Source organism: Salvelinus namaycush, chromosome 18 (genome assembly GCF_016432855.1).
Source record: "Salvelinus namaycush isolate Seneca chromosome 18, SaNama_1.0, whole genome shotgun sequence".
In the NCBI taxonomy this organism is placed as follows: domain Eukaryota; kingdom Metazoa; phylum Chordata; class Actinopteri; order Salmoniformes; family Salmonidae; genus Salvelinus; species Salvelinus namaycush.
Genome location: NC_052324.1, coordinates 20,134,970 through 20,266,758, shown reverse-complemented (window position 1 = coordinate 20,266,758; position 131,789 = coordinate 20,134,970). Strand labels below are relative to the sequence as shown.

General features: G+C 41.7%; 6 protein-coding genes across 6 annotated transcripts; 3 read left to right on the top strand and 3 right to left on the bottom strand.

Moving 5' to 3' along the window:
* The first annotated feature begins 10,268 nt into the window (after positions 1-10,268).
* LOC120062863 (dedicator of cytokinesis protein 5-like) lies at positions 10,269-43,641 on the top strand. The gene is made up of 51 exons (XM_039012932.1): positions 10,269-10,290; positions 23,125-23,208; positions 23,502-23,542; positions 23,635-23,690; positions 23,775-23,871; positions 24,032-24,180; positions 24,293-24,428; positions 24,543-24,700; positions 24,959-25,040; positions 25,325-25,454; positions 26,256-26,328; positions 26,720-26,862; positions 27,099-27,224; positions 27,361-27,485; positions 27,719-27,817; positions 28,059-28,131; positions 28,271-28,374; positions 29,386-29,566; positions 29,792-29,889; positions 29,981-30,070; positions 30,242-30,342; positions 30,490-30,624; positions 30,727-30,832; positions 31,165-31,235; positions 31,347-31,453; positions 31,564-31,700; positions 31,830-31,925; positions 32,214-32,312; positions 32,669-32,839; positions 32,968-33,068; positions 33,239-33,297; positions 33,553-33,707; positions 33,826-33,911; positions 34,058-34,214; positions 34,461-34,501; positions 34,854-34,944; positions 35,091-35,210; positions 35,808-35,897; positions 36,744-36,848; positions 37,266-37,407; positions 37,668-37,749; positions 37,836-37,920; positions 39,220-39,306; positions 39,494-39,670; positions 39,865-39,948; positions 40,041-40,178; positions 40,410-40,573; positions 40,871-41,021; positions 41,138-41,288; positions 41,497-41,615; positions 41,713-43,641. The coding sequence occupies exons 1-51, from the start codon at positions 10,269-10,271 to the stop codon at positions 41,815-41,817; spliced, it is 5,580 nt and encodes a 1,859-aa protein (XP_038868860.1). The 3' UTR covers positions 41,818-43,641.
* Positions 43,642-51,562: 7,921 nt separating this feature from the next.
* LOC120062734 (coxsackievirus and adenovirus receptor homolog) lies at positions 51,563-56,260 on the bottom strand. The gene is made up of 8 exons (XM_039012795.1): positions 56,169-56,260; positions 55,636-55,729; positions 53,632-53,801; positions 53,174-53,375; positions 52,687-52,839; positions 52,435-52,557; positions 52,215-52,353; positions 51,563-52,098 (listed from the first exon to the last, which is right to left on the bottom strand). Exons 2-8 carry the CDS (start codon positions 55,715-55,717, stop codon positions 51,849-51,851), a joined length of 1,119 nt encoding a protein of 372 aa, XP_038868723.1. The 5' UTR covers positions 55,718-55,729; positions 56,169-56,260; the 3' UTR covers positions 51,563-51,848.
* A 17,884-nt stretch (positions 56,261-74,144) lies between these two features.
* Positions 74,145-78,149, bottom strand: LOC120063209 (leucine-rich repeat transmembrane neuronal protein 4-like). The gene has a single exon (XM_039013430.1). It carries the CDS (start codon positions 76,392-76,394, stop codon positions 74,721-74,723), a length of 1,674 nt encoding a protein of 557 aa, XP_038869358.1. The 5' UTR covers positions 76,395-78,149; the 3' UTR covers positions 74,145-74,720.
* Positions 78,150-79,164: 1,015 nt separating this feature from the next.
* On the bottom strand, positions 79,165-83,500 carry ddx51 (DEAD (Asp-Glu-Ala-Asp) box polypeptide 51). The gene is made up of 16 exons (XM_039013429.1): positions 83,323-83,500; positions 82,829-83,169; positions 82,521-82,726; positions 82,276-82,426; positions 82,036-82,181; positions 81,876-81,947; positions 81,672-81,778; positions 81,400-81,508; positions 81,143-81,288; positions 80,786-80,963; positions 80,584-80,699; positions 80,373-80,489; positions 80,177-80,278; positions 79,903-79,966; positions 79,484-79,618; positions 79,165-79,343 (listed from the first exon to the last, which is right to left on the bottom strand). The coding sequence occupies exons 1-16, from the start codon at positions 83,343-83,345 to the stop codon at positions 79,317-79,319; spliced, it is 2,040 nt and encodes a 679-aa protein (XP_038869357.1). The 5' UTR covers positions 83,346-83,500; the 3' UTR covers positions 79,165-79,316.
* Positions 83,501-83,913: 413 nt separating this feature from the next.
* On the top strand, positions 83,914-101,935 carry cenpe (centromere protein E). Its single transcript, XM_039012930.1, has 57 exons — positions 83,914-83,969; positions 84,275-84,384; positions 84,480-84,569; positions 85,182-85,300; positions 85,382-85,501; positions 86,306-86,387; positions 86,497-86,564; positions 86,646-86,720; positions 86,813-86,864; positions 86,993-87,080; positions 87,167-87,296; positions 87,411-87,530; positions 87,633-87,785; positions 87,880-88,021; positions 88,781-88,856; positions 88,946-89,252; positions 89,352-89,408; positions 89,485-89,652; positions 89,888-89,962; positions 90,097-90,165; positions 90,268-90,399; positions 90,528-90,705; positions 90,820-90,974; positions 91,362-91,655; positions 91,754-91,900; positions 91,984-92,097; positions 92,179-92,262; positions 92,382-92,498; positions 92,595-92,816; positions 92,921-92,983; positions 93,543-93,641; positions 93,792-93,895; positions 94,019-94,271; positions 94,365-94,460; positions 94,557-94,640; positions 94,727-94,843; positions 94,933-95,154; positions 95,250-95,357; positions 95,446-95,667; positions 95,749-95,844; positions 95,941-96,024; positions 96,111-96,227; positions 96,317-96,538; positions 96,733-96,816; positions 96,902-96,997; positions 97,257-97,337; positions 97,427-97,564; positions 98,775-98,969; positions 99,061-99,276; positions 99,383-99,595; positions 99,712-99,915; positions 100,011-100,187; positions 100,291-100,403; positions 100,562-100,659; positions 100,750-100,885; positions 100,978-101,294; positions 101,713-101,935. The coding sequence occupies exons 1-57, from the start codon at positions 83,914-83,916 to the stop codon at positions 101,784-101,786; spliced, it is 7,629 nt and encodes a 2,542-aa protein (XP_038868858.1). The 3' UTR covers positions 101,787-101,935.
* A 12,865-nt stretch (positions 101,936-114,800) lies between these two features.
* On the top strand, positions 114,801-116,324 carry LOC120062861 (leucine-rich repeat transmembrane neuronal protein 4-like). The gene has a single exon (XM_039012929.1). It carries the CDS (start codon positions 114,801-114,803, stop codon positions 116,322-116,324), a length of 1,524 nt encoding a protein of 507 aa, XP_038868857.1.
* The last annotated feature ends 15,465 nt before the right edge of the window (positions 116,325-131,789 follow it).

Genomic DNA, 131,789 nt, shown 5'->3' with positions numbered 1-131,789 from the left:
CATGACTGGCCGGATGAGTCAGCAATAAGTGTATGGAGTGTATAGATAATAGCATTGGCGAATCAGGATGTTCTTTTAGAATAAAAGTGTATTAGTACAACTGTTTCCTTTATAGGTTGGTTGATAGATGATGTAATTTCTCCACAATGTACCTACTACCTGTACGTGTCATCTGAGAGACGCCCTCTTAGATGGCCCTTTGACAGACAATGAACAAACTTTGGAAATTGCTGGTAGTTTCCCACCTTGGTAGATTGTAAAACAATAAAGAACATCTGGCAATTTGGTATTTATTTTTTCAAATTGACGGATAGTAAGTAGAGAACAGGAGCCTTTGTGTGTGTGTGTGTGTGTGTGTGTGTGTGTGTGTGTGTGTGTGTGTGTGTGTGTGTGTGTGTGTGTGTGTGTGTGTGTGTGTGTGTGTGTGTGTGTGTGTGTGTGTGTGTGTGTGTGTGTGTGTGTGTGTGTGTGTGTCCTCATAAGGTCCTGTGTTTTTCCTGCTGGCTCACTCTCCTTCACATCACTGGCCATAAATCAGAGGTTTTTTGACTCAGCTAAGTTGGTGCTGCACCAAAGAATCTGGCCAAATGTCTAGTGATGGAGGATGCCAGCAAAAAGCAATTCCATTAGAGAAACAAGAGAGGAAAATCCTACTGCATTAAACCTTGACAGAGGACGGTCTGTTTTATTCCAGACACTCTTTTTGCACTGGTGGCGGAAATGCACAGCCATTCATACACATACAGGAACACTGTATGAATGCTAAATGATTACATACATACTGAGGACTATATGTGACTTGTTGCTATTCATATCAAGTTGAATTTTGTGGCTGTGTATCCCCAAGAAGGAGAACACTTGTTCTTTCAAGGATATCAGTTTTACTTGACAGGGACACAGAGAGGGTCTTAATTTCTGCAGTGGCTGTAAATCTTCTGACTGTTTGGCTAAAGTTCCCTCTCTTTAGTGTCACTGTTATTCTGAGATGACATATGGTTTGTCTACCATCATCACTCTCTCTTCACATTTATATTCATTTTATTCTCCAAAACAGTCACAGAGACTTTTATTCCTTTATAATATATGGCATAACCCACACTATGCTATTTACACCAACAATTGGACTACAATGTTACAGAGCTCTCAAAAGTTAACTCAGTAGAACTGAGGGGGAAAAAACAACAAACATGCAGTCCTCTATGTTTGACCTTTGGCCCTGTTACATACAGTATTAGAAAGCCATCGCCCCAAAATCTGCAGCTGCCACCTCCCTCTTTTCCCCTCTGTAGTTTCTTTGTCCTCAGCTCACCCTATCCTCTGCAGCTCCTCCCACCAACCTTCCCTTTCTTCCTGAAACAAAAGAGTGAATGAGGAGGCAGCATGTGTATCAAACTGATACCAACACATATTCTCTGTATAAAAAAAGACAACAAAAAAGGGAAGTTAACAAGTTGGACTTAATGTGTATGTCATATAGCCACAAGGGTAATGTCCCAAAGCCAACATAACAACTCAAATCATCACCTGATTTGCTGTTGGGAAAACAATGTAAATATCAAAGTGTTGTATGGTGTATATACTGTAAAAAAAAAAAAAAAGGGGAAAAAAGGGAAAAGAGCCCCATTCTATTCTATTTCATACGAAAGATCTGTAGATGATAGTGTACAATATACACAAGTGAAATGTATGTTGCTGGGATATTATGGAATTTCACTGTCAGTCACAAAATGTGCTTGAGCGGACTCTGCATAAGTCTCGCTACTGTTCTGCTTCCCTCTTGTGGAGCAACAAAGTATTAGTAGGGGGTTGACGACCACAACAGTACCTCCCCTGCTGCTGTTTGTTTCTCACAGGCACTAAGTTCTGGAGCTCTAGTGATTTGCAGGACTCTGATGTGCAGCTGATCTCTCAGTGTTTCCCTGGCATCACAGGACCACTGGACACAGCAATATTTCACCACCAGCATTGACTGGTCTATTTCTTTAAAGGTCATCAGGTCGGTCATTTTGTTGGTGTGTACTGAAATACATTAAGATTAGCAAATGGCTTTGTCAACGCAAGTGAATGTGGTATTTTGGGGGAATAAGAGGGTTTGTAGTTATATTCTTTAAGTTGTAGAATTGACGTTTTCCAGGTGTGGGGATTCAATGTGTCTGATCATCAAGTAGAGGAGGGGTACCCCAAACGTTTAGTGGACATTGTCCATGCTTTTGACCCAAATGATCATCCACAGAGTAGGGACTGCTTACTGAATCTTCAAAATCCAAATAAATGTACGAGATATGAAATGCTATGTCAAATATATATTCTTTTTCATAGGTAACTTGGATGCTGTCTATTTCTTATATACCCACCATGCCATGCTTTTATTAAAGGACTATACTATTGGGTGGCCTCAAGGGGAGATACTGTTCTTCAATCTTACATGCTACAATTCAATTTGACAGAAGCCATACAGAAATGTCTACATGGCAAGCAATCAGTGCTTAATGATGTAAATTGGAAGGAAGCTTAATGTTTCCTGGTCAGTTGATATTATATGATGGTTCACCTTTAAAGAAGTAGACCCTGTCATGGTCATGAGTCCATACATGTAGGTGGGCATCTACTCTGTGCCGGAAAAGTTTGTTCCAGCCCTGCTGCATACTCCTGGAGTCGCCTCGGCGAGGTCTGCCTCTGCAGTTGTCATACAGAAAAAATCGACACTGGACAGGAGGTAGAAGCAAAGTGATTACTATACTGTGGTTTTGTTTTCTCCTGGTGTATAAATACATTCTGTTTGCATTGACCTTATATTGTATCTAAATGGTGACCTTTTGTGCACATTACCTACCATATAGCTTTTGGATGGCCTTTCGGTCCTCCCAACTCATCTCCATAGGGCTGCCATTGATGGGTTACAGAGGGTGCATCACTGAGTCAAGGAAAGACAAGTGGGGTAGTCCTAGTACATGTCCTGTCTCATGCACCAAAACCTGCATTTAAAACACAACGCTAAAGATTGAGAATTTCACAGCACACTGAGAAATGTGTGTGTGCCACACTGAGTGTGTACTGTACCTGAGGCGGTTTGACCCCATGGTCAGATGGAAAAGCACTGTAGAATTGATCATCATCCAGATGGGTCTGCCCTGACTGGGTTGTATGTGCAACCTCTCCTCCTGCTCCATCGAACAACAAAGGACAGCCCAGGTGACGTCCTGAAGAGGGAGGGTCAGAAACACAAAAACACACAAACCAAAGGGAGGCTGGTCTGAGCACATGAATGAGGAAAATAGAAAAAGATTTGATTCAACGTGTAAGCACTACAATGGAAATACTATAACAACTGGGCTATGAATCATACAGTAACATCCAGAGCATGTCTGTAATACCTGTGCCAAAACCCAGGCGGATATTTTTTCATTTTCATTTCACCTTTATTTAACCAGGTAGGCTAGTTGAGAACAAGTTCTCATTTGCAACTGCGACCTGGCCAAGATAAAGCATAGCAGTGTGAACAGACAACAACACAGAGTTACACATGGAGTAAACAATAAACAAGTCAATAACATGGTAGAAAAAAAGAGAATCTATATACAATGTGTGCAAAAGGCATGAGGAGGTAGGCAATAAATCGAATAATTACAATTTAGCAGATTAACACTGGAGTGATAAATCATCAGATGATCATGTGCAAGTAGAGATACTGGTGTGCAAAAGAGCAGAAAAGTAAATAAATAAAAACAGTATGGGGGTGAGGTAGGTAAATTGGGTGGGCTATATACCGATGGACTATGTACAGCTGCAGCGATCGGTTAGCTGCTCAGATAGCAGATGTTTAAAGTTGTTGAGGGAGATAAAAGTCTCCAACTTCAGAGATTTTTGCAATTCGTTCCAGTCGCAGGCAGCAGAGAACTGGAAGGAAAGGCGGCCAAATTAGGTTTTGGCTTTAGGGATGATCAGTGAGATACACCTGCTGGAGCGCGTGCTACGGGTGGGTGTAGCCATCGTGACCAGTGAACTGAGATAAGGCGGCACTTTACCTAGCATAGCCTTGTAGATGACCTGGAGCCAGAAGGTCTGACGACGAACATGTAGCGAGGGCCAGCCAACTAGGGCATACAGGTCGCAGTGGTGGGTCGTATAAGGTGCTTTAGTAACAAAACGGATGGCACTGTGATAAACTGCATCCAGTTTGCTGAGTAGAGTATTGGAAGCTATTTTGTAGATGACATCGCCGAAGTCGAGGATCGGTAGGATAGTCAGTTTTACTAGGGTAAGTTTGGCGGCGTGAGTGAAGGAGGCTTTATTGCGAAATAGAAAGCCGACTCTAGATTTGATTTTGGATTTGAGATGTTTGATATGAGTCTGGAAGGAGAGTTTGCAGTCTAGCCAGACACCTAGGTACTTATAGATGTCCACATATTCTAGGTCGGAACCGTCCAGGGTGGTGATGTTAGTCGGGCGTGCGGGTGCAGGCAGCAAACGGTTGAAAAGCATGCATTTGGTCAGAGGTCAGAGGCCGAGCAGAGGTCAGAGGCCGAGCAATTACCATACCAGGCAGTGATGCAACCGGTTAGGATGCTCTCGATGTTGCAGCTGTAGAACCTTTTGAGGATCTCAGGACCCATGCCAAATCTTTTTAGTTTCCTGAGGGGGAATAGGCTTTGTCGTGCCCTCTTCACGACTGTCTTGGTGTGTTTGGACCATTCTAGTTTGTTGTTGATGTGGACATCAAGGAACTTGAAGCTCTCAACCTGCTCCACTACAGCCCCGTCGATGAGAATGGGGGCGTGCTCGGTGCTCCTTTTCCTGTAGTCCACAATCATCTCCTTAGTCTTGGTTACGTTGAGGGATAGGTTGTTATTCTGGCACCACCCGGCCAGGTCTCTGACCTCTTCCCTATAGGCTGTCTCGTCGTTGTCGGTGATCAGGCCTACCACTGTTGTGTCGTCTGCAAACTTAATGATGGTGTTGGAGTCGTGCCTGGCCGTGCAGTCGTGGGTGAACAGGGAGTACAGGAAGGAACTGAGCACGCACCCCTGGGGAGCTCCAGTGTAGAGGATCAGCGTGACAGATGTGTTGCTACCTACCCTCACCACCTGGGGGTGGCCCGTCAGGAAGTCCAGGATCCAGTTGCAGAGGGAGGTGTTTAGTCCCAGGTTCCTTAGCTTAGTGATGAGCTTTGAGGGTACTATGGTGTTGAACGCTGAGCTGTAGTCAATGAATAGCATTCTCACATAGGTGTTCCTTTTGTCCAGGTGGGAAAGGGCAGTGTCGAGTGCAATAGAGATTGCATCATCTGTGGATCTGTTTGGGCGGTATGCAAATTGAAGTGGGTCTAGGGTTTCTGGGATAATGGTGAGCCATTACCAGCCTTTCAAAGCACTTCATGGCTACGGACGTGAGTGCTACGGGTCTGTAGTCATTTAGGCAGGTTGCCTTTGTGTTCTTCGGCACAGGGACTATGGTGGTCTGCTTGAAACATGTTGGTATTACAGACTCAATCAGGGACATGTTGAAAATGTCAGTGAAGACACCTGCCAGTTGGTGAGCACATGCCTGGAGCACACGTCCTGGTAATCCGTCTGGCCCCGCAGCCTTGTGTATGTTGACCTGTTTAAAGGTCTTACTCACTTTGGCTACGGAGAGCGTGATCACACAGTCGTCCGAAACAGCTGATGCTCTCATGCATGCCTCAGTGTTGCTTGCCTCGAAGCGAGCATAAAAGTGATTTAGCTCAGTGTTTATAGCTCAGGCAGCCTTTACATCCCAGCAACATCTTGCGGTTGGGCCTCTGACATGGAAAGAGAAGGGAAAACATGCTGCTTAAGACATACTGTAGTAGGACAACAGTTGACTTTTTCTCAAAATCGCCATTAATCCATTTGGTAGACTGAATATGAAAACACCAGCAGTTGAGTACTATTTATCTCTGTTTGTACAAGTATAATAAGTGAAATATGTTAAGTTAATGTTGGTTTAGCACATTAAGCCACCTGAGGCAGAGCAGTGAAGACCCCACCAGAAGGAAATGAAAAGAGGAATGATAGACTAGACAGTAGAGACAATCCTTCCAGCCCCATCTCTCTGGGCTCCTATAACGCTGTCTACTCTCTCCCAGCTCTTTTTCCCTTGAGACCCCACGCCAGAGAGAGGGATTGGTCTTTATTCCCTACCATCCTGGTACTGCCTCTACTTGTACACCTGTTTCTGTTAACCTTGTACCCCAAAGCACCTGCACACTGCTGGAAAGACAAACAATTCACCATAGCACACCACAGATATGGGTACAGTACTCACCTGTCTATCTGTTTACCCCCGTCTCTGATCACCATAAAAGGTGTCTTGTTGTTTGGCGTGATAGAAGAAGAGGCTCATAGTCATGCTTTCTCTCTGGGAGTGTATGATGCAATCTGATCTAACTAGAGCATTAGGTGAGAACAGGGGAGGCTCACAGTTCTGCTAATTAGAGCCTGACTGAAGGGAGGACAAGACACACATGCCAGTCTGCTTGACTGATTCATCGACCCTATCGACACCAAACTGAGATGCCAATACATGTTATGCTTATATAATGCTTACATAAAGCTTGCACCTGAGGTGGTAGACTGTTCATGAAACAATCCTACACAATGGTCTCTTGAGCCTAAATCTGTCTCTCATCAGCATTAATGAGATTTTAGGAATATCCCCTCATAATACCATGACTCAAGCACAAGAATGTACTCTAAATAGAAGGTATATGTGTTTGACATAGAGATTGATAGAGGACTCTAGTGCCAAAAAGTATGTTTCAGCATGGGCAGCTCCATTGTGGACTTTCCGCATTTTGAAGTAGTCAACTGGGTGGGACTTCCTATAGGTTAAGGAAGAATCACATAATTCTATCCAGGTCATCAGGAGGGATCAGCCAATGATTTATACTTGTGAGTAAACATTCCATAACTGCAGGTGGCAGGAAATCGCCAAACTTGGCTTTATACCTTTTCAAACAGTACACTGCAGGTGGCAGTATTCACCCTTTCAGTTTGTTTATCAACTCATCAACCGTTGCTGCTTCCTATAGACCACCCTCTGCCCCCAGCTGTGCCCTGGACACCATATGTGAATTGATTGCCCCCCATCTATCTTCTGAGCTCGTGCTGCTAGGTGACCTAAACTGGGACATGCTTAACACCCCGGCCATCCTACAATCTAAGCTAGATGCCCTCAATCTCACACAAATTATCAATGAACCTACCAGGTACAACCCCAAATCCGTAAACACGGGCACCCTCATAGATTTCATCGTAACTAACTCGCCCTCCAAATACACCTCTGCTGTTTTCAACCAAGATCTCAGCGATCACTGCCTCATTGCCTGCATCCATAAGGGGTCTGCGGTCAAACGACCACCCCTCATCACTGTCAAACAGTGATCATCACTAAAACACTTCAGCGAGCAGGCCTTTCTAATCGACCTGGCCCGGGTATCCTGGAATGACATTGACCTCATCCCGTCAGTAGAGGATGCCTAGTTATTCATTAAAAGTGCCTTCCTCACCATCTTAAATAAGCATGCTCCATTCAAAAAATGTTGAACCAGGAATAGATATAGCCCTTGGTTCACTCCAGACCTGTCTGCCCTTGACCACCACAAAAGCATCCTGTGGAGTTCTGCATTAGCATCGAATAGCCCCCGTGATATGCAACTTTTCAGGGAAGTTAGGAACAAATATACACAGGCAGTTAGGAAAGCTCAGGCTAGCTTTTTCAAACATAAATTTGCATCCTGTAGCACAAACTCAAAAAAGTTCTGGGACACTGTTAAGTCCATGGAGAATAAGAGCACCTCCTCCCAGCTGCCCACTGCACTGAGGCTAGGAAACACTGACACTACCGATAAATCGACAATAATTGAGAATTTCAATAAGCATTCTTCTACGGCTGGCCATGCTTTCCACCTGGCTACCCTACCCCACTTCTCCACCCAAATCCAGATAGCTGATGTTCTGAAAGAGCCGCAAAATCTGGACCCCTACAAATCAGCCGGGCTCGACAATCTGGACCCTCTCTTTCTAAAATTATCTGAAGAAATTGTTGCAACCCCTATTAATAGCCTGTTCAACCTCTCTTTCGTATCGTCTGAGATTCACATAGATTGGAAAGCTGCCGCAGTCATCCCCCTCTTCAAAGGGGGAGACACTCTAGACCCAAACTGCTACAGACCTATATCTATTCTGCCCTGCCTTTCTAAGGTCTTTGAAAGCCAAGTTAACAAACAGATTACCGACCATTTCGAATCTCACCGTACCTTCTCCGCTATGCAATCTGGTTTCAGAGCTGGTCATGGGTGCACCTCAGCCACGCTCAAGGTCCTAAACGATATCATAACCGCCATCGATAAGAGACATTACTGTGCAGCCGTATTCATCGACCTGGTTAAGGCTTTTGACTCTGTCAATCACAACATTATTTTTGGCAGACTCAACAGCTGTCACGTTCTGACCATAGTTCTTGTGTGTTTTGCTTGTTTTAGTGTTGGTCAGGACGTGAGCTGGGTGGGCATTCTATGTTGTGTGTCTAGTTTGTCTGTTTCTATGTTTGGCCTAATATGGTTCCCAATCAGAGGCAGGTGTTTTGTGTTGTCTCTGATTGTAGGTGGCTTGTTGTGTGTTGGGATTTTGTGGGTGGTTGTTTCCTGTCTTTGTGTTTCTCTGCACCAGCTAGGACTGTATCGGTTTGCCACATTTATTATTTTGTTATTTGTAAGTGTTCCCAGTTTCGTAATTAAACATGTTGAGCACTGGCTACGCTGCGTGTTGGTCCGATCCTTGCTACACCTTCTCTTCTCGTGAAGAGGAGGAAGGCTGCCGTTACAACAGCCTTGGTTTCTCAAATGATTGCCTCGCTTGGTTCACCAACTACTTCTCCGATAGAGTTCAGTATGTCAAATCGGAGGGCCTGTTGTCCGGACCTCTGGCAGTCTCTATGGGGGTGCCACAGGGTTCAATTCTCTGGCCAACTCTCTTCTCTGGATACATCAATGATGTTGCTCTTGCTGCTGGTGATTCTTTGATCCACCTCTACGCAGACGACACCATTCTGTATACCTCTGGCCCTTCGTTGGACACTGTGTTAACTAACCTCCAGATGAGCTTCAATGCCATACAACTCTCCTTCTGTGGCCTCCAACTGCTCTTAAATGCAAGTAAAACTAAATGCATGCTCTTCAACCGATCGCTGCCCGCACCTGCCCGCCCGTCCAGCATCACTACTCTGGACGGTTCTGACTTAGAATATGTGGACAACTACAAATAACTAGGTGTCTGGCTAGACTGTAAACTCTCCTTCCAGACTCACATTAAACATCTCCAATCCAAAATTAAATCTTGAATCGGCTTCCTATTTTGCAACAAAGCATCCTTCACTCATGCTGCCAAACATACCCTCGTAAAACTGACCATCCTACCGATCCTCGACCTCCGCGATGTCATTTACAAAATAGCCTCCAACACTCTACTCAACAAATTGGATGCAGTCTATCACAGTGCCATCCGTTTTGTCACCAAAGCCCCATATACTACCCACCACTGCGACCTGTATGCTCTCGTTGGCTGGCCCTCGCTTCATACTCGTCGCCAAACCCACTGGCTCCAGGTCATCTACAAGTCTCTGCTAGGTAAAGCCCCGCCTTATCTCACCACCAATGCCAATTCTTCCTTTAGCCGCCTCTCCTTCGAAGTTCTCTGCTACCAATGACTGGAACGAACTGCAAAAATCTCTGAAGCTGGAGACTCTTACCTCCCTCACTAGCTTTAAGCACCAGCTGTCAGAGCAGCTCACAGATCACTGCACCTGTATATAGCTCATCTGTAAATAGCCCATCCAATCTATCTCATCCCCACACTGTATTTATTTATTTATTTTGCACCTTTGCACCCCAGTATCTCAACTTGCACATTCATCTTCTGCACATCCTACCATTCCAGTTTTTAATTGCTATATTGTAATTACTTTGCCACCATGGCCTATTTATTGCCATATCTCTCTTATCCTACCTCATTTGCACATGCTGTATATAGATTTTTATACTGTATTATTGATTGTATGTTTGTTTATTCCATGTGTAACTCTGTGTTGTTGTATGTGTCGAACTGCTTTGCTTTATCTTGGCAGGGTCGCAGTTGCAAATGAGAACTTGTTCTCAACTAGCTTACCTGGTTAAATAAAGGTGAAATAAATAAAATAAAAAATAGAAGTTTTCGTAGAAAATTAACTACTTAAAAATAGAAATGGCCTCAATGGCGCTGTCAGTGCGCTCACGTATGCCATAGCGGAACCGATACAATGAAGAGTCCTTTATGATTCTCTATGGTGTTTGATAGAAGTTGTATACCACTTCCTGAGTTTTTGTTTTGCCATTCAAGAAAAGTCATGTTGTAATAACAAAAGTCTGTCACATGATGGCAATATTGTGTTCCTTATTCACAGCTTGCAGAATTCCTTTTCATTTGACTGGTCTCTATGTCAAAGGATCTTTTTTAATATTAATACATTAAAGTAATCCATTTGTGGTTGAGATTATATTTGCGGAAGGTTTTGACATGGCAAAAGTGTAAACCTGAATATGACTAAAGATCTTTACTCTATGCAAAGTAAGGCCTACACTGAATCATAAACCTAAGAATACACAAATCACAAAAATGCTCGGATCAAACAAAACCGTGTCAAATTATTCAAAAGTATTTAAGTACATATACCGCCCAATATATACCCACGTAAGTGGTCCAATCTTTTAATCACTTACAGGTGTAGGATCTTAATTTGACCAGTTTCTCAAAACAGGAAAATAATCCTTCAGTAACCGGAAATGTAAATTATTGTGTGGATTAGAATTCATAGTAATTTTTGTAGGGGTTGATACATGTTAGTTAGGGCAAATAAAGTCTGAAATTTTAAAGAAAAAATTACACATTTTGGAAGCCTTTTTAAACCTTGAATGCACTAGTTTGCATTTCCCCGCTGTGCAGGACATTTCCTGCAACAATGAGGTGATCAAATTATGATCCTGCACCTGTAGATGAAGCAGACAATGAGCAAGTCATTCTAAGAGAACAACATTCCCCAACATAAATAAACCTAAATGCTGTACTAATATACAATAACTGTCCCTAATACCTATATATTTACATGGTAGACAGTACAGTGTGTACAGTGTAATTACATTGTAGGTACCTTATCTGTATCTGATTTGTGTAATTACATGTTAAAATGTTTATATGCATTAGATTTGTAAAAACTAACTTAAATGAATTGTAGCTACAGTAAACCTTCTCTCAACACCCAATTATTGTTTAAGATTATTTTTCTTTTGTTGTGACTTATTTTTGCAAATTCTTTGTATTGTGCATGCCACAAACATGGATAGCAGTTGTAAGTGCTATGTAAATGTATACCAAAACTGTACCAATCATTTCTTTACCACCAATCAGTTTTGGGAGAATCTACTTTTAGGAGTTGAGGGCTGACTACTAACGCCCTCTGCAGTTACCCTACTGTTTCGATGGGGGATATGACATTTTGCAGAATCAAATCAAGATATATTTTGTGATGGTTAGCAGAAACCAAATACTGTATAATGCAAAAAAATGTCATAGCAATTGCCCTGCCCGAACGAACCCGTGTGAAATTTACATGAGAACAATGACAGAGCAAAATGCACAGAGAAATCACCATACAAATAGTGAGAGCTAAATCAAGCTGTCAAGGGGATAAACTATGCAAATTGATGGCTAATGGTTATTGACAGCAACATTTGGTTGTGCAGTGCTATCAGTAACACATGATGTGAAGACAAAAGGCTAAGTAGAATAACAGGCCGGATCCACTAAACAGCTGCATCGGTGAGGAGGGGGAGGGTCGGGCCCATTGTCTTACGGGGAGGCTGGGGCCCATTCATAAATAAAATATCACAATCAATGCACGTATTGATGCAAACTTCCACAGACAAATGCATGAATGGTAACCTCAGACAGACTCATCCTCTAAAATACAAACACTGTGTGCACCTGCTGATGATCAAGTAGGCTACTGCAATCATTTTCCTCATGTTATTTAATACACACACACACACACACACACATCCTCTGACAGTGTCCACTGAGGCCTACGTCGTTGACAACAGGTCGATTCCTTACATTCCTGACCTTGAGGAAAACAAAGCAGTCAATGGTTGAATCACTTAAAATCAAAAAAGTAAAAATAATTTGAATCAAATAACATATGGTAACGTTAGGCCTATTGTAAAAATAAAAAAAATCACCAGAATATGCTCTATATCAGGGTGGAAGGTAGTCTAGGGTTTAAGAGTGTTGGGCCAGTAATCGAAAGGTTGCTGTTTTGAATCCCCAAGCCAATTGGGTTAAAACGCTGTCAATGTGCCCTTGAGCAAAGCACTGAACCCTAAATTGTTCCTGTAAGTCAGTCGGGATAAGAGCGTCTGTAAAATGGGTAGGCAACTAGATTCAGCTGCCGGATAATTTTTGTTTGAGCGGACTGGAACATAATTATAATAATTCTTACACTGCAAATTGACCACAACTAAGGCCAAAAATAGATTGCATTTGAAAATAACAATAATTTCATACCTTGATTACATTGAGACATGATCACATGTTTTTTTTATTCGTGGGAATACTAGGGAAAAGACTTCCTAAACTAAACACATTTCTAACAGATTTTTTAACAGATTTTATTTTCTAACCAAAACTAACATCCCCAAAATTCCTTGCAGTCCAGTTTTGGCCCATAGGCCGCCTCTGGCTGACCTATATTATAGTACACTCAGTGTCTGCATGGGTCTATACATGATACCTCTGCATTGTTACAGACCATTGCTCTCTCATGTCAGTCTGACTTTATCTCATGACAAAAATGTTGCTCAGACAACGAAAAATGTTTTATACTTACTTCTAATTGTGGCTATCATACCTTATCTCAGTAATGTGCCCAGTTTTATTTTGCACAATGGACTCTCATGGTGAAAGGTATGGTATCCTAATGTACACTATACACGGTCTCGTGTAAGTGAGTTTCTCTAATCACTTATTTGAATTTTGGTTCTATTATTACATTGTTGTTATGTTACATTTGCCACATTTGTTCAATTGAATGATCTTTAGCCTACGCAACGAGGCGCGGCAACGCTTGCTGCTGGGTTCAATTGCATAGCCCTAGTTTTCTCCCCTCCCCCCTTTTTGAAGTCATGATGGCGAAACTGTAGTGTTCAGGACGAGAAGTGTCCCACCCGCCCAGCAGTTCATCTATTTATTTATTTATCATTTCACCGCAATGACCCGCTGGATTCCAACTAAAAAAGAGAAATATGGCGTTGGTAAGTTAGACAACTATGTCGTCTTGTTTACAATTGGGTTGTATTCAGACAGCAGTCTATTTACAAGTTGGCCAAGGCAATTAAACTTGGAAGTTATGTAGCTAGGAATCTTTAGGAAAAGGCGAAGTTAAGCTACTTTGACTGTCACACATGTAACTTGGGAATCCCTGAAAGAAAGTGAATGTTGATTCGATGTGAATACGTTTGGTCAGGGCGTGCTCTCTGTGTCCATACAGTAACAATCCGTAAATCGAGTGATTTGACTCGAAAATAAGCCTTACTACACGTCGTGCGTAAAGTTTGTGCCAGCTGAAACGTTCTTGCTGTCCATATACTTTAGCCTTAGCATACATGTAAGCCTATAGTTGGAAATGTGTAAGACATTGTGATTTTAGCCTGTCATATATCATGAAAACAACATAGGCGCATAGCCTACATGAGTCACTTTGGTTCAGGCATGCTGTGTGAAACGTTATGTGGATACACGCCCTCAAGGTAAATCAAAACTAATGGGGAACCATTTCAGAGAGTATGATGACGTCAGTAGGCCTATAATATCGCAATTGGGTACCTGTTGTTTTTGTATTTAACCAGTAAAAGTCTATTCAGATGGTCTCTTTTGCAAGCGAGACCAGGGCTGCGTTCAGTACGTTTTTACGTTCTGGATCGTTCAATTGAACATAAACGGTGCTGTACTGAACGACCAGTTGAAAAACGAGGAGGGGTTGGTTGGGGAACGGTATCACCATGGCCACTGCCCTTTAAAAACGTCATTCATTGTTTCAAGCCACACCCACCCACACGTACCTCAAAAAAGTCTGTGTTCAAGAACTTACAAGAAAGTTTTGTGGAAACGCACCTCTGGCCATGAAGGCAGCAGCAATCAAATTGTATTAATCACATACACATATTTATCAGATGTTATTGCGGGTGTAGCGAAATGCTTGTGTTCCTAGCTCCAATAGTGCAGTAATATCTAACAATACACATATCAAAAAGTAAAATCATGGAATTAAGAAATATATAAATATTAGGATGAGCAATGTCGGAGTGGCATTGACTAAAATACAGTAGAATAGAATACCGTATATACATATGAAATGAGTAAAGTATTATGTAAACATTATTAAAGTGACCAGTGATTCCATGTCAATGTATACAGGGCAGCAACCTCTCAGGTGCAGGGTTGAGTAACCGGGTGGTAGCCGGCTAGTGATGGCTATTTATTCGTCTGATGGCCTTGAGATAGAAGCTGCTTTTCAGTCTCTCGGTCCCAGATTTTATGCACCTGTACTGACTTCGCCTTCTGGACGATAGCGGGGTGAACAGGCTGTGGCTCGGGTGGTTGTCCTTGATGATTCTTTTGGCCTTCCTGTGACATCGGGTGCTGGAGGTGTCCTGGAGGGCAAGCAGTGTGCTCCCGGTGATGTGTTGTGCAGACCGCACCACCCTCTGGAGAGCCCTGCGGTTGCGGGCGGTGCAGTTGCCTTACCAGGATGCTCTCAATTATGCATCTGTAAAAGTTTGTGAGGGTCTTAGGGGCCAAGCCACATTTCTTCAGCCACCTGAGGTTGAAGAGGCGCTGTTGCGCCTTCTTCACCACACTGTCTGTGTGGGTGGACTATTTCAGTTTGTCTGTGATGTGTACGTTGAGGAACTTGAAGCTTTCCACTTTCTCCACTGCTGTCCCGTCGATGTGGATAGGGGCGTGCTCACTCTGCTTTTTGCTGAAGTCCACGATCAGCCGCGTCGATGGCACTGCGTTATCCTCAAGCGGGCGAAGAAGGTGTTTAGTTTGTCTGGGAGCAAGACGTTGGTGTCCGCGATGTGGCTGGTTTTCCCTTTGTAATCTGTGATTATCTGTAGACCCTCTCACATACATCTCGTGTCTGAGCTGTTGAATTGCAACTCCACTTTGTCTCTGTACTGACGTTTTGCCTGTTTGATTGCCTTACGGAGGGAATAACTACACTGTTTCTATTCAACCATATTTCCAATCACCTTGCCATGGTTAAATGCGGTGGTTCGCGCTTTCAGTTTAGCGTGAATGCTGCCGTCTATCCACGGTTTCTGGTTTGGGTAGGTTTTAATAGTCACGGTGGGAACAATATCCATCAATACACTTCCTGGTGAACTCAGTCATCGTGTCTGTGTATACATCAATGTTATTATCCGAGGCTACCCCAGTCCACGTGATCAAAACAATCTTGAAGCATGGATTTCGATTGGTCAGACCAGTGTTGAATAGACCTTAGCACAGGTACTACCTGTTTGAGTTTCTGCCTATAGGAAGGGAGGAGCTAAATTAAGTCGTGATCTGCCGAAGGGAGGGCGGGGGAGGGCCTTGTAGGCATCCCGGAAGAGAGAATAGCAGTGGTTGAGTGTTTTCCCAGTGCGAGAACTACAGTCAATGTGTTGATAGAACTTCAGTAGCAATTTCCTCAAATTTGTTTTGTTAAAATCCCCAGCTACAATAAATGTATCCTCAGGATATGTGGTTTCCAGTTTGCATAAAGTCCAGTGTAGTTCCTTGAGGGCCATCGTGGTATCGGCTTGAGGGGGAATATACATGGCTGTGACTATAACCAAAGAGAATTCTCTTGGGAGGTAATATGGTCTGCATTTGATTGTGAGGTATTCTATGTCGGGTGAACAAAAGCACTTGAGTTTCTGTACGTTATCACAATCACACCATGAGTGGTTAATCATGAAACGGACACCACCGCCCTTCTTCTTCCTGGAAAATTCTTTATTCCTGTCTGTGCGATGTACTGAGAACACAGCTGGATGTATGGACTGGGACAGTATATCCAGAGAGAGCCATGATTCCGTGAAACAGAGTACGTTACAGTTCCTGATGTCTCTCTGGAAGAAGATCCCCGCCCTGAGCTCGTCTACTTTATTGTCCAGAGACTGAACATTAGCGAGTAATATACTCTGAAGCAGTGGATGGTGTTCACGCCTCCTGAGTCGGACTAGCAGTCCACTCCGAATCCTCTTTCTCCGCCAGTGGCGTCTTGGAGCAGCCTCTGGGATAAGTTAAATTGCCCTAGGGGGTGAGAACAAAATATCAAATTCGGGAAAGTCATATTCCTGGTCATTGTGCTGGTAAGTTACCGCTGCTCTGATATCCAAAAGTTATTTCCGGCTGTATGTAATAACACACAAAACGTTCTGGGATAATAGTATAAGAAATAACAGACACAAAAACAAAATACAGCAAAGCTGCCACGTCTGTCGGCGCCATCTTGCAATCAACATTACACAATTTAAAAATGATACAATATAATCACAACAGCAACAACTCGATCCAGCCTACAGGAAATATTAACACTCATCCTGAACAGTCTTGCACCATTGTTTTAAACACATTGAGGCTATGATATTTGGTTGATATCACTGTATCAAGCAATAACACCTTTCATAGATTTTTACAAAAACAAAGTTACGTGGAAATTAATCACAATTTCATGTGGTTGTTTTTCCTTCATTGTTTACAAAACATTGAGATGTGTAAATATAATAGGCCTACAGATTTCTGAATTTAGCAGGACAGAAAATAACCATAATCTCGTAGAATGATTTAGGTCTCATGTACAGAATGTTAATTTTGTTCTGACACTAATTTGGGTTTCAACTTTGTTTGAACATGGATATTGGCATCATTCTAAAAATAACAATATTCTAGTAAGGAATGCCCTTGACTTAGCTTGCCAACCCCCAAAGTAGCTAGCATACCTCTGTGGAATGTTGTGTTCAAGTTCTTGTTCATCTTTTGCTATGTTTGGTAAAGACCACAGACAGACATGTCATTGTCGAAGGGGGACTGAAGTCATACTTTGTATTGTTGCTGTTCCACTACATTTCCCCCCCCATTTTGAATATGACAGATGACTCCATGCAACTGTGTATTGGTTTGTTCTTATTTGGGTAGATACCGTTTGAAACAGACACTACCTTTTAGTTATGTTTGTGTAATGCTGATACAATCAGAACATCCAGGAAGCTTGTTGTGTGTCAATTGCTGCTAAACCCTAGTAATATTTGAAAATAAGACATACCCCTCACTTATGGACTAGCCTAATGTCTGTGATACAATGTATTTCAAATGTAGTCTACCAATTTGTAATCGTCAAGATGCCAGTGATAGTGTAGAGGATGTCATTGCTATAGAATGAAAAGATTGACAATTATTGATATAAATGCACTATCATCACTCATCAGACCACACATGCATTTCATACAAACAAAGAGGTATAATGGGTTTGCACTCAAAAAGATGTCACATAAAGCTTAAGTTATTATTCAATGTTTTAAATGATTCTCACTGCATCACGGATAGCGTACACAGACATTTTGGCTTTACAGCCTTCTTCAGTGTGTAGGTACAATAAAAAAAAAAGTCTAAACAGCATTTGTAAAGAACAGCAGATGGGCAGCAGGTGCTTCTAATCAGGGTTGTCACTCATCTACCAATCAAGGATGTGGCTTTTCTGGTCTACCTGTATATAAATTAGTCACAAAGAAATACAGAATTATAGGGTACGGGAGGGTGCACGAAGGGCAACTCACAAATCAATCGCCCCAGGTTTCCGCTCACCTGAATACATTATATCAATTAATGAGGTAGTCCACCACAAAGGACATAAGCCATTCATAAATATGTGGGGCCAACTCATAAACAATATGTAACATCTGATATGGACAGTGTTCTTCTATAACAGTCTAAATGTGGCTTATAGGAAGGAGGTGAAATCTAATTATTTATTTAAACCGTGTGGAAAAATAGATTTTAATTTATATATCCGCATGGCTTCTCTTTTAGAGTAATTTGTTGTCATAGTCACCTCTTCTACGTGGTGGATGAACTTTTTAGATCCCGCAGAAACGCAATTCTTTAATGGAATGATTTTGTTCTATGAAGTGTCTTGCAACTGGCGAGTTGATATCTTGACGTCTAATAGTGGATTTATGTTCTCAGAGATGTACTTTCAAGGTGCAGGATGTTTTTCCAATATAAATCTTATTACAAGAACACTGTAACATATAAATAACTCATTTTAGTAGTGCAAGTTCTACATGATTTTATCTCATAGGTCCTAGAAGTCTAAGGGCATACTAAATTAGAACATTTCCTTATGGTGCTACAAGAGGTACAAGCTCTACAGGGGAAACATCCTTTTATGAAGGCCACTTTTTTCTCTCTGACCACATCTGATTTAACCAATATGTTTGATAGATGTCTTGATCGTTTATAATTGAATAAAGGTGGATTCTGGAAGGCAGAATTTAAAGACGAGTCTGATATGTGCCAGTGTTTCTTGACAATAGACTTGATGCCATTATGGCTATCATTGAAAGCAAGTATATAGTTTACAGAAAACAGTTTCTTCTGTTTTTGTTGGGATTTGTTAAGTAACTGGCTTCTGTTCAAGCTTTTAACTTGTTTTTGAGCTTAATCAAGCCAGGTATCGGGGTAACCTCTCAAACGAAAACACTCAAGGAGAGAATTTGATTGTCTATCATATTCTTCCTCTATGTCACAGATGCGACTCAGTCTATGACGTTGGCTTACTGGTAAACCTCATTTTAGGGGAAGAGGGTGATAACTATCAGCTGTCAATATAATATTTTTATCTGTAGGTTTTCTGTGAACTGTAGTACTTCGAGATTGTCCCTTTGTAACAAGTACATCTAAGAAATGTATAGAGTTAATGTTATTTTCCATAGTGAAGAAAATTGATTGTACTCTCGAGTAATTGTAGTTAAGATATTCATTTAATTTTGGAACCCGTCCAGATCATAAGGCAATCGTCTATATAGAGGATCCAATATTTAACATGATCTTTAAGTATTATTTACATAAATAAAATGCCATTTGAATTTCCCGACATGCATTTCAATCTGATTTGGTCAGATTATAGAGAGCCGGTAGGATTTTGACAAGAGGCTGTCTGTGTGTGTGTTTATATGTAACCTGCCAGCCAGGGATGTCACAGGTAGAGGTGCAAAACAGTGTGAAGGAGCTGCACTAGTGAGCAGTGCTGAGGCACAGACAGTAGCGCTGCATCACAACATGCTTGGCGTGATTTTTAACCACGGGCAGATCTCTGCTGTTGCCAGGCATGCCTCTGGACACAGTCAGAACGATGTCAAGTTGGTGAAACGGGCAATTGTCACTCTCTGCATGACCAGAGGGAGATGTCATTTCTTTGGTATTTAAAAAAAAAAAAAAAAAAAAAGCTATTGTTTCTGAGTTGGCAGAGGGAGTTTTAAAGTGGAACTGACAGCATTTTAGCAACATGAAATGTTATTCAAGTCTGTTTATATACACCCCCAGGAAGAATGACACTTTTAAAAACATTTTCTGACAAGCGAGCACTTATATGGTAATTTTCACTTTTTCATAAATTCTTAGAACGTTTGGGAATTATGTATACTAAAGCATTAGTGAAAATTCTATAGAGGGAAAGCGTAAATAAAACCATCCGTCTCATTCAGGACCGGAGTCTACTCAGACCCGTGCACCATAGCCAACCAGAGCTACAGTAGGCCTTTATGCAAACAAGCCATTTACCACACAGGCCTGCCATCATTCACTTTGAACTGGACTGTGTGTTTACAGGCAGTTACAACAGCACGAATTTAGATAATTAGAACACATTCCTAAAACTACAACAGTGCATGTTGAATGGATTTCTGCAAATATGTCAATACCATGGAAGTCCTCTTACTTTTGGGACCATTACAGTCCTATTTATCAAACAGCCAAAAATAAATACATTTTAAAAAGCTAACTGGCTGTAGTTGGCTAGCTACTTCCAGACACAAATGAGAGAAACATCACTCTGACTATTTTACTCGCCCAAGCAGAACTGGTTAGCTAGGCTGTTTACAAAACTCGCCTATTCATTTGGATTCTTTTCTATTCTACTGTATCTTAGTCTATGCCGACTCTGACATTGCTCATCCAAATATTTTATATATTCTTAATTCCTTTACTTTAGATTGTTGTGCAATTGTTAGATATTACTTGTTAGATATTACTGCACTGTTGGAGCTAGAAGCACAAGCATTTTGGTACACCAGCAATAACATCTGCTAAACACATGTATGTGACCAATACAATTTGATTTGACTTGAAGGGGAACTGCAAACAATTAAATGAAAAGGATACTTATGGGAAGGGAAGGATGCTTATGGAAAGAAAATGATACTGATGTTCAGTTGTGAGGTATTCAGAGGTGTGATGAGCTGAGCCAGTTGAAGCGTGCAGTGAGATCTAGCCTCCGGCAACAAGGATTATCACCATGCAAGTCAGGACAGAGCTCCTCACATTGTTCCTGTTATAGAGGGAAGATAATGCTGAGTACTAGGCTTTGAAAGTGTGTCTGCAAGTCATGACAAGGAAGTGTGTGTGCGAGGAGAGAGAGTCAGCGGGAGAGCGAGAGAGCATACTGTGCTTTGTGATTGGTCTCCCACTCGTGTCCTTCGGAGAAGAGGAGGAAGAGACGGAACCGTCTCCAGGAAGACACTTAAGTTAACAAACGGAGGATAATAGAGGGCAGGGCATTCTGCTGACCCAGTTGGCTGCAGTATGCCCTGTATAAAGTGACCTTTAACCGACAGTCTCCTTTGTGATTTAGAAATAAATAATACATGATGTCACCTCACTCAGTGTGGATGTTGTAATAAATCTGCAGGGGGAAAATTCCACTTACTCCACCCAACACATAGCCTCAAGGAATGAAAAAGAACAGGAATAATGTTAATCATCTCTTTATTTAAAACGTGAGTCCAGGTTGAGTCCTAAAATCCTATTCATGAATACATACCGGTCAAAAGTTTTAGAAAACCTACACATTCAAGGTTTTTTCTTTATTTTTACTAATTTCTACATTGTAGATTAATAGTGAAGACATCAACACTATGAAATAATACATATGGAATCATGTAGAAACCAAAAAAGTGTTAAACAAATTCTTCAAAGTAGCCACCCTTTGCCTTGATGGCAGCTTTGCACACTCTTGGCATTCTCTCAACCATCTTCATGAGATAGTCACCTGGAATGCATTTCAATTAACAGGTGTGCCTTCTTAAAAGTACATTTGTGGAATTTCTTTCCTTCTTAATGTGTTTGAGCCAATCAGTTGTGTTGTGACAAGGTGGTGGGGGATACAGAATATAGCCCTATACGGTAAAATACCCTATTATGGCAAGAACAGCTCAAATAAGCAAAGAGAAATGACAGTCCATCAGTACTTTAAGACATGAAGGTCAGTAAATTCGGAAAATTTCAAGGACTGAAAGTTTCTTCAAGTGCAGTCGGAAAACCCATCAAGCTCTATGATGATACTGGCCCTCATGAGGACCGCCACAGGAAAGGAAGACCCAGAGTTACCTCTGCTGCTGAGGATAAGTTCATTGGAGTTACCAGCCTCAGAAATTGCAGCCCAAATAAATGCTTCACAGAGTTCAAGTAACAGACACATCTCAACATCAACTGTTCAGAGGAGACTGCGTGAATCAGGCCTTCATGGTCGAATTGCTGCAAAGAAACCACTGCTAAAGGACTCCAATAATAAGAAGATACTTGCTTGGGTCAAGAAACACGAGCAATGGACATTAGACCAGTGGAAATGTGTCATTTGGAGTCCAAATTGAAGATTTTTGGTTCCAACCGCCATGTCTTTGTGAGACGCAGTGTGGGTGAATGGATGATCTCCGCATGTTTATTTCCCACTGTGAAGCATGGAGGAGGAGGTGTTATGGTGTGGGGGTGCTTTGCAGGTGACATTGTCTGTGATTTCGTTAGAATTCAAGGCACTCTTAACCAGCATGGCTACCACAGCATTCTGCAGCGATACAATATCCCATCTGGTTTGCACTTAGTGGGACTATCATTTGTTTTTCAACAGGACAATGACCCAACACACCTCCAGGCTGTGTAAGGGCTATTTGACCAAGAAGGAGAGTGATGGAGTGCTGCATCAGATGACCTGGCCTCCAAAATCCCCCGAGCTCAACCAATTGAGATGGTTTGGGATGAGTCGGACCGCAGAGTGAATGAAAAGCAGCCAACAAGTGCTCAGCATATGTGGGAACTCCTTCAAGACTGTTGGAAAACCATTCCAGGTGAAGCTGGTTGAGAGAATGACAAGAGTGTGCAAAGCTGTCATCAAGGCAAAGGGTGGATATTTGAAGAATCTCAAATATATTTTAAATATATAATAACACTTTTTTGGTTTCTACATGATTCCATATGTGTTATTTCATAGTTTTGATGTCTTCACTATTATTCTACAATGTAGAAAATAGTACGAATAAAGAAAAACCCTTGAATGAGTAGGTGTTCTAAAACTTTTGACCGGTAGTGTACATGTATTAGGATATCATTTAGAGTAAAATGAAGTTCAAAGCAATTGAGGGCCCTTCTATTAACTGTGTTTCCAGTATACAGCAAACACCGAATTCCACGTGCACCATGAGAATGCACCTGTACATTTGTTCAATGCATAAAAAAGTTTACTCTAACTCAAGCATGCTTTTTCACATCGCAAGAAATACCCGACTACCATATACCTTTTATCAGATATGACTATCAGAAAGGCCAAAGTCTATAAGCTTTTCTAGGCTCTTCATATAATTCTTCTGTCTCCACTTCCTTTATCTTGAGCTTGCTGGGGATTGTCATTTTGTGTTTGTATGTTGGTTCACATAGTAAGACTGTCTCTCTTTTCTCCCCCGCCTGTCAATTCTCTCAGCAATTTATAATTATGACTCCAGAGGCGAGCAGGAGCTGTCTCTCCAGGTGGGAGACACTGTACATATACTTGAGACATTTGAAGGTGAGCATGAACAGTCTAGCCTCACTCACATACAACAAGCTGTTACACGTTAAGGAACAGTTTGCAACACTCTGGAACTTTGTAAAACATTGAACCAAGGCTGTGCTCAATACCAGACATGCATGGAAAATAATCAGCGATGTTTAATGAAATGCTCTTGAAAGATAGAACAGTCAATATCAGCATCTGGATCTAGTTTGCCCTCTTCTCATCAATCTTATCTTATCTATTGTATCTATCCCTATATCTCTGTCATGTCTCTATATCCATCTATCAATCTCTAATCTCGCCAGGCTGGTACAGAGGGTACACATTACGGGATAAATCACGGAAGGTATGGCAACAACCGTACATCCGTTCATAGTGTTTCATTGAAATGAGAAAATAGTTTGAAGAAGAGGTTTACGTTTACGTTTCATCTCACAGGGCATTTTCCCAGCCTCGTACATCCACCTGAAGGAGGCGAAAGTTGAAGGGACAGGGTAAGGTGTCACTCACTTTATGTCATGTTATTAGAAATGCATTGTATTTGGGATATCTGGTTATTTCTTTCCTTCCCCCTTCAGCCAACAGGAAATAGTTATCCCAGGAGACCTACCACTGGTACTGGAGCTCGGTGCCACTCTGAGGGAATGGGCACAAATATGGTACAAGCTGTATGTGGTACGTGGTAAATATTAGTTTCTTATCAATCTCCCTACTTGCATTTTATTCACTTTACCCATATACTGTTATCCAACTCTTGACACTCACTCTGTTTGGAAAAGTGTTATTATGTAAGTCTGGGTGGCTGTGATGATGAATATGACTGTTTGTTTGACAGAACAACAAGACCACTCTCTTCAGGGGCGTACAGCAGATGGCCTACAGCCTCATCGAGTATCGATCTCAGATAGTGTCGGGAACATTACCCAAGGATGACCTTGTGGAGCTCAGGAAGAAAGTCACAGCTAAGATTGATTATGGAAACCGGTATGAATTGTACTCTAATTCCACTGTGACATAAACGTGCTTGTAAAGTCATTGTGCTAAGAATATGCCCTTGTATATCTGTCTAAAACTATATGTGATTCTTTCTGTACAGGATTCTGGGTTTGGACTTGGTGGTGCGAGATGACGCGGGGAACACTTTGGACCCGGACTGCACCAGCACAGTCAGTCTGTTCCGGGCCTTTGAGACTGCATCCCGCAGTATAGATGACAGAATACAGGAGGAGAAGGCATGGGCCAGCTGTTGTTTTTCTCTCTCATTTGTTTCTCTGACTGACTCATACTGGTTGCCCTGCCGGTGTATTGTGTGTGTGCTCATACAGTGTCTCTGTGCCCCTCTGTAGACCCGGCTGCAGAACCTGGAGATGAGGCGCCAGTCCCTGTTCAGCACGGTGCACACCTACAGTCTCTTCGTGAACCTCAAGAACTTTGTGTGTAACATCGGGGAGGATGCAGAGCTGCTTATGTCACTCTATGACCCTGACCAGTCTGAGTTCATCAGGTCAGATATCAATGTATTCAATTCATTGCATTATAGTAAACCAGATAACATCACTGCCAATACCATTTTCTGACACCATAAAGAAGCTTTTATCCCGTAGTCATGTGTATTCCATGTTGCATATATGCAGATATTGCATAACGTTATATCACCCTTTTGATATATTTGTGTATCTTGTCAAACACCGAAAAAGGGTTGTTACAGAGTGGCTATAGTGAGGTATGTGAGTTGGGATTCCTGATTTGTTTATGTCTGCAGTGAGAACTTCCTGGTGCGCTGGGACAGCATGGGCATGCCCAAAGAGATTGAGAAACTCAACAACCTGCCTGCCCTTTTCACGGTAACAGATGAAACCCTCCCTTCCACTTTTTGTCTTTTTTCTCTGTTGTAAATGTAATAAACTAGTAGCCATGTGGCCTGACAGATGGGCAGTGACAGTCCTTGGATGGGGCATGCTATGCCATGCCATTTATTTCCTCAGACAGGCTCTGAACTGCTCACATTAAGCTTTATGTAAGCAGATTTGCATAAGATATTGAATATTTTCTGCCAAGAAACTTTCACTGTACTTGCATTATGTAGTTCTTATCTTTGCATTGAAATTCTCTCCTCCAATCTGGTCAGGATCTGAGCAGCAGTGACCTGATTAGGCCACGTCTCTTCCTCGTCTGTCAGATTATCAGAGTGGGCAGCATGGAGCTCAAGGAGGGCAAGAAACACACTGGAGGGTTAAGGAGACCATTTGGTGTGGCTGGTGAGATATATTTTTATGCTTCACTATATTTGTTTGCTCACATTCACACATTCAATTCAATGGAATTCAATTAATCTGAGATCAGAACACTTCCCATACTCCGAGTTTGAGTGAATGGATAAATTGAGAGCCTAAATAAAAAGTTACAGTAGGAATCCCTGTCCTTGATAAAATCCAGACACACCCTAAGCACACCTGCACCTGCTTACCTTCCTGACCCCTAAAACACTTCCAGGTTGTATGCCTAGCCAAAGAAGTCAGGGAAAAGTTTTTTAACGGCCCTCTTTGTTTTGAGTGAAGGATTACATTTCTGTGTTGGATGAGAAATGGTTACCTCGAGTGTCACAACAAATGGACTGAACCCTGAATAATTGGGAGCTCTCATTTCCCTCAGCTATTTCCTAAGAAATGACACATTTTGAGAGAAAGAGGAATGCCGACTGAACCATCTATTGCAACACAAAGCTCAATGTCACACAGACCGGCCTGCTGGAATCCTACCTAGTCTCTTGTTCTCAATTGTTTCTCTGGTACATTGCAACAGGTGTGTGAGGGGCCCTATAACTAGTTTTCAAACACAAACGACATTGTGGCTCTACTCTGTAGTTTACTTAATCAGAGTGAAAGACCTCTGCTGTAAAATAGCTCGAGCTGGGAAATCAAATACCAAAGATATTAAAGTGAGGCCATGCTAGCAGCAGCAGTGGCAATAACTAGATAATTGAATTGATATCAGCTTATTATATTAGCCATGGCCCCCTATCACCACAGCATTCACAACGTCATCGTCTCTGTTCACAGTGATGGACATCACAGATATCGCCCATGGAAAAGCAGACGATGAGGAGAAGCAGCATTTCATCCCCTTTCAGCAGTGAGTGTTTTAAAATCTCCAACAGCCTCTGCTCATTTTCACCCTGTGTTAGTGGTCCCCACTCCCCAGTCCATTTGAAATCAACCTGTTCTTATACCATTATAGTCAAATGACAAATGGCTTGAACTCTGTTAGGATACAGCATTATGCTTTCTATTGCTATACCATACTGTAGATCAAGTCTAGGTTTGTTGTGCAGTGTTAACAAAAATGCAACTGGAGACTGTTTATTATTCCTTCTTGGTCACATGCACTTTTATATTTTGTGGATTTTCTCCTCCAATATCTTAATATGCTTTTCGTAGCTCTATGTTTGGTGATCAATCCACTTGTCAGTCCCACTTTTACAATATATTTCTCCCCCTCTCCTATTCCTTCCCATTTCTCCCAGGATAGCTATGGAGACCTACATCCGTCAGAGGCAGCTCATCATTTCTCCTCTACTCCCATCCCGGGTCATTGGAGAGAACGAGCCTCTCACCGCCGTCTTCAACAAAGTCATTAACACCCGGGAGGTCAACCACAAGGGCCAGGGTAAAGAGAGACCCTCACTGACATGATGTGGCAACAACTCACCCGTTTGCCCAGAATATAGCAGAGTAGACCAGAATATGAAATACAAAGAAATATAACTTGGAAGGGGCTTTTGAAATGTGGGTCTCAGTTCTAAATAGGACCGTTACAGGTTGTGTGTATCGATTCTGAACATTCTGTTACTGCCTCTGTCTTACTAACTTTCTCTTCATTGACGGGCCCTGTTGGGTTCTCAGGACTGTTTGTGACCCTGAAGCTGCTTCCTGGTGACCTGTCCCAGGTCAGGAAGGACTACCCTCACTTTGTTGATCGCACCACCGCCATCGTCAGAAAGATGGGCTTCCCTGAGATCATCCTCCCAGGTGCCATAAGTTTACATTTTCATCTTTTGTAGCTGAATTGTGTCTGGAACAATGGGTTGCATACTTTGTAGGTGCCTTTACAGCAGTGACCGGCAATAGATCCTTGTTTGGTATTAACCAACTAATTCTCCTCTAGGGTATGTGAGGAACGATATCTATGTCACCTTGCTGCAGGGGGAGTTTGACCGTGGTAAAAAAACGTCACCCAAAAATGTTGAGGTGATGTTGAGTGTTCTAGATAACGATGGCAATCTCATGGAGGTAAGGGTGCCGTCCTAACATTTCTATGTGCTTCCACCTTTCTTTCTTTAACAATTTTGACCTCAAGTATTGCATGTCGGTCATGTAGGTTGGTTGACTGTAAGACAACATTGTAGTTCAAGGTTTAATATAAAATTACCCCAATTAATGTTTACATGGGATGTATAACATTTTCTTATCTGCAAAAAAAGTATCCTATGTTTGACTGAAGCTCATTCCATCCCCTTGAATAGAAAGCAATATTTCCTGGAGCTGGATATGATGGGATCACAGAATACAAATCTGTAATTTACTACCAGGTCAAGCAGCCGAGCTGGAATGAAACAGTCAAGGTACAGTTCACTTACCAGCATCCCAGGTGTTTCTGTCAGGACTTTCCTCATGGTGGCTCAAGTTCAGCAATTACTTTTCCAAGTAAATTTGGCTCTATAACAATAAAACCTTTAGAGGAGATATTGGCAAGGATTGTTTCACGCTTACAAAATGCTAGACAGACACCAGATATGACTTTCTCTGTCTATAATCTTGTCATGATACACTCCTCTCCTCATCCTTTTCTTCTCCCCCTACAAGGTGACTATTCCTATTGAAGATGTGGGCCGCTGTCATCTCAGGGTGATGTTTCGACACAGATCATCTCAGGACTGTGAGTGCCTCACATTTCTAAAACACTCGACAGCCGGGCAGCCTGCCCTAACCCTCTGGGAGCTGGTCAGCATGAGTATAAATGTGTTCTTCAGAGTTCGTTGATTGGGTCCCCACTGACACGGCTGTGTTTCCTTTAGCTAGAGACAAATCAGAGAAGCCGTTTGGCATGGCGTTCGTCCGCCTGATGAAAGGAGACGGAACCACGCTGAGAGACGGCAGACATGACCTCATCGTCTACAAGGTGGGACCAGCACACCAGTCTGTTACTGTCACTAGGGTTGTTAAGGGAGGGTATATTACTGGAATCTTTTGAAGTTTACAAGCAAGCTACCAGAATTTTGGTATCTTTCAAGGATTTTATGTAATCTATCACAAGACATCTAGTGGCCCTTTTGGGTACTTCAGATTATCACAAGTGTCTGTAATTGTCACTGGCCCTCTTGTGGCCTTATCACATATTAAATAAGATGATATAAAAAATATATAACGGCAAAGCTGTAAAACATTAGCCTAAATTTAAACCATCAACTTAGTGAATACCATTGGTGTTTTTAATATGAGGGTTTCAGCATGATATATTAAGAGCGTTGGGCCAGTAACCGAAAGGTCGATGGTTCGAATCCTCAAGCTGGCAAGGTGGAAAAATCTGCCGTTCTGCCCTTGAGGAAGGCAGTTAACCCTAACAACAAGTGCTGCCCGGGCGCCCATGATGTGGATATCGATTAAGGCAGCCCCCCGCACCTCTCTGATTCTGAGGGGTTGGGTTAAATGCACAATGACACATTTCAGTTGAAGGCATTCAGTTGTGCAACTGACTAGGTATCCCCTTTCCCTATCTACTAGAAATTTGTGAACAATATGGACAGAAATAAATACTATACATGAATATATATATATTTTAAAGTTTTTCAGATATAAATTACCAAAGTTATGATAGTTTGCCATAGATTTTCTGTTAATTACCAAAATTATTAAAGATTTCAGTAACATTGGTAAATTACCAGTAGCTTTGCAACCCTAACTGTCACAGACCCTGTATGATGTAGACATCTTGGTGGTACCAGAAGGTTCTGATACATTTGACTACAGTTGGAGATCTTTCTTTCCCTGTAGGGATTATTTTTCATTATCAATTAAATAGTGAAGTAATTATTTTTTATATTTTATATAAAATAAAAAGCTCCCCGGTCAATGAATATCAAATTACATATCAATGAATATGTTCTAGTATTATATATATTTTTTCTCTTAGGTTGACGCAAAGAAGTCTGAGGATGCAAAAACATACCTGACTCTGCCAGGCTCCTGGGCTGAAGTGGAGGAGAAGGAGAGGCAGACAGGGAAAAACTTTAACCATTCAGGAGTCATCCCACTCACCAAGGACAGCTTCCAGATTGGCACTCTCACCTGCTCCACTAAACTCACCCAGAATGGTACTGTAGTAGGACACAATCATCTCTAATCTATAAGCACCATGGTGGAAATGGATATGAAACAATATATGAAGTATCAAACCGTCTCTAACAAATAGAACCTAACTCTTTCTCTGCACTTCGGCTCGTAATACAAATCAGAGTGGTGTTAACATACTCATTCAAGTTTATGAAATCCAAGGGTCAGTTAAAGTGATATGCTGCTGTTCCTCTGCTGTTTTCCAGTGGATCTCCTGGGCCTGTTGAACTGGAGGTCCAACCCTGAAGAGCTGGACCAGAACCTGCAGCGCCTGATGGAGGTTGAGGGAGGGGAAATTGTCAAGGTGAGTATGACTGCTCCAGAGTTAGCATTCTTAACTGGCTTTACATACAAGGACACCCTAGCCTAATGCATTTGTCTTTTTGTGGTCTTAGTTTCTACAGGACACACTTGATGCCCTCTTCAGTATCATGATGGAGACTTCAGAGGAGGAGACTTATGACACGCTGCTGTTTAATGCTCTGGTGAGTTCTGTACTGGTGGGTTACTTACTTGCGTTAAGTTATCAGGATTAATGGCATCTGTCATTAATATACCAAAAGACAATTGTATATTAGAAATTATTAATGTTACACTATTTTCCAGCAGGATTCTATATTACACTGGTTCCTGACTGTGCTCTGCATTTGTTCTAGGTGTTCATAATCACACTGATTGGAGACATCAAGTTTCAGCACTTTAACCCAGTACTGGAGACATACATCAACAAGCACTTCAGTGCCACTCTGGCTTACATGTGAGTCTAGCTCTCTCCTTTCTCACATTTTCATCTCTATGCTGTTAATTTTTCCTTCCTCCTGTTTTGACACCTCACCACCCATTCAGAATTAATTTATATGTAATTACTGGTATGCCTGAGTTCCCTGTTCCATTTATTTTTCAGGAAGCTGACCAAGGTTCTGAATTACTATGTGGGCCATGCAGATGAGCCTGTCCTAACCGAGAAACTGTACTCAGCCCTCAAAGCCCTCAAGTACCTGTTCAGGTTCATTGTGCAGTCCCGGGTCCTCTACCTCAGGTATCATAGCCGTGACCTTCCTTCCTCATACATACTAATACATTTGTGAGACAATATTAGTTTGTTTGTGAAATGAGCAATGTCCTTATTTTGTTTACTCAGATTCTATGGGACCAGTGAGGATGCTTTCTTCAACTCCATCCGGACACTCTTCCTGTCCTTCAACACACTCATGGACAGACCGCTGGATGAGGGAGTGAAGATAAAGGTGAGTTGGTTTAGGGGAGAGAAACTGGGATTGGCACTTACATGGTACTTCATCTTCTTTAATGCACACTGTTAACATGGCATAGCCTGGTAATGCAACATTTACTGTGTTATTCTGATAATTGTCAGCTGTTCAAACCAGCTTACCCTTTCTATGTTTATGGAAGCCTTATGCTGGCTTCGTGAAAGATAGTTGAAGTAAAGTTTTACTTGATAAACTGCAGGATAACGTTAATTAAAACACTTTCGAGCTGACTAGAGCTGTAAAACACAGAAGCCTTATCCGGTGATATTTCCCTCATGTTCTTTTTTAAAGACCATCATCTTTTTCAGGGGGCGATACTGAAATACCTTCCCACCATCATTAATGACATCAAGAATGTCTTTGATCCTGTGGAGCTCAGGTAACTCCTTGTAATGACTTTTCAACTGTCGAATCTGCAGAAATTATACTTTTTCCTGTATATAAAATGTCCTTGTCTCTTTTCTGAATTTCATCCTGTTTCTCTCACTAGTGTTCTTTTGACCAAGTTCATTGAGAGCATCCCTGACTCTCAACTGGTGCGCCAGAAACTTGGTTGCATGTGTAAGATGGTGGAGAGTGACCTTTTCAAACAGTCAGGTACTGTAGTGCCTCTCTGGCTCAAACATAACTTTAGAATGATCTCTATTTAAAAACAGAACCACAGGATGACACATTTGAATAGGCTCTATTCCTCTTTGACCCCACAGAGTGTCGAGATGTCCTCTTGCCGTTGGTGACAGACCAGCTGAGTGGGCAGCTGGATGACCACTCCAATAAACCAGACCACGAGGCCTGTGTTCAGCTGCTCAGTACTGTGCTAGACAACCTGGACCGCAAGAATGTGGTGAGTGGCTACTGGCTATAGCACACCTCTATCTCTGCCATTAGACACACTGAAATCCGTGACATCCATAACTCTTAACTGGATTGGTTTTGATACATTCATTTTTGATCTGACCTGTTTGTGTCCCAGGGTCCAACCCGGGGCCATGTCCAGCTGATAATGGAGCGGCTGCTTCGCAGGGTCAATCGCACTGTCATCAGCATGAGCAGAACCTCCACTCTCATTGTAAGACTCATACTCAGTACTCTGACAGTTCTTCATCTAACTCAAAAGAAAAAGTCTAGTTATTTTCAATTGTTCATTTGGAAATTATTTATTTTAAGTTTCCATGTACAAGGCACAGTGCTGAAAAGCTGCTTCTATGCATCCTATACATAACTAAATCGGCACTTATAAGCATTCAACAATGAATTATAGCTTATAATTAGCTTCTAAGCATAAAACATGTTATATGTGTGAACCTAAAGTAGTTTTACAAAAAAGGTGACTGATGCTCTGTTATCTCAATGGTAGGGTCATTACCTAGCCTGTATGACCGCCATCTTGAAGCAGATGGATGACATGCACTACGCCCACTACATCAGCACCTTCAAGACCAGACAAGACATCATTGTAAGTGGGCCGGCACACCTCCCCTGCCCTGGGCATGACTCTTCCTGAATCATCCAGTCGATAGCTGGCATTCAACCACTGGTGCTTGTAACTGCTCCTGAAGTGATTATTGATTATAGACATTTCATGGGACTGACTTGGAACATTCTGAGGATCTCCCTGTCCTTGCTTCTTTACTGAACTGTGTGGGTCTAATATGAGAAATGCAAGGGGACTGCTGTGCATAGTTCAGCATGTTACTAATCGATCGGCTTGGTCAGAAACAGAACCCCACATGTTTGTGCAGACATGAGAAGCATACATCTAGGTACTTCCACTACAGGCAAGGTAACTGTTCTCTCCCTGGCCCACTACAGGACTTCCTGATGGAGACATTCATCATGTTTAAGGACCTGATGGGGAACGTTTTCCCCTCCGACTGGATGACCATGAACCTCCTGCAGATTGGTGTGTTTCTGCGGGCCATCAACCAGTACTCTGAGGTCCTCAACATGTACTTCATGGACCAGACCCACTTTGAGCTGCAGGTGGGTCTCCAGTCGCCACCTTCTGATGGGGTGGACAAAAGACATCCGTGTCTCTCTGCAAATGTAAACTTCTTTAGCTCAATCATTGTCCCAATGTCTGTGTAAAAACGATCATATTTTATTTTCAGCTCTGGAACAACTACTTCCACTTGACTGTTGCATTCCTTACCCACAAGTCATTGCAACTGGAATCCTTCTCTCAAGAAAAACGGAATAAAATACTGAACAAGTATGTTTTTTTTTTTCTTTGGTTCAATTAGTTTAAATACAAATTCCCTTAAACTAATAATATAAAATAAAAATTTCCAGAGAACTGCATTTTATGTATAAGAAATGATGCTGTAAGTTCGTGTGCATATGCTCTACAGTATATAGTATAATTCTATGTTGTGGTTACAGGTATGGAGACATGAGGAAGAGCATTGGCTTTAAGATCCGAGATATGTGGTATAATCTTGGTAAGTACTGTCTGGGGGTTGTTATCTCTGTAAGACAGAAATTCAACAAATAAAGACATCTGTATAATGGCCTGTTCATTGGCAAAAGGCTTTGAGGACAATGTTTTATTGCCTAGTTTCATGGTGGTGGCCTGCTTTTTGTTTACCGCTTTATGAGTTTACTGTCCTGTTGTTTGCATGAAAATGGAGTACCACTTATTGCCCTTTCAAATGAGCTTGTGTAACATTTTGCTTCTGACTTTATGCATCCCTCAGGCCCCCACAAGATGAAGTTCATCCCGGCCATGGTGGGGCCCATCCTAAAGGCTACCCTGGTGCCTGAGCCAGAGCTGAGGAAAGCCACCATCCCCATCTTCTTTGACATGATGCAGTGTGAGCACAACTTCACTCCCAGCCGCACCTTTAACATGGTGAGATAGCTGCCCACGGTAGTGCTTCCTTTCTGGCTTTACAGTATCACTGTACACAAACAGAGGTACCCAGCTGTATTTGGCTGAGCAGCTTTTTTTTGTCTTTCTGTACCTGTAGTTTGAGAATGAACTGATCACCAAGTTGGATCAGGAGGTAGAGGGAGGTCGTGGGGATGAACAGTACAAAATCCTGCTGGAGAAAACGTAAGCACCCTGACAATAAACCTGCCAATCATTCAGAGGCTAATTCCTTCTTATTAGTCATACCTCATGATTTCATAGTCAAGACCTAAATATGGACTATATAACTCCCTCATTCATTGACATTTTGCATTGTTGGTATTGTGTAGACTACTGGAGCACTGCCGGAGGCACAGATACCTGTCTCAGTCAGGGGAGGAGCTGGCTCTGCTGCTCAGCAGTCTGCTGGAGAAGCTACTGGCCTACCGCACCATCACACATGACGAGAGCCCTGAGCTCCGCATGAGCTGCACCGTCAACGTCCTGGTATGCCTTTACAGTACATCACTAAGAGACAGGAGAGCCTACCAGGTGCTAACTAACACCTCGGACTGGTTTATGTGGAACTCAAACTCTAATCCGAAAGATTGAGCCACACTCGCCACCTCAGAATAATATTATATCAAGATGTTATGTTTCTACATTGAACCAATTGATTTTAACCCCAAAAATATTCTCAAACAATTGTACAAAAGCTGAGTTTTGCCGCTGTTTTTATTTTGGTTGTGACAGAACTTCTACAAGGAGAAGAAGCGGGAAGACATTTACATTCGGTGAGTCCGATGATTTAATGTATACTCTTCTTTGGATCCCATTTTGTTAGCTATCACTCTGGAGAAACAGGAAAAAGTCTCTGGACACTTCCAGTCAGATGCAAATTTATTTTAATTATAGCTGAGCTTTCGGTCAGCCGACCTTCTTCAGAGCAAGGTCGACTGACCGAAAGCTCAGCTATAATTCAAATAAATGTACATCTGACTGGAAGTGTGCAGGGACTTTATTTTTTCTTGGTTTCTCCAGTTTTGCATTTTACCTCCAGCACCTTCACAAATCAGCTTTGGGTGTGCGGTAGATTCTACCTATTATCTGTTAGATATCACTCTAAAATACTGACCTCGTCCTCAGGTATCTGTACAAGCTAAGGGATTTACACCTTGTCTGTGAGAACTACACGGAGGCAGCATACACCCTGTTACTTCACGCCGAACTCCTCGAGGTCTCACTCAGATTAACATTCAATTCGACTTTCAATGAAAACAACCGTCTTTGGCTTATCTCCCTAAAATTCCAGTTAACAAACTATAACATACATTACTAGAAAACTAAATGCACTTTGTGTATTGTGTATATTGCCCTTCTCAGTGGTCTGACAAGCCCTGTGCCCCACATCTGATCCCCGGTCATGGCAAACATGTCTGGACACAGCAGGAGCTCAAAGAGAGACTCTTCCAGGAGATCATCTGTAACCTGGACAAGGGCAAAGTGAGTTCCCACCCTCACCCAGTGACCCTATTAGGAAGCATGAGGTACATATGTGGTCAAATATATTGGCACCCTTGCACTTTGCAATGGAGCAGAATGTTCTGTTTTCTTTTTTCAAAAATTGTTGAATGGCTATTTTTACCTTGTAAAGTAGATAATGTTGGGAGTTTTTATGAAATGTTTTGGTTCTGTGCTGTTGTGAATCAAACAAATACATGTATGAACAACAAAAGTTTTTTCCAATTTCAACTTATTTGAGAAGAAATTGGGAATTGTGCAAGGGTGGCAGTATATTTGACAGCATATGTAGTCAGAGACCATATGCTACTTACCCCTGAACATGCCATATAAGCTACTGTCAGAAATATTTGTCTGTTTCATTTGCTACAAAAGAAACTTGGGGCCATATTCAATCAAACATGGTTACCAGATTTCTGGGTTAGGGTAAACATTTCTCCTGTTCACCACAGTACATCAACGATGAAACCTGCTGTTAGGGTTTGATTGAATAGAGGTGTTAGTGACGGACAGATGGTGATGTCTAAACCATGTTCACATCTCGTGTCTTTTTACCAACTGCTGCATTTATCTGTTCAGATGTGGGAGAAAGCCATTGAGATGGGTAAACAGCTGGCAAAGATGCACGAGAACCAGATGTTCGACTTCATGGAGCTTAGCCAGCTGCTGGTAAGAGGACTTATCATTTGCTATCGTGTTTTAGTCTGAGATTTAATCAAAATATTGTCACTACTAAATAGAAATTGTCCCTAAAACATACAAACAGTAAAACCCAAAATGATTATCCTCTTAGTTTCTACATGTAAAAAAAGAATGCATGTGAAAGTTCCACATACAATGCCAGAAAGGGATAGCCCACTGCGAATTTAGTGCGAGGCCTTTTCAATAGGACCAGTTCAACTGCTGTACTAACATACTTTTCAGTGCTCACAAAGACTTGGAGTTAATTATGACAATAAATTGTTCAAGATACATTGTCAATGGCTAGGACGACCACTTTCTAAGGCAGAAAGTCATTTCAGCTAGCTCAATCCAAATGACAGGGATAGTTGAAGAAAAAAACAACCCATTACTGCAGAAACAATTTGAGGAAATGGGGAAGATATCAGAGTTGCTGCCACACTTGTGTCAAACCTTTTTATCCAATAGTCCCACCCATGCATTGCCGGTTGACATACTGGCATCTGCCATTAGGAAGTAACACTCAGTTAATTATGAAGTGATACTCTATTTTAAGTCATGTTTTTGTAAATACTGTGTCATCGTGGTATTCAACAGTCCTTATCTGCAGTGGAGTTGTACAAAAACCTTGTTTTGCTACACTGCTATGAATCTATGTTCATTATGGATCCTCCAATTTTGACACTTAACTAAGTTAAGTACACAGGGAACTGGTTAGCTTCTACAGTATTTTAGGTGTTTCCTGTTGTATGTTATCTTTGTTCCTGATTGTGGCGCTGTTAATTTAGCTCATTGTTACTACAGCCTCTATACTCTCCCTACTGTTGTACACAGAAACAGCAAGCCCAGTTCTATGAGAATATAATGCATGCCATGCGGCCTCAGCCAGAATACTTTGCTGTGGGATACTATGGCCTTGGATTCCCCACTTTCCTCAGGGTAAGATTATTACGTCTTTTCAGAAATCCAGCCTCCATAACACAAGTTCTGTCTCATTCGCCTGAGATATTTATATTTATGTGCCTTTTATTCATTTTACTTATGGAACTCTCCATAAAATTAAATGATAAGTCAATATTAAAAATGTTTCACGGTGATGATGTAACATGCAGGCGATACTAGTTATCAGTTCCATAAAGCAGTGGGGGATTCTATGGGTTAAATACCTTCCATGATCTTGTCAGGTTCCGGTTAGAATAGCCTTCATTTGGCTGACGCACATATATTTCAATGGGGGAAGGGCACATTCCTGTCTACCACAGTCCATCTTTGACATCTTCTGTAGCATGTCATTCAATAACAACGTTCTAATTAAATCCTATCTCACCATATCTTTGAATGGATTTGCTCATACAGAACAAAGTATTCATCTACCGTGGTAAGGAGTATGAGTGGCTGGAGGACTTCAGTCTGAAGCTGCTGTCGCAGTTCCCCAATGCAGCCAGGATGACCAGCACAGCGCCCCCTGGGGACAACATCTGTAACTCCCAAGGACAGCGTATCCTTTAGGCCTGTTGCAGCATGCCCTCACGCTCCCAGCTATGAATGCTATTTAAATGTTAATTGGTGTTAATGCTTCTAGTCAGGACATTATTCATTTGATGTATTTCCCATTTATAGGTAGGTCTTATTATACCTTTCTCAAGGACAATTTTGAGCCAGTAATCCACTGGCCCCCGTCTCCGTTTCCCCCTACAGCACTAAAAAGGTTTTCGTTTTTTAATAATACACAGTCCTATCCTTACCTGCTCTTCACAGATATCCAGTGTTTTACAGTCAAGCCAGTCCTTACTGTGCCCGCCCAGTTTAAAGACAAGGGGGTTCCTGAGCAGATCCTGAAGTACGGAACACAACAGCTTGTGGTTGAATACATTTTCTTAGTTCTTACTCATGCAACTCATTTGTTTGTCCCTCTTCCTCTCCCAGCTACTACAGAACCAATGAAGTGGACCAGTTTCAGTATTCCAGACCCTTCAGGAAAGGTGCAAAGGACCCCGACAATGAATTTGCAGTGAGTACCTGGCACACAGCTCACACTCACCATGCTGCAGAGCCCTAACAAAGACAAATTCCTCCATTTAACGCACACACTCTAAACTCAGGAATGTAGCCCTTTTCCAATCAAATGCATTTTTATTTGTCACATGAAATGCTTACTTTCGAGCCCTTAACCAACAATGTAGTTTAAGAAATAGTTAAGAAAATATTTACTAAATTAACTAAAATAAAAAGTAACACAATAAAATAACAGTAATGAGGCTATATAAAAGGGGTACCGGTACCGAGTCAATATGCGTGTAGGTAGGGATGAAGTGACTATGTATAGATAATAAACAGTGAGTAGCAGCAGTGTAAAAACAATGTATATAGTCCGGGTGGCCATTTGATTAATTGTTCAGCAGTCTTATGGCCTGGGGGTAGCAGTGCGGCAGCAGAGAGGATAGTCTATGATTTGGGTGGCAGGTGACAATTTTTTGGGCCTTCCTCTGACACCGCCTAGTATATAGGTCCTGGATGGCAGGAAGCTTGGACCCAGTGATGTACTGAGCCGTACGCACTGCCTCTCGATGGTGCAGCTGTTGAACTTTTTGAAGATCTGGGGACCCATGCCAAATAATTTCAGTCACCTGAGGCGGAAAGGTGTTGTTGTGCCCTCTTCACGATGTCTTGGTGTGTTTGGACTGTGATAGATTTTGGTGATGTGGACACCAAGGAACTTGAAGCTCTCAACCTGCTCCACTACAGCCCCGTCGATATGAATGGGGGTGTGTTCGGCCCTCCTTCTCCTGTAGTCCACAATCATCTCCTTTGTCTTGTTCACGTTGAGGGAGAGGTTGTTATCCTGGCACGACACTGCCAGGTCTCTGACCTTCTCCCTATAGGCTGTCTTACGTTTCCAGTGATCAGGCCTACCACTGTTGTGTCATTAGCAAACTTAATGGTGTCGGAATCGTGCTTGGCCACGCAGTCGTGGCTGAACAGGGAATACAGGAGGGGACTTAGCACGCACCCCTGAGGGGCCACAGTGTTGAGGATCAGCGTGGCAGATGTGTTGTTGCCTACCCTTACCACCTGGTGGCGGCCCGTCAGGAAGTCCAGGATCCAGTTGCAGAGGGAGGTGTTTAGTCCCAGGGTCCTTAGCAAAGTGATGACCTTTGTGGGCACTGTGGTGTTGAACACTGATCTGTAGTCAATCAACAGCATTCTGACATAGGTGTTCCTTTTTGATTAGCAGTTGAATACAAGAGGTTGCTGCTCAAAACATTTGTGTTGTTGGCCATTCAGTCATATTTTCCGCCTCATGTTACAGACCATGTGGATCGAGAGGACAACTTACATCACAACCTATCACTTCCCAGGGATTCTCAAATGGTTCGAAGTGAAGTCCATCTCTGTTGTAAGTTCTATCAGTAATGATGATGACAATCACAGTAATACAAATTTACTGGTGTTAATGTGCTGTATGTTTAATCTAAACACTGTTGAGTACTCCCTACCACCCATAGCAAATAGTTCCTACTCACCCAATTTGGTCTTTTACACTTTGATGTCTCCTCACCTCTCCTGGTTTTCCTACTGGTCAGGAGGAGATCAGCCCTCTGCAGAATGCTGTGGAGACCATGGAGATGGCCAATGAGAAGCTCAGTAACCTGGTGCAGCAGCAGGGCTGTGACAGCTCCACGTCCGTCCACCCACTCTCCATGATGCTCAATGGCATTGTTGACCCTGCCGTCATGGGTGGCTACTCCAACTACGAGAAGGTTTGACTTGACTATTACTACCTAGGACCTTGAATCCTATACAATTTTGTTTCACATTTCATTGAAGATTTGTAACCTGATATTCTTGTTTTCTAGGTCACTGTAATTTTAGTTAGTATTTAATGTGCATATATGACAACATCTTCATGTCTCAAAATGCTAAACTTGTTTCCACCCCCTTTCTGTCTCTACAGGCATTCTTCACTGACACCTACATGCATGAACACCCAGATGACCTTGAGAGCATTGAGGTCCTCAAACATCTTATTGCCCTCCAGGTAAATTGTAATTCTCTCCTTCTTATTGAACCTGTACTTAGACATACAGTACCTGCTATAAGAACAGAGGCTCCCTCCTCCTCTCCCCTCAGATCCCTCTCCTAGCTGATGGGATCCGAATCCACGGAGAGAAATCCACTGAGCAGCTGAAGCCCTTACACAACCGCCTGCTCACCTGTTTCTCAGACCTGCGGGAGAGAGTGGAGAAGCATTACGGCGTCATAACCCTGGTCAGTTTCCAATGGCAAACTCTTATTTAATGTAAGAGTGTGCCAAATTTAGCTATTGGCTCCTCTGCCTCCCTATCAAACTTCCCTCATTCAAAGCAGAGTGTACATTATATTGCTGCAGGACCATAAATCTTGCTTAAGGCACTCTATTGTTGTTAGTGTTTTGCCTGTCATTCCGCTTAGCCCCTGCCAAGTTTCCTGATGATGTTTAATCCCATTTGTGTGTCCCAGCCCTGCTCTCTCATTGAAAGGAAGAAGAGTCGTGTGGGCTCCGTAGTGATGCCCTACATCCTGTCCTCCACACTGCGCCGCATGTCCACTGTCTCCACCACCTCCTCAGGCCTCTCCAGCGGCTCCACCTCCTCTAATGGACCCTCCCGGCCCTCCTCCCAGGAGTCAGTCCCCCTCCTCCATCCTCTCTCCTCCTCCCCCCTCCCCGGAGTCAGTCCCTCCACTCCCTTCATCCTCCCTCCTCTTCCAAGGAGTCAGTCCCCCTCCTCCCTTCCTGTGTTTGTCTCCCTCTTGGGCTACTCTGGTGTAGTCTATTTGTGTTGCTATGTTTGTAAGGAATATTTGTCTGTGCCTCTCCACATCTCACAGTGTGACATTCTGAAGTCTTGCACATGCCAGTATAACCCTCTAACTGTACACCTCCCCCTTGTCTCTCTCTCTGTCCTGATATCCATCATCAGTTCACTGTTGTCCCGTGACACTGCCAATGATCGCCGGGCCTCGATGTTGTCCCGCTCTGAGGATGACAACCGGATCGGTCGAAAGAACCGAAAAGAATGGAGTGTGAGCAAGTCACAGGTTTTGGTGGAGAGACAGCCAGACATGGATGAGGTAACTACAACTGTTTTTGGCTCATGCACTAAGGCACAAATGGCTAATACATTCGCAGTAATTACTTGACTGTGATTTCAAGGAGGGCTGTATCTTTGTACTCTACTCCTTAGCAGACCCTTCCAGAGAAGCCGCAGAGACCCAAAAGTCTGCAGTTTGGGGACCGTCGCCTGACCCTATCTCTGTTCCAGGGTGTTTCCTCTCAGCTCAGCCTTGACAACCCTCTCAGCCCCCTGCCAGCCTCTCCTCAGACTCCTCACAGCTCCAGTATGTAGCTTAGTTACACACAAGGTGTACCTACAAAGCAGCCTATCCTACACATCCTTAAAGAGATGCTTACAGCTTCACCCTGCACACAGAAATATAGAACCCTGTTTAGGATATCTTACCTCTTGTACATGTAGTTCACACACAAATAGTTTTAGCTGTCATGCAGCCTAAAATGTGTGTGTTTTGTCACTCTCTCTCTCTGCAGCTTATTCATCTCTCCCCGGTGATAATGATGCCACCACTGACACTCCCGGAACACCCCCACCCATGCCACCAAAGAAACATCCCCATGAGATGTTTGACATCTCCCAAAACTCCCTTGAGGTACATCTTCACTGAAAACATCTATATTTTTAGTAAAATGCACATTGTGAAACAGAATATTTTTAACATGATAATTTTTTCCCCGGTCTCTCCATAGTTCCACCCTCCTCTGCCTCAGAAAATTGACAGCAAGCCCCCTCCACCTCCTCCTAAAACCAGGAAGTCTATGTTCCCCGGCTCCTACGAGAATAATCCTCAGTGAGGATCCTCCACCCGGACAGCCCCTCTCATCTGTTTCAGAGACCTGCTGCCTGGGATAAGGGTTTGGTTCATCCTGTGGTACTGTAGCACTTTATTACAGTACTATTTCAGGACCAGTACTTTTACCTGTTATGTACTTCAGAATTACATGTCAACAATTGATATTTCTGATACTTACTACGAGTTATTCCAACAAACTGGTACATGTAATGTGTGTGCCCTGTGAATCTCTAAGAAACAGAAGCATAATTGTTTCCATACTAAAGTAATTGAATGGTATGTTGTAAAATGGAGTGTGACAGATGTCTTTGTAAGCCGTGGTGCATTGGGTCACACGCCTTTTCATATTTTGAGGAGAGTCCATTTATAGTCTAGTTTCCTGGGAATGGGGAATTAGATAAAGGTGGATTTAATTCATGATTTGGGAAGTGTATATATTTCTGAAAAAGCAATAATAACAATGACCTTAGCATATTTCCCAAGGGTCTTTGAGATGTTGTTGTATATAGTGTAGTATATATTTTGGGAATATCACTGCAAGGATAAGGAATGACCAAAGCTTCAATTTTGTCTTTTGTCATTATGTGTTGGAATCACACTGGACTATTCATAATTTCCAGTGCCTGTTTTGGGCATTCGTCAAGAAAGCACAGGCGGTGACTGCATTTTCATGTTTTATTATGTGATATAGCTAGGTGAAAACATTTTTATATTAGAATCACTATTGCTGATCAAGAGCAGGGAATTTGTGGTCTGTGACTCAGAACTGATTTTCAACAGACTTTGATTATATTGTTGTTGATTATATAGTCTAAATCTATGGTTGCGACCCTGGATTACTTTTTGGTTCCCTCGACCCAGTCATAGATCATAGGTGGTACATGCATAGTAGTCCTTTTTGGGGGAATTGAGATTTGTAATCAAAATGGAACTTTCCCCCAAATACATTTGTGGACGATAGTCACATTGAATAACCTTGGCTAACTCATAAATACTGAGTAACTATGCATTACATAGTTGTGTGATGAAAGCACACTAAGATAGTACCTCAATGATTTCAGAATCTTTAGAGACATGCACTGGAAGGAATTAATGTAAATTAGATTTTTTTAAATGGTATATTTTTGACCTTTTATAAGAACAAAATACTGTATGTCTTGAACTCTTGCTTTCTATACAAATCAGCTTGATATATTTAGCAAGTTGTCATTTTAACACGGTATGGCACAAACTCAATAATCTGTTTAGAGTTGGCAGGTATTTTTTCTTTCCTGGTGCATTTCAAAGTTTCATTTTATTACGCTTTTATTGATTCATTGTTGTATTACTTTAACTTATTTCAGTGATTTTTAAAGGTTTCAAGTTAATTGGTATGCGTTCATCAAGCAACTTGAGTTGGACAGATAGAGACATGGTCATTTACATCGGTCTACTTTCAACAGTGAAAATTTCAACTTGATTTATATATCAATATATACATTGTCTTTTATTATTCGGTCTCATACAGTTGTTCTTTTCAAAACAATGCCATGCTCTCTTTGTCCTCTGAATTGCTCATCTATGCATGTAATCTCTTTCAGAAATGACCGTTTTCATGTATGTAGTGCAAGAATGAGTCAGTATTTTAGTTTGACTATTTCCAGGGATCAAAGATATTTTAGAAGGGAACTAACCTTTTTTGAATGAGTTTTTCTAACAATGATCAGAACAGATATTTGTAAAGAGATTTAAAGCTTTATAGTAGCATGAAGAGATGTAATATATTATTTTTTTTACCAATAAAACTTGTAAATCTGACCAAACAAAAATAAAGAATTTAACTAACTGTTCTGTTGAATTGTAGAAGGTATTGTTACAGAAGGCTAGACAACCAGCCTCTGTCCTCAGCAGAAGTTCTAAGAATCATTATCCTGTACTCATATCTATTGCCGGTGTCATCCCTTATCTCTTATCAAGGACATATCAGGCACTAGTTGGGACTTCATTATATCTTTTTTGATGAATAATTATGAGGATAATGAAGGACCTTGATGTCTGGTGAGATGGTATGACAGTGAGATTCTTTTCATTCTGTCACACAAAGCCTAATTTTAATTCTGGTAAATAGTGATGTGGAATGTGAGAATTTATGTCTGGCAGTAATTTCATTGAGATACCAGAGGTTCTACATGTAATTCTGCTTCAGTCATATTCATGCTTTATTTTTATGTTCTGTATTGAGAAAGAGAACATTCTTCATAGCGGTATTAAATGTATCAAGATCACAACATTGTTTCTTTAAGTGGACTGTGGTATAACACAAGACTGTTCCCTATATGTGAAGGCAGTCTGTTTCTGTACAGTAGTGTTGTCTGGGCTGGGGAGGGAGTTTTACTACAAGTGTAATTTATTGCAGTAGGCCCTGTGTGATATGTAGATACTGGTCTTGGTAATCTGGCCTCCTAATGGCCTCTTCCTTCCTGTCAGATACTGGGGGACAGGATATCACTCTCCCTGCAGTCCCTGAGTCACATGACTAAAGAAGTGATGCTTCCAGGCTACCCTGTGATATTCACTCATCCATGGACGAGTTTCACTAGACCTGGTTTTTGTCGTCAGTATTTAACCAGATCTCCAGGATATAAAAGTCCTCCGAGTCCTAACCACAGGCCATTGACCAATAGACAGAAGTAGACTTAAATGAAAACTCCACCCAAAAACTAACTTGAGTTTGCATCATACGGGGATGATTTCTGTATTTTGAAAGTTACATATCTTGAAAACCTGATTGCTGATAAGCAAATCATTTTGGGACTATGTCAACAATGGACTAATGAAACAAATACCAAAAAATCGTTTTTTGGGGTGGAGTTTTCCTTTAAGTGCAGTTGAATGATCAGAAATACCCCTGTGTATCTCCATATTAGACTTCACTAGATGGTGCTAGAGGGAATGTAGCAATGGGGTATTGTCAGTGTTGCCGAATTATGAAAGATCATATGGCTGTCACATATGTCTTAATATTTTAGATTTGTGAGCAGAGGTTCTACAGAACATGTATTCATCCACTATACATGGCACAGATTTTCAGCAAAATATTTGTTTACACTTTCCAAATGCAGTTTGATTGGTGGAGTGTATTGTTTGGTTGTTATGCTAATGACCTGGTTATAGATGTCAGAACAATTTACTGAACCATTTTAATCCCATTCGCTATGCTCTCAGAAACACACTGGATATTAGCTGTTGAGATCAGAGAAACAGGCTGTGGCAAAGGCCCCAAAATGACTAGCCATGATATAAGACCTGGAAATCTTTATCTTTAATGGCAAAAGACACGGGAGGTTATTTAAGCAATAAGGCCCGAATGGGTGTGGTATTTGGCCAATATACCACGGCTAAGGAGTGCCTGGATATAGCCCTTTGCCGTGATATATTGGCCAAAATAGCACAAACCGCCGAGGTGCCTTATTGCTATTATAAACAGGTTTCTTTCGCCTCCATATTCTCTCATATACCATGGCTTTCAGCCAATCAGCATCCAGGGCTTGAACTACTCTGTTTATTATCATGACTTAATAACTACACCCATAATAAAAACTGCTTAATTAAACTGATAACAACATTAAACAGATACAGGGCTATTATAAAATAACATGTGGATAAATAGCTTAAAAACTATCATAGTTTTATGACTGGAAGAATAAGAAACGCATTTAACCTAATAATGAAGTGAAGTGGTCAGACAAGCAGATGGCTCTAAACCCATACTATCCAAATACGTTAAAAGTACGCCAGCCCACTGCCTACCCTGGTCTGACCTCAGTGTTTGACTGTGTGAGCAGAGCTGGTTTTGCATTTGGTCTCTGGCACCTTCAGCCAGGACCGACAGGGAAACTCATCCAGGCAGACATTGTAAGAGTGGAGGAGAACCTTCCAGAAGGTCTTCTTACCATAGATAAGAACCAAGGCACTGAAAGTGATATAGAAGAGTAAAGAGAGCACAATGGCATTATCTTTCTTCACAATACCTGATAGTACATATAGAGCAACCAGCAGTACCAGGGTCATGTTTATCACTCGCATCTCAGAGTCCAGCTTAGGCGCGTGGAAACCATTGGTACTGGTCTTCATGTGTTGGAGATGGATGGCCAGGTGAACAAAGATGGATATGCAACACTTTAGCATCAGTACTCCCAGGAGGATGTCAGAGAGGACTAGATACATGGTGATCTGTATCATGCACGGGTTGTCATTAGACATGATGGCACCGCAGTTCTTGTTTTCATGTGTTGTTCTCAGGGACGAGGACAGTCAGCGTGGGCAGACCGGTTCTGAGAACACACAGGGATGACCAGGACTACAGTGCTTCAGGATGACCTTTGGATCTTGGTGTAGCAGTGGATGGGCTCAATCACCAGCTTGGTGCTGTATTAGAAGATCAGGGAGGCGGTGGTCCACATGATGGTGAAGTTGGCAGTCCTGTCCGTGGCCAGTCGGCAGTCTGTTGCCAATGGTCATCCAGAGACTGCAGAGCAGCTGGTGGGCACAACTGGCCACAGACAGAGCTGTGCTGGTGGTCTCACAGGGTCCAGTGTTTGTTCTGCCTGTAGCTCTTTAGGCTCATCAGGAAGATGTACAGGTTGAAGAACATAGTGAGGATGGCCATCAGGCCAGTTATGGCCCAGATATCCACCTTATTGGCTCCTTGCATTGTGCTGTTGGTTCTCTAAACAATGTCCACCAGCTTATTTAGGTGCTCTAAGATAAAACCAGAAATGTTGATAGTACAATGTGATGAATACAGTAGAAGTCGGAAGTTTACATACACTTAGGTTGGAGTCATTAAAACTCGTTTTTCAACCACTCCACAAATTTCTTGTTAACAAACTATAGTTTTGGCAAGTCGGTTAGAACATATACTTTGTGCATGACACAAGTAATTTCTCCAACAATTGTTTACAGACAGATTATTTCACTTATAATTCACTGTATCATAATTCCAGTGGGTCAAAAGTTTACATACACTAAGTTGACTGTGCCTTTAAACAGCTTGGAAAATTCCAGAAAATTATGTCATGGATTTAGAAGCTTCTGTTAGGCTAATTGACATCATTTGAGTCAATTGGAGGTGTACCTGTGGATGTATTTCAAGGCCTACCTTCAAACTCAGTGCCTCTTTGCTTGACATCATGGGAAAATCTAAAGAAATCAGCCAACACCTCAGAAAAAAATGTGTGGACCTCCACAAGTCTGGTTCATCCTTGGGAGCAATTTCCAAATGCCTGAAGGTACCACGTTCATCTGTACAAACAATAGTACGCAAGTATAAACACCATGGGACCACGCAGCCGTCATACCGCTCAGGAAGGAGACGCGTTCTGTCTCCTAGAGATGAACATACTGTGGTGCGAAAAGTGCAAATCAATCCCAGAACAACAGCAAAGGACCTTGAGAAGATGCTGGAAGAAACAGGTACAAAAGTATCTATATCCACAGTAAACCGAGTTCTATATCGACATAACCTGAAAGGCCGCTCCGCAAGGAAGAAGCCACTGCTCCAAAACCGTCATAAAAATGCCAGACTACGGTTTGCAACTGCACATGAGGACAAAGATTGTACTTTTTGGAGAAATGTTCTCTGGTCTGATGAAACAAAAATTGAACTGTTTGGCCACAATGACCATCGTTATGTTTGGAGGAAAAAGGGGGAGGCTTGCAAGCTGAAGAACACCGTCCCAACTGTGAAGCACAGGGGTGGCAGCATCATGTTGTGGGGGGCTTTGCTGCAGGAGGGACTGGTGCATTTCACAAAATAGATAGAATCATGAGGAAGGAAAATTATTTGGATATATTGAAGCAACATCTCAAGACATCAGTCAGGAAGTTAAAGCTTGGTCGTAAATGGGTCTTCCAGATGGACAATGACCCCAAGCATACTTTCAAAGTTGTGACAAAATGGCTTAAGGACAACAAAGTCAAGGTATTGGAGTGGCCATCACAAAGCCCTGACCTCAATCCTATAGAAACTTTGTGGGCAAAACTGAAAACACGTGTACGAGCAAGGAGGCCTACAAACCTGACTCAGTTACACCAGCTCAGTCAGGAGGAATGGGCCAAAATTCACCCAACTTATTGTGGGTAGCCTTCCACAAGCTTCCCAAAACATTTGACCCAAGTTAAACAATTTAAAGGCAATGCTACCAAATACTAATTGAGTGTATGTAAACTTCTGACCCACTAGGAATGTGATGAAAGAAATAAAAGCTGAAATAAATCATTCTCTCGACATTTCACATTCTTAAAATAAAGTGGTGATTCTAACTGACCTAAGACAGGGGATTTTTACTAGGATTAAATGTCAGGAATTGTGAATAAATGAGTTTAAATGTATTTGGCTAAGGTGTATTTAAACTTCCGACTTCAACTGTATATCAAAATTCTGTGATAATGAAGTGTTCAAGGTTGAGGTGGAATTAGTGCTCAAATGTTTCAGATACCATATTTTGTAAGCCTTTTTATTATGGTATAAAATGTACTTTCAGATTCTTAAATTTAACTCAGACATTTACCAGGGGTTTCATTTGAATCAGAGTGACACATAGCCAGGACTTTCTTTTCTTTGTGGAGGAAATTTACAAATTGAAAATCAACTGGAATACATTTCAAAGTCCACAAGGCTGAGATAAGCACCTACACCATTGAATGTGGTTATTTTGGATGTAACTTTACTTCAGACAAGGATCCCTTTGCATCTGATGTTGTTTTCTCTTTGTTCTTTTACTACAACTTGAAACAATTCAATATCTTAGCATTGAAGATGAAAAAATATTTGTTTTCAAAGGTTGGCTTTAAGAAGTAGCCTGAAGATGTTGACTGAGAATGGCATGAAGTTGAGGCACAGAACCTTTGATTTCAGAGTCGCCTGACTGGAATTTATAGAGAAGCACCGAACTCTATTCACAATACTATTTGAATTGGTGGCGATGGCAAAAGGCAGTGGTGGCAGTGCATTTCCATAGGCCTGGGGTGAAGATGTGTGCTCATTGGGGGGGAATTCCGACTCGAGTTAAGCGCTGGTAAATTAAACGTAATTCCCTTTTTATGCACTTTTCTCTCTACGCGTATTCTGCCTTGCTATTCATTTGGGGGGAGATCAAAGAAATGGTGCGGCAAAGGTGTCTATAGATACGCTATAGTCTGACCTTGACTTGATTCCCTAATAATTCCACCACCTTTATATGCGAGGAAACTATGAATAAGGTCTAGCGAACCTACAAGTTCCAAGTGGGACAAGCATCTACTTTATTTCTTCCAATTGAATCTCCATGCACTGTAATGTATACATTGAGAGCTGTTGATAAGAGAAGGCGATTGTAAATACACATAAATACTCAATTGTTTTAGATTATTTTTTCCCCTGGAGACGAATGTGAAACCAGTCATATGAAGCAAACTGAAAATCATATAAACATGACATGTATTGCAGTCCCTTTTCCCAAGTGAAGTAGGCTATAAATAGCTGTGCCTTTTATTCAGAATTTTTATTATATGCCCTCATAATTTGCACAGATGAAATTTGGAGACCCAGGCTTTTCTTAGTTTGACTTTACAATTTGTGTCATCTTAAATATTAACCACTATGGGGAGCCACCATCAGTAATACCCACATACGTTTACAACTAGTATTTTTTAGTGTTAGTTTCCTTCAATGTGTATCTTACATTTTGCATCATTCCATTCCGTCTACCTTTCTTTCCTCTGTCACGTCTGTGTATCATATTAGGCTAACATTGTGCAATAATTTGTGACATGAAGCCTATTTGAATCATTATGGAACTCAGACCACACATAGCAGGTTAAACCTGGAGCACGGTTCACGACGACTGGACCATTGTCATACAGTTCTGTGATTAGTAAGAATTAGGGTTGATTTATAGGACTTGTTTCACCCTTATTGTACACTTTTTTTCCACCTTCCAATATTTCATGCATTGATCTTGAATATTAAACCACTATTTTTGAGTCATCAATATATTTTGTGCGTAAAGGCTCTCCAACCTTGTTTTTTTATGATTCAGAAATACTTTCCTAACTCAGAGTATTTTTAAATTTACCAGTTGGTGCTGAAACAGAGACGAATATGCATAGATGACTTTTTCATTGATCCCTATATTCTGACCCGTTCTCTAATTAATAACCATATAAATGGTAAATTATAAATTATTTGTTATTCATATCTCTTACTTGTTTTTGTTGGTATTTTCTAGACCACTTAAACTGGTAGGCTGCAAAGCTTCCACTCACAGATGGCCAAAAACCATTGAGAGCCACGACCCCACTAGGCCACACCTCCAATATAATTTGCCAGTGTTCCTTGCCTTTTCAAATTAATTGTAGAGTTACCACCCATGCCTGTATTGGTTAGTGACAGAGACATGGTTGTTGAATTTGTTCATTAACTCCTGAATCAACACTTGGTAACACTGGCCAATTTGCTCTGTGTATATCCGGTGGAATTACTGAACCAGATGTATTGCAGAATGACATGTTGACAAACCACAGATACTGAACAAAACCTCAGGGTCCAGTTCCCATGCAAATATCCTTCCTGAAGCTATGGCCACAGATCTACACATCTGTTCCACAGGGTCGATTTACATGTGATAAAGGGGGCAACCTGCGTTTGGCTCACCTTCATGTTCTGTGTTAATTCAACACTGTACAGGGTTGGTGCTCTGGGTGTTGACTCCTAAAGCATTCTGCTTGGCAAGACCACAACAAAAACATGCCTACGGTAATTATTTGTGGCAGGCTTGACTCTGGAATGAGGAGTCTCGACAAATTTTGTACTATGATGCAAACCAAAAAAAAGAAAAGGAAAAACCCAGTGATCCTTGCATCCAAATCAATCATTGTAGACATTCCACTGTGCTAAGATTGAAAAAAATCCTTTGATCATAGACTTTCTTCAAGCTTTTATTCTTTGAACTGTCTGCCTTCTGAGGCCAGTCAGTATGAAATCAGTCGTTAAGTTTTATATCAAAATCAATATCTTAAATCACATATCTGACTGGCACACAATGTCATTCCGTATTAACAATCATTGGCCTGGTATATTGAGGGTGGGGTCATTAGCTTTTTCGATTGGTGTACAGGATATGCACAGGATATAACTGATTCAGAATCAAGTGCTTGGTTAAAAAAAATATATTTTCATTGAAAACTTATAGAAAAGAAGACAAACATTGGTTGCTTGTCTGTTAGACAAAATAAGTCATACATAGAATAAAAAACATACATCTGACCAGTGGTGGAAAAAGTACCGAATTGAGTAAAAGTAAAGATACCGTTTAATAGAAAATGACTCAAGTAAAAGTCACCCAGTAAAATGCTACTTGAGTAAAAGTCTAAAAATATTTGCTTAAGTATCAAAAGTAAATGTAATTGCTAAAATATACTTAAGTATCAAAAGTATAAATAATTTTTTTAATTCTTATATTAAGCAAACTTTTTTTTAACGGATAGCCAGGGGTACGCTCCAACACTACGATATAATTTACCAATGAAGCATGTGCTTAGTGAGCCCGCCAGATCAGAGGCAGTAGGGATGACCAGGGACGTTCTCTTGATAAGTGTGTGAATTAGACAATTTATGTCCTGCTAAGCATTCAAAATGTAACAAGTACTTTTGGGTGTCGGAAAATGTATGGAGTAAGAAGTACATTACTTTTACTTCACTACATTCCTAAAGAAAATAGTCAAATATAAATAGTGAAGTACAGATATCCCAAAAAACAACTTAAGTAGTACTTTCAAGTATTTTTACACCACTGCATCTGACATACACTTTAAATATAATCTCTTTCTCACTCATTCTCATTGGCAAAATCCTCAATTGAGCTTCACGTGACTAAAACATTATCCATTGCACTATTGCACCAAGAGTTTTCAGGCTGTTGCACAAAGTACAGGGGGGAAGTAGCATGGGAATGAGATTATACATATCCTGTAATGCTTTCATGCTTATCCTTACCCCAACCCAAAACATTGTTACACAGGGTAACCATTACTGCTGTCATATTTCAGCACAGGTGGCAAATGAGGGGCTTTCTGCTTGCTGGGGGCAGGCATGCCTATGCTACTGTTGGTGTAGAAGCTCCTATTGTCTGATTCTGTCCTCTTGGGCTGACCTTTTCTCACTGAGCTATAGACTGCCCCAGGGGGGGAGCGGAAGCCTAGGACCGAGCGGAAGCTGGAGTTCCTGCTGGCGGGTCGGCTCTCTGGGGCTGGGGCATCCTCCCTGTTGGGCAGGGCCAGGCCATGGAAGAGTGGCACAGAACGGTAGGAGTTAATCACATTTTACAGTTTGTCTGCTGCATGTAATTCTTGGAAGGTATGGAATGTCATATTTCATACCTGATTTCATGGGCAACCTCCTTCTCATAGCGACGCTTGTGGCAGCAGCAGACCAGAAGCCAGATGAGAAGCAGGAGGAGGAGCAACAGTAGCAGTGCACCAATCACAGCAGCCGCTATGACCCCTGCTTTGTTGGGACCTAAAAAGGAAGTCATGATATTCAGAGACAGGTTCACACATATGCACCGTTCCTCACTTTCTTTCTTCCAATTAAACTTACGGTTGTATGCGTGCAGGGTGTATTTACACTGCTCTTTGCCCACAGGATTCGACACCACACACAGATAATTTCCCATGTAGCTCTCTGAGTGATTTCTTATCATCAGCTCTCCAGTCTGGGAGTCTAAATGGAACACAAAGACAATCGCTGCCAGCTACAAACCACACCTCACCTCAGTATATCAACATGCACAGTAGACCTATGGTTATGTGTGCCATGTCTTATCTAGAGACTTTAGTTCCTGTTTCCTACTTTGTGTTGCTGTAGGCGGGATGGCCCCTCCACTCTCTCTGGTCCAGACATAGTTAAGGGGGGTGGATCCCACGGATGACTTGCATCGGAGGGAGACATCGGCTCCCTTCTCTTCACCGCCTTCAACCCAACACTTAGGCACTGATGGAGGGACTGGTGTAAGAGAAGAGGTTAAACTGTCTCAGGAAAACAACTTCATAAAGAGTGTGTAGAGGAAGTATACGGTACAAGTGAATACCATTTCCTTTATTTTACTTAACATATGCATCTCTGCGACCAATGACAAAATGGGCCATTGTGTAAATGTGTTGATTCCTTCTAAGTGCATTTCCACTACAAGAAAATTAGTATATTGATAAGAACAAAAGGAGCACCAGTGTTCAAATTCCTTTTCAGTGATAAAGCAGATTTAAAAACAGGACACAGGACAGTGGAATGATGAAACTGGTAAAATAGAAACCAGTCTGGGAGGGGCGGCATTCCTCACCCATCACTACCAGAGTGACTTTTCGCATGTCAACACCCGGCGCCTTCTTGACTTTGCACTGGTAGGTGGCTGTGTCTGAGGCTTTCACTGCAGAGAATGAGACGGATGCGTCTCCCAACGCAGGGTCTCCTGTGAAGTCCATCCTCTTAGAGAAGCTGGGGTCCCCGTAATGCAATTTCTGCCCTCCTGTATAAGATAGGACCTGAGAGGTAGAGATTTGCTTCAATGACAAAACAACAAGTCTGGAGAACAAATGTTAAGAACAGGTTTTTCTACTGCAACAATGAGGATAAGATAGCCTGTAGCTTAACAAAATCTCCAAGACTAGTCTGACATAAATGGTATGAGTGGATGTTAAGACTAACATATTCGTTTTACGACGCATGTTGCATCTCCAAACCCTCCCCTTAAATTATCCATAACAAGAGCCCCCTCTGTCTCCTGCTCTGTAGTCTCACCAGCTGGTCTTTCTGGGTCATGTCTGGATGGACACTCATCCACTCAATGTCCAGATCTCCTGTGTCAGAGGGGGCAGGGGTGTATGTGCATCCCAGCACGACTGTCTCCCCCTGGGCTCTTTGAATGGTCTGAGACCCTGTGGATGTTATCTGCATAGCCACTGTGACATCTTAGGGTTTAGAGAAAAACACACATTCAGGATTGAAACTTAGACTAGTTTCAGACTAAAGTGACAAGTTCCTGCATTAACAGCATACTGTACAGTGCCTTCAGTTACAGCCTGAATTTAAAATGGATTACATTTAGATGTTGTTTGTCACTGGCCAATACACAATAAATACCCCATAATGTCAAAGTGTAATTATGTTTTTCAGATTTTTTACAAATGAATTTAAAAAATGAAAAGCAAATGTTATGAGTTAATAAGTATTCAACCCTGTTGTTATGGCAAGCCTAAATAAGTTCAGGAGTACAATAACAGTCACATAAGTTGCATGGACTCACTATGTGCAATAAGTGTTTAACATTATTTTTGAATGACTTCCTCATCTCTATACCCCACACATACAATGTATCTCTAAGGTCCCTCAGTCGAGCAGTGAATTTCAAACACGGATTCAACCACAAAGACCAGGGAGATTTTCCAATGCCTCGCAAAGGGCACCTATTGGTAGATGGGTAAAAATGTAAAAAAGCAGACATTGAATATCCCCTTGAGCATGGTGAAGTTAATAATTACACTTTGGATGGTGTATCAATGCACCAGTCACTACAAAGATACAGGTGTCCTTCCTTACTCAGTTGTCGGTGAGGAAGGAAACCACTCAGGGATTTCACCATGAGGCCAATGGTGACTTTAAAACAGCTGTGATAGAAAACTGAGGATGGATCAACAACATTGTAGTTACTACACAATACTAATACTAATCGACAGAGGAAGGAAGAAGGAAGAAGAAGAAGAAGAAGGAAGCCTGTACAGAATAAAAATATTTCAGAACATGCATTCTTTTTGCAACAAGGTTCTAAAGTAATACTGGAAAAAATTTGGAAAAGCAAATAACTTTTTGTCCTGAATACAAAGTGTTATGTTTGGGGCAAATCCAATACAACACGGAGTTGCTTACCAAGAAGACGTTTTACAGTTTTGACTTAAATCTACTTGAAAATCTATGGCAAGACCTGAAAATGGTTGTCTAGCAATGATCAACAACCAATTTGACAGAGCTTGAAAATGTTGAAAGAATAAATGGGGAAATGTTGCACAATCCAGTTGTGGAAAGCTCTTAGAGACTTACCCAGAAAGACTCACAGCTGTAATCTCTGCCAAAGGTGCTTCTACAAAGTATTGACTCAGGAGTGTGAATACCTACATTTCATAAAATGTGCAAACATTTCTAAAAACATGTTTTCACTTTGCCATTATGGGGTAGTGTGTGTAGATAGGTGAGAAAACAAATATATTTAATAAATTCAGGCTCTAACACAACAAAATGTGGAATAAGTCAAGGGGTATGAATACTTTTTCAAGGTACTGTAGTTTCACTTCCACAACAGGGGTGTAATCATTATTCCAAACCATAGAAAGTGTTTCTATTAGACAAATTCAGGTAAGTCCCTCCCCGTTCCGTTAGCTTCTGTTTGATTCCTAGTGAATACCCCCAATTGTTGGACATCTGTTGCGCAGTTCATATAAGTATAATGTGATATATCGAACATGTAGGACAGACACCAGCTAATGGGTCAACAGAGACTGACGTTGTTATGCCCTGGCCTGGGACACTGTCTGGGCTGCACCCGGCTACATCAGGTGACATAAACCTCTTGTGTAAGTATGTGCATATAGTCAATGGCTGTCACACAGGCACATTTTATATCCCCTGACAAAGATAAATGGAAATGAATCAGTTTAAAAGTGGACTTTGTCTGGTGCAGCGTGGGCTTAGAAGGGCCCGAAATAGTGGATGTCATAGGGCGACTAGGTTAGGAAACATTGCATTACTCACCTGTATTCAGATAAACTGTTACCACAAACATCACAGCTAACTGTAGTCTTGAGCATGTAAGGCACTTTCCCAAAGTGACCATGTTGGTAAACCTCTATGGCACATCAAGAGAAATGATTACAATGACTACCTGAGTAATTTGAATGTGTACTTCCTCATTGTGATTTTAATCTAGTTTCTAGGAAACATTACTCAGCAAACAGGTAGTCTTTATCATGCACTGAAATGACAATGATAATGGGACACTTGTTTTCCCTTAACAACATACACTCACGCTTTCCGAGTGGATAGACAACCCTGCACAGAATTAAAATATATAAACCTGTTCTGTCCAGGTCTAGAGGATAGAATAGACAGATCCTCAACGATACCTACCTACTGTATTTTCACCAAGTTCTCCTCTCCAACTTAATGGCTGTTGCTGAGTGAGTCAGGAATTTGTACTTTAAACTCTCGAGTACATCAGCATGTATTCATAATATTCCTGAGCAGTATTTAATACAACAATCACATAATGAATGAATCCAAATTACCTTTCTGCACAGCAATATTCCAAAGATAATGTAGTTTCCAAGAGGCCTGACAGAGTGAACCAGAACAAAACTTTTGCTTGCCTTCTCTTCAGTTGCTCTCACCTGAAACTCTGAAACAGGTGTAATCATTAGCCAAACAGCAACTAAAATGAGAGTTTCTATTGGACCAATTCAGGGAGGTCCCTCCCCCGTTTTGTTCCATTTGCTTCTGTTTAAGAAACATTTTGCAACAGAATCCGAGTAATGAGTACCAGGCTCAGGCCACACCCTTTTTAATTACATGCAGTACATCTATTGCCTTAGGATAATTTAAACATGGTACTTTCTATGATTAGAAAACGTTGGCTATAATAAGCAAAACACTAACAACAACATGGCTTCAAATATTGTCTCTGCTTCTGATCTGATAAAATATGTCCTTAAATGTAGATGCATTTGCATTGTTAATTGCATGACTAGAATTTTTGTTTTAATTCTCTCAGTAATATATTGTGCTGGAAGCTGCTGTGTGTGGCGTATGTCTTTGGTGAGATTAATGATTACCAAACTGATAGCTGCCTCACCTCCTTGGCACTCCTACGAAACCACAGGGGTCTATTCATTACACCAATTGTGTTGCAAAACATTTCTTAAACGGAAGCAAACGGAGTGAAATGGGGTGGAACCTACCTGAATTTGTCCAATAAAAACACTTCCGTTTGGTTATTAAACAATTAACGGTTTCTGTAATGAATACACCCCAGGCCTTTTCACAGAACCTCAACATTTACATTACATTACATTTAAGTCATTTAGCAGACGCTCTTATCCAGAGCGACTTACAAATTGGTGCATTCACCTTATGATATCCAGTGGGATATCAACATACAACATACAACATACAATACCACAAAGCTACAACAGTTACAGACTGATAAAGATTTGTGGAAATATTTAATATATCAATATACTGTACCATAGTTAATTACATTTTAATTTCAATAGGTATGTAAATGAAGGTTGTCCGGCAAGCCACATGAAAAAATACTATAGTATACTATGGTATAAATACTATAGTATTCACTGGAGTGTTTTTGCGGACTTCACTGTAGTATTCACTGTAGTGTTTAGTATTTACTGTAGTATACTGTTGTATACTGTAATATATACTATAGAAATTAATGTAGTGTTTTTTGTCGATTGTAGTATACTGTAGTTAAACTGTAGTGTTTTTGCGGACTGTAGTATACTGTAGTACTTACTGTAGTGTTTTTGCGGACATTACTAGTGCTCTTCCATGCCATCCCTAGGAGGGGTGCGTAACTTGAGTGGGTTGAGTCACAGAAGTGATCTTCCTGTCTGGTTTTGCGCCCCTTCGGGCTCGTGCGGTGGAGGAGATCTTTGTGGGCTATACTCAGCCTTGTCTCAGGCTAGTATCTTGGTGGTCTGTTGATATTCCTCTAGTTGTGTGGGGGCTGTGCTTTGACAAAGTACGTGGGGTTATATCCTGCCTGGTTGGCTCTGTCCGGGGGTATCGCCGTACGGGGCCACAGTGTCCCCCAACCCACCCGTCTCAGTCTCCAGTATCTATGCTGCAATAGTCTATGTGCCGGGGGGCTAGGGTCAGTCTATTATATCTGGTGTAATTTTCCTGTCTTATCTGGTGTCCTGTGTGAATTTAAGTATGCTCCCTCTAATTCTCTCTCCCTCCTCTCCCGGAGGACCTGAGCCCTAGGATCATGCCTCCGGACTATCTGGCCTGATGACTCCACCTGGTCGTGCTGCTGCTTCAGTTTCAACTGGTCTGCCTGCAGCTAGGGAACCCTGACTTGTTCAACGGACGTGCTACCCTGCTGTTTTCTACTCTCTCTCTCTACCGCACCAGCTGTCTCGCACTGAATATTATATGACCCTGCTGGTCATCTATGAACTTTTCAACATCTTGAAGAACAATCTGGCCTTAAATGGCCATGTACTCTTATAATCTCCACCAGGGACAGCTAGAAGAGGACTGGCCACCCCTCAGAGCCTGGTTCCTCTTTAGGTTTCTTCCTAGGTTCCTGCCTTCCTAGGGAGTTGTTCCTAGCCACCGTGCTTCTACATCTGCATTGCTTGATGTTTGCGGTTTTAGGCTGGGTTTCTAATATATTTTTTTAAAAACATGTTTTTAATCTTCTGCACATCTACCATTCCAGTGTCTAATTGCTATACTGTAATTTCTTCGCCACCATGGCCTATTTATTGCCTTTTACCTCCCTTATCTTACCTCATTTGCACTCACTGTATATAGATTTTTATTTTTTCTACTGTATTATTGACTGTATGTTTGTTTATTCCATGTGTAACTCTGTGTTGTTGTATGTGTCGAACTGCTGTGCTTTATCTTGGCCAGGTCGCAGTTGTAAATGAGAACTTGTTCTCAGCTAGCCTACCTGGTTAAATAAAGGTGAAATAAAAAACATATTGCACTTTGTGACATCTGCTGATGTAAAAAGGGCTTTATAAGTACATTTGATTGATTGCTGTATAACTTACTATAGTGTTTTTGTTTTATTATCTTTGACATAGAATACTTTCTCCTTGAGGAAACCTACTGGAGAAATACTAAAAGAGCAAATTGTCCATAACCTGTAGGTAGGTAGGTAGGACTGGGGTCTAAATGGATAGATCAGAGCTTCTGCTCTTTTCTATAACCTGTATTGCACACAATATGGTCTATACTTGACATAGGTTTCTCATTAATGGGTGGCACAAATACATTGGACACCTAAGGCCTTTGCATGCAATGCGCTGGAACATTTAGTATGTTAATCTCTGACAGCTGAACCGTCAAGTGGACAATTATTGTTTTAGGAAATTAGCCGACCCCCCCCCCCCCCCCAAAAAGAAATGGCTATACAGTTTTGCATATGCTACACAAGGAATAGTGTTTTTGTTATAGGCTGTTTTTAAGGGCATGTAAATGTGGCTCATTTGGCCAACATCCCTCATTTATTGGTGACGCTGGATCGAAATATATATGGATGTCTGTTAAATTTCTAAAATGTTCTGTAAATTTTTTTATTATTTTTTTTATTTGGATTTCATGTAATGGACATACAGTACACAAAATAGTCCAAATTGGTGAAGTGAAATGAAAAAAATTACTTGCTTCAAAAAATTAAAATAAATGTCAAATGCAAAAGTGATGCATGAATGTGTATTCACTCCCTTTGCTATGAAGCCCCTAAATAAGATCTGGTGAAAACAATTACATAATTAGTTCAATAAAGTCCACCTGTGTACAATGTAAGTGTCACATGATCTGTCACATGATCTCAGTATAAAAACATCTGTTCTGAAAGGCCCCAGAGTCTGCAACACCACTAAGCAAGGGGCACCACCAAGCAAGCGGAACCATGAAGACCAAGGAGCTCTGCAAACAGGTTAGGGACAAAGTTGTGGAGAAGTACAGATCAGGGTTGGGTTATAAAAAAATATCAGAAACTTTGAACATCCCACGGAGCACCATTAAATCCATTATTAAAAATGGAAAGAATATGGCACCACAATAAACCTGCCAAGAGAGGGACGCCCACCAAAACTCACAGACCAGGCAAGGAGGACATTATTCAGAGAGGCAACAAAGAGACCAAAGATAACCCTGAAGGAGCTGCAAAGCTCCACAGCGGAGATTGGAGTATCTGTCCATAGGACCACTTTAAGCCGTACACTCCACAGAGCTGGGCTTTACAGAAGAGTGGCCAGAAAAAATTGCTTAAAGAAAAAAATAAGCAAACACGTTAGGTGTTCACCAGAATGGATGTGGGAGACTCCCCAAACATATGAAAGAAGGTACTCTGGTCAGATGTGGCTTTTTGGCATCAAGGAAAATGCTATGTCTGGTGCAAATCCAACACCTCTCATCACCCCGAGAACACCATCCCCACAGTGAAGCATGGTGGTGGCAGCATCATGCTGTGAGGATGCTTTTCATCGACATGGACTTTGAAACTGGTCAGAATTTGTTGGAATGATGGATGGGGCTAAATACAGGGAGATTCTTGAGGGAAACCTGTTTCAGTCTTTCAGAGATTTGAGACTGGGATGGAGGTTCACCTTCCAGCAGGACAATGACCCTAAGCATACTGCTAAAGCAACACTCGAGTGGTTTAAATGTGTTGGAATGAGCTAGACCTCAATCCAATTGAGAATCTGTGGTATGACTTAAAGATTGCTGTACACCAGTGGAACCCATCCAACTTGAAGGAGCTGGAGCAGTTTTGCCTTGAAGAATGGGAAAAAATCCCAGTGGCGAGATGTGCCAAGCTAATAGAGACATACCCAAAAGACTTGCAGCTGTAATTGCTGCAAAAGGTGGCTCTACAAAGTATTGACTTTGGGGGGGGGGGGGGGGGGGGGGGGGGGGGGGTGAATAGTTATGCACGCTCAAGTTTTCTTTTCTTTTTTGTCTTATTCCTTGTTTGTTTCACAAGAAAAAATATTTTGCATCTTCAAAGTGGTAGGCATGTTGTGTAAATCAAATGATACAAACCCCCCCAAAAAATCCATTTTATTTCCAGGTTGTAAGGCAACAAAATAGGAAAAATGCCAAGGGGAGTGAATACTTTTGCAAGCCACTGTACTCAAAGTTTAAAGCAAGCTCTGTATAATATGGAATTTACACTGTAATATCCTTTATTTACATGGATGTAAAATTTTATAAAATAGTAGGGCACCTTACTCAACATTGTTCTATTCAAATTATTCTTAATTTGTAATTATGTAACATTTCAGTTATTTTTAGTTTGTTTTGTTGGGATTACCATAATGGTACAAATCTAAAATCCATCCAGTAAATATTCACACATTTGGAAGCCCTGTCAACCAAGCATGGAGGACTAGACTCAACAAAATGATAAATTGATTTAGAAAATTGTAATTACTCTTGATGAAAATTGCCTTCATTAATTTTGTCGTATATTGTCTACACACTGAAAGTAATTATACAGCACAACAGAATAGATTGAGAATACACAAAAGAGTTATTAAAGAAAATAAATATCCTCATTTTATAATTCTTTAGACACCCCTGAAAAGCAAGTGACAGTTTTATAATGTTTCAAATATTTAATATTTAGTTTGGAATAAAATAGATTTCTCTATTCTCAATTACAATAACAAGAAGACTATGGATACATATGAATGATTTAGTTTGTGTTGGAGCATAAACAGTTCTACATTATGCAACATGAGCTGCAGTCAATAACATAGAGCCACTTTCATATTCAGTTGTTGCCAGATGTCCCACATTAGTTGGCAGTGGTCGATGACAAACAGAACATTTTAGCTAGAAATAGGAAACCAAATGCCTTTTGTAAACGAGAAGTAAAGAGGAATGTACTTATTACTGAGCCAAACATTTTACATGATTAATAAACCGTCCACTTTTCAACATACTCCCTTAAATCTGTGATATTTTGTATCTTGGAAATGGACAGCCATGGTATTTTGTATCTTGGAAATGTGAGCTTAAAACAGTTGGAGAAAGTCATGTGAAGTTGTTTATCAGAAAGTGGCAGCCCTTACATTCTTCCCCTTCTCTTCTCCAGGGCTTGGGAGACTACAATCTCCATGGACCCTCCCTCTCTGCCAAACTATAGTGCCTTTGGCAGACTAAGCATACCCTCTTGGATTATGGTGTCCACCATCTCAGCTGAAATACTGTAGCTGGAGGCAATGTGTGTGTGTGTGTGTGTGTGTGTGTGTGTGTGTGTGTGTGTGTGTGTGTGTGTGTGTGTGTGTGTGTGTGTGTGTGTGTGTGTGTGTGTGTGTGTGTGTGTGTCTGTGCGTGCATGCGTGAGTGCGTGTGTGTGTGTGTGAATGCATGTTTGTGTTGTTTTTGTGTTTATTTTGATGTGTGTAGAAATAGAAGAAGAGAAAGATAAATATTGGCAACTAATTTCAAGGCAGAGCTCTTTTGTCAGAGGTCATCATGTCTGGTGAACATATTGCATACTGTATGCTTATGATGGGTGTTGATTTTTACAACCATGCGGTTGAACGTTGAAATACTGTTCTTACACAAAAAGGGATGGAACATAAAATGCATGAACAATAGTAAGGTTCTTGCATTTTTGTTCACTGCCATCTTTGATGATTTAATAAATAAATATTGATGAAGTTGTGTGAGGTAAACATTTTTAGAGGGCAAATAGACTAGAGGTCTGTAAGATATAACCATCCTGAATAGATGCAGAACCAGGCCAGTGAAGTGAAAAACTATCCATAGGGGAGAATGGAGTGGTCCATATGGTATGGGACTTTTACTTATTCCAAATTACCACAACTTTCCAATTTCTGTCCTTCGTGACTTGTCTGGGGAGGATAAGGCTTGGCACATATTCTGGGTAAAGCTCAGAGTAATCTCATCTGATGAGATAAAAACAACTCAATCGATGTCCATGCAGTCCTTAAAACACAAAGGAAGCAATTTATTGGCACAGATAAACACTATTTGTATTTTAGCCCCTAATTCAATGTACCTTGTCCTATCTTGTTAAATTCTCCTGGCATAGCTGAATACATAGGTGCAATGAGATTATCCTTCAAAATACATCAATCAACAACAAGCATTACATGTTGCGAAATAGTTTGTATCGTTCAGAAGAAGCCTAAACTCTCCTTCTCCTCTACATACCCTGCCTTCACCTTCTTTCCTCTACTCACCCCCTCCTCTTCCTTATCCTCAATCAGGAGCATCAGGGAGAGGGAACAATAGACTTAAATAATTTAAAGAGAACACCTTAGAATGAAGGGGAGAACGTGTTAGGAGGAGTTAAGACAACAATATCAGGTCTGATATTTTAGTGGCTGTGGAGGAGGAACGACTTAATTTCCCACTTCCCCCCTGCATTGTGGCAGGGAATGCCACTCTAAAGTTTATGATCAGTCCTCAAATCAGATCCAGTGACCTTTATGAAAAGACTTGAATAGGCACAGATGATGACTGATACTGAAGTACACATACTTTGTGATTGTGAAAGCCAACTGGATATCAACATGATCAGGATTAGTGTGTCTAGAGCAGTGACTAGTAATCCACCATCTATAGAGGCTTATTGTTCCATGTTGTTTACTTCAGCATTCCTGTCCCTGTCATACTATGCTGTGTACAGCTGGTCCTGGGTTTAATATGCAATGCTCCCCTTTGCTGCAGCTGTCTGTGCCTCTGAGATAAAGAAGTCACGGAGAGGGAAAGGAGCCCTGAGCTTGTACTTGGCTGCTGATAATTGGTTTTATAATGTGGCCACATGGATACCACACAGTGTGGGGGCACAAAATGAGTCACCATGGCTGGAAAGGAGACAACTGTCATCATGCAGGAGAATTAGCTCCACGGGGAGAAGGTTGAGGTGAGAGTGATGATGATAGACAGCCTACAAGACAATGATGCTGCTTCTGTGTATATTAGAGCATAATTGTATGTAAAAAGGCTCCCGGGACTAGCTTATAATTAGGGCAGTAAAGTGGTCCCTTGATAATGCCAATTTGCAACTCACAGGAAAAGGAATATCTCGAAAAACAAATCATCGCTGCCAGAGGTTACATTTAATTGAGAGGGTTTGAATACACAGATATGAGCAAGCCTGAGTGTGCAGAATTCTAGTCACGTAAGCCATTGAGGCAGTGATTGACTGCAGCCCCCTGGCAAGGAGCTCCCTCCTCGTCGCAGTGACGTCCCACCTTAAAAAGACAAATATATGTGCTTAACTGCCTCTCTGACATTGACACACCGTGACTCACGCTGCCATGCTATTTAGGTATGGCTGTTGGCAAGGCCCATGTTTCTGCAGCCTCCCCGGCTTCTCCAGTTTGGTAATTTGTTTGCTTCCCCTGTTAGGTTGTTTACTTGTAATTTCGACATCTGTCAAGGTGGCTTGTTTGCTACCATGCAGTGTCATTAGGGCCCCCCCTGTAAAATGTACTAAGATAGATGGTGTTATCAGAGGCTTGGCTGGTGGACAAATTCACTTTGGCTTCATTTTGGCTGCTTTTCATCTGTTAGGCCTGTTAGGACAATTAACAAAGGATAGGATGTCCAGGCAGATGCTGTGAACAGGAATCTCCATGCCATAGAAACACAGTGCAGGCAACAACACAGCAACACACACACATTCATGCACTATAATACTATCACCCATTTGCTGTATAATGCTTCAGTTTTAAAAGTATTGATAATAAGTAATTTAAGTCCTGTGTTGAACTGTTGTGCTGAAGTGCTGTGCCCTCCCTCTATGCTCATTCTGTCCTGTCACATGCTGTTCAGCACACAACAATCTGTTGTCCGAGAGCTATGTTACACCAGGGGGAAAGACTGGGGCAGTTAAACACCTGCTCTCATGAGAGTCAGAGTCATTCACATGCACACGCACACACACACACACACACACACACACACACACACACACACACACACACACACACACACACACACACACACACACACACACACACACACACACACACACACACACAAACACACACACACACACACACACACACACACACACACACACACACACACACACTGTGTGTGTGTGTGAGAGAGAGAGAATGTGATTTAAAGAGAGAGACACATATGTAGTACATATAGAGAAAAAATAACCAGAGAGAGAGTCTACGGGGATGTGTACAATCCCATCTAAATTCTAGTCATGTTTGATGCAGCATCTGATAAGTTACTACATTTTTGTTGTTATTCATTCTAATTAATATGCACAGATATGACGGCATTGCTCTAGCAAGCACTTTGAGAATTCCTAATGGCCAATATCCTGTTCTGAAGCCAAAGTGTGATCAAGTGAATGCATTCCCTGTAGATCGATGCTGCATAATTTTATGTTATCCTCAGCCCTGACCAATTTAGTCCATTGGCTTATATCCCCCTCTCTCTACCTAATTCACCCATCATCAACCAGCATGGTAATCAATCAACCCTGTACCCAACATCATCAGAGCCACAAATCACATCAATCCATCTTTAAACAGTGAAGACAGCCACAGGAGAGTCTTTTTTCTGCAATTTTTTAAACATCCAAGTGCAATTTGTGAGATTGGTGAGGAGTGGAGGCTGTTGCAGGCCAGTCTCTGAAAGCCATGCAACATTACATCACGTAGGGACAGATGGAAATGTACTGGGAGGAGGGGCTGGTCCAACTCAAGGTGCCCCAACGTTAAAAATATTCTCACATGACCCTCCCCTTGTACTGTTTGCGTTTCCAACACCACAATACATAGACTATGTCAAGCTCGACAAACATAAAATAGATCCCTCCCTACCTTGTACTCAGTTCTGAAGGCTTGGCTTGACAAGCTCCAAATGTCATTAAACTCTTTGGTGTTTTGTAACAGCTGTCTCTTTCCATTCATCAATTGGCCGCTGCACAGTTTGGATTGAATGATTGATTTTATTTGTCAGCTAAAATAAATCCATACTGTATATACACAAATCTTTTTTAAAGTGACTATGATTGCACAATAAAGTCAGCCACGACAGTTGAAGTCGGAAGTTTACATACACTTGGAGTCATTAAATCTGGTTTTTCAACCACTCCACAAATTTCTTGTTCACAAACTATAGTTTTGGCAAGTCGGTTTGGACATCTACTTTGTGCATGACAAAAGTAATTTCTCCAACAATTGTTTACAGACAGACTATTTCACTTATAATTCACTGTATCACAATTCCAGTGGGTCAGAAGTCTAAGTTGACTGTGCCTTTAAACAGCTTGGAAAATTCCAGAAAATTATGTTATGGCTTTAGAAGCTTCTGATAGGCTAATTGACATCATTTGAGTCAATTGGAGGTGTATTTGTGGATGTATTTCAAGGCCTACCTTCAAATTCAGTGCCTCTTTGCTTGACATCATGTGAAAATCAAAAGAAATAAGACCTCAGAAAAAGAATTGTAGACCTCCACAAATCTGGTTCATCCTTGGGAGCAATTTCCAAACGCCTGAAGGTACCACGTTCATCTGTACCAACAATAGTACGCAAGTATAAACACCATGGGACCACGCAGCCATCGTACCGTTCAGGAAGGAGACGCGTTCTGTCTCCTAGAGATGAACGTACTTTGGTGTGAAAAGTGAAAATCAATCCCAGAACAACAGCAAAGGACCTTGTGAAGACGCTGGAGGAAACAGGTACAAAAGTATCTATATCCACAGTAAAACGAGTCCTATATCGACATAACCTGAAAGGCCGCTCAGCAAGGAAGAAGCCACTGCTCCAAAACCGCCATAAAAACGCCAGACTACGGTTTGCAACTGCACATGGGGACAAAGATTGTACTTTTTGGAGAAATGTCCTCTGGTCTCATGAAACAAAAATTGAACTGTTTGTCCATAATGACCATCGTTATGTTTGAAGGAAAAAGGGTGATGCTTGCAAGCCAAAGAACATCATCCCAACCGTGAAGCCCGGGGGTGGCAGCATCATGTTGTAGGGGTGCTTTGCTGCCTCAGGGACTGGGGCACTTCACAAAATACATGGCATCATTTGGAAGGAAAATGATGTGGATATATTGAAGCAACATCTCAAGACATCAGTCAGGAAGTTGAAGCTTGGTCGCAAATGGGTCTTCCAAATGGACAATGACCCCAAGCATACTTCCAAAGTTGTGTCAAAATGGCTTAAGGACAACAAAGTCAAGGTATTGGAGTGGCCATCACAAAGCCCTGACCTCAAACCTATAGAATTTGTGGGCAGAACTGAAAAAGTGTGTGCAAGCAAGGAGGCCTACAAACCTGACTCAGTTACACCAGCTCTGTCAGGAGGAATGGGCCAAAATGCACCCAACTTATTGTGGGAAGCTTGTGGAAGGCTACCCGAAAAGTTTGACTCAAGTTAAACAATTTAAAGGCAATGCTATCAAATACTAATTGAGTGTATGTAAACTTCTGACCCACTGGGAATGTTATGAAAGAAATAGAAGCTGAAATAAATCAATCTCTCTACTATTATTCTGACATTTCACATTCTTAAAATAAAGTGGCGATCCTAAATGACCTAAGACAGGGAATTTTTACTAGGATTAATTGTCAGGAATTGTGAAAAACTGAGTTTAAGTGTATTTGGCTAAGGTGTATGTAAACTTCTGACTTCAACTGTAATTTCCATTGTGGTCCCTATTTTTTTAAACATAAAATACAAAGAGAATTACAGAGATATAATCACATTACAGTGATAGACACAAAAACATTTTCAATCTCCAGAGGAGTATCAGGGGGGAGTTTAAGTAATATTCTTACAAGCTTGTTTGGCTGGTAGCTTATTCTTTAGATGTTTGGGGCTGCTGGTGAACCATGATGTGCAGACATAATCAAAGTGACACTGGACTAGTGTCTTTAGGGTGTCTGCCAGAGTCTTTAGGGTGTCTACAGCTAGGTTTCTATCCAATTGGCAAAACATTTTCATGTGAATATTCTAAAATCTTAAAAAACAATATGCCATTTCAGAGTTTCCTTTAGGAAAATTTGGCACTGGACAACATGACATTGAAGAATTTATCGGTGTCCCTAAACCGGGACAGTTGTTGCTCAATATGCAATAATGTGACTAGAATGACGTTGTAAACAACAGCCAACTTTCCGGGACATAGACATGTCTTATAAGAGTAGAAAGCTTAAATTCTTGTTAATCTAAATTTAGTGTAGTTTTGTTTGAAATTTTTATATTCAAATGTAGGAACTGGGTTCTACAGTTTGACCCCACTGCTGTCTCTGTTTCCACACCCACCCCGCCCGGCCATCTAGATGTGTGAAGGTTAGTGTATTTTCTGTAGGGAAGCTAATTATCCATCATGTATGACATTCCTGGGAGTGTGCAAACTTCCATTTTTTTATTACCATAGCATTTTTGTATGTTCTCTATAGTTATGTACTTGAAAATTTATAAGTTGACCAATTTGGCACATTTGGACAAACTCCTGGCAGACTTGAAACAAAATATTGTGTAGTGATGTAATTTTTCACTGGATCAGTCTGAAACTTTGCACACAGACTGCTGCTATCTTGTGGACAACATCTAAATTACAACTATAATTATATCTCAATGTATGGCCTTTCTCTTGCGTTTCAAAGATGATGAAAAAATAAATAAAAGATAACGCATGTTTGTTTGTATTATCTTTTACCAGATCGAATGTGTTATATTCTCCTACATTCATTTCACATTTCCGCAAACTCCAAAGTTTTTCCTTTCAAATGGTATCAAGAATATGCATATCCTTGCTTCTGGTCCTGAGCTATAGGCAGTTAAATGTGGGTATGTCATTTTAGGCAGAAATTGGAAAAAAGTGTCTGATCCTTAAGAGATTATTAACTGCCTTGTTCAGGGGCAGAACAACAGATTTTTACCTTGTCAGCTTGGGGATTCAATCTTGCAACCTTTCGGTTACTAGTCCAACGATCTAACCACCAGGCTACCTGCCGTCCCGAACAATACACAGTTCATAACGAGATGCGAGAGAAGGCGAGGCTGTAGGACTGAATCAGGGTGTCCTGTTCACTTGAGATCCCATTAACACGTAAAAAAATAACAACCACAACCAAAAACAATGCTTGGCCCAACTCAAAAAGAAACATCAAACAGCAAAAGCTGTGCTGGAGATGAAGATCCACTGGACCAGAACCAGGGCTTCTGTGCTGAACATATAGTGCGTCAGTGGAGAATGTTCATTTCCAACCTCTGGAGTGGTGAATGCCACAGAGGTGACCAGGAGGCATGATGTTGCTCCATGCATTATGAAACCCCCATTAAACAGAGGTTAATAAAATAAATTAAAACAATTCCAAACTCCAGAGATCCTATGGTAGTCCGACATTAGTTCCTAATATGAAACATTGGACACGTTGACTGATTTTCTGCCAAATGATTTAATGAGGACATTGGAATCTATGTAGTACAGTTTAAAATGAAGGACAGAGTAGGTTTGGGCCTGTACTGGTTCCGTGTAGGCATTCGGAGTCCTCTGGAATGGACATAGTGTTTAGGCAATGTTACATTAATTACAAGCAGTACTATGAATGCTAATTGTCATGTCATCTGCAGCGAGTGTTAAGAATATTGCAGTATGGGTAGGTCTGGAAGGAAAGATATATCGGCCAGAGTATACCACAACATGCAATGGAATGTTAATCTTACTCAGTTATTGAGAAATACAATTGTTTTCCCTTTCTAAAAATACAATTCTCTATTTACTAATAGCCTATCAAAATGCATTTGCCCCAAGTGTAAATTCAAAGCTCTATCTATAACATTTTGGATTCACAAGTTGGAGGCTGTGAATGAATGTTTTTGACACTTAAGACAATAAATTCTGCCTTTTAGCAGGGTATTGTCTAGGGTAATTAATTTGACATGTTCAACACCAGCTCTACACAATCAGTAATACAAAGAAGAAGGAAAGATCTATATAGGCGTATTGCAGTACAGCCTGGATAATTTAAGCACATACTGTAGTTTACTAAAATTAGAAATCATAGCTAGCATAGGTTAACTGTGCATCAATTACTGTTTCCCATCTACAGTAAAACACCTAACTCATGAACCTCGGATTGCTCTCTCACTGCCTCCTTTCCCAGATACAGCAGCCATACAGTGCTATAACCATCTGGAGTTTTCAAGACAATGTAAACCATGTTTCATCTATCAGAATTTTAAATAGGCAGATTAAAATGCACATAATTACAACATTGCTCTTTTCTACACATACGAAGGCACATTTGTATTCCAAACAGGAATTCATCATAAATGCAGCAGCTGAAAGCATAATAAATGGGTATATAAATCTTGCTGCCAGCAGTACCTCCTCGTCATGACTCATGCTGAGAAAGTGAAATAAGTGATGGGGCACATAAATCCTTTTGAAATCAAATGGACATCAACCATTATCAATGTTTGTTTGCATTCACTTTACATCACATGATGGCCATGGACACATCACCCTCCTGCCATATTTCACTATATGGCGTTTATGTATAGACATGCTGTTTAGTATGAGTAAGCTGTGGTTAGATCGTTATAACTTTCTCTATTGGCCTCAAGAGCAGTGATCATTATGAATATTACACTCGATACACACCAAGCTGTCAAGTAGCTGTTTATACCAGCCTATACACAACAACACACATGAGGAGAGTCTCCAAGTCTGAGAAATGACATGTTTCTAGTTTGGACCAGTAGAAGGATGATAATACACAGTGGATTATTATCCTCAATTGAAGACTGTGACTGAATTCCACCCCTTTTTGATTAGGTAGGATAGCTCACCGATATAAATAGCTTTTGAACGCTAGCACCAAATTCCCCTAATCCTGTCTGGCTTAACACATGCCTCCTTGCCCACTTTAATTTATTTTCCTTTCTGTTGAGGGAGTTGACCGTATGGAGTTGACTAGGGAGGGAGGAGGAGAGGGGAAGACAGATGGAGGTGGGTGGCATTTTTCTAATCGCAAAAGTGACCTGACCCTTGGGACCATGTTTGCTGAGTGGCTGTTGCCCCTGTTCTTTCCCTTGCCTGTTACACAGCAGGAACACATGGCCCTCCCACACCAACACAAACAGACACAGCATGGAGAGAGCTAACTTAGGCATTTGCCAGTAGAGGGAGAGAAAAGAGGACAATCACAGAATACAGTGAATGGTAATGGAGGGGCATGTTGCCAAGTTACTCAGTCTTACAGTTTCTTTCTATAGTGCAGATGACAGTATCTGTAATATGAATGGTTCAGTCAAATTGGTGTACTGGCATACAATGCCTACTCTGCGTAAACATAAGTTGACAACCAGTATGTCCATTCACGCTTCGTTTTTACTATTACAGTATCTGATATTGTCATTGTCCCAACTCATATAGCTACGCAACATACAGCACCAGTCAAAAGTTTGGACAGACCTACTTATTCAAGGGTTTTTCTTTATTTTTACTATTTTCTACATTGTAGAATAACAGTGAAGACATCAAAACTATGAAATAACACATTTTGAATCATGTAGAAACCCCCAAAAAGTTAAACAAATGTATTTTAGATTCTTCAAAGTAGCCACCCTTTGCCTTGATGACAGCTTTGCTCACTCTTGGTATTCTCTCAACCAGCTTCATGAGGAATGCTTTTCCAACAGTCTTGTAGGAGTGCCCACATATGCTGAGCACTCGTTGGCTGCTTTTCCTTCACTTTGCGGTCCAACTCATCCCAAACCATCTTAATTGGGTTGAGGTCAGGTGATTGTGGAGGCTAGGTCTTGTAATGCAGCACTCCATCACTCTCCTTCTTGGTCAAATAGCCCTTACACAGCCTGGAGGTGTGTTTTGGGTCATTGTCCTGTTGAAAAACAAAGTATAGTCCCACTGTAAGGGTTGCGGAACTGGTGGCAGTGAAGTCAGACGCAGGAGAGCAGAAATAATTTCAAAAGCAGTTTAATTTCAAAACCAACGGCAATAAAAAAAGAACATGGGTACAAAACCCGACGCGCACCAGTAACATAGTGCACAAGCACTTACAAACAAACAATTCCACACAAGAACATGGGGAGAACAGAGGGTTAAATACACAACACTTAATGAGGGAAATGGAAACCAGGTGTGTAGGAAAACAAGACAAAACAAATGGAAAATTAAAAGTGGATCGACGATGGCTAGAAGACCGGTGACGCCGACCGCCGAACACCGCCCGAACAAGGAGAGGAAATTACTTTGGTGGAAGTTGTGATATCCACTAAGCGCAAACCAGATGGGATGGCGTATCGCTGCAGAATGCTGTGGTAGCCATGCTGGTTAAGTGTGCCTCAAATTCTAAATAAATCACAGACAGTGTCACCAGCAAAACACCATCACACCTCCTCCTCCATGTTTCATGGTGGGAACATCACATGCAGAGATCATCTGTTCACCTACTCTGTGTCTCACAAAGACACTGCGGTTGGAACCAAAAATCTCAATTTTGACTCATAAGACCAATGGACAGATTTCTACTGGTCTAATGTCCATTGCTCATGTTTCTTGGCCCAAGCAAGTCTCCTTTTCTTATTGGTGTCCTTTAGTAGTGGTTTCTTTTTAGCAATTTGACCATGAAGGCCTGATTCATGCAGTCTCCTCTGAACAGTTGATATTGAGATGTGTCTGTTACTTGAACTCTGTGAAGCATTTATTTGGGCTGCAATCTGAGGCTGGTAACTCTAATGAACTTATCCTCTGCAGCAGAGGTAACGCTGGGTCTTCCTTTCCTGTGGCGGTCCTCATGAGAGCCAGTTTCATCATTGAGCTTGATGGTTTTTCCAATTGTACTTGAAGAACCTTTAAAAGTTCTTGAAATTTTCTGCATGACTGACATTCATGTCTTAAGTAATGATGGACTGTCATTTCTCCATGCTTATTTGAGTTGTTCTTGCCATAATATAGACTTGGTCATTTACCAAATTGGGCTATCTTCTGTATACCACCCCTACCTTGTCACAACACAACTGATTGGCTCAAACGCATTAAGGAAAGAAATTCCACAAATTCACTTTTAAGAAGGCACACCTGTTAATTGAAATGCATTCCAGGTGACTACCTCATGAAGCTGATTGAGAGAATGCCAAGAGTGTGCAAAGCTGTCATCAAGGCTAAGGGTGGCTACTTTGAAGAATCTCAAATATAAAATATATTTTGATTTGTTTAACACTTTTTTGGTGACTACATGATTCCATATGTGTTATTTCATAGTTTTGAGGTCTTCACTATTATTATACAACATAGAAAATAGTAAAAATAAAGAAAAACCCTTGAATGAGTAGGTGTGTCCAAACTTTTGACTGGTACTGTACTTCTGTACATATACAAGCAATGGTGAATAGTTATGGCAATTTTTACAGTGAACATTTTATAACTCCATCCTTAATCCATATCTAATATTCCACAAAAAGCACGCCTGCTTCCCTATGAGTTCTTACGCAGCTGAATCAAAAACATGCAATTAATAAACATAGCCATTTCCTGTACAACAATTGTTTTGGTCTAAAAATCATAATGAGCAAGACATTTAATTAAACTGCTTCCACAGCTAGGAGTGATTTGGCCCACGCTACTTTAAAAGAGTGCGGCCCCATTTTTAGACAATATCAAGCTGCCCCAGAGGAAGTATGAGTGTTCTCCTCATAAGTAGTAGTTTAGCCAAATATCACCTATTTGGACTATTTGTAGAATATATGATATTCACTCTTTTAGATACATAGCACCTATCCTTGAGAACACGTGTGATCTGGGGAAATAAATATTCCCTTAAACTAAGACCTCTGTTAAAAGCATAATAGTGATCAAGTGAATGCAATTCAGTGATTCTGCATCTTGAAGCAAACATTTCAATGTCATTGAGATCATAAACGAACACATGCTTTAAAAGCCTGAGAGAAGCAAATATTCAGACAGCTATAGTGCTCTGGAACAATTAGCAACTATTATAAGGATAAGGACAAAAAAATCTGTAATGTGAAATGTAAATACAATCTAAATGGAAATATAGACTTCCATAGAGCCTAGGTAGAACTCTACCCTGTGAATCCTGCATGGCTGCATTTGTCATAGCCTTAGTGGGCTGGTATACCCCACACATCCATAAAACATTTGTCATAGCCTTAGTGGGCTGGTATACCCCACACATCCATAAAACATTTGTCATAGCCTTAGTGGGCTGGTATACCCCACACATCCATAAAACATTTGTCCCAGGTGCTGGATCAGACAGGATAAAAACGTTTATGCATTTTTCATAAAATTTGAAATTGTCTTGTTACACCATGTTTTATGTCATGGTGAAGTGCCTCAATAGAAAGCCTGTAATGCCAGTAAGAAGACTAAAAACAGGACAAAATAATGTAATCATGTTTATGACACCCATTATTTAGCAACTACCATTCACAAGTTTAATGACATAATTCAATTTCACATACAGTTACCATAATTCCATAAAACAAACAAGAGCTAAATATTGGAAAATACTACACATAAAGTCTATCAGTTACTTGTATACAAGTATTAACACGAAGATCTCAATATTACTCAAGGATAAGAAATGTGAAAAGTGGGGTAATCTGTAATCAACAGCAGATACAGATGTGCCATCTCAATTTGATCCCTCTTTTGTTGCTGAGAATTTTCCTGCACTGCAGGAAATGCACATTTCTAGTGTATTCAAGGCTTAAAAAGCTTCTAACGTTTATTATTACTAGCTTAAAACTTGATTTGCCCTAAGGAAAAATGTATCAACCCCTACAAAAATGGCCATTAATTATAATCTACAAATTTCCTGTTGCTGCAGGATTATTTTCCTGCTGAAAGAAAGTAGGTTTATATTCACAAACAGGATTAATTCATTCAATCAATTTGTTCTTAATGTGATAACGTTAATTTAAAACAACAATAACAAGAGTCAAACAGAGGATGTAAGTTGTCAGTCACCATGCACACAGTGATCTGTACAGTGCATCCCTATGGAAAACATTTAGCTCTGACCCCCAGGCAGAGTGCGTTTTTCAGATGGACTTGACAGATCATACCTCACATTCTCTGGATCCTGAAATCGTGCAGGGGCAGGCCCTTGTCTCATTTACCAATGCATCCATGGTCTCAGAGTTTGAATGGTAAGTCAAATAATACTCTTGCAACTGAGAGTTAAGGTTAAGCTCCTGCTTCCGGGCCTTTTTTCTGCGCTTGTGGTTGACTGAGTGCTGCTGCAGCTGCCTCATGCTATTGGGGTAGCGCCTCCACGAGACATAAATTACCAGCAGGATCAATGACACAGACAGAAATAGGGCTACACTGCCTGCAATGATTTTATGGAAGGCCATATGCTCAAACTCTAGTTCTGGGAAAAATGAGGAGGATTCTGGAGAGATGGAGGTCATGAGTATGGACTCTGTTGTGTCTTTTTCTGTCACAATGGGAGAGACAGGTTGTGGAGTGAGTCTTTGTACAGTTGATGCAGGTAGACCTTGGGTTATTGTGGTCGTGTTAGAGAGAGGTGTGGTGGGCTTTTTGGTGTCCACAACTAAGGCTGTGGTTTGCCTCATGATCATAGCTGTGGTTTGGTCTACAACTGATATGTCCACACATATTGTGTAGTTCCTCACTATGTCGATTACTCTGTCTCCCTGAACTGACTTGGGGCTGCTGCATATCATGTTGATGTCCTTTGAGCCTCTGAAGTTCTTCAGCCAGGTCACCAGGGGGCAGATAGTAGGGCTGCAGTCCCAGGCGTTACCCACCAGGCTGATGGTGGTGAGGGAGACCCAGGCTGAAACCGTGTCCTGAGACACGTTGCTCAGCTTGTTGGATTCAAGATTGAGTATCTGTAAGTTTGGCATACACTGGAAAACAGCTGGGTCCAAGATCTGGATGTCATTTCCTGAGAGGTCTAATTTTTGCAGCGTATGCCAGATCCAAGGCAGGCCCTGATTGATGGCTCGTATGCGGTTCCATTGCAAGTAGAGGACCTGTAGATTGTTAAGGCGTGGAAAAATAAAAAACTGTATCCTTGAAAATTGATTATGCTCCAGATGAAGCTCTTTCAACTTGAACAGCCCCAAGAAGGTGGTGCGGGTAAGGGTGCGTAGGTGATTGTAACCCAGGTCCAGGAACTCCAGGTTGCGACACTCCAGGAAAGTGCGTACAGGTATCCTGTTGAGACCATTGGATTGTAGGTGAAGGTTTTGGAGCTTACGCAGACCATAGAAATGACCTGGCTGCAGAGACTGTAGCTGGTTGTAGGACAAATCAAGATTACGCAGGTTTGGTACAGCATTGAAAGTCTTATTTTGTAGAAGTGTAATTATGTTAGAGCTGAGAATCAGTTCTTTGAGCCTACGCACACCCTGAAAGGCTAAGCTATCTATGGCAGTGATGGAATTGTGGTCCAGGTAAAGCCAGATGAGCTGGTTGAGATGAGCGAATTGGTAAGGCAGCAGAGTCAGTAGGCTGTTGTAGCGCAGGGACAGACCCTGACATCCAGTAGAGATGTTTTCTGGGATATCTTGAAAGATGCCAGACTCGCAATAAACAATCTTCCCTTCACAGCGACAACTTGCTGGGCACATCCTCTCCCCCTTGCTGAACAGCAGAAGAAAAGATGACAGGAGAAGAAGACATGAAAGATGCCTATCCCAAACTAGGGAACCTGTAGATGAGAAGAGATTTGAGTGCATGGGGCTACCAAAGCACACCTCCATTTCAGCATGTGTGCCCTGTCACTGTGCAATGTCCATGACAGATTGATATTTCAGGCAGATTTTTATTTTTTTGTGGCATTCTGTGAAGTGAAAATCCTATCAACTATGGGTGATGGGTCTTTCTAAGACATAAATGCATAGAAACAGAACATACACTGAATAACTTTCACATTTCATACCACTTATGAGCTCAATAATGTATAATGCATATTCATAAATATATAAAAGGGCAGGTATATTACTCAGTGACCAATCTTTTGTTGGGTTTTAGAGCAGCCAAACTACCCCTCATTATAAACCCTATATAATGCAATACTGGTTGTACACTGCATAAGAAAAGCAAGCATCAAGGAGTTTTATGTAACAAAGCTTCAAAGCACCATAAACTTTCATGAAATAGAAATATGTATCTTTATGGGTTTCATTGGTGGTCACTTACCCATTGCTGCTTAGTGAAATATGAGCAATCCTTTCAGCACCATGGAACTGTCCAAATAATGAATTTAACTCCTTTCATTCAACACACGCCTGCTCTACCAATAGAAAACTGAAAAATATTGCATGAATTGCCTCGTGAGTTTCAAGAGATGCTCTTAAATGTATACATCACTGACAATAATACTTTAAATCAGAATAAAAGACAAGTTAGAACGTCAGCAGTTCCAACAGTTCAATATATCCGCGGAAGAGCACAATGTACTCATCCCTAAATAGCCTACTGGACTGGTAGTGACTTCACCCGTACGCGGCAAAAAAATGGAAATACTGGCTATGCGCAATAAACAATTCCGTTCAGGCGTGTCGGATTGCACAACCAAGTGCAACTGCAACACCTTGCGCCTTCTCGCTCTCTACATACACATGCATGCACCCTCGCGAAAAGAGAGGGAGAGAGACATAGCGGCATTTGAAATGTCTCTATTCCTTTGAAACTTTAAGTGTAATGTTTACTGTTACTTTTTTATCTAAATTGTGTGATCTATTTCACTTTCTTTGGCAAGGTAAACATGTTTCCCATGTCAATAAAGCCCTTTGAATTGAGAGAGAATTTCACTGTATAAGAATCGGTCGCATTTATTGAAAGAAGTTCAACATACTCTGATTTATGAACGATCTATAATTATTTACAAAAGCTACCTTACTCATGACGAATTTTCATAAGTAAGAAAAAGTAGCCTCCCTAATCTGGTTAAAACATAAAAAATGTAATGACTAATTTCGCAGTTGTAGCCTATAGCAGGCGTCTGCCCACAGTATCTACAAATAGCGTCACAACAAAATAGGAAAACATGTGTTGTAACAACATTATGGCTACATACAACTATAAGTAAAAACAAAAGATGTATAGTTTGTCAATGTAAAGTACTACAAGGGACCCTTCAAACATACATCATGTGCAGTTCAGGTCAGCAATAACAGTGAGAAGAATCTCTCCTAATACCGCAATGGTGTTTGGGAAATCAGATCAGTGCTGTTTAAACTAATGGCAGGATAAAAGGAAATAATTCAGTATTTTGGCCTTTTGTGATTTCCTATTAATGAGAAGAATGGATTTTTGTTTTTAAGTCCCTACCCAGGTAGCACATAACGTTCTGAGAACCATGTTTCTTAGAGCTTGGTGAGAGTGTGGTTGGCCTATGTTATTTGCATACAACCTTTCCTTCACTTTCTGTGAATGGTGCAGGATAGTTGCTTGGCTTTGGAATATTCTCAGCACATTTAAGGAACTATACAAAAAAAAAAAGGTCAAACATTGGTTACATTTCATTTCAATGTTGGGAATGTTCTAGGAACGTTCTCCAACTGGTTCGACATTGGGACATGTTCTCAAAAGTTCAGAGAATGTTAAAAAAAAAAATTCTGCTGGAATTTCAGTACTTCAGCATAACATTTCACACAGGTTTCCTCATGGTTCTATTTAAAGCTGTGTTCTCAAATTGATCTAAGAACATTAAGAAAACTTTCCATAAAAAACACAAGAAACTTTGAGTAATATTCAGAGAACATTCTAAGAATGTTATTTGAAAACTTAAATCCAGTCTCAGCACCAACAAAACTGTCCTTTATCTTGTTAAGTGTGTTGGCCACGCCCACTAATTGGCCACACCTGATCATAATGAGCGCTTGGTTCCTATAAAATGGGGTCTGTTTGAATAAACTAAAAAGAACATGGCATGCTAGCTCCTTCCTGGTGGACTAATTCCATGGATAGAAAACAAAAGATGATAGGTTTGTATCTCACTGATGCCTTGTCACAATAAGAAAGAAATGTCTGCATGATTAGTGCCCAAGGAAATGAATTTCCATGCATTTTAACAGTGCTTGTAGTTCAAAAAAGTTAACCCCAAATAAGCTAGCAGTGTTAAAGTCATGACCACTTGCATTGAGTGAAAGTCATCAAAATGTAGAATTTCTTTTTTCAGAGAATCAACAAAACCTCCCAGGAAAACTTTCAAGGAACCAAAGTAAAATGTTCCCTGCAACCTAAAAATAAACCTTTTTAAAACAGGTGATTTTTCACTTCTGTTCTCAGAACGTTTAAAAAACATTTTTACCAGTCAGGAAGCTTATGGCTTTGTTCCCACAACCAATGTGAAACCAAAAACATACAGTCCCACAACTTCCAAGGAAACAAATGTGCTGGGGATTGACATCATGGGCCTATCATTTTGCAACAGGTCATTGTTCACAGTGGGCCATGTGAACTCTGCTTGCAATGCTCAGCAGTGTTTAACATCTAGCCAATGGATTGTTTAATCAAAAACAAAGATTAATTGACATGTCCCATATTTATTTGAGAAAAACAAACATTTCATACAAAAGTCTGCACCTGGAACTAAATATTGTGTGCATGCTGACCACTGGTTTTGCCTGTCACAAGAGAAGGAACAATCTTACAGTATATTGACTCAAGTCACAGTGTTAGACGCGCTTCTTGGCCTTTTCACCCTGGGAAAAATAAATAAAAAGATGTACTGTTAAAAGTAATGACAACTTGCAACTATGATGATGATAATGCTAGAGCAACAGACAACAGTTGTCCTCACGTCATTTGTTTGAATTTCAGTGATCTGAGTCTACTACACTACCTTTATGGTATTCCCCAACTCCAGTAGTGTCTGTTGATAGTGGGGTTCCATGCTCTTCAGATTCCCAGGCATGACTATCTGTTTGTGGATCCCAGGGCTGCCTGCATCCTTCACCATCTTCAGAAATTGATTCTCCTATAGAATAGCAATGACCAACATCAACCAGAATTAGCATACAAGAACTGTAGATCTATAACTAAAGCAGCAATTTTATAGCTATTAAAACTTGTCTGGCAGTTTAATCACAACTAAACAAAACTCAAATTTATTTAAATAGAAATGTGCATTTTTTTTATGCAGGAGCAATGAAATTGACAGAATACTGCTTTTCTGCAATGCTATCATTCCAGCCTTGGCCACACATTGACATATTTTCATTGCTCTTTGTGTCTTATGTTTGAAAAATACATCCATCTCACCTGTATCCCCAAAAGAAATGTGAAGGCCAGTCCAGATTTTCCCGCTCTTGCAGTTCTGCCAACCCTGTGCCAACAAAAAGTTGTTGCAGAGAAAGGCAAAAGAACATTGCATACATTGAAGTATCCCTTGTAGTACTTTACATTGACAAACTAAATGTTGTTACAACACGTTTTCCTATTTTGTTGTATGAACATTGCATACAAAAGCTACAACAAATACAATTCAACCTATGCAGTTACAAGTGTAACAGTCAAATAAAACAAGCTAGCTTACCGGTGAATGTAAGTCCTGATGAACTGTGGTGCATCGTAGTTCACAACACATTTCACCCCGTTGATGTCAATGCCTCTGGCAGCAGCATCAGTGCTGATCAAACTTGAACAGAAAAAAATGTATATATATATATTTGGCAAAGAATGGCTAAGAAAATAGGATATTCAATTATCCGCTAACAGACACTCATACTTACAGTTGGATCTTTCCCTGTTCAAATTCCTTGAGGGTTCTCTTCCTCTCATTGGGGGAGAGTCGTGAGGAGAACTCAGCTGCCTGCACTCCACCAAAAAGCTGCACTAGCAGGTACAGTCTGTCAGAGAACAGAGAGCAAAATCAAATTGCTGTGGACATGTAATCTTCATCCAATAATGCAGTAAGGAGAAAACCAGTGAAGATTCACCAACCTGTGAACGGCTTCTCTGGAATTGGTGAAGCACAGAATGGGACTAAACTTCAGGCGCAATATGAAATGAAGGATGAGGAGGGGCTTCTTACTCAGAGTGCAGGGCACATAGTATTCCTAGAAAAGAGACCACAATGGCACAATGCTCTGGAATATAGGATAAATTATATATATTTTTTAAATTGGGATGTTTTGTAACTTACTGTCAGGCCCTGTGGGAAGTTAAACCTCTCTTGAGACCTAGGGTTGGTCGTTGACTGACTGTGGACAGAGCTGAAGAGTCTGGGCTGATGCAGGCCTAGCTGCTGCAACTTCTCTGGATTCTGAGTCAGTGTGGCTGAGAACAGGAGCTTCTGCAGAGGCATCTGCGGTGGTGACAAGCTGTCACAAAGTAAAAACAGATGTATTACATCACTGAAATGCATATACCCTAGAATAATGTATGAACGCACACAACCCATAGGTGCAGAACAGTTTGTATTCTCACTAACAAACCACATAGTTGCCAGTCCTGCATTTTCCAGTACTGTCTGAAAGAATGCTGAGAAGTGAGGTCTTACCTCGCTGCTGTGATAGGTGCAGGCTCTGTCCTCTTGAAGATTGTGACTGCTTCAGAAACTCTCCTGGGTCTGTAAACTGCCTTGGTCACCAGACTGAGCCAAGACTGGTGCATGCTGTCAATCATCCGGTCTGCCTCATCAATAATCTGCAGAGGTTTGATATTGACCATCATGAAATATGAATCCTTTATTGAAATACTGTTAGTCATAACACCCACAAAAATACAAATGACATTGTACTAGTATTAGTGACTCACAAGGAAGCGGAGGTGTTCCAAACTGAAACCATCATTCTTATTGATGTGATCAACTAGTCTCCCAGGGGTTGCGACAACAATGTCTGCCAAACTGTGGCTTATTCCGCCTCTGCAAAGCAAGCAAAATGTGTATTTCTTTCAGATCGATTTTCTATTTAAAATTATGGTGTTATTTATGCAAAAAATACTATTTTGAATGAAAGGAAACTAAGCTTAAACAAATATAATAATTTATTATCCACCAAGGAAGAAAGACCTTGATGTGTCTTTACCTGTTTTCGGAGAGCGATGCCTGCTCGGCGGCAAAGGACTTTTGACCAGCAAGCATGACCACTTTCAAGCTGTTGCCCTCCGCATATGAACTGAATACTTTGCAAACCTGTTTGAGAAAACATTTAAACATTTTTCAAGCTCAGCTAACCAAAATAATCACAAGTTATCTCCATCATGGAGATTGAAGGTTTGACCCTAGTTACCTGCTGTGCAAGCTCTTTGGTGGGCAACACTGCCAAAACCCGGACTTCACATACAACTCTCTCCATCAGTGCCTAATGACAAAAAAATAGAAAAGTATGACTTATCTAATGAAAAAAACATTATATATATATTATATATAGTTAATGGTTTAATTCATACCTGAATAACAGGTATGACAAATGCCAGAGTCTTGCCACTCCCCGTTGGAGCAGACACACAAATGTCTCTGGGTTTGTAGCCCCCTCTTCCAATCAATAGACCATGAGAGACACTCTCTAAAATGGCTGGGATGACCTCCACTTGTACTGCAAATGGAAAACAACAGAAGTTGAGTACTTTCCCCTCCCACATTGTGATACCAAAACAGATTTCAACTTTCAATCCTTCATGCCTGCTAACCTGGAAAGAGGTGATAAATTCCATTCCTCTCAAGTTTCCGTTGGAGTTTAGTACAAATTCCCGGGACGTCACTGATGGGGACTAGGTTGCTTGTAATGTCTCTCTGGATTACATCTGGTTCAGCAAGCCACTTGGGCAGGACTCTTTGTACCTAACATATTAAATATATAAAATGTATCATGAACATACTGTAAAGACATTTCCCACTACAAGTTATATCAACGCGCTAGTGCAATACACCAAACCTTTTGAATAATCTTTTTCTCAAATCCTCCCAGTATGGTGAAACCAGTCTGAGAGCTACTTGTTTCTGTGTCTTGTATTGACTGGTCAGTCTGAATTTTCTCCACCATTTCATCATCATTTTTTAGCAACTCTGCTTTGACAGCAGCAGCAGCAGCCTCTTGCAGGTTTCTATTCTTATTGTGGACAGATGTCTGCTTCATCCCATCTAAGGAGAAGCAAAGACAATAAGGAACACTAATATAAAATTAATTCTTATGAATGTTATACCATTTCAACTGTAAATGTGTGATATAAAATAGATACACACCTTTTTCCTCTTCTGTCAGTTGCATCTTTTTCGTATCCTTCTTCTTTCGTGCATTATCACCCTCGGAAAGTTCTTCGGGGTCTGGTGGGGACACATCCTGGTTAACTTGCTCTTTCCTCTTCTTTGGGTGTTTTGTCTCATCGAGGTTGCCTCCCTTGTTTTTTCTTTTCTTCTTCACCGAGGTGCCCCCGTCACTCTCAACTGTTGTTTTTGACTGGTATTCTTCTTGACATGACAAGCTCTGTTGCTCCTTGACTTTGGCCTTCCTCTGAAGCTTAGCCAACAACGCTTTGGCTCGAGATTCGTTGCTCGAGCCATCATCTCCTTCATCCCCAAGGTATCTGTGAAAAGCATAGTCTTCAATGTACTTGGTTTCAGGTCCCCAATAAACACACTTTAATTTCACTTTATAAACACTTCATAGCTAGCTGACTATATCAATCAAGAACTAAGGAAGCTAGCTAACGTTAGCGAACAACAAAGAGTGAACATACCTATTAATAAGGAACAGAGCCATTGTTCAAATGTTGAAAGGGCCAAAAAATTAGCTGTGGGCAATAACTTCAATAATGTAACTTTATCTAGCAGCCATTCCACCACAATATATATTATAATTTAAACCCTTTTTGCTGTTTCACACGTGTGTGTTTTCCCAGAGCTATCTAGAGAAAGGAGGTGTCTTCCTGTTTAAAGTCGCTTTAAAATGACGTTAGCAAGAGTTGACCCCCCAAAAAAAGGGTTGACCACTTTCAAAAATTAAGAGGTAATGTTTTCTTTATATCTTGTGAGTAAGTATCGCTATTCTTTTTATCTTATTTGGTCATAGCTTAATATTTTAACTAGTGTTATCAATATTTGTATATTTTTTAAATGCAGTGAGCGCGTTATGAAAAGCCCGATACCCTCAGAACCCCCCACCCCTGTAATGTGCAGCCTTCCGAATTATGACGCCGTCCAATGAAAACAAAGGATAAGACAGTGCGCACATTTTCAAACTCAACTTTTGAATCTAGCCAGAAAGCTAACGTTATTCATCGAGTGAAAGGGACTTAATTTTTTTTAAATTATATATATATATACATACAATGGCAGAGGAATCTGCTGTCAAAGTCTGTGTACGGGTTCGACCTCTGATAGAAAGGTGAGGCTATTTTCTGAACTTTTTAAATATAGCTAGCTGGCTTACTAGCTAACGTTAGTAAAGAATAAGCTAGCAATTGTGAGTAACGTTAGGTATCGTAACATTCGCTAGCTGGTTAGCTCTGGCAGATAGCTAATTCATCTAATGTTAGCTAATAAGCTAACAAAGCCAACGTTGGATAATGTTATGGTTTATGTCATTTACATTGTATAATAACTGATACATTTGAGAAATTAACTTGCTAGTTAACGTTGCCTAGCTTTATCTGCGGATATCTGTCTTAACGTTCGTTATATTCGTCGTAGGGAGGAAACTGCTGCAGAAAGCGCCGAGCCAGTCAAGTTGTATTGGAAAACGGATAAGAAGACAATTTATCAGGTTGACGATGGAAATCTTACCAAGAACTTCAGTTTTGGTGAGCTTTCAAAAAGGCGAGGATGAATGCTGTCTGTCATACTGTGTCTGAACGTGCAGGCAATCACTTCTGTGTCTGATTTGTTTCCCTGACAGACCGTGTATTTAGTGCTGAAGAAACAACTCTGCAACTGTACCAGGAACTTGCAAAGCCTCTTGTTGTCTCCACTGTGGAAGGTTATAATGGTAAAGGAGGGATTGTGAACAAGTGCAATACATTATCTTCTCAGATTATAGTATTTTGACCATAACTATTGTTATTTATTTTACCAGGTAAGTTGACTGGGAACACATTCTCGTTTACAGCAACGACCTGGGGAATAGTTACAGGGACGAGGAGGGGGATGAATGAGCCAATTGTAAGCTGGGGGTGATTAGGTGACGGTGATGGTATGAGGGACAGCTTGGGATATTAGCCAGGACACCGGTGTTAACACCCCTACTCTTACTATAAGTGCCATGGGATCTTTAGTGACCACAGTCAGGACACCCGTTTAACGTCCCACCCGAAAGACGGCACCTTACACAGGGCAGTGTCCCCAATCACTGCCCTGAGGCATTAGGATATATTTCTTTTGACCTGAGGAAAGAGTGTCTCCTATTGGCCTTCCAACACCACTTCCAGCAGCATCTGGTCTCCCATCTAGGGACCAACCCTGCTTAGCTTCAGAAGCAAGCCAGCAGTGGTATGCTGCTGGCTATATGAACACTATTTAGTAACACTATAGTTGTATTTGAACTCTCTATTGGGTTAACTTGGTGTTGACATATATTAAGTGGCATACATTATTTTCTCAGGAACAATATTTGCTTATGGACAAACTTCATCTGGAAAGACTTTCACTATGATGGGGAGTTCTCTTACTCCAGGAGTTATACCCCTTGCCATGGAGGATGTCTTCCAGACTATAAAAAATGTGAGTAGTAGTAGATTGTTTATTTTCTATAATATGCATGTGTTTAGTGTTGTAAGTGGTTTGCTTTCATTTTTGCTTTAGTGTCCAAAAAAGGAGTTCCTCCTGAGGGTGTCGTACTTGGAGATCTACAATGAAACAGTGACAGATTTGCTCTGTGACAGTTGGAAAAGGAAACCTCTAGAGATCCGAGAGGGAAACAATGTAAGTTTGATGGATATATTGTAAGACAATATAACTGTTAGACGATAATAAAGATATGACTGGGGTGTATTCATTACACTGATTCTTGTGAAAAACAGGGATGGACCTACATAACCCATTCATAGACGCTAACTACCTTTTAGCGCCTATTGACGGCAGTATCTTCTGGCCGAGGGAGTTTTTTTTAAGAGTCCCAACGCTCTTTCTGAATGTCAAAACGCATCGTTTGCGGTACGGTTTTGGAAACATGAGGAACATATCTTTCATATCAGCAAAAAAAAGGTTAAATTACTACACACCATTTTTATGGTTAGTGTTCCCACACGGCCATATCTCCATGTTACAGCGCTTGTTTATGGAAGACTGACAGAAGGCATAGGCGGTCACCTGTGCTAATTGGCAATCTAGTGTGCCCCGAACACCTGTGTAAGCGTAACAGAGGAGGAAGTATACTTTGTCAACTGGAGGCACACAGCATATGGATCTGTGCAAAACTGCTTCAGTAGGTGAATCTTTTTTATTTGAGAGCTTGTTTCTTGCTCATATGAAAGATAAGGGGCATATCAGCATACATTTCGAAAACCGTTTGTAGCGACGATTATTGATGTTTCCAAACATTAAAACACAGCTTCATAATTGTAGTTCATCTCCAGAAAAGGGTTTTCAAGACCTAGAACCAACTAATTTATCCAATATAAACTCTTGTTTTAGTTGCAAAACAGAACGTTTTGCTACTTTGGACTAATGTTCACAACCCTGGTATTTTGAATGGTGGAATAAATGGTGACATGCCTGTCTTCGCAGAAAACTGTCTATGTAGCTGACCTAACTGAGGAACTGGTGACATCTCCTGAGCAAGCCCTTGCGTGGATTAGAAAAGGAGAAAGTAAAATACTCTACCTTATTTCAACCAGCATGCTAGACTAAGTATAGTCTATGTATTGCTTGAATAACATTCTGACACTATTCTATTTGATGTTAAATGTATCCGCTAGAGAATCGCCATTATGGAAAGACAAAAATGAACCAGCGAAGCAGTCGTTCGCACACAATTTTCCGCATGGTGAGACATTTTGTTATACATCACAATAGACAATGCATTTCTGGTATCTGTGCTGGAGATAATGCTGATGCTTTTTCTTAGATCTTGGAGAGTCGTGACAGGGGTGACTCTGCATCTGGTGAAAATTCAGACGGCGCCATTATTGTGTCCCATTTGGTAAGCTGCCATAGTCAAGTGTGTTTTCTGACCTTAGATATGGGTCCTCCATTTTGTATTTTTTTCTTACCAGTCTCTTCATTTACATGTAGAATTTGGTTGACCTGGCTGGGGCTGAGCGAGCAAGTCAAACAGGTGCTGAAGGTAAGTGGTTTGATACCTGTGCTAATGTAACAACAGTGTGAAATATCGGAATCTGAACGACCTTCATTTGGTGGTCGATTTCAGTTGCTTGTGGTTTTTTGTGTGACTTTTGACATCTGATATTGTAGGTACACGTTTCAAAGAAGGATGTAATATAAATCGCAGCCTGTTCACCCTCGGTCAAGTGATCAAGAAACTGTCTGATGAAACCCAGAAGTAGGTGTTAGTTATTTATACTTTTTTTAGTTTAACTTATGCCATGTGTTTAATGTTCACTAATGTATTTTTATCCATTCATTCAGGGGTTTCACTAACTACAGGGACAGTAAACTCACCCGTATTCTCCAAAATTCCTTGGGTGGAAATGCAAAAACTGTCATCATCTGCACCATCACCCCAGTTACTCTGGAAGAAACACTTAGCACTCTTCAAGTGGGTAACTTTTTTGTGTGTCAGACTTCCATATTAAAATATTTTAAAATACGGATTTAAGATCAGACAAATGTTACATTCTTATCTAATCAACTGCCCATCTCTATAATCTAGTTTGCTAGTGCAGCAAAGAACATGAAGAATGACCCGCATGTCACAGAGGTTTCTGATGACGGAGCCCTTCTGAGAAGATACAGAAATGAAATTGTGGACCTCAAGCGCAGACTTCATGAGGCAAGTCTACCTGTACCGGCTATTGGGGTTCTTTAGAAATGTTGCCGGCTCTCCTTCAAGTATTTGTAAATTCAACGTTTTTATTTTTGTACACTGCCTTAGGTCTCATCCGTCACTCAAACAACCGCGACAGAGAAGGAGACTCTGTCCCAGATTTTGCAAGAGAAGGATCAGCTCCAAAGAGAACAAGAGGACAGGATTAAGAATTTAACCAAACTTCTAGTCACTTCGTCAAACTTCGTTACCATCAAAAAGGTAGACTTTTAGTGCCTTGCAGATAAGTATCTGATGCTTTATTCCTTTATTTTAGTACTTTATTTTTTATGTTTAACCGTGTCTGTTTGTAAAGATGCCGAAACGTAGGGTTACGTGGGGTGGAAAACTGCCATCACCAGCCTTCCACCATGCGGGAGAGTCTGACCTAAGCTTTGCTGAGCCTTTTCTCAAAAAGAGAAAAGCTGATATGTCTGTCTTGACAGAGCAGAATGAAGGTAAGTACGCATTGGAAAAATATACTTAATACCAATCTCAGTGATAGCTTTTACTCTGCTTTATACAGTATGCTATATTTTGCCATACTCAGTGCTTGACTTTGGCAGGAGCTCAATGGAGCGGAGTACCAGCACCTAAAATGTTCTACTGCTTGAGCTCTTATAGAATTTTAGATCAAAAGTATTGTGGGGCAGTCCTCCCGAGTGGCGCAGCGTTCTAAGGAAATGCATCACCGTGGCGTTACTACAGACCCAGGTTCATTCACGGGCTGTGCTACAACCGGCCATGGCTGGGAGTTCCATAGAATGGCGCACAATTGGCCCAGTGTCGTCTGGGTTAGGGGAGGGTTTTGCCGGGGGGTGGGTGGGTTTTTACTTGGCTCATCGCGCCCTAGTGACTCCTTGTGGCGGGCCGGGTGCCTGCAAGCTGACCAGGTCACCAGTTGAACAGTGTTTCCTCCGACACATTGGTGTGGCTGACTGGCGGGTGTTAAGGAGCGCGGGGGACGTTTCGGAGGACGCATGACTCCACCTTTGCCTCTCCCGAGCCTGTTGGGGACTTGCAACGCTCAGACAAGATCAAAATTGGGGAGAAAGGGGAGGTAAAATACAAAAAAAAATATTGTGGAGCTCCTGCACCTAAACAGTACCAGCACCCAAAAGTAGTACCGGAACCTATTTCAGTCTAAGTCAAGCACTGGCCGTACTGGTACATGAATCCTGATCAATTGCTTGTTTTTTTGGTTTGTGTATTCACAGATGGCGAGGAGTTCGATTCTACCTTTGACATGGAGATGAACCAGAGCAATCTGACCGTGCGTGGTTTTGCAGAAAGGTGAACATGGACTATTGCCATTATCTTTACACATTCCTTACTGCTTGTTGTCCTTCATACTCATGTTCCTGCATTCTCTGCTTTTCTAGTGAATTTTTATCTCCAAACCAACTGAACAAATTGTCTGAGAAGGTGTCCTGTCTGGAGCTACAGCTGGAAAATGAGACTCAGCAGAAGCAGGAGGCCATGGAGGAAGTGGAGACATTTCAGAGGAGGGTTGTGGAACTGGAGAAGCAGCTAGAAGAAAAGTCACTAATGCCTGCTGATGCACAGTTGGAAAATGAGACTCAGCAGAACCAGGAAGCCATGGAGAAGGTTGCTACTTTCGAGATGAGGGTTGCTGAACTGGAGAAGCAGCTAGAAAAGTCTCAAATGCCTGCTGATGCACAGGAGCAGGTTGGTGATCACCAATTCCTTCTCACTGTTTTATTGTGCAGAATGTGGAATCCTTTAATCTAAATGCAAAAAATGTATAACTATCATTTTTTTTTACAGATGAAAAAGGGATTTGAAGAGACCATTCAACTCTGTGAGACGTTGGTGTCTGAGAAGGTATATAGCTATTTTTATATATTTATTATTATTTTTCTTCTGAATACTCTCACCTCACCATGCTGTCTGTTGACAGGAAATGGTTTCTACTGAGCGTGATTATCTCAAGCAGGAGCTCAACATCCTAATGGAACAGACTGAAAACTTGAAGAAAGAAAAGGCTGCACTTCTTCAGGAGATGGAGGAGAAGAAAGAGATGGATGAGTTCAATTCTTTGGAAGAGGAGAGCAAAAGAGAATATGAGGTTATAGACTGCTTCATAGAATGCCTAGAGATGGCAAAAGTTATATAACCAACAGGTTGACCTTATTTCAGTGTAGTAATTAAAATTGGAATGTACTATCTATGGTATAAGCCAATTGCAAGCCCATAAATATATCTTAGGGACTTATTAGAAGTCATTAAGATGACTAGCACTTCTGAAATGCTCCCTGGCTGGTTTGTAGCTTTGCACTCATTGGCTTTTATTAACTCTACAGAAAGAACTACTGAATGACATTTCCTCCTTAAAGAAGGCCATGGAGGCCTCGGGATGCAAATCTCAAGAGCTTGAGGTAAAACTACGAAATGTTTAGGCAGAAGCAAAAAGCTGCATCTAACAAGATTTATTGTATGTTGGTCTGTTTTGTCAATGAGTGCTGGGTTGCATGGCTGTTTGATTGATTTGCCAAATCTGATCCATCCCTAGGCTAATCTGGTGGCAATGTCTGAGGAGCTGAAAAAGAAAGGCGACTGGGCAGAGGAACTACAAAGATCGGTACATTAATTTTTGCTAATTGATTTGTTCTTGATGTGTTCATGATGGGTGACGTTGCAGCACCACCCTGGTGTAACATAGCCATCATACTTTTCTCTTAAGAGTGACGTTGACTTGGTCCAAGAAGTGAAGCAGCTGCGACGCTCTCTGGACGATGCTGAGGGGTTGAGCCGTGACACTAAGAAGGAGTGGGCCCACCTGCGCAGTGAAAATATCTCACTCAAAGAGAGGGCTGTAAGTTTCCCCTACTTCAGTGCCAATATGTCAGTTTGCAGCCTGTATTTAAATGCAAACTGCACTCCATAGATTGACCATTATCATGTTGTATTACCCCTAACTTTATGCTCTGGCCTTGCTTTCAGGTGACTCTAACTGCTGGCTTTGAGAGGATGGAAGCTCAGGTGAATGGCCTTCGCCATCAGTTGGAGACAGAAAAATCGAGCTTCAAAAAGATGCAGGTTGACCTTCAGAGGGAGTTACAGGGAGCCTTTGAGGAGAACACCAAGCTTACTACTCTTCTGGATGGAAAAGTTCCCAAAAGTTTGTAATGTTGGTTGTCTTTTGTATAGTATTTACTCTTCTCCAGCCTTTAATTTATTTGCCATGTAGTTATTGAATGACCTATCTAACATGGGGTGTCCTCTTTTTGCTTAGATCTCATAGACCGCATTGAACTTGAGAAAACAGTTGCTGACCTGAAGAAAGAGCTGGAGATGTCTCATGAAGATGAGAGAACCCTACAAGCTAAGATTGAGGATTTGAGTGCACTGCAGGATCTTCCAGATAAAGTCAACAGTTTGATGAAGCAGGTAAACCTGTTTGATACGATGTAGAACAGTTCCCCAAATGTTTATAATTTGGCCGCTCAAGTATTGTAAGAAAAAAATATATATATATATAGAAAATGTTGGACATAGAATATGGTAAAAACACCAGCAAATCATGTTCAACTGATTTTAATTTTGGAATTCTGTTCCAATGTATTCCCACACATAATAGTATGTGATCGTATACAAATGTTTTAAATGATTGTTTTGGTCTTCTTGCGGTCAATTTGTAGTCTACAAATTATTTTCCGGCCCCCTGACCATCCGCCCAAGAAAAAAATAGGTTGAAGATCCCTGACGTAGAGCAACAGAGACTTGTATTTTTTAAGAGAAGTCTTATCTTTTAATTAATGTCCTCTGGCTGTTCAGGTATGTGATCTCACGGAGGAGCTCTGTGCAGTCCAAAAAGAGAGAGACATGCTGGTGTCTGCTAAGGCCTGCAGTGAGGAGGAAGCTCATCAATTCAGAGAACATGTCCAGAGCTCCCAGGAGCAGCTAGTCAAACTTCAAGATGACCTGAGCAAAGCAGAGTTGAGGGAAAATGACCTAACCCAGCAGTGCACCGACATCACTGAGCAACTGGAGACTTTCCATAAGGACTTGGCGCGCTCCTCTCTGGAGAACAGTCAGCTTCTGACTACTGTGGAACAGTCCAGCCTGAGAGTAAATTGGTCTTTAGTCCTTGTTAAATCACATGATCTTGAATGTGTTTGTTGAATCTTCTATAAGGCTGTCCTCCAACAATGTATTTTTTTATTTAGCTGAAGGAGAATGAACAGTATCGCGCATCAATTGAAGATCAATTGTGTGGAATGCAACAAGTCATGAAAGAGTTGGAGGAGAAGCTTGCTGACAGTGAATCATCCAAGGAAAAATATGACAATTTATCCCAGGAACACCAAGATCAGGTGCAGTGCCTCTCAAAACAACTAATTTCAGCCGTCTCCTTACAGTAGGTATTTACAATTTATTTGGTTAATTTGTATTTCAGATAAGGCAGCTGAGTGAGGAGGTGATACAGGTCCAGGCAGAACTAAAACGGCAACAGCATCTGAACTCAGAACAGCAGTCATGTACCCAACAAGATGATCAACATCAGCTACAAGTCAGTGTCTTTATACAAGTTATGGCCTGGGATCATTTTTAAATGGGAGATTTTAAATTGTTATCTTTCTCATTTGCACAGATACAGGAACTACGAGCTGCATTGGAGACCATGACAGAGGAAAGGAGCCAGTTGAACAGTGACTTGCAGCAAAATATGGAAATGGTGAGGCTATGTCCGTGTTTTTGTTCATCCAACCGCTGCGCTTTGATGGTGTAGCTAACTGTAAACAAAAACATGAAGTGTCAGTTATATTAATGTGATATTACTCTCTCCTCCTATAGGCTGCAGAGACTCAGGGACTTCTCCATTCCATCCAAGAGGAGCTCAGACAACAGAGACAAGTGAACGCTGACCTTGAGATCCAAAGTTTACAGAAGGAGTCTCTTCTAGAACAGCAGGTTAGTTTATTTGACTGTTTCATTTTAGTAGTATGTTTCTTCAATCGTTTTGTAAAAAAACAATTAGATCTTACCTTTTTTTTTTTTTCCTCAAAGATGATGCAGCTGAGTGATGCACTTGAGTCTGGGCAAGCTGAGAGAGAGCATCTCCTGTTTGAGAAGACGGACAGCTCTCAGAATCATGCAGAGGAGTTGGAGAAGCTGCTCTCTACTGTGACCTCACTGACTGGAAAGAGAGACCAGCTCCAGGAGATACTGGAGGGAATCCGAGAGGAGAGGAACCAGCTCAAGAGAGACCTGGAGGACAATGTGGAGATGGTGAGTCTGAGTTACTTTTATATCTATTGAAATCCATATTTTCTACTTTTATCATATTTTGTGTATCCACATGGATTGACAGAATACATGTATTTGTTCGACAGCAACATCTGAACTCTGCACACCAGCCCCATAGAGAACATCAGGAGACTGACCTACGTTTGCAGGTAAGTCATTGTTTATACACTGAGTGCACAAAACATTAAGAACACCTCTTTTCATGACATAGCTTTCACCTGGTTAGTCTATGATCCCTTATTGATGTCACTTAAGTCCACTTCAATCTGTGTAGATGAAGGGGAGGAGACCGGTTAAAGAAGGATTTTTAAGCCTTGAGACAAGGATTGTGTGTGTGTGCCATTGAGAGTGAATGGCATGACAAAATATTTAAGAACTACAACGCTGCTGCGTTTTTCAAGCACAACAGTTTTCCGTGTGTCAAGAATGGTCCACCACCTAAAGGACATCCAGCCAACTTGACACATCTGTGGGAAGCATTGGAGTCAACATGGGCCAGCATCCCTATGGAACGCTTTCGATACATTGTAGAGTCCATGCCCCGACGAATTGATGCTGTTCTGAGGGCCCAAATGGCGGTGGGAGACGCAATTCAATATTAGGAAGATGTTCTTAATGTTTTGTACACTGTGTATATTCGGGTGATGCCGAACACCATGGTTCAACTGTATTTGTTTATTAATTATTGCTTTACATTGTTGCCGATAGATGCAACTAGAGGCAGTGAAGGAGTTAGAGGAGCGACTGGAAGCTGTTAAAGAGGAGCGGAGCCAGCTGAAGACTGACCTTCAGGACAATGTAGAGATGGTGCTGAAATATTATACACTGCATTATTCATAAGAGACGTGAGATTGAAATGTGCTTGTTGCATAAAGATTTGAATCAGTAATCTGCTCTTACTCTACTTTTTGAAATGTGTGCATGTTAATGCAATTAATTTTTTAACCATTGTTTTAGATGATTGAGAATCAAGAGGAACTAAGGGGGGCTCAAGAGAAGATCAAATCGCTACAGGGGAAAATCCAACAACTTCAGACTCAGAATGCAGATGTTGAGACAAGGTTGAACAACATAGATGTTCCAGAGAATACGTCCTGTCTAGGAGAGCTGCAAAACCAGGTGAGGTTCTTAGTCAGTTGTCGCCACGATGCACTACCTAAATGCAACCAATGTGCAGGTTGAAGATATTTTTTATCTCTAAAACCATTCCCAAAGATAAGGCAGCTGAATAAGGAGCTAAAGTCTGTGCAAGATGAGCGAGAGCGTCTCCTGTCTGAGAAGACAGACAGCTCTCAGAATCATGCAGAGGAGTTGGAGAAGCTGTTCTCTACTGTGACCTCACTGACTGGAGAGAGAGACAAGCTCCAGGAGATACTGGAGGGAGTCCGAGAGGAGAGGAACCAGCTCAAGAGAGACCTGGAGGACAAAGTGGAGATGGTGAGTTGTACCCTTAGGAAGGCCATTTTTGGGGTGTAGATTGGCGCATCAAGCCGTGAGTGGGGATGTAAAACGAATATGCGTTCCCCCTAGATCATACAAGTACATACAGAACCTAAACATCCGCAACATCTGAACTCAAAGCAACAGACTGAGAGGGAACATCAAGAAGCTCAACTTCAGCAGCAAGTTAGTCTCTGTCAATGATTTTATATGGTGATGTTAGAATATTGTTGAAACACTGGATAAGTTTCATTTGTATTTAAATGTTTAACTTTTGTACAGCTACAGCAGCTAGGAGAGGAACTGGAAACCATGACACAGGAGCGGTGTCAGTTGAAGGGTGACCTGCAAGAAAATCTGGAGATGGTGAGGCCATGGCCAAATGTTTTCCAGTTAACCAATCCTCTGACTTTGAAGTGTGCTCCAAGTCTAACACGTTAGCTTTATTCTAGGCTGCAGAGACTCAGGGACTTCTCCATTCCATCCAAGAGGAGCTCAGACAACAGAGACAAGTGAACGCTGACCTTGAGAGCCAAAGTTTACAGAAGGAGTCTCTTCTAGAACAGCAGGTTAATAGCCTTTTTCCTTTTTGACATGTAGCCTCTTCAGCTCACATGCATATTGATGAAACATTTCACCTGTTTCCCCCCTGATAAAGGCTAAGCAGCTGCATGAGGAGCTTGAGTCTGTGCGAGCTGAGAGAGAGCGTCTCCTGTCTGAGAAGACAGACAGCTCTCAGAATCATGCAGAGGAGTTGGAGAAGCTGCGCTCTACTGTGACCTCACGGACTGAAGAGCGAGACAAGCTCCAGGAGATACTGGAGGGAATCCGAGAGGAGAGGAACCAGCTCAAGAGAGACCTGGAGGACAATGTGGAGATGGTGAGTGATAGATTACACAGAATGTTTAACAATGCTCACACTAATTGCAATCAGAAGCTTTTTATATTACAAGTTTACGTTTTATATTTTTGCAGATGATTGAAAACCAGGAGGAACTACGGGTGGCACTTGAAAAGATACACCATCAAGAGGAAAATATGAAACCTACGGAGACTGCAAATCTAGAGGAGTTGCAAAGTCAGGTAAAATGTGCTTTTACTTGCACAACAGATTTCATTGTCACATCAATCGAAGTGTAGATTCTAATATGAATGCTAACCTACTCTTCAGATGAAGCAGCTGACGGAGGAGCTTGAGTCTGTGCGAGCTGAGCGTGTGCTTCTCCTGTCTGAGAAGACAGAAAGCTCTCAGAATCATGCAGAGGAGTTGGAGAAGCTGCTCTCTACTGTGACCTCACTGACTGGAGAGCGAGACCAGCTGCAGGAGATACTGGAGAGAATCCGAGAGGAGAGGAACCAGCTCAAGAGAGACCTGGAGGACAATGTGGAGATGGTGAGTCTTGACTTAAATTCTACAATCACATTGTTGATTTTATTACTTATTTGACCCATGAATGTTATATCTTCAAACCAGTCCATCAAATTCCAGGAGGAGTTGAAACAGCAGCGACATCTGAACTCAGAGCAACAGACTGAGAGGGAACATCAAGAAGCTCAACTTCAGCAGCAAGTTAGTCTCTGTCAATGATTTTATATGGTGATGTTAGAATATTGTTGAAACACTGGATACGTTTCATTTGTATTTAAATGTTTAACTTTTGTACAGCTACAGCAGCTAGGAGAGGAACTGGAAACCATGACACAGGAGCGGTGTCAGTTGAAAGGTGACCTGCAGGAAAATCTGGAGATGGTGAGGCCATGGCCAAATGTTTCCCAGTTAACCAAACTTCTGACTTTGAAGTGTGCTCCAAGTCTAACACGTTAGCTTTATTCTAGGCTGCAGAGACTCAGGGACTTCTCCATTCCATCCAAGAGGAGCTCAGACAACAGAGACAAGTGAACTCTGACCTTGAGAGCCAAAGTTTACAGAAGGAGTCTCTTCTAGAACAGCAGGTTAATAGCCTTTTTCCTTTTTGACATGTAGCCTCTTCAGCTCACATGCATATTGATGAAACATTTCACCTGTTTCCCCCCTGATAAAGGCTAAGCAGCTGAATGAGGAGCTTGAGTCTGTGCGAGCTGAGAGAGAGCGTCTCCTGTCTGAGAAGACAGACAGCTCTCAGAATCATGCAGGGGAGTTGGAGAAGCTGCTCTCTACTGTGACCTCACTGACTGGAGAGAGAGACAAGCTCCAGGAGATACTGGAGGGAGACCGAGAGGAGAGGAACCAGCTCAAGAGAGACCTGGAGGACAATGTGGAGATGGTGAGTGACTTAAATTCTCACATTTTTCTCAAGAAATCAACATCATTTATTTGACCCATGAATGGGATTTCTTTGAACCAGTCCTTCAAAGTCCAGGAGGAACAACAAACAGCCCAAGTCAGTAAAAGCATCTACTCATCCAGGTGATGGTGTCTCATAGTTGCTTGTTTACTGTTTTGTCACATTTTGTTCAGATGCAGCAGCTACAGGAAGAAGGCACACACATGAGAGATGAGAGGTCCCAGATTCAGGGAGACCTGCAGGAAAATATGGAGATGGTGAGTCAGAATTATTTATAGGACTATTAGTTTTAAAATGTGCATTTTTATAGATATAATTTTAAAAAGCGTATTCTCGCCCCAGGTCATACAAGTCCAGAGGAAATTAGAACAGCAGCAACGTCTGAACTCACAACAGCAGGCTGAGAGCGAACAACAAGAGGCCAAACTGAAACAACAAGTGAGTCGTAGTTAAACTATATAAACTCAGCAAAAACAGAGACCACGCTGTCTTTCAAAGATAGTTCATGAAAGATGGAAGGAGCCATCTGAAGAACAACCTTGAGTACAGTATAGACATGGTGAGAGTCTGTATGACTGTTCTGAACTCAGAAGCAGATTCATAACGTGAGTGAGCCAGGAACCAAGCTTGAATGAGGTTTTGGTACATGTGGTTTTGGCTAAAATGGCTTTAAATGTTTACTTTGCATTTCCCTCAGATGAAGCAGCTGGAGGAGGAATGTAAAGGTTTCAAAGAAGGACAGTTTCACTTCAAAGTCGAAGCAGACACCTCACACAAGGTTTGTTTTTCATTGGATAAAAAGTAATTCCTTCTGCTCTGTCTGAAATTGCTGTGGCATTTTTCAAATTAACTTCCCCACCATTCCAGATGCTTAGTGACGCGAACGCAACCATCTCCATATTGACAGAGCAGATCAATAACCTGGAGCAGAGCACCAGCTGTTGTACCACCAGGGCAGGAGAGGGACTGTGCTCCAGACTCGAAGCTTCAATGCAGAAGCTCCAGGTGGGCTAGAACTTGATTTTATACTGAACAAAAAATGTAAACGCAACAATTTCAAAGATTTCACTGAGTTGCAGTTCACCTAAGAGAATCAGTCAGTTTAAATAAATGAAGCTCTAATCTGTGGATTTCACATGACTGGGAATACAGACATGCATCTGTTGGTCACAGAAACCTTAAAAAAAAAAAAAAGTAGTGGCGTGGCTCAGAAAACCAGTCAGTATCTGGTGTGACCACTATTTGCCTCTTGCAGCGCGACACATCTCCTTCGCAAAGAGTTGATAAGGCTTTTGATTGTGGCCTGTGGAATGTTGTCCCACTCCTCTTCAATGGTTGTGCGAAGTTGCTGGATATTGACTGGAACACACTGTTGTACACTTCGATCCAGAACATCTCAAACATGCTCAATGGGTGACATGTCTGGTGAGTAAGCAGGCCATGAAAGAACTGGGACATTTTCAGGTTCCAGGAATTGTGTACAGATCCTTGCGACATGGGGCCGTGCATTATCATGCTGAAACGTGAGGTGATGGCGGCGGATGAATAGCACGGCAATGGGCCTCAGGATCTCATCACGGTATCTCTGTGCATTCAAATTGCCATTGATATAATGCAATTGTGTTTTATCTGTAGCTTATTCTTGCCCGTACCATCACCCCACCACCACGATAGGGCACTCTGTCTGTTCACAACTTTGACATCAGCGAACTGCTCGACCACACGACGCCATACACATGGTCTGCGGGTGTGAGGCCGGCTGGACTTACTGCCAATTTCTCAAAAAAGACGGAGGCAGCTTATGGTAGAGAAATTAACATGAAATTCTCTGGCAACTGCTCTGGTGGACATTACTGCAGTCAGCATGCCAATTGCACACTCCCTCATCTGTGACGTTGTGTGACAAAACTGCACATTTTAGTGGGCTTTTATTGTCCCCAGCACAAGGTGCACCTGTGTATTGATCATGCTGTTTAATCAGCTTATTGATATGCCACACCTATCAGATGGTTGGATTATCTTGGCAAAGGAGAAATGCTCATTAGCAGGGACGTAAACAAATTTGTGCATGAAATAATAAAAAAAATTGTGCATCTGGAACATGGAACCAACCCTTTGCCTTTTTTATATTTTTGTTCAGTGTACATTTCAAAATCTTTACAAATGCTTCATTCGATGGCAGCATAATAAAAGCAATTATTCTATCCCATTGCAGGTGTCCCTCGTGAGGCTCCAGCTTGTTATCAATGGTGCTTCTAAGCCTGGACATGGGCCCCTGGTCGATGTCACACAAGTTGAAGAAGTCATGATACTTAAACTGTTGCCCCTTCTTCCAAAGCCCACAAAAAAGATCTATAGCAATATCAATAGATTTACTGTCCAGATCACTAACGCAGTGTGGGATACAAAGGTACGAATAATCACATGTTTGTCATAGTTGCTATTTAAAGTTCAACTGCAATAGTAAACAGTTTTTGCTAAATTGAGTGAAATCATTTTAGGTGCTGCTGAAGCTGTGTGCCAAGGATTACAAAACCCACGTTGAAGCCCTGGTTCAGAATGACTTGGCTGTATTTGAGGAGAGGAGACTCCAGGACCTGCTCCTCTGTAGAGCCCAGGCACCCAGTCACTCAGTCAAGGTGGTTGAGAATGACCTCCTTGGAGTCTGGGACGAGAGACTGTCAGAGCTGTTGGACAGGAGAGAAGGTTACCTCCAGGTGGGTGGGCCTCACATTACTGCATAGTTGGGTTTTGTCTGTAAAATGAAACAAATGATATCTTTATGTATGTTGTGAAACTAATCGTCTTGTATCATGTTATAAGAAAATGAACAGTGTTTTGAAGAAGCTTGAGGAGAGCCTGGCTGCTCACCCAGCGGCAGTGTCAGAGGAGCTGAGGGTGCGAGAGAGGAGCAACGAGGAGCTGAATGCTCTATGCATGGTCCACTCACCGGACTCAGCAGCAGTGGAGAACTTCCTGGAGCGAGAGCTGGCCCGGCGCTCTGCTTTGGCACAGGCCAACACACTGGCTCTCCAGGTACGGTAGTTAACCCCATCAATAATCTCCAGTCTTAGTTACCACATACAGAATGTCAATTGTATCGCTGAGGTTGATCATGGTTTGTCTGAATGGTTTTTCCTCTTGCCTTGCAGGGATTGCGAGATGAGCGATGTGGTTCGCTCAAAGAGCTAGGCGTGGTCCGAGCACAGGCTGACAGTCAGCTGAAAGAAGAGAGGAGTAAGACCTCTACTCTACTGCAGATACTGGAGCGTGCCTCCGTCAAGACTGAAGCTGACCTGCTGAGGGACAACCAGCAACTTGCCCTGCAACGTCAGCAGTTGGATGGAGAAATCAAGGTACCATTTTAACTACTTTTCAATCTCATGGATGATTTCCATTTTTCTAAGTGAACCTATGATTAGTTTACAACAGGTATGTTTTGTGTTTGCAGGAAATGCAGATGAGAGTTGAGCAGCTGGAAGAGGACCAGATCAAAGCTGCTGATAGCGTCTCAAACCACAAACAAGCCACCCAGCTACTACAAACTGAGCTTCAGGATGCTTGTGCACAAGTCAAGGACAGGGAGGGCTCTATTCAAATCCTAAAAGAGAAACTCAGAGAGACGGAAGTAAGGTTTGGCGCAAGGTGGAATTTCACCCCTGAGCTTTTATTTGTATTTTATGTGGGGTGTGTTCAATACTGTATAAAGTTGTTTTATTTTTGGGGTATAGGTTCTGGCTAAGAGAAGAGCATCACCTAGTGCTCTTGAGCTTGAAGAGCTGAATGCTAAAGTTTTGAAAATGGAGTTGGAGATGACTGCATCATCCTCTAAACACCAAGAAGAGTAGGGCCTAATTTCTTTAATCATGCTTTAATCATATGTCATAGAAATTTGTATTCTTTCTTTGTTTGTCTGATTTGTACCACTGCTGAATTTGAGTATCTCTCCCGGAGTCATTGGAAAAGATGCATGTTTAGGACGTTCTGCATTTTTCCCCTCAGGTTACTCAGGATGACGACGGTCCTGAACCACAAGGAGGACGCTCTGAGGACGCTGAAGGAGACTCTGAGAAGATCACAACAGGAGGGAGAACAGTCATGTAAATCTATTCATAGAATTTGAGATTACCCCAAAACAGCAAGTTAATATTTAGATGACCCCTAATTTGAGATGTTTAATTCTATTGCAGTCAATGAGGGACAGGATCTGCATGCCAGACTGATAACCGCCAGAGGACGCACGGTCCAAAGCAACATTCTCCTTGAAAAGAACAAACTTGAGGAGGAACTGAAAAGGCTACAGAGCAAAATTTCTGAATTGGAGAGGTGGATATGGATCTGTAAGATTACTGTAATGCTTTGGCGGTTCTTGCGAGCGCATATCACTGACCTCTGCTGTTTTGTCTCTGCTTTGACAGCCTTGTGTCCACTCAGCAAGGAGAGATCACAAAGTGGAAGGCTAGAGCAATTAAGCTGAAGGAGAAGAAGAGGGACGTGGTAGACAAGCCTCTGTCTCCATGTACTCCTACAAAACACCGCCTTCCCATGAATTCTGAGCAGTTCCTCAACTCTCCCAAGAGGTTCCTCAACTCTCCCAAGAAGTTAATTGACTCTCCCAAGAAGTTCCTAGACTCTCCCAAGAGCAAGTTCTTCGATGTCCGTCCAGGCTCTGAATCCATGTCGATCAACTGTCCCAAGCAGTTTTTTGATAACTCCAACCTTGGAACCATTCAAGGTAACTACGTTCAAATTTACTTGACTTTACCTTACAATTTCAGTTTGTATCCAGTCACCAAACAGCAGTTGGCCTTAATGAAATGACATGTTTTACCAGAGGTTGCGGGTATTCCCATATCAGAAATTGAGGCTGCTGGATGTGCAGAAGAGGGTAATTGGTGTAATCTGAGTGTTTGTGATAAAAGTGTTATTGCTAATTGGAGCACAAACACCTCATCTGGCTGTTAATGTCACTTGTCACATACTGGTGTAATGGAGTGAGGTATAAGGGTTGGTAACAAAATTGTGATAACACTTCATCACTGTTACTAACGTTAACGCTATCTTTGGTATTTTAACCTATACCAGGCTTGCTTTGGTTCTGCATTGTTTTTTTATTTAGTATTGTTTTGGCTGATTTGGTCTTATCTTTTCAGATGCAAGTGTGGATAAAAAGGACGAATGGTGGCCTCTGTCACCAAAGCAATCTGATGTATGCAAACAACAGTAAATGTTTTACCTAATTGTACTAATCATTGTCTATTTTTCAACGTTGGAAATATTTTCATTGTTTTCAATTGTATTTGTCAGTCAATTTTAGCTTTGATCAATTTGATTAAATGTTTTATTGTTTAAAATAAAGAGCTGTTTCTTGAATAAGACAACTCAACCAGCTTTCTTTTTTGTAATATGACTTGCAGTTTCAAATGTTCTGATATAACAGCAGATGGCATGCTTGCACCATTTTGTTTAAGATTGTCCATGTTTTGACAATGGAGGATTTGAAACGTTCTCTATGCAAGGTGGTCTTGATGTTCAGTTTCTCCCATTTAATAATTTTCAGACTATTTTGAACTAAAGATTGCAGTTTTTGATTGAGGAGATTGTCCATTCATGACTCATCATTGTAAGAGCTTTCTAAATCCACACAGTTTGAAAATGTAAACTGATATCCCTTTTGACAATTCCAGAGATGGAGGATCACTAGGGTAATTACTGGAGTAGTTCAGGATTTTCCCACTTTATGTTCGATGGTTCTTCACCCTGAAAGTAGTCTATGGGCCAGGGGAAACTAATCCATGGTTCGGTTTTCTTTAAACAGCCACGACAACTTCTGCTGACTTTAGCCACCACAAGATAGTTTTTATTTACATGAACCTAGGTTACAGCTAACCAAATATTGAGTTGATTTTAGGTGATTTGCTTAGTGCACATAGAAAGTCTGCACCTCGAACTTAATTTTTTTTAAATAAATCTGCCTTAATTAAATCTATAAAGGGATTAAATTGTTTTTTCCTACAGATCTACACAACCTACCTACATTTTCAAAGTGAAGGAAAGTTATAATGTTCCAAATTAACAAAATAAACACTGAAATATCATAATTGGATAAGAGTTTATTCTTGGTGAACGCACCTTCTGCAGCCATTTCAGCTGTGAGTCATTTGCATTAAGATTCTACCAACTTCGCACAACTCTTAGGGCAACAGCCATTGTTTTTGTCAATTTCTCCAATATGGTTGGAGATTGTTGATGGATAGTAATATTTAAACCTTAGCCACATTTTTTGTGGGTCAACTTTTATTTCACTACATTCCTGAAGAAAATATGTGCTTTTTACTCTGACAACCAGAAGTAGTCGTTACATTTTGAATGCTTAGCAGGACAGGAAAATAGTCCAAATCACGCACTTATCAAGAGAACCTCCCTAATGCGTCTGATCTGGCGGACTCACTAAACATATGCTTCGTTTGTAAATGTCGACGTGCGCCCCTGGCTACCCATACGTTTTAAAAACGAGAATTATGGTTATTTTCTTATTAAATGGAATTTTGACTGACATTTTAACTTTTGTTTTTTAAAATGTAACCTTTTAACTATGCAAGTGAATTAGGATCAAATTCTTATTTACAATAACTGCCTACCAAGAGGCACTTAAGTACTATTTAAAACCAAATACTTTCAGACTTAAACTCAGCCAGTAAAATATTACTTGATTTATTCTCATTTTCTATTAAGTTGTCTTTTACGTTTACTGAACTATGACAATTGGGTACTTTTTCCACCACTGGCTGGTGGCACCTTAATTGAGGGGCTCGTGGTAATGGCTGGAGTGGAATGACATCAAACACATGGTTTACATCTGTTTGATGCCATTCCATTTGCTCAATTCCAGCCATTATTATGAGCCGTCCTCCCTTCAGCCGCCTTGTGTGCTAGGAACACTCAACACCTCTTGGAAATCCATTCTGTCTTCTGCATTTTCTTTTTTGTAATTGTCCTGCAGAAAAATAAATAAAGCCCTATCCCAGTGTTAGGTTTTCAGAAGTTGAGCTGTTCCATTTTTGTATTTATTGTGGCCGCATCATGTTATGGGTATGCTTGTCATCGGCAGGGACTGAGAGGTTTGTCAGGATCAAAATAAATATGAAAGGAGCAAATCCCAGAAAAAGTTAGAGGAAGACCCGAGTCACTGAAAATGTGGAGTAGATCTGTAGGGAAAATCTAGATAATTTAATCCCTTTTAAGATATTAAGGCAGCAAAATGTGAAAAGTTCAATGGGTGTAGATTTCTATAGACACTGCACATGCCCCTATCACTTCCATTGAGGGTTAGTTTGTGGTTTTAAAAGAAAATCTAATCCATGGTTCAGTTATTTTGGCACAGACTGCTTACTTTCAGGGCAAGGAACCATCTAACAAGTTCAAACATCCTGGACTACTCCTTAAGCTACATGCCAGAATGAAACTGAATTAGTCTAAACAACTATTTGTGCAGGTAAACAGGAGGCCTGAATTGGTCTACTTAGACTCGGGTCTCAGTAGCTGCCCCAAGGCCACATTCTTTTGGTCACTTCCTCTGCATGGCTTCACATTTAAATGAAGAAAGGTTAACTTGGAGAGATTGTTTTTCTCCAAGTGCTGCACACAGTGGTACACAGTCCATATTCACGTTCTTCCCGTTGCTCTCTCGGTTGTGAGGGCAGAAGAGTATGAGCCTTCAGAAGGAGGACCGGTACGAAGGTAAATAACTTGTAGAGAGTGCTGTAACACATCAACGGTAATTTGATCACAGGGTCCCAGACGGAAGGGAAGTAAAGATGACAGATCTAGAGATACTGGAATGCATGGCTTAATTTGTACTCAGAGACAGGTTCCAGTGTCTAAGCCCTGCATACTTATCATCCAGTACAGGTCTATAACCTAATGACTGCACCAGCTAAAAATAAATGACTGACTGGCTTTGAATGAGCCATGAGACTGCGAGCCTGCTGATATTTGAACAGAAGTAACAGTTTAAAAAACGCAGTTTGCCAGTTTTCTACAGTTTGTTTTTCATATTATGCAGTACAAGAAGAAGATGGAACACAACTAGTGAGAACAAGGACAGACCTTGGTATGAACATGGAAGAGAATAAGGGAGACCTTAAGGTAATTACAAGCCTGAACCAGACATTCCCTGAGCACAAGTCCGAGTAGCCCTCATTGTAATTATAGTAAGCCAGAGTGTCAGTTTTATCCAGTCTCCTGCAGCCCATCACTACTGTTTCCAATGTTTCTTTGTTTTACCTAATTGTATTCTTATTTATATATTTACATAATGTGTTACAGTGGGATTCATTATCCAGGAAAGGTCTTTCCCTTGTTCAATTATTCAGGGCTCAGTCACAGACAGTCATTAAAGTTTCATGGGAGACAATTTGGAGGCAGTGCTGGTCGCAGAGTGAGGTGAGCATGCCTGCACGGTCGCTTTGGGAAACAAAAAAGGCCTTGTTGCCTTTAGAAATGTTTGTTGTGAACTTGTGACTGAGGAGTAAGTGACATGTGGAATAAAAGTATATTAATCATTACATTTGGGGACTATTGACCCAGAAACTAGCAGGTGGTATTATATGTTGATCAAATGTATTTGATTAGGCATGTCACTTGGGGAGTTATCTCTCTGAGTGGTCCTTTTGGGTACTTCAGATTATCACAGGTGTCTAACTATCTTGGGCCCTCTGTGTGGCCTTATCACATGTAAAATGTCTGAAATAATTCAATAAGATGATTTTTTGAAATAAAAAACAGAATGGCTAAGTTGTAAAACATAATAAATATAAACCACCAATTTAGTGAGTACCATTGATGTTTGTGAGGGTTTCGGAATGAAATATCCTTTATATTAGTTTTACACTCTTATTTATTTAACTATGTCAATATGCATTTATTGTAAATATTTTGGCATAAAACTGGTGGCAGTTGTGAAAAAGTCATTAGTTGCAGAGTTCAATGAAAATAATGCCATTGTTGATTTAGATGCATTTTTCATTAACAAGGCTATTTTCTGTTGAACCATATGGTTTATTTACTATAAACTTGTGGATAATATTGACTCAGATATATACAAACATTATACTATATATGAATAAATGTTTAAAAAGTTATTCAGGTATAGATTACCAAAGTTACAATAGATTGCCATAGATTTTCTGTAAATTACAAAAATTACTGAAGATTAACAGTAGTTTTGCAACCCTACTCTTGAGACAAAATGTAATACTGATGCACACAAATAGATAACTCAAAAAATGTGTCTCCTTATAATTATTGTCATATTTAGAAATGTAAATTCCCAGTGCCTAAAGAATAACACGCAACAAGTTACTCGTCCCCATACACACTTAGAAATAACACTTGTTTTGGGAAATACACAAATATAACTTTGATCATTCTGCATGCCTTGCATCCTCTTAACTGCCCAATCACATGCTCGCAGAAATAGCCTTGAGTGGAAAATGGGTCATGTAAGATTTTTTCTGCAACATAAACAGGAACGCGTAGGCTACTCTAGGGAGGTAATTGAAACTTTGTGTGTATTTGGCTTTACATGGGATAATAAATACACAACAGCAGCTTACTGTAATACTTTGCTGAAAAAGATTAGAGCAGAAAATATCTGAATCTCTGAAATAAGAATCCCAGACAATTTATTTTCAGAGATAAATATTTTTTTTACAAATGAAACCTAGTGCTCTAAATTACTGAGTGAAATTGTTACAGGGATGGGAAAGGAAGAAAGAATGACTTGGCATTCTATCTCCTTATCACAGTGAAATGTTGTTCAGTTGAATTACAACAACAATTTTCAGACATGTCAGGGAGGCTGCATGACAGGCAGGCCAGTTATCTCTCGGATTCATTGTTAAAGATTTTTGAAAATATTTTGTGGGAGGAACATCATACTATACTGTTTCTTCTCTCTAGTCTTCTGTCTATTCTGTCTGAATACTGTTGTTCATATTCACTCTTACAATATGTCTTGATATTGTTCCTTTAAGGCATGTTTTCATGTCAGAGGAAAAATATTGTAAAGATTTTACATTTGCTCTATTCTTAGCACCAACTCATACACTGGTAGCATGACTAATTGCAATGTTTTAATTTCTAATTGTCCGTGTATAAATCTTCTATTTGCTCTGGGCTCCAATCCCAGAATGAGATGTGATTACATGAGCTGAATTAGACTTTTTAAAACCCTGGTTTCCAAAAGAAACAAAATTAACTAAAATGTGTTGGTTATTTGTCTCCAATATGTATATTATGTAAATAAGTATTAAGATGTTCAAAATGTGGTTGAATACTACAAGTGTACAATTTGGATTTGGACATTATATTGTGATTGAACTCCATTCCTCTCCGTCCCTCACCTATTCATGGTAATTCCTCCAATGTGTCATCTCTCCTGGGTCATCAGTTCCCCTGTATATGGTTTTGATCCCCTGCTCAGACATTGCATGCATCAACCAATGGTTGCATGCCATGTCATCGACTGTGCCGTCGGGCACCAATTTGCTATAACATATTATGTGGTTAGCTGATAAGTGAAATACCCATCCAGGCGTTGTAAGATCTGGAATGCGTCAGCAATGTCTAAGCAGAGGAACACAACCTATGTTTTCTGCATTCAAGTTTCAAGTTTTGGGCTCCTGAGTGGCGCAGCAGTCTAAGGCACTGCATCGCAGTGCTTGAGGCATCACTACAGACCCGGATCCGATCCCAGGCTGTGTCGCAGCCGGCCGCGACCAGGAGACCCATGAGGCTGCACACAATTGGCCCAGCGTCATCTGGGTTAGGGGAGGGTTTGGCCGGCCGGGATGTCCTTGTCCCATCGCACTCTAGCGACTCCTTGTGGCGGGCCAGGCGCATGCACGCTGACTTCGGTCGCCAGCTGTACAGTGTTTCCTCTGACACATTAGTGCGGCTGGTTTCCGGGTTAAGCGAGCAGTTTGTCAAGAAACAGTGCGGCTTGGCAGGGTCGTGTTTCGGAGGACGCATGGCTCTCGACCTTTGCCTCTCCCGAGTCCGTAAGGGAGTTACAGCAATGGGACAAGACTGTAACTACCAATTGGATATCACAAAAAAGGGGTAAAAAGTAAGTACAGTACATACTTTTTACACAAGTAAATTGAAATGCCTTTCATGCAAGATCTTCCCAACAATGTAGTAATCAATATCAGTAGTACAGTAAAATAAAACATGATGGCATCACAATGGTCGTGTTCCTCTGCTCAGATGTTGCTAATGCATTCCAGATCTTCCAGATCTTATTTGAAGTATCAGTTAACCACATCATATGGTATAGCAATCTTGTGCACAACGGCACAGTCGATAATGTGGCATGCAACCATTGGTTGATGCATCCAACGTCTAAGTAGAGGAACGGGACCAATGTTATCCTTCGATTGGGCTGTGTTGCCTAATGGCTGAATTGGCTTGATTGGTGTCACATGTTTTTGTTGTTGTTGGGTTGACCAACTTTTCACTTCGTTTTGTCATTTTTCTTTTTCAGAGGGGGGGTTACAGGTACAAAAACAATCAAATAAATGCATACAAAGATAACCCCTGGCCTATTTTTTATAAAACATTTGGTGGCATCCCATAGACTCCGGGGGGTTATCGACCGCATTGTAATTGGTCATTATGCATGTCCAAAATTGCATAGATATATGTCTCAATAACCAGATGGAATTTAGTTAATTCTAACAATGTCCTCTTCAGACAATCAAAAAACCTGGAATCATATGAATTTGGAGCATTCACAATCTTTCCATTATGGATACACTTAAGGGAAGTGATTCGGCCTTCTTGGTCTTAGCCTTTACCCAACATGGTAATTCAGAGTTTCTTATGTATCATTGTGATTACACCTTTAGTTTTGTTTGGGGTTGATGAAACAGCACCCAGTTTGTACAAATGGTTCTCTGTTCTATGTGAGTTATTTTGGAGCAGGTGTGTTTCTTGGAGCATTGCTGTATCAATATGGTTTCTTGCTGGGATATCAAGACAGCTGGAACTTTTAATAGGTGAATTTAGGCCTTTCAAATTCCAAGATAGAATAGCTACCATTGCCATTGTTTTGAAAAAAATAAGGTAGTATTTATAATGTAATTGTTATCTTTAGTGTTAGTAAGCCCATGGATGTGAAATAAAAGCAAGAGCCACAGGGATACCCACCCATTGGTCGTTCCCCACCCAGAGCTGACTTGTGTGTGTAAATTATGTACAGTGCCTTCAGAATGTATTCACACCCCTTGACTTAATCCACATTTTGTTGTGTTACAGCCTGAATTTAAAATAGATTAAATGTAGATGTTTTTTATCACTGACCTATACACAATACCCAATAATGCCAAAAAGGAATTGTGTTTTTCAAAATGTTTACAAATTAATAAAAAATTCAAAGCTGAAATGTCTTGAGTCAATAAGTGTTCAACCCCTTTGTATGGCAAGCCTAATTAAGTTCAGGAGTAAAAATGTCCTGATCAAGTCACAAAGTAAGTTGCATGGACTCAATAATAGTGTTTAACATGGTACTTCCTGTTTGAGTTTTTGCTTGTAAGCAGGAATCAGGAAGATAGAGTTATGGTCAGATTTGTCAAATTGAGGGCGAGGGAGAGCTTTGTATGTGTCTCTGTGTGTGGAGTAAAGTTGATCTAGAGTTTAATCATCTCTAGTTGCACTGGTGACATGCTGGTAAAAATGAGGTAAAACAGATTTTAGTTTTCCTGCATTAAAGTCACCAGCCACTAGGGGAGTCACCTCTGGGTGAGCATTTTCTTGTTTGCTTATGGCCCTATACAGCTCGTTGAGTGCGGTCTTAGTGCCAGCATTGGTTTGTGGTGGTAAATAGACAGCTATGAAAAATATAGATGAAAACTCTCTAGGTAAATAGTATGGTCTACAGTTTATCATGAGGACAGTTTTGCTAGCACAAACTGGAATATGTTTTGGGATTATTCCGATGGCATTGAGGAGTACACCACACCAGTCACTGGCTTCATTAATAAGTGCATCGATGATGTCGTCCCCACAGTGACCGTACGTACATACTTCAAGCAGAAGCCATGGATTACAGGCAACATTCGCGCTGAGCTAAAGGGTAGAGCTGCCGCTTTCAAGGAGCGGGACTCTAGCCTGGACGCTTATAAGAAATCCAGCTATGCCCTCAGATGAACCATCAAACAGGCAAAGCGTCAATACAGGACTAAGATTGAATCATACTACACCGGCTCCGATGCTCGTCGGAGGTGGCAGGTCTTGCAAACTATTACAGACTACAAAGGGAAGCACATCCACGAGCTGCTCAGTGACACGAGCCTACCAGATGAGCTAAATAACTTCTCTGCTCGCTTCAAGGCAAGCAGCACTGAAGCATGCATGAGAGCATCATGCCGATGTGAGTAAGACCTTTAAACAGGTCAACATTCACAAGGCCTCAGGGCCAGATGGATTACCAGGACGTGTACTCCGTGCATGTGTTAACCAACTGGCAAGTGTCTTCACTGACATTTTCAACCTGTCCCTGACCGAGTCTGTAATACCAACATGTTTCAAGCAGACCACAATAGTCCCTGTGCCCAAGAACACCAAGGTAACCTGCCTAAATGACTACCGATCCGTAGCACTCACGTCTGTAGCCATGAAGTGCTTTGAAAGGCTGGTCATGGCTCACGTCAACACCATTATCCCAGAAACCCTAGACCCACTCCAATTTGCATACCGCCCTAACAGATCCACAGATGACGCAATCTCTATTGCACTCACTCTGCAACTGGATCCTGGACTTCCTGACGGGCAGCGCCCAGGTGGTAAGGGTAGGTAACAACACATCTGCCACACTGATCCTCAACAAGGGGGCCCCTCAGGGGTGCATGCTCAGTCCCCTCCTGTCCTCCCTGTTCACCCATGACTGCATGGCCAAGCACGACTCCAACACCATCATTAAGTTTGCCATTGACACACCGACAACGATGAGACAGCCTATAGGGAGGAGGTCAAAGACCTGGCAGTGTGGTGCCAGGATAGCAACCTCTCCCTCGATGTGATGAAGACAAAGGAGATGTTTGCGGACTACAGGAAAAGGAGGACAGAGCACACTGACATTCTCATTGATGGGGCTGTAGTGGAACAGGTTGAGAGCTTCAAGTTCCTTGGTGTCCACATCACCAACAAACTATCATGGTCCAAACATACCAAGACAGTCGTGAAGAGGGCACAACAATGACTATTCCCCCTCATGAGACTGAAAAGATTTGGCATGGGTCCTCAGATCCTCAAAAAAGTTCTACAGCTGCTCCATCTAGAGCATCCAGACTGGTCGCATCACTGCCTGGTATAGCAACTGCTCAGCCTCTGACCGCAAGGCACTACAAAGGATAGTGCGTATGGCCCAGTACATCACTGGGGCCAAGCTTCCTGCCATCCAGGACCTCTATACCAGGTGGTGTCAGAGGAAGGCCTAAAAAATGTACAAAGACTCCAGCCACCCTAGCCATAGACTGTTCTCTCTGCTACCGCAAGGCAAGTGGTAGCAGAGAGGTCCAAAAGGCTTCTTAACAGCTTTTACCCCTAAGCCATAAGACTCCTGAACAGCTGATCAAATGGCTACACGGACTATTTGCATTGTCCCCCCAACCCCCATTTTTACGCTGCTGCTACTCTCTGTTTATTATTCATGTATAGTCACTTTACCTCTACCTACATGTTCATACTACCTCAATTACCTCGACTAACCCCTACCCCCGCACACTGACTCTTATTTATTTTTACACTTTTTTTATTCTTCTTAAAACTGCATTGTTGCTTAAGGGCTTGTAAGTAAGCATTTCACTGTAGGTCTACACCTATTGTAATCGTTGATAGGATAGTCTCAAACGGCACTCATCCAGTTTATTCTCCAGTGATTGCCCGTTCACCAGAATGGAGGGTAGAGGCTGTTTATCCACTCTCCGATGTAGTCTCGACAGTTATCCCTCACACCGTTCTCTATAGCGCCGTCTCTTTCCTTCTTCGAGTGTCAGGGATTTGGGCCTGCTCCGGGATAATCAATATGTCTTTCACCTCTGACTCATTGAAGTAGAAGTCCTCCTCCAAATTGAGGTAGCTGTTCTGATGTCCAGAAGCTCTTTTCAGTTATGTACAAATAAAGTTACAATCAGTGCAAAAAAATACAAAAAATTGCACAACTGGTAAAATGGCAGCTTTTCCCTCCAGCGGCATTCTACTAAATTAATTTTGCCATGGGGTTGGAAAGATAAAATTGCAGTTTAATTCAAAAAAAAATTAAATTGCCATTGGGTGTAGTTGAAATTTGACACATTTTGCCATAATTTATGTCATGTTAAAATTATATCTGCGTGAGAGTGGCTAACAAAATCAATGGGGGCCCCCTAGCGGTTGGGGCCTTGGGTTCAGATGTGCCAGTTTAGAAATAGGCCTACCTCTCATTGGTTAGTGCTCGTTGGCACTGCGCCCAGTTTGACTTGGCTACAGATATTGCCTGGTGTTGTTCTGCATACAAAATTACTAGTACATCAATGATTGTCAACATAATGACATGCTTAGTTTTACACTGAAGGAGAGGACCCAGTTGTCTCAAAATATGAGAGGTATTTTCGGATGGTAAAAATAAAGGAATTTGAGCACAAAAGAAATCGTGAACTGGCAATTCGTAACATTTGAATCATTTTCGGACGATGCATGCTACATTTGGATTGGTTTGGTGTCCCCAACGCACTCTGCCGATGTTAAACATTTGAACCCGGGACGGATGCGCAAGCCTGTCGGTGAATCGTTAAGCCTACATCCTTAAGAAGTAGCGTATAGTTAATTGTGCAAAAACATAGTAAAATGTTCAATTCATTTAGTTTGTGTAGGCCTATCCATCCATTTGATGGCAACACTGCTGAGGCACGCGATGTGACCGGGAGAGGGCATCCCGAATATCCTTGTCTTGCAGTCTGAGCGCACGAGCATTTGCCAGCACTCGAATAGTCATTTTCTCTCATCAGGACCAGTTGCGACTAGACTACAGAGCGAGAAAGGCGAAACACTGCAAATAATTTAGGCTACAGCAAAAACCAGTAATCCGCTTGGTTGAATCTCACGCATACACTGGCGCTTGCTGACTGGAATACACGCTTACACTGGGAATATCAGCGTATTGTGTTGCTTGTTCTAGATTCAAACCGCAGATAAAATATATAAACTTATTTTTAAAGTCTATTTTTTCCTGTTAGACTATATGCGGTCAATGGGCTTTTTCCGTCGTCATCTGTTGAATAGACTACAGTGCTTTTTCTTTGCTTATATACTTTCAGTCGTGGTATGCAACTGAAATAAGGAGAGATAAGGCTACTCCATACTTACAAGACTTTGAAGCAAAGCAGTAGCTCTGCAGTGCAGTCCGTTTGGCCGAGGAGCAAAGTGGCTGCATTGGCTTCGTTGAGCGGGCTAGTTCAGCTGTGTTGGTTAGGCTATTTGTCCAACCAAGTGAGGACTGCGCGCGACATGCGGGCTTTGGAGTCAAGCATCAGAGGGCTCTAACCTATGAAAAGGAGCCAACACCACGAAACCATGATGGGTATGTTGAACATCATACAAATGTGTTGCATTTGCCCAACTACATTGCTCTCATGGAAGGCAAGGCAACCGCTCAAAGACAAACGAATCACGACACTGATTACATTAGGCTATTGTGACAACCCATGTGTTATGTATTTCCTATGCTATTGGAATATAATTGAAAGTCCTATAATTCCCGAACAAAATACAGAAAAATCCCTAGAGGCATAATATGCCATGCAGACCCTCATGAAGGGAACACTATTATCAATCTGCCGTATGCTAATGCGAATGTGCCACCGTTGTAGGCTAGGATAGTGGCCTTTATGAAATTAGCCTACCAGGCAGACAGCATTTCTGCATCTGAAACGTCTTGCTATTAAGTTATAGCTTTGATAACTTTAAGGGTTTTCTCGAGTTTGTAACCGCAACTCAATTTGCTTAGGAGGGCAGGCTATGGTCAATAGGCATAATACAGCTTTGATATAAATAAATAGTCTTCACTTTGATCAACAGGTTTCCTATGTTTTTGGTCTCATCAGTGTTCAATCTGCCTTCATGGGATGCCGTTTTGACACTGTTCTCATTAGCATAATGCAATGCATTACATAGAGACCGAAATTAATAAAGAAGTCAAAGGAATCAGGGGCTGATTTGAATTGCTTTGATTCTGTTTAATTACTAACCAGAAACGTTGCCTAGCCTAGACTCTTCTTTAGTCTTCTTCTGTCTCAGTTTTTTATTTGCATTTATACACAACTGAGCTGTCCTATTGCCCCATGATATAGCATTACATAAAACGTCCAATTACTTCAATGAAAGTATTATGGTATGTGAGACTGAAGGTCACCACTTTTACAACAGGTTTTATGTCCCAATAGATTGTGGCTTGAGGTTTGGCTAATAGATTCTTTGAAATTACAGATCCCCATCAATTATCTTTTAATTTACAGATATTCCTGCTTGGCCATTGTCTTAATCATAATAGTTAATTGAAAATAATTATAGAGCATGATTCCTTTATAGTTGCTATCCCTCTTGAACTACTCACCTTTCATTTTACCTCACATTACTCTCAATATCACCCACAGGAATTCAATGTTGATGGATGTAATTTCTAATTAATGTAAAAAAGCACACTAGCAGCTGTTCTCTTGCAGCATGCAGCGCTTGCATTTAGGTTAGATGTTTTTACCATACAATACCACAATCACTCTCCACTATTTCCCTAAACTACCCATAGGTATGGTACTTTAATTCAGATCACTGTTTCTCAACCTCTGACCGTGGACAGGCACCTCAGTGTGTGTCAAAAAAATCTGGGATGACACTGATTTATCTTATGTGCTAGTTTGAATGTAAGTGGTTCTCCAAGCAGGAAGGACCACAGCCTGCTGGTCCCCTACAAAAGTTGAGAAGGCTGGTTTAAGCAAATATTGCTGAACATGTATTGTAGATAATTTTCCCCCTCCCACTTCATTCACAGTGTCAAAATGTTTATTCTCAGCATGCTCTCATTTTGAATTACATTATGCTTACTGACATAAATGTATGCACTTTTTGAGTGTCCCTATCTCCACCCCCCACCCACCCCCCACCCCCCATTTCTGCAGGATCCCTGATGCGAGATAGATGGCTCATGATCCCATTGTTGATGCAGGGCTGGCTGCTAGCGTCTCCAATCAGTGTTCGTGAGCGCCCCTGCCCTCAAAGCTGTAGATGTGATGGGAAAATAGTATACTGTGAATCCAATGCCTTTCGGGACGTGCCAAACAATGTGTCTGTGGGATGCCAGGGCCTCTCTCTGCGCTACAACAGCTTAGTGAATCTCAACGCTAGTCAGTTCTCAGGCCTCAGTCAGCTTGTTTGGCTTTATCTCGACCACAACTACATTAACTCAGTGGACAGCCAAGCCTTCCATGGGGTACGGAGGCTGAAAGAGTTGATTCTCAGCTCTAACAAGATCACACAGCTACAAAACAACACTTTCCATACTGTCCCTAACTTACGCAATCTTGACCTCTCTTACAACAAGCTGCAAGCCCTCCAGCCCAGTCAATTTCTGGGCTTGCGGAAGTTGCTTAGTCTCCACTTGCGGTCCAATTCTCTGAAAACTGTCCCAATGCGGGTTTTTCAGGATTTGCGGAATTTGGAGTTTCTCGATCTTGGCTATAATCGTTTGCGAAGCCTCACTCGAAATGCCTTTGCTGGGCTGCTCAAGCTGATCGAACTTCATTTGGAACACAACCAGTTCTCCAAGATCAACTTCTCTCACTTTCCCCGCCTCACCAACCTGCGGGCACTCTATTTGCAATGGAACCGAATTAAGTCAATAAGCCAGGGTCTAACCTGGACATGGACAGCCTTGCAAAAGCTGGACCTTTCTGGAAATGAACTGCAAATAGTGGATTCCAGTACGTATCAATGTCTTCCCAACCTACAGACCCTGAACTTGGACTCCAACAAGCTTAGCAACATGTCCCAGGAGACAGTGGATGCCTGGATCTCCCTGACCACCATCAGCCTAGCTGGTAATGTGTGGTACTGTAGCCCCAGCATCTGCCCCTTAGTGGCCTGGCTGAGAAACTTTAAGGGGAACAAGGAGACCACTATGATTTGTGCTGGGCCTAAGGAGGCCCAGGGAGAAAAAGTGATCGATGCAGTAGAAACATTTAGTATCTGTAAGGTCACTCCCACCACCCCTTTTGTCTCAACCACAGCCTCCATCAACACCCCATCTCAGTCTGAGCTCCTGCCCCTTCCCACTTTGTCCAGGGTTGATGAGGAGTTGACCCGCAGTGGTACGGCCATCCCCTCCCCTTCTGGGGTCTCCCCTACCACCCCAGAGCAGGATTTTGAGTATGTATCCTTCCATAAGATTATTGCTGGCTGTGTGGCACTTTTCCTGTCGGTGACTATAATTCTCCTGGTTATTTATGTGTCCTGGAAGCGCTACCCCAGCAGCATTAAGCAACTCCAGCAGCGCTCCATGGTCAAAAAGCAGCAGAAAAAAGTGCAGGAAACAGAACGCACCCTCAGCTTGCCTCTGCAAGAGTATTATGTGGACTACAAACCTGCAAACTCTGAAACTATGGAGGTGCTGGTTAATGGGACTGGACCCTACACATACACAATCTCAGGATCCAGAGAATGTGAGGTATGATGCGTCACCCTCCTAAAATCCATTTCCACTGCGAGGCACGAGAGGTAAATTTCTCAGTGATTTTGGGGATAAAAAAATGTTTGATTTTTTTAATCCTCTTTCTGTGTCTGTTTGTTGGATAGGAAATATGAGTCAGTGCATGGTGACTTGAGTCTGCATGCCAGGGTGGTTCAGATAAACCCAGGTCATTTTAAGTACAGTTTACCTCTCTGTTAAAAAATAAGCATCATGAATTAATCGAGAGTTAGAGAGTGAAGCTCAAGTTCAAGTTTTCTTGCACTCCCATTTGAATTCTTGTCTTACAGTGCACTGTAGGCAAAATAGAATGATGACTTCATCAAAAAAGTGAGACGTGCAAGATCAAGTCACTATGCAGTGATTATTTTCCTATCATGTGTGTATTTGCTACCTTGCCAACGGCTTTGTTTGTGGTAAATACTTGATTCAAGTGAATCTTGATTGGTGACTCCTTTGTTTGTGGTAAATACTTGATTCAAGTGAATCTTGATTGGTGACTCCTTTGTTTGTGGTAAATACTTGATTCAAGTGAATCTTGATTGGTGACTCCTTTGTTTGTGGTAAATACTTGATTCAAGTGAATCTTAATTGGTGACTCCTTTGTTTGTGGTAAATACTTGATTCAAGTGAATCTTGATTGGTGACTCCTTTGTTTGTGGTAAATACTTGATTCAAGTGAATCTTGATTGGTGACTCCTTTGTTTGTTTTCATACATTGCATTCAAAGAATGTTGGTATTCTCCCACTGTGCTTTCCTAATTTGTATGTAATAGTGTGAACTGAATGTCACTATTGTCTTATTTGAACTCTCTCTCTTACTTTCTTGATAGTGATAAATGGATTAATGGACTTAAAATGTCATGATAAATAGACAGAGGCTATATCTTTAACACCTCTCGGGTGTAATGGCTGGGGCATTACATGAAAATAAAACTCAGTTAAGGTATTGCATTATCAAGTACATAAGATCCTCAGTGCAAAACAGTCTGTTTCTTTTAAGATAAGTTCTATCTACATTACCATCTCAAACCTGGCCCTGTCTCTCTCTCTTGGTCTCTCGCTATGCCTCTGTCACTAGATGTTTCTGGTTCTAGACAAAGAGGAGCAAAGCCAGGCAGTAAGCAGAGGCCAGAAGCCATCACAGAGGCCCTTGATGTTGTAAGATGGCAGTCAGGCTGTTTTCTTACAGTAAGATGGACCTTGATTTTATTACAGTAAATTGGAAGTCTTCATTGGAGATCTGAGACTGAGCAAGAGGCCGTCAGTGTGCATTGTATCCAATGTGTAGTGAGCTACACTGAGTGATTTAGAACTGAGTCATAGAGGAATGTATACTGTAGAGGTAGAGGGGGAGGGGAGGGAAGGTTAGTGAGGAGATGTAAAGTGGAAAGAAGGTTCATGGACTTCAAATGTATTCCCAGTACTACTCCTACCCTTCAACATATCACCAATATTGTAGCCAAACACCTGTATTTCCTCTGATGTCTCTCAAAGCCTCATTTGATAAAAGAGTAATCAGATTTATTGTCATCAGTTCATTGATTTATTACATTGTGTAATAGCACCACCAGATTATTTTTTTCTGACATAGGGAGCCCCAGCAAATCACTTACTGTGAAGCCTTACAAATTGAGCATAGCAATAATGTAAACTGATATTATGTCCCTCTGGCCCCCTGAATTACAAGGCATCTAATCAGATTAACCCAGTCTATTTTGCTCATGTGCCTTTACAGCGAAAGTATTACAGTATACCGTGCAATAATACTTATCAAAACTAAAGCCATGGCATACATATTTTGACTACTGAAGATGGAAATTCATGCTGCATAGTTGTTTTTTTTCTTTTTACATAACCATTTCTCGGGACCACAGCTACACTCTTAGAAAAAAAGGTGCTATCTAGAACCTAAAAGGAGAACTCCATAGGAGAACCCTTTGAAGAACCCTTTTTGGTTCCAGGTAGAACCCTTTTGGTTCCAACTAGATCCATTTTGGGTTCCATGTAGAACCCTTTCCACAGAGGGTTCTACCTGGAACCAAAAAGGGTTCTCCTGTGGGGACAGCTGAAGAACCCCTTTTTCTAAGAGTGTAGACGCTAAGGAATTGAGAGAGGAAGTCGGACAGAAGACTAAATCATTTGCCCATTCTTAATTAGGCACTTTTACTTTTGCCCTTTATTTCTCTGATGCCATGTATCAGTCTTTCCCTGTCCTGCTGCTTGTTGGCTTTTAACAGACTGGTAGATTGTTATTAACAGGGCATGCGTTGCCCAGGGATTGCCACTTGAGTCTGCACCTTTTCCTCTGACTCCCTCTGATTCTGTTTCACTACAGCAGTGATCAGTCTAGTAATTAAAAGGCTAGCAGTGCCCCACCACTTTTGATTTAGTTTAATAAAAAATATTGATGTGAAAGCATTAAAAATGTGACTGTTACTGAGTTAGCCGTAGCTAGATGGTTAGCTAGCGAGGGATAAGAACGTTGCCGGTGAGCATTGCAACGGAACATAAAGAACGAACGACTAGGTCACTTCCGTAAATATCAAGCTAATTGAACGAATGACTGAGTCACGTCTCTAGCAACCAGAAGATGAGAAAGTATGATTTCCTTTATAAAAAAAGAAAATATAAAGGAAAGAAGTATTTCTACTGGTAAATGTGGCCCCTCGTGATGAGCGCAGATTTTTTTGTGGCTCCCACCCCCATCAAAGTTGCCCATCCCTGGCCTAAATGATGAAAACCTCAATAAAGCAAGCTCAACCCTGTGAGTTATTTTGCCCAATCGTAGTTGTTGTCTCTGTGTCTGTGTAACGTTCGTCTTGTGGTGCATGAACAGACCAAGGCGCAGCGGGTGATGAATACATAACAATTTATTTAATGAAAGACGAAAACACTGACAAAACACTAGAACAAACTACAAAACAATAAACGAAGGCAACAGACCTGAAACAAACGAACTTACATATAGACGAAGAACGCACGAACAGGAACAGACTACCTAAAACGAACGAACAAACGAAACAGTCCCATGTGGTATACACTGACACAGGAACAATCACCCACAAACAAACAGTGAGAACAACCTACCTTAATATGGCTCTCAATCAGAGGAAACGACACACACCTGCCTCTAATTGAGAACCATACCAGGCAAACCATTAACCCAACATAGAAAACACATAACATAGACTACCCACCCCAACTCACGCCCTGACCAATTAAACACATACAAAACAACAGAAAACAGGTCAGGAACGTGACAGTCTGTGTATAGAAAACCCACCTGTTGGTATAATTACTAGGTTACTGCAGTTTGACAGGGTTTTCATCCTCCCCAGGGCCAGGAGTATTTCCAGGAGTTTTTTTAAAACCATATGACCTGATTAGATAAACTCTGGTCCTATCATAGCCCATATATAACTTTTTTACAACTGATTAATCACTGTCATACCCTACTGGGTCCAGAGTAGGGCTGTTGCGGTGACCATGTTACCGCCACACCCGCAGTCATGAGTCATGACTGCAGTGAAGTCTGGTCATGCTTCTGTAGTACCCAACTTACTAATGATAGTCAGGTCACTAATGGCCTGGTACTCAGGGCTCTATTGTCCTTCCATCAGGTCCTAATGGCCTGGTACTCAGTGTTCTATTGTCCCTCCATCAGGTCCTAATGGTCTGGTACTCAGGGCTCTATTGTCCCTCCATCAGGTCCTAATGGCCTGGTACTCAGGGCTCTATTGTCCCTCCATCAGGTCCTAATGGTCTGGTACTCAGGGCTCTATTGTCCCTACATCAGGTCCTAATGGCCTGGTACTCAGGGCTCTATTGTCCCTACATCAGGTCCTAATGGTCTGGTACTCAGTGTTCTATTGTCCCTCCATCAGGTCCTAATGGTCTGGTACTCAGGGCTCTATTGTTCCTACATCAGGTCCTAATGGCCTGGTACTCAGGGCTCTATTGTCCCTACATCAGGTCCTAATGGTCTGGTACTCAGGGCTCTATTGTCCCTCCATCAGGTCCTAATGGCCTGGTACTCAGGGCTCTATTGTCCCTCCATCAGGTCCTAATGGTCTGGTACTCAGGGCTCTATTGTCCCTCCATCAGGTCCTAATGGTCTGGTACTCAGGGCTCTATTGTCCCTCCATCAGGTCCTAATGGTCTGGTACTCAGGGCTCTATTGTCCCTCCATCAGGTCCTAATGGTCTGGTACTCAGGGCTCTATTGTCCCTCCATCAGGTTCTAATGGCCTGGTACTCAGGGCTCTATTGTCCCTCCATCAGGTCCTAATGGCCTGGTACTCAGGGCTCTATTGTCCCTCCATCAGGTCCTCATGGTCTGCTACTCAGGGCTCTATTGTCCCTTAACCACTCTGACATCAATGCAAATACAATCAAAAATCACATCAAACACTTATCATCAAAACAGTATTGTGATTTTAAAATGCACCTCACTGTGACGAAGTTCAACTGCAGGTTGAAACTGAGTGTAAAACATGGTTATTGTGGATGTTATTTCAAAGCCTAACACAACGAAATGGACAGCGCATTCTAAGGTGATGATTAATTCAAAACACTCATTGGCATATTAGATCTTATGCATAGGCTTATGAGACCAAGCTTGAAAACCCCCCTGAATAAAATAATTGTGCTGTTATACAGTACATAGACTACTGCATATTACGCATTGCAAAAAAACATAAAATAAAACTAATTTCAGATGTCTTTGGTACATAATTGGTCTAGCCTATACTCCAAAATGTAACACATTTGAGCAATCGGCTTTGAGTGTGGACTGTATTATTATGCATACTGGATTTAATATATATATTTTTTACCTTTATTTAACTAGGCAAGTCAGTTAAGAACAAATTCTTATTTGCAATGATGGCCTACCGGGGAACAGTGGGTTAACTGCCTTGTTCAGGGGCAGAATGATAGATTTTTACCTTGTCAGCTCGGGGATTCGATCCAACAGCCTTTCAGTTACTGGCCCAACGCTCTAACCACAAGGCTACCTGCCACTACCGCAATGGGCTGGATACCTTATGCTCCACACCAAAATGTATTTCCACGAGTCTGGGAGAGAACATATAGCCCTAGATGATGCTGTTGGTTCATGGATTGTGCTGGCCGGCTCACAGTTAGCCTACAATTATAGGACATTTGTATTTGATTTTGATAGCCTAGTAATAGGGAATTTTTATATTTTCATAATTAATTAGCTATACAGAATATCTCACCATCCATCTCCTCTGTCTCCTTCATTCCTTACTCGAGCGCTCAGAGGGGCTGTCTACAGTTATATGTTTCATTGCGAAAAACATGTTGCTATCGATGTTCCCGAACAGATTTCACTTGGTTTCCCAAATTAAGCACTGGTTAGCTGCAGGAACAGGGTTGGAGAGCCCATGACATGCAGAATTTGGGTTGAATATCATCTGTTGCGCAGTGAGAGCATGCTCCTCAAACAGTGGTTGATGCATGGACTGAAATAAGTGTTCTTATATTTATTTTTCAGCTGCTCTTATTAAGCACAACTCTACTTTAAAAACAAAGTAGCCTACAGGGCATCATTGAAAAACAGACCGGCGGGAAAGCTTGCAACCTCCATTCACTATTCGAGTGCATACGGATGACATGTCTTTTTTACCCTGTCCCTGTTTGATAACGGGCCATTCTACATTTAAACTCATTTTACATATTAGTAAAGACAAGATTAAATTGGGAATAGTCTGATGGGTGAAAATATGATCACTTGATGAGAGAACAGCTGTGCAGTCTGAGGCAATGATCAGAGCTCAAGTTTTTTTTGCAACATTCTCAAATCATCAATAGCCTATAGTCGCACCATACAGCCCATATATGGTTTGATTTCTAAGACATTCTCAGGTTTGTATCATTCACAACTAGTTGCCAAATAACTCTAAATCTAGCATATATAGGACCCGTTTCAAATTATCGCTTTACGCTCAACATAGCCACTTCATATGCACACTCACTCCGGAATGGAAATATATATATATATTTTTTATTCAGCTAAGTTCAATTATATTATTTTTACTATAAAATCATATAATATAAAATACTGGCACCGGACTTATAAGCATATCTTGTCTGAAAAAATTAACAAGCCTACAACCTTTGGCATGGAGCATAGCATGCAGTAGGCCAATTCATGATCTCTTCTGAATTTTTTTCTTCTTCATATCATGTTTCTTTAGACCTGACTAAAATAAATGATAGATTTATTGTGATGGTGTATAGTAAACTGATTTCTTAGACTTTTCTAAATGTAGATGTTCCAAAGGCACGCATCGGTGGCTTGTAGGCTGTGCAGCTTCAAGGCCTATGCATGGAGGTGTGGAGATGCTAAACTTGTTTATGTTCATTAACGGTCATTTACAGTGAGATCGGCAGTCTTTTGAATGACAATAACTGGCTGACAAAATGTCATGACCGCCACAGCCCTAGTCTAGAGTTTTACCTGGTTAGATTACCAGAGAATTATATTTGCCCCACCACTCTGGGACCTCTGGTGCCACCTCTGGAATGTTAAAAGTAATGTCATCCATTATTAAGTGCACAGGTGCAGAACAGCTTCTAGTCTGGAGGACGTCCTCACTATCTAGCTTTCATATGAGAATGTGGTATGGGAACACTAAATGGAGGACCTATTTAGGGGTTCTGCTGGCTAGAATAACTAATAGCCCTGCAGAGGTTTTTCCTCATCTCTGTTATCCCTTGTCCTCTCTCCTCAAGGGGCAGCCAGAGCGGTTGGAAATGTAATAGGATATCTTATATGCCAAACATCACTATGCAGAGTGAGTATAAACACAGGAGATATGTCCTATTAATATGAGACAATTAAGATTTTAATGACATGTTGGGCACATTCCATTTCCAGGTGGAAACGTTTCAAGCCCCAATAGCCCTACTTTCTTGTCTCCACATTCTACTTTTGCCCTCCCTCTGGCTTTGTAATGTAAAAGCTGGCAGTTAGTGTTCTCAAGATGCTATCTCATGGATTAGGGAGTAATTCAGTACTGAGGGAGATTTAATGATAGGGAAAAAAACAGAATTCCTCTGTCCTCTTTGGCTCCGCTGGTCTTTTTCTATCTCAAGTATCACTTTGAAATCAAGGAAAGTGTTTCTGTATTGTAAACGTTGATTCAATTTAAAGAAATGTGGTTAGAGTATGGCTGAATCAGACACAGGTAGACAGCATCCTCCAAATATTCCTCAACTGTACTCAATTACTAGTGCATGATACCATTATTCAGATGAATCTTTTAATCTGAATGGAGATGTCATGACCCAGTCCTAGATACTGATCACCTTTCTTGAAAGGAAATCTATTTGACTGATAATAATGGACCCATTGTTAATTTAACCAGGCAAGTCAGTTAAGAACAAATTCTAATTTACAATGACAGCCTACCTGGGAACAATGGGTTAACTGCCTTGTTCAGGGGCAGAACGTACCTTGTCAGCTCGAGGATTCAATCCAGCAATCTTCTGGTTCTGGCCCAACATTCTAATCACTAGGCTACCTGCCGTTTACAGGTGTGTGTTGTTGTCTCGCATTTTTACCTAATTTAACCTCACAGTCACAGCTTCTTACAGCCTATAGTACATCAATAGATATCATTTTTGGCAATGGAAAATGTTATATTTCCAACTCTTTTTGTAAGGAAGAATCAGAATCAGATCCAGAACTTTAATTATGGGTACCAGTAAACCTGTTGTCACTCATTTGCATTATAATTTAGTTTGATAAGGTTTTGTACATCAGTGGTGCTGACATCTTCTGCTTTTTGTGGCGCTCAGGGACCTCATGTGACTTTATTGCTCTTCTGCACTCCATCCATGTCGTTGTCATGTGCTCCATTTAGTTTTGTTGTGACATTACATTTTGTAATGACACAAGGGCTGACCAATTCTGATCGTTTTTCCACTAATTGGTCTTTTGACCAGCCACATCTGATCTTTTCACATCAGATATTTTTCAGAGCTGATTGGTCAGAAGACCTATTAGTGAATGAAAGATCAGAACTGGACTGCCTGTCCTCCAGCCACTGTGAGAGTGGATGGAGGTGGATAGGGAGGAAAGGGAGAGAGATCAATATTGCATCTTCTGTAAAACATTCTCCGCACAAATAAATCAGTGGGTGAGATTATCCTTGGAGCAGAGAACAGATGCATTTAATCAATTGGAGATCAGAATTTTGTATCGATCTCTCTCCCTATGCATGTTGGACATTATTGAACTGCCCTGTTTCTGGCAATTCTTCTGGATCTCAGTCAATCCCTATCTCTTTCTGGGGGATTGAAGGCCAGCATCCAGGAAGTATGGAGGGCATGCTTAGCAAGAGACTGGTAGACTATCCAGTGAGAGTTAACATGAGAGTTAAGGAAGAAGTTAAGTTGTTAAAATAAATACATTTGCACCCAAATAAACAGACATAATGAAATACAGTGCGACCATCTGTGTACTAATGATCAAGAATGAGATGAGCGAGAGACAAGCTGGTTTGTGTATGTGTGCGTGCATGCGTGCATTAGCGCGTGTGTGAAATAGAACAAACAAAGGCTCTTTCATAACTAAATGAAATTGCTTAGAGATTGAACTGAATTTGACACGTTTTATATATATATATATATATATATATATATATATATATATATATATATATATATATATACTGTATATAAATATTTATATATATATGGTTGTCCATGGAATCAAGGCTCTGCCTATGCCAACGTCTTTATTGAGTCATCTTGACATTGAGTCTGGTTTCATTCACAGTTGAAGGCCAATTCTTGAACATAAATTGTTTTGATATTCGTAGAAACTATTTGATTGAAATGTATTGTTGCAGATTGGCAGAGTGTGCCACCACAGAGACGTAATGGGGCCCTGTGAGAGCCAAGGCTAAAAGGCTAATTGGTCGTTCTCCAGTGATTGATGTCAAGGTTGTCTGGACATGCCAAATTAGCAGTGCCCACGGCGAGAGGTTGGGTAATGGCTCATGAGACATTGTGTAGCCTTGAAGCTTATACAGAATTGCTTTGGGAGAAGCAAGACACAAGATGTCACTCAAAATGCTGTCAGATACCATGAGGCTGATTCATGGAGGGACTTTTGACTTTTTGGGTATGCTGCCCTCGTAGGTTCAATTGATTTCATCACACTCAGACAGGTGCACATGGCAATCTCATTCTCAGTTCTTTTGATCAAAACAAACTGAAGTGGGAGAGGTGAGGTTGTCTACAGTTGAATTAAACCATCTCAAACTTAAGTTGATAAAGCGCAAGTTCTCACAGAATGTTGTAGGCCTGTTCTGTTATTACATAATTATGAGTATGCATTACTGAATACACATCAGCTAGCACCCATTATATACCCAATACAGAATTCTGAGCTACTAAATCTGAAGCCTACAGTACATAGTATGGAGGAAAGATTGGGTGCTAAATATTGGAGGTAGTGGCAAGATTTAATGGCTGGCCTATACACTGGGACCTAATGAAACCAGCTGACTGAGTTGAGACTAGCCTTAAAATTGACAACCTGCCTGGGTACGACTGTAACTTCCTCAGGAGAGACTGAGTTATAGCTCCCTCCCTCTCTCTCTCTCTCTCTCTCTCTCGCTCTCTCTCGCTCTCTCTCTCTCTGAATCAGCAGACAGGACCCAGAGTGCAGATCTACAAACGGGGGCTGGTAGCTGGCTCTGGGGAGATGCTAAGTTCATGGCTTACACCGTGGCTCATAAATACTATGTGTGAGACAAGCAGGGTGTTCAAATAGGCTGAAAGCTGAGCAAACATTGTGCTTTTTGACATTGGATTGTGTTTCAGAGAGCCTGACATAAAAGGGTAAGAAAGGAGTCCTGATGTTAAATTTGTTTTTGCTCGTTTTTGTACTTGCACTTCAAAATGTGCACTTGCACTGATATTTGATACTTGGACCCCCATGTCACTGTTGCTCTCAAACAAGACTGCAATGAATACAAACCAGCAATGTGTTGTTTAGGAATCTTTTAGTTGTTTTGGCTCAATTTCATTCGCTTGAATTTACTTGTATTACAATGGCTTGGTTATTTTGATGACATTGTAAATTTGTCCTCAACGGGGGTCTGATTTTTCACAGAGGTTGTCTCATCACTGTCTCAGCCACAATGAGGAAAAAGTTCACCAGGCTGGCAGAGATGTTCCGTGGGCAAGAAGTTCAATTACTTCATTTGTCATGCAGCAATAAATGACAAATTAAGTGTCTGGCACCGGCTACTGCTTGGGGGTGGCTGCATCAGAATACTAATGTGTGTGTGTGTGTGTGGGGTGGGGGTTCGCTTGGGGGGGGGGGGGGGGGGTCGCTTAGCTATGATGAAATGGATCTTCAGTCCTTATCACATGTTCAATTGTAGTGTTCTCTTCAATAGACCCATTCAAATCCTTTCTGCCTCGCTAGAGTATGTACACAACACTAACAACCAGTAACTATGCCAGCCAGGGATAGGTATTCCTAACCTTTTTGAAATGTCAGTATAATGTTGGGATATTTCTTTGTCTATATAGGCTCGGATAATGATGGGGGCTTCTGTGTGTGTGGGTGTGATAGAGAAAATGTCGATTTGAGGAGAGGAGATTAATGGTCAATCCCTAATCTGCTTGTGTTATTTATTTCTGAAAGCCCTGTTGGATAATCAAACTGTGGCAAAATGGATCCATTCAACCTTGTAATCAATTACATTTAGTGCCCCCAATCCTGCATGGCTGAAAGAACAGCTGTAGAGCAGTGTTTCATCCAAACGCCAGTCAGCAGCCTGAGCCTCACAAGTACTGACACACCATAATACACAGGTCCTGAATCAGCATGTTCAAAGGGATCTTTTTGAAGATGATTACCAGGTTCTAGCTATAAAGCCCTATCTGTTCCCTTCTCTTCTCTATTACTCTCCTCCCTTTGTCATCTGATTTACTGGTGGCTTTTACTTTTACTATGTTATGTCTATGAGACCAGGCTGAGGGGAAAGGCCCACATCTTCACATTAGATTTGTATAATGGCAGGCCTGTGGGGATAGATTCAGTTATATGAGAGATCAGCAGTACACCAACACTGAGCTGTGTGATGATCTATCTACCTGTTGGCAACCTGCTGGCTGTGCCTTCATCTAGTGTAGTATTCGTGCCAGAATACTGATTTGTCAGATGTTTGAAGCAACACTGAAACCACAGTTCTTCAAACAGACAAAAACGTCAAAACCCTGTTCTGTTTCTGAGAACAGTGTTATTACTGGTTTGTAGCAAGTTATCTGGGTGTTGTCCTTATACTGCTTAAAGTGAGCTTCCACAGTAACCTGGCTGGTAACTCATTTCAACAGCCGTCACTGCTGATGTAGCCTGTTGTCAGTGGGAGCCTCCTTATATCAGTGTCAGACCATTCTTCTATGGTAACATTTTATCAGGCCAACAGCTGGCTGCCTCATCTCCTGTCTGCTCACATTTTCAGCCACATCAATATTGAAAGAGTGTGCTCAAGTCCAGGGCCTGTCTCATAGCACTTACAGAGTTGTTTGGCCTCCTGCTCTTGCTCCAAGAAACAAGCACAAATAAGTCGCCTCAGGATCAACCAAATCTGATCTGACTGAGTGATTCATTTTCACACGTGGTCTCTGCTGCAAAATGTATTCTATATGAAATAACAGAGAAAGAGATGACAGAATGAATGAAACCCTACAATGTGAACCAGTAGCATGTTTTACATAGTAATTTATGGCAGTTTTCTCCAAAATAACTATCATCCTTTCTGAATCTTTTAGGTGAAGCTCAGTTCATCTGTGTTCAGAACCAGACGATAACTTAAGAGAATGTTAGAAGCCCATCTAACCCTCATCCCCTGTCACACATACAATTTTCTACAGCCTCAGAGTAAGATGTATAGTCCTGTACTGTTATCACCATGGAAACTGAAGCGTAGTGAAAGGTCTGGTAGTGTGGAGGAGCTGACAATGGCATCACAACAAGATGAAAGAGGGATTTCTTCAACACACAAACTTTTCTCCCAAATCTCTATTGAAATAAAATATTGTATTCTTCGTTCTTTACAGTTATGTAGCTTACATGTCACGGTTGTCGTAAGAACGGGACCAAGGCGCAGCGGATGTTGAGTTCCACATATTTATTGCAAAGTGAAACTTAAAGAAAAAACAGTAAATCAAATAAACGAACAACTAAACGTGACTACGTGGTGCACATGCACAAACACAAAACAATATCCCACAAACACATACTGAAATATGATCCCCAATTAGAGACAACGATTACCAGCTGCCTCTAATTGGGAATCATACAAAAACACCAACATAGAAAATATAAACTAGAATACAACATAGAAATTATAAACTAGAATACCCCCCAGTCACGCCCTGACCTACAACACCATAGAGAAACAAGGACTCTCTATGGTCAGGGTGTGACAGTATGCCCTGGAGCTGGACTGAACGCCTTGCCTGGAAGCTCCTGACCGTTGACACTCGCTGGAGGTTCCGGACCGTTGACCGTCGCTGGAGGTTCTGGACCGTGGACCGTCGCTGGAGTTTCCGGACCGTGGACCATCGCAGGAGGTTCCGGACTGTGGATCGTCGCAGGAGGTTCCGAACTGGGGACCGTCGCCGGAAGCTCTGGACTGGGGCCCGTCGCCGGAAGCTCTGGACTGGGAACCGTCGCCGGAAGCTCTGGACTGGGGACCGTCGCCGGAAGCTCTGGACTGGGGACCGTCGCCGGAAGCTCTGGACTGGGGACCGTCGCCGGAAGCTCTGGACTGTGAACCGTCTCTGGAAGCTCTGGACTGTGAATACGCACTGGAGGCTGAGTGCGTGGAGCCGGTACAGGTGGCACCGGACTGGTGACACGCACTTCAGGGCGAGTGTTAGTTGGCAAACCCTAGAAGTTGGCAAACCCTAGAAACCGCTGCACTTCCTTTACCGTAATGGGAGTCGGCCAATTACGCACGGCTGAAATGCGGTCACTCTCCATCTCCACCCCTGAAGTGGAAATGCGGTACCCTAGGAAGGAGACGGACTGTTGGAAGAACAGACATTTCTCAGCCTTGACGTACAGGTCATGCCGTTAACAGTCGACCAAGCACCCTGCACACCAGGGACACATGCTCGGCGCGTGTAGCGGAGTATATCAGAATGTCGTCGATATACACCACTACACCATGCCCGTGCAGGTCCCGGAAAATCTCGTCAACAAAGGCCTGGAAGACTGATAAAGCATTCATCAACCCGCACGGCATGACGAGGTACTCATAGTGCCCTGAGGTGGTACTAAATGCCGTCTTCCACTCGTCCCCCTCCCGGATATGTAGAGTTATTTGACAACTTAAGCTGTGAATGATGCAAACCTTATGTCACGACTTCCGCCGAAGTCGGTCCCTCTCCTTGTTCGGGCGGAGTTCGGCGGTCGACGTCACCGGCCTTCTAGCCACCGCCGATCCACTTTTCATTTTCCATTTGTTTTGTCTTAGTCTTACACAACTGGTTTCACTCATCCAATTACCTGTTTATTATTTAACCCTCTGTTCCCCATGTTTGTTTGTGTGTGATTGTTCTTTGTAGATCGGTCCGTTGTTGTGGGCTCGTATACCCCTCCCGTTTATTGTGGGCTCCATACCCCTCCCGGATACGCACCAGGTTGTAAGCGCTCCTGAGATCCAATTTTGTGAAGAAGCGCACCCTGTGCATTGACACGATCGCACTGGCGATGAGAGGCAGCTGGTAGCTATACCTCACTGTGGTCTGATTGATCCCTCGATAGTCAATACACGGGCGCAGACCCCCATCCTTCTTCTTCACAAAAAAGAAACTCGAGGAGGCAGGTGAAGTGGAGGGCCGAATGTATCCCTGCCCAGGGATTCGGAGACATCACCCGCCGCTCGACCCTCAGGCGGGTGGTCGAAAACTGCCTGAAAGTGGCGGGTGAACTCTGTGTAATGGTCCGCGTATCCCTCACTCCATACGGCGTTGGCACACTCCAGGGCTTTGCCTGAGAGGCTGGAGACGAGGGCGGACACGCTCTCACGTCCCGAAGGAGCCGGGTGGACGGGCGCAAGGTAGAGTATAGCCGCCGTCTCCTCCTGTGACAGAGGATACACGTGAATCCTGGGAGTGCTGCGTCTACCAGGAGATTTATCGCACAATCCCCCCGTCGATGGGGTGGTAATTTAGTCACCCTCTTCTTACAGAAGGCGAGAGCCAAATCGGCATATTCTGAGGGGATGCGCACGGTGGAGACCTGGTCTGGACTTTCCACCGTAGTCGCACCGATGGAAACACCCACACACCTCCCTGAGCACCCTCGTGACCACCCCTTGAGAGCCCTCTGTTGCCACGAAATAGTGGGGTTATGACAGGCCAACCAGGGTAGGCCCAGCACCACGGGAAACGCAGGAGAATCAATAAAAAAGAGACTGATTCTCTCCTTGTGACCCTCCTGCGTAACCATGTCTAGTGGAGCGGTGGCCTCCCTAATCAGCTCTGACCCCAATGGTCGACTATCTAGGGCGTGCACAGGGAAGGGCATATCCACAGGAACAAGGGGGATCCCTAAACTATGGGCAAATGAACGGTCAATAAAATTCCCAGCTGCGCCTGAATCTACGAGCGCCTTATGCGGGGATAGCTCAGGAAATGAAATAAACACATACATGTGAGCAACAGGGGGCTCAGGGTGAGCCTGGTGCCGACTCACCTGGGGTGACACGATAGTGCCCTGCCTGCTGCCTCGAGGGGGTTCTGGGTGAGCCTGCTGCCTCGACTCCCTGAGGACCCCCCCCCCCCCCCCCCAGCACCGACCAGCAGTGTGCCCTCTGCGGCCACAGATGGTGCAGGGAATGGCCCCTCCGGTCGCCCTAAGTGCAGCACCTCCCAGCTTCGTGGGCGTCGGAGCGGAGGTGCTAAGGGATGGAACTGACAGGCCCCGATCCAGATGTCCGCGGGTAGTCAGCAGGTTGTCCAGCCGGATGGACAGGTCCACCAGCTGGTCCAATGTGAGGGTGGTGTCTCGGCAAGCCAACTCCCGATGAACGTCCTTGCACAGACTGCACCTCAGGCGGGTGGTCGAAAACTGCCCGAAAGCGGCGGGTGAACTCTGTGTAATGGTCCAACGCCGCGTATCCCTCACTCCATACGGCGTTGGCCCACTCCAGGGCTTTGCCTGAGAGGCTGGAGACGAGGGCGGACACGCTCTCACGTCCCGAAGGAGCCGGGTGGACGGTCGCCAGGTAGAGCTCCAGCTGTAGTAGGAACCCCTGGCATGGTTGCATGCTGCTGGACGCGCTCCTCTACTGCCACAGGGAGGGTGTCTGCTCCTGCTGACTCCATTGGGTTGGTGAGTGATTCTGTAATGGGGTCCTGTGTGTAGCTGGTGTAGAGTCAGGCG

Excerpts from the sequence above, each read along its gene's own strand:
- LOC120062863 (XM_039012932.1), top strand. The coding sequence starts at position 10,269 with ATGGCGCTGTCAGTGCGCTCAC. Across the intron at positions 25,455-26,255 it reads GAGACCATTTGGTGTGGCTG|TGATGGACATCACAGATATC; the intron begins GTGAGATATATT and ends CTCTGTTCACAG. Across the intron at positions 35,898-36,743 it reads TGGAGCTTAGCCAGCTGCTG|AAACAGCAAGCCCAGTTCTA; the intron begins GTAAGAGGACTT and ends TGTTGTACACAG.
- LOC120062734 (XM_039012795.1), bottom strand. The coding sequence starts at position 55,717 with ATGGTCACTTTGGGAAAGTGCCTTACATGCTCAAGACTACAGTTAGCT. Across the intron at positions 53,376-53,631 it reads TGACCCAGAAAGACCAGCTG|GTCCTATCTTATACAGGAGG; the intron begins GTGAGACTACAG and ends TCTACCTCTCAG. Across the intron at positions 52,840-53,173 it reads AGTCACTCTGGTAGTGATGG|TCCCTCCATCAGTGCCTAAG; the intron begins GTGAGGAATGCC and ends CTCTTACACCAG.
- LOC120063209 (XM_039013430.1), bottom strand. The coding sequence starts at position 76,394 with ATGGAGGTGTGCTTTGGTAGCCCCATGCACTCAAATCTCTTCTCATCT.
- ddx51 (XM_039013429.1), bottom strand. The coding sequence starts at position 83,345 with ATGGCTCTGTTCCTTATTAATAG. Across the intron at positions 79,967-80,176 it reads ATCAGGACTTACATTCACCG|GGTTGGCAGAACTGCAAGAG; the intron begins GTAAGCTAGCTT and ends TTGTTGGCACAG. Across the intron at positions 79,619-79,902 it reads CATTTCTTTTGGGGATACAG|GAGAATCAATTTCTGAAGAT; the intron begins GTGAGATGGATG and ends GCTATTCTATAG.
- cenpe (XM_039012930.1), top strand. The coding sequence starts at position 83,914 with ATGGCAGAGGAATCTGCTGTCAAAGTCTGTGTACGGGTTCGACCTCTG. Across the intron at positions 87,081-87,166 it reads CTGTCTGATGAAACCCAGAA|GGGTTTCACTAACTACAGGG; the intron begins GTAGGTGTTAGT and ends CCATTCATTCAG. Across the intron at positions 94,461-94,556 it reads AAGCTCAACTTCAGCAGCAA|CTACAGCAGCTAGGAGAGGA; the intron begins GTTAGTCTCTGT and ends ACTTTTGTACAG.
- LOC120062861 (XM_039012929.1), top strand. The coding sequence starts at position 114,801 with ATGATCCCATTGTTGATGCAGGGCTGGCTGCTAGCGTCTCCAATCAGT.